The following is a 121440-nucleotide window of genomic DNA, read 5'->3' as shown; positions in this document are numbered from 1 at the left end:
AGGTTAAGTTTTTTAAACCGCCACGTGTAAAAAAATACCAAAAGAAGTCAGAACCCCTAGTGTAAATTTCACTCGATAGCGTGACATGTCTCGTAAGTCTCATTTTGTATGGGATTTTGAACAGCGCGCCAAGCGGGCCGTTTTGGAAAATCAAAATCCCATACAAAATTATACTTAACGTAAACACGTCACGTCACGCTATCGAATGAAATTTACACTAGGGGTACAGTGCCTTTAAGTATTCTGTAAGTTTTCACGTGATATTTTTATAAGGTAAGGCAATGACAACTTTTGATATTTTTCAAATACTTATGATTATTAAACATATAAAATATTTTAAGATATAAAATACTTTCTTCAATTAATTAACAATATATAACGTTTGCGACAAAATAATATAAAAATGAGCTCTCACAGATGAAATAATGTACAATTAAAATATAAAACCTAACTTACTTTTATTTACATAACTAGTAATTAATAAATTAATATAATAATCTGTACAAAAGTTAAAAACTATTATAGTAAGATCTGCTTAAAATATAGGTAAGTATCGTTGTATTATTCTATCTACGGAGAAAAGATGAAAAATATAGTTTACAGTACATATGGTGCTACTTTCCCGCACTAGTGCGGAAGTTAGCACTTTCCGTAGCTATGTCATAAAACGTTGTACGATACACGTGCGAATAGGTTATTCACAACTCGTGTCGATTTAAAACAGTCTCTTCGGTCGTGTTTAAATTTATCACAACTCGTTGCGAATTTCCTACTTTCCGCACTTGTATCGTAAATAACTATTGTCCTTTAATAAGTATTCTAAATAAAATGCAAATACTTTGTATGTTGGACAAAATTTGCTTGAAACACTTTTTTATTGCATTGAAATATGTATTATTAGCGATAATTTTCTATTAATGTTTATAGGTCATTATTATTTAAAGTAGTAGATAGCTATTTAAAGAATTATAGAAAATATAATGCATTGTGCGTTGTGCGTTATTCATTTACAGACACCCTGCTTTACTTAATTCCAAAATATTACAATTTCACTTAGAAAAATGGAATCTGGTCATTTATTGCTACAATTAGCAAACCAAGTTACAATCACATGAATAATTGCAAACAACGTAAATTATAATGCAATATAGGATTTTTACACTAAGTATATTTCTCATTTTGCACAACCTATTTAAATAGAGATCATTAAAACGTTTGGCCGAAATTTATTAATGAGATATTTCTCTGGTATTTATAAATCTAATTGACTTCGCAAACCAAAATTTAAGCTCATCTGATAGCAATACAGCAAATTGAAACAAACGTTCGATAAATAAAATCATGTAGGTATACTTAGGACATCAATTTTAGGTTTGGCTTTCAGCATCTTATTACAATCCCGTTGGGCTTATCACAATTGGGATTTAAAAAAGTTAAAAACTGGGTAAAGTTTTTAAAAACCGTAAAAGTTGTTGTAGGTATTACAATCTCAGTGGGTTTAGAAATTATCAGAATTACACGATAGTAAATTGAACATAAAATAACACATGAGAGAACACCAGAGAATGGCTGATTTGCCTCTCATGAGCTATTTAATGCTATCAGATTAGCGATTGTACCAAACCCTCATAATATTTGATATACGTTGTATCAAGAGTTTCATTAATTTCTCACCATTACTGGTGTGAATTTATGTTAAGTTTTCCGAATCTTTTGATTTGGTATATATTATATATTGTATCATAGTTGGTGTTAGTTGTAGGGCGTACTTGCTAAATGAGCGAGTTAGGCCTAAAGCGCGAGGACCGGCGTCAGGGCTGCGCGGCAACTCGGTTGCGCCGTGCCGACTCCCGCGACGCGCTGTGAACCTCGGCGGTACGGAGCGTGATGCCGAAGATGTCTTCGTGGTAGCGGTTCTCCTCCTTAGAAAGTATAAGTTAGATTATATCGTTATAAATAAAAAAAACATGTCTCAAATCGTTAATGTATTGTCGTCACCAACGCGACGAATTTCACAGTTCTGGACTGTAGTCCAGTAGTAACCGCAAGTCCGGTTGTAACTCACTTGTAACCGCAAAATTCGAAGTTCGCAAATTGCGGGCATTTTTCTCTGTCACACTAATTACGCCTTTATTGGAGTAAAAGGGAAAGATCCCTGCAATTTGCGAATTTCGGTTTTCGCGGTAACCCCTCAGTATTATTTAAAACGATATTTCGACATCGAATCATTGTCTCCCTTATTGATATTAAATTAGTGTTTAAATATTATTTCAAATCAACTTAAGGAATGCCATAAATTTGAAGGATATTAAATGTTTGGTCACAGAAATGTACCAACCTTTAACTTAAACATGAAGCTTTGCACTTGATCTTTAGTCATGTTGCTGTACTTCATTATTATTCCTTTGAGCTTTTGATTGACGTCCTCGGCCATTTTGCAGTCGCCGCACACGTAAAAGTGCGCTCCCCGGTTTATTAGTAAATCGTGAATTTCCTGTCCTTCTTTTTCAGCTAGCTCTTGAACATACATCTACAATAAAAAAACACATTTAGTAATAAACTATTTTTTTACATTTTATTTAACGTTCAATAGTGTTTCGGGTATTGGAATACCTTTGGAATTTTCTTTTCCCTGGATAAAGCAAGGAACACTTTGGTTAGGACATTGTCTCTCAAAGCTTGTTCCTTTTCTTCTCGATACAGATCCATAGTCCTCGTTCTACATCCAAAGAAAAGCCAAACAGGGCCAATGTTACTGCGATTGCGAGAGTTAAGGAGTGCTCTTCGATGGTGCCAGAAACCTCGGAAAGGTGCAATGCCAGTGCCGGGCCCGATGAGGATTAATGGAACTGATAAGTCATCGGGAAGATGGAAGTTTGGCGCGCTGAAAAGAAATATTTGGTTAATATCTTTATTGAGCCTAGAGTTTAATGAAAATAACTGGGATTTAAGATAAATAATACCTTCTAATAAACAAGTATACTTCGTCACCGGGCTTCCGGTCCATAAGATAGTTGGAGCAAACGCCGTAGTGAATAGGGCCTTCTCCCTCTGTCAACAAATATAATTAATAAATGCTTTTGTAAAATATCAAAAGTCTAATTCTTATTCATCGGATTGATGGAATTTGTTACCTTGAGTTCTGTATGTAACGACAGCAACTGTAAGATGTAATCGTTTGGGATGCGCGATAGGTGAAGACGATATGGAATAAAATCTCGGTTGCAGAGGTGACAACAGGGCAGCCAATAATGATGCGCTTGGTCTAGCTGAAGGAAACTGTTCTAATACTTCAGCCAATGTAGGGAAGTGGAAGTGCCGCCAATCTTCATATGCTCCAGGATCCTAGACAAAATAAGCACAAAAAAATCAGTTAAAGATCAAGTGACATCGATCAAGCAAATAATCTCATATCATAAGATTAATACACTTACAGTGGCTAATAAATTGAGCTGTGTTCTCTCCTCCTCATTTTCACAGGTCGTCGCCAAATACTGCAAAAGTATCGTGGTTGGAGGAGTAGTGATGTCTAAAAAGCGTGTGAATAGCTCTCGCACACTCACTATTGGCAATCTTTCATGTGGCTCCCAAGATTTTACCGGTCCTAGAAATATACACACAATAATAGTACTTAGTTAAAATATACAGAATAATAGTTTAATTATTTGTTATTGTAAATTCTGTTAATTTGTGTGAGTTGTCTTACCAGCTGATGTATGCGTTTCCTTCATAAGCTGCAGCTGCAAAGCTTCGTCGTAGTCTTCAATGTCTTTTATACGAGCTAACAAACTATCCACCGGTTCTTTACGATTGCAAGCAATTATACCAACGTGATCTCCAGGGTCATACTTGATTTCATCCTGAAAGAAATAATTGATTGTTATAAAGCTAACAACTGACAAATTACACGTGACATTAACATCTGTAATAATGTTGTTAAATACGACCTCACTCACCTTTGGTTCCATGTCAATGAAGATAGTAGATCTTTCAGCCGATTCATCGCCCAAATCTTTATTCGCCCTAACAACGCACGTCACTAGTTGTCTATTGAGAGTCGATTGAAGCGCAACTGTCAAAGTTGGGGCTTTGTTTTCTGGATGTGTAAATCGAACAGTTTGTTCACTCAGTGCTACCGTTCCTAGTGCTCTCTTTGCTTCTTGTAGTGTTTCGTCATCGTCCAAGCAGAATGTTTCACAAGCAACCTACAAATGAGTAAAATGTAAATTAAGTTATCTGTTTAAATAATTACGGCTTTATTTATGGATACATTCTAGACAAAATTACTAACATTAAACACACTGGAAGCCCATTTCCTAAACGCCTGATCTTGTCCACACATCTCGTCACCAGTGGCCACGTCGTGGATTCTCTCGCCGCCGAGGTCACCCAGCAGTTTGTCCACATATTTTCCAAAATTGCAGAAATTGGGGTATGCGCTGGAACCCAGGGCGAACACAGCAAAACGAACATTGCTGAGTGGCCCAAAACTATCAATGGACACTGTGTCAGTGGCGCTTCCTAAAACAAGGGTGAAGTTTTTGTTTAAGGATATGTACGATGTTACTTAAAATTTGAATTTGTAATAGTAGTCATCTGTATCTTACCTTTAAGTGATTCCAATCGATTTAACTGTTTAGGATTCCCCACCGTAAATTTTTGCATTTCCATTTGGCTGTTAGCTTTAATAAAGGACTTAGGTGTCGGCATGTTTTGAGCCCTAAAATATGTCAAAATGATATTATTTTCTTCTACGACAATACTAATATTAGGTTTTTAATTTTTAATAAATTAAAACTTATGCTGTGTTGATTCTTACCCGGCTTCTTCAACTTGATCTGCATACAATATCTCGCAAAGATGTTCTCCGAAAGCCTAGAAGTAAAATATATGTACATATAATGTAAATCAAAACTCAAATGGAGACAACACGCTGCTTTGATGTTAAAAATGTTACTTACCACACCGTTTTCTGGGGGATCGCCATTTCCAAAAGTGGATGTAACAACCAACAAAAGCGCCTCGTGCTCTATTGAGGTTATATCATACTCTGCCATGCAATGGACCTAAAACAAAACAAGCCCTGAAGTTAGCTACTGCGATGTTTCACTATTACTCTATCTAGTTAGCAAACTAACAAAGTACCTGGGCGTTGAAGGCATGTCCAAATATGACTCCTAACTCCTTGGCGTATTGCTCAGATTTGCCAGTCTCAGTCGCATACAAAACCGTCGCCTTAATCCTCTTCGAAAGCGCCCGACCGAACAGTTTGGATGTAAATTTGACAGCTCGAGCTATCTGCTTAAAGTGGAACTTTCTGTTTATTGGCCTTTTACCGGTGATTGGCTTTGACTTCTGCCATTGATGGGTCTTCCACGCTGGTTCCTAATTTACGCAGACAGGGGTTAATAGGAGAAATATTGGCAAGCTTTTGTTTCTTAATCAAACAAGATAGTGGAGAGGTTGGCGTTTTCAACTAAAGTATGGTATGGTATAATGTTTGGAATTGATTAACGTTTATTGCTGATTGCAAAAGCTCATATATATATCGTTCGTATAAAGTAACTATATAGGGATAAAAGGTTAGTAAAATAACCAGAGACAGACCTGATATTCGTAGGAAGGCCTGAGATAATATAGCGCCATCTCCTGATGAAATACCGGTGTGATGGATGACGACATTGGCGGAACGATCCATATCCAATCCGCTGGACAGCCCGATCTGCAGCAAACATATTCATGATATACGGGGTGTCATTTTTTAGGTGCTACATGTTATATTTGTATGGAGATCTAAAAAATATCACTCAATAGATTAGAAAAGTACCTTTCAAAAAGCATTATTTTTTGTAATACCATAATTCATCATATTTACTATTGAAATTTTCGTATTCTTTGATCGGTTCCATTTTTTAAGTTGCACAATGATTTATAACTTTTAAAATTTGTTCACATTAATTAGCACATTTCACGGCCAGTAGGTAAAAAAACCGAATAAGGTGTGAATTATACCTATAAAACTATTAATTGTTTCATGGGAGCCGGATCCAAATATAATTCTCAATAGTTAACCAAAACGATCACACGACATTGTTTACATGGCAGTTCGTGAACATGTGCATAATGTTATTTTGTTTACAACAGGCTCTGCTCTCAAGACTGCAAGAACAACCGTAATGACAGGTTTATGGTTTTAAAACAGTGCGATGGCTGGAATTAAGTGAAACTGCGGATTCTTCTGTTTTTACTGGCGAGGCCATTTTGAGGCCTGCATAATAGACGGAAATACGGATAGTTAGATTCCGGATTGTGAAGAAAAAATTAAGTGGTGAATGTAACGTATTTCTCAAGCATTCTCGCGTCATCGTTATAATGTTGAACATAATTAACAATTGACTTTGCGTTAGTCAACAATTTGCCTTGAACTCTACGAAATTTTGCCAAATTACTTAGAGTTAGACCAAGAAAAGTCTGCAGCGATTTTGATAGCCCACGCAGTGCAAGTGTTAGGTATTTACACGTCATAAATTCATAGAAGTTTGACGTTTAAAATGACATTTGTATTGCGTGGGCAATCAAAATCGCTGCAGACTTTTCTCGGTCTGACTCTAATACCGTCAGTGTGCAGGAGGTAGCTCCTGACAGTTCCTTCGATCCTCTTTTAGTGGAGCTTAATTTAAAAAAATAGTTGATGTAATATGTCTTTACCGTGTTTTAAATACTTAAATGTTACATTTCTGAATAAATTATTGTGCCAAACGTCCAAAAAATGTCTACAAACATTTTACGTGACAGCTTCTTCATATAAAAATTAACTGTCATAGGGACCATCATTCGACGCGTTAGACCCGTATAACCTTGTAAGGAAGTACCTACTCATCATGCGAAGTTGTTACTAACGAAACGAATTCAAATACATACTATACTTAGATCCTAAATTTCTTACCGTAGCCGATTTTCATTGTCTAGATGCTTGATAAAGCTCTCGGAAGCGGTGTGGTGGTCGACGATGGTGGCATTCTGCTGCTGGAAGCTGTGTAACACGGCCACGTTCACTTCCACTAGAGCCTTGTCTTTCCACAAGGTCACTGGCGTTCTGGTGTCACAACCCATTTTATGGGCCACTATCTGATAGAAAAAAATACGTTTACGGTACATATGGGGCTACTTTTCCGCACTAGTGCGTAAAATAGCACTTTTCGTGCGTATGTCCAAACTTTAAAGTGCCATATGTAGTGTGAAACGTTGTTCGATACACGTGCGAATAGGTAATTCGCAACTCGTGTCGATTTAAAACACTCCCTTCGGTCGTGTTTTAATTTATCGCCACTCGTTTCGGATTTCCTCTTTTTCGCACTTGTATCGAAAATAACTATTATTACATTTTTATTGCGCTTTGGATTAATGCATATTAGCGAAATAATGGCTTAGGTTGTCCAAATTTTATAGCATTCCTCTAAAACTTTTTTTTTAATTTGAAATAATATCCAACATATAACAGTCCCACTCCCACTGCTACTCGAAACGCATATCTCTTACAATAACGGCTTTAATTTCAAGCCCCATGTTCAAAATATACACCCCAGTTCAAGAAATATACCTAGAGTCTGTGCGGAAAGAGAAGTGTCGTAAAATGTATTGGATTCCATTCATTTTAAGACTCTTTCCGCACAAATCTACAAAATGTTGAACTGGCAATTATCGTAACCAGAGTTTGAGTTGTTTACTTGAAAAATATTCAATTATCATTTTTGCCATTTTGTTTTCTAATTGTCAAAGAGTAGCTTAAAAATCCATAGCATTAAAATTACAGTTTTATTATTGTCATACATGTTTGCTTGTTTAAGCTTGTTTCTATACTTTTGGCCTGGAGTGTATGCAATTAAGTTTTCTCGAGATGTTTTCCTTTACCGAATGGAGATTGTTAAATATGAAATAATATTTTGAACATAAGTTCTGAGAAACTCATTAGAGTAGTAGGCGGGGCTCAAACTCAGGAGCTTTTGAAACCGCAAGATTAGTTGGGCTACCTGGCCCTGTTTCACCACACTGATCACATGAAATTAACAATTCATCTTAGGTATATTACTGGTCCCTTCGCTTAGCGACCCAGAAATTTTATCAGTGTCACAGGTAGCAATTGTCAAATTGGTGAAATAGGCACCCCCGTTTTCTAAATCTATTTATTAAATACTACAGGTAAAATAAAAACTTTACTTAACTTTGCTTTGTTTTAATTTTCCCTAAGTTTTCCAAGTTCGGAAAACGAGTATGCTATTAACAATATTCACTGCTGCTCCCTATTGTAAGTAAAGCAGGTGAAGGTGAAGTTTTGCGTGTAAAAAACTATTGTGCATGGGAATAAAAGGTATATAAAATTAACTTAAACTTTAGGTAAATAAACTTCAACAATGAGATCAAAGTTTCACGTATTTCAAAACGTGTTGGGAACGTAGTCACGGTTCCTTACAAGCTAAGAATCTCACGCCCGTTTATGTGATTTTATTACTGCAAGGGTCCGGTCACGTCTGTTGCTTATCCCAACGTGATTCCTGTTAACGATTATATCGTTTTCCGAATAATAGGAAAATAGATGGATATTTATTTACCTGTGACATAATATGAAGGTTCTATGATCGACAACATAGAAGATTCATTATTAAAAATGTCTCAAACATCCATAATCAAAGACACGGACGTAGAATAGACAGAGACTTAATCCCCAGTCTCATAATTCTATTTATATATTATCTCTTTTTATGTAGGCATTATAAGTTAACCTTTTGCTACGCCTACAAACTTCTTTTTACTTTTATTATTCCGTTACCTACCTAACTTAAAACGGTCTAAAGATATAATATAGACATCGTGTTTATATGTATATTTCTTTAGTGAAGAGTGACGACTATTTTACCTGTATTGTATGCGGATATGTGCGAAGTGACATGGAGCGGGATTTAAAAGCGGTTGCGCCCGATTTTGCAAAACGAGACCTTTCGGGTTACAAATCTTCATTTCTATCTGGCATCAAGCAACTGTCACATAACTAATGAGACCCATAGCTGGATGTTTTTCCGTACACAGCCAATACATAGTTAGTCTGAAAATTACCTCAAGCATATTAAGCCGGTTAACATCACAAAAGTTCCTGCAACCGATCTCCGTGCTCATGTACCAGCCGTTGAAAGCATTCGCGGTGAACTCGATGCCACCGCAGTCAAAACGCATGCCCGATACCGCGGGCAGCGCATACCAGCGCAGATTTAGCTCTTCGAACCATTCGTACCTGCGCCAATTACATTTCATTAGTGCATTTGGTGGTTAGATTGTTGCATTTTGACATTAGGACTTTTAGGATGTAGTTCCGCACAAACGGCCTAATCCACAAAAGTCTGTCACTCTGAATTATTGAAGTTAGTGTCAGAAGGGTGTAATTTGTTTGTATATCTACCTACTTAGCTATAATTTCCTACAAATATATAAAGGAAATACCTATTATGTACGAGTATGATTGTCTAGGAGAGATCGGTAATCAGCATCAGCAACACGACTGCTGTTGTTTACTTAGGTAAGATACCTTTCTCTATGTAGGTATACATATCATTTAGGTAAGCACTCGTACGTTATATTTTCTGTCCTTTAGTTCTAAAATGTGCAATAAGAGTATTTCTGCCGTATTGTAAAACGCGTTTATTAAGATTCTGAAGGGAAAATAAGGCATTTGGAACGATTTCCGTGTGAAAGGCGAGAAAACGGCTTAGAATATGCCTAAGGGAAATCGTATTAAATTTAATCGCTTAAAGCAGGTTACCTACGTAATAAGTAGATCGGGTGATAAATTCTCTTGAAACTCTTAATTAAAACCGAAGGCGATCAAAAAATCTATCGACATTTAATCACAAAGAGAAATTGAATTAATCACTACTCAGTTACTCACCACCGTCATGAAACTCAAATAACCATAACGGCTATGCCAAATGTTCAAGAAGATAACCTTGTTAACCTCGAAAATATGTGCCTCTTTTCACTTACAGCCTAGCACTCAATTATGAGATATCACGCAATTTATACTTGCATTAACACCCGATAACATTATTATCAAAGCAATAGATTATTGAATGAGCACAGATTTATAGGCCATAAACGTAGATTGGAGATCACTGGACCACAGTTTTACGATAAGCAATCTGCTCTGTATGGGCAAGCCGCTCTTTTCGCCTATTTGCAGGCCTTTACTCGTGAGGCACAATATGCATTCCCCGACTTTTTATGTTGGCATAAATCTGTGATGGAAGGCGATAGGGCGACGTGTTGCTCGTGAGTAGCCGTGTAATACATAGTTTGCTGTCGTAAATCGTACATCGTGTATGCAAATCCGGCATTTTATTTCCACGGAGGCATCGAAATAGACCTTATTGCGATTTAGAAGAAAATTTGTTTTCTATTTTGCCAATACGCACTTCATAGGTGTTCCCATAGAGTTTTCGAGTTTATCCTATCTTTTTTCACAGAGAGGGAATTATTGGCTTTCATAAATCTGAGGGTATCTACAGTAGTACTGAAATGTCTGCAATATAAGTACCTAGGTAATATTTCAGACAAGATATTTTCGTTTTAATATATTTATATTAAATAGGATAGGATTTTTAATATGTAGAGAACTGAGCAACAATCATGTTACTCCCATAGGTATTCCCATAGAGTTTTCGAGTTTATCCGATCTTTTTTCACAGAGAGGGAATTATTGGCTTTCATAAATCTGAGGGTACCTACAGTAGTACTGAAAACTACATGTCTGCAATATAAGTAGTATAGGTACCTAGGTAATATTTCAGACAAGATATTTTCGTTTTAATATATTTATATTAAATAGGATAGGATGTTTAATATGTAGAGAACTGAGCAACAATCATGTTACTCATATTTTCTGCACGTATTTGACCTTCAATGCGCCCACTTATTCATAACTAGAATACAAAATATACTTACGTCGGATGGGTCATGTGAATCTCCATGATGAGTTCTCTAGGGATTTCGAAATAGTCAGGGTCTTTCCCATTGGCGGACAGTACTAAGGGCAAAATATCCCAAGCGGTCCTAGGTGGCTTCCAGCCCAGTTTCAGGCAAAGCTGTAACAATTGTTTAAAGTTAATATTGCATATTATTCCTGGGAAATCCGGGTGGTTATAGTCTGCTAAAGGAGACCGGGAAGCGGTTAATGAAGCCCTAAGGGTTTAATTAGCAACTTTAAAATGAGATGGTATGCCAAAGCCCGGCCACGTTTTCTGGCCACTAATAGGTTGTTTAAGTTAGTCGTTTAACAAAGCTGACGTCTTTTGTCATTTTCGCTAAACATATTAACTTTTGCTTGAAGTTTGCTAGTGAAGTGCATTTTACTGACACAGTTAAAAAAAGCGGCCAAGTGCGAGTCGGACTCGCCCATGAAGGGTTCCGTATTTAGGCGATTTATGACGTATAAAAAAAAAACTACTTACTAGATCTCGTTCAAACCAATTTTCGGTGGAAGTTTACATGGTAATGTACATCATATATTTTTTTTAGTTTTATCATTCTCTTATTTTAGAAGTTACAGGGGGGGGGGGGGACACACATTTTACCACTTTGGAAGTGTCTCTCGCGCAAACTATTCAGTTTAGAAAAAAATGATATTAGAAACCTCAATATCATTTTTGAAGACCTATCCATAGATACCCCACACGTATGGGTTTGATGAAAAAAAAATTTTTGAGTTTCAGTTCGAAGTATGGGGAACCCCAAAAATTTATTGTTTTTTTTCTATTTTTGTGTGAAAATCTTAATGCGGTTCACAGAATACATCTACTTACCAAGTTTCAACAGTATAGTTCTTATAGTTTCGGAGAAAAGTGGCTGTGACATACGGACGGACAGACAGACGGACAGACGGACAGACGGACAGACAGACAGACAGACAGATATGACGAATCTATAAGGGTTCCGTTTTTTGCCATTTGGCTACGGAACCCTAAAAAGGAATACCTATACAGAATAGGTATTTTAAAATAGTTTTGCGGTTATTATTTTAGTGAGGGCGGATGATTGTAAAAGGAAAGCAGGTAAATTGGAATACGTCAAACATGGAGTGATTTATTTATACCGCAAATAATGGCTAGCCATTATCTAGATAGTGAGATTTCGATAGGACGTATCATGTTTGTGCACACACGGGGATACTAATATGAATATTTATCCACAAAATTTTGTAAACAAAGCTTGAAGATTTATTGAATCCTTTTCCTATAAAGTCTTCATGCGTCTAACAAATGCAGTGTGTATAAATCTATAATCAAATGTTATTATTTCCTTATAAATTGCGTGCAAAAAAATAATAACATACACAACTCGGCAAAAAAAAAAAATCTGAAAGGTCATAAATAATTATTATATATGTATTTACCTTATTTGTATATTATTTCAGTGCGGGAATTACTACAAGAAGCTTTAGGAAATATTATTTCCTTTATGCTGTGCTGTTCTTATGTACAGAGTTATCTACATATAGTCTTTATTTTTATGGGGTAGTTGTCATTTAATTAATTTTATTCAATAATCATATAAGTACCTGTGTAAAGTCATAATTATATTCATAAAATACTTTGAACTCATAAAGTAATGGAAATTAAAGCGAGAATTTTATTAGGTACATACTTATGATATGTGTACGTTAATCAAAAAATACTGTGTACGTGTACGTCACTTCACTTTATATGAATATGAATGTGGATGAAAAAAATAAATCAATTACATTGTTTAAATTATTAATTTTGAAATGTTTTACGGTACTCAGTATACGGTATATCGTAAACATACAAATATAATATTTACATTCATTTGGTTAAAACCTTATGATTCAATAGTTATACAATTTTCACTGGGTAAGAAAGCTGAGAGATATTTAGTACACTTTCGTCATTCATTATTCTCATTTCTTTTATTACTGTCCATGTTTTATGCCTTAATGCGAAAAAAATCAGCCAAAGCTTTATGGCTGATTATAAATGTATGCCTCTAGGCCCGAATCAGGATTATATGTTTTCTATTTGCTCTATAATAATGTTGACATAAATCGAGTAGCTATGTTTTCTTTGGAGATATTAACGTATCGGGAATATAAAACGTGGTTCGTATGATATGACATTCATGTTTAACGACTTGTTGAACTCGGTTAGGCGGCGTCTATGTTGACATTACTGGAATAAGAGGTTAAGAAAATAAGTATGTTAACGTCATGCATCACTATTACTACATAGTATAAAACAAAGTCGCTTCCCTGTCTGTCTGTCTGTATGTATGCTTAGATTTTAAAACTACGCAACGGATTTTGATGCGGTTTTGAATAGATAGAGTGATTCAAGAGGAAGGTTTATGTATAATTTGTTAACCCGTGCGAAGCCGGGGCGGGTCGCTAGTGTATTTATAAAGCTTTACAAATGAAACTTTTTTAAACCGGCGCTCGCCGTATATATAATAATATAATAATATATTATGTGGCATCCGCTAGTTGCCGCGGGTGCACGGAGCGGGCGCGCGCACGCGGGTGCTATTACCATATGGATGTAAATACTGTCTCATGTGACTAGCATAACTTTATAGTTAAGTAGGTACTCTATACTCGCCAAAGTAGCTGCTACATACTAGTACATGTAGTGGTATATGCCAATATTGTCCTTCGCCCTTTACAACTCCACTTGGGGATGTACAGAATAACTTCCTTTAAATTCGTCAGTCCTTCGTGCAATAACGCATTACGTCAATTCATTTAGGTAAGCCCCTTTAAATGATGAATGAATAGTTTTACGTCAATTAAAACACAACTTTTGCATGCAAAACTGACAGCATGCGGTTAACTCGTCATAATGTTGATGTTGCGTAGGGATTTTAGGCGTGTGACATATACTTATTTACACATTACCAACTTAGACATTACCTATTGAACGGTTGCTAAGTAGTTGGCGAAAGAACCTTTGCTGTATTATTTTGTAAGTTAGGTTATACCGAGATTACCTAATATTTTATGTGTCAATATTTACTTATGTATCGAGTATTAGTATCGATTCAGTAAGTACTGAATTAGGTGACTAAAAATAGTAACAGTTTTAGCGACTACCTGATCGAAATGCACAAGAACAATTTATAATTAATTCGCGTAAAAATACAATGCTAAAAATATTTCAATAAACGTTTACTAATTTAAATTGTAGTCTTAAAAATGTTTCAATTTTAAAATCGATATTTTTTGCCGAAGCAATTAAAGCGCTTGTCCCGATTAATTGCTTTTGGGTGTTAGAGGATGCGATGTATTATTGTGTCGACCTTTTTTGTTGCAGGCTTAACAATTGTTCCAGACTGGATATGCTACTATGGTTAGTTTTATGCATGGCATTAGAACTAATATGCATTTGTACTATTTTTATCATTTACTACAAGATTCAATAACTAATATAATATACTGTTTTTTTAAACATTCAGTGGACTTTGTATTGTTTTTATTAATGATTTGATTAAATCAATATTAATACTTAAACACCTATAGGTACTTAAGAGAATATTAGGTTTAACACATGAAAAAAAAAAACACATTCTCTTAAATATATGTTAACTTAATCCTACAAAAGTCAAATCGGAGACGAAAACTACCTCAGTGTCGAGAAAGACAGAGCCAATATACTTTTATAAGTGCTATAAACTCACCTCAGTGAATTCGCAGTGCATCGGGTCGCCCAGCACGGTGCCGTCTGGCTGCTTGTAGCCCGCGTAGCTGATCAGCTGGCTGTTCCATATTCTGTAGTCGTGTTGCCCGTCCGTGCGCTGAGGGAACACCGTAATGGCGGACCTGGGAATATATACGGGTATAGAATACTTCAACGGCAATTGACACATTATACAGGGTGCCATTTGAGTCGTGATCAGTAATATGTTTTTGTAACTCCATAAACAACGAGCAATTTAATGCCCCTACTCTTACTAAAATCAGACAAGATTTTTTTTTGTCATTTATTTACTTTAACAAGTGGCAATGTGGTATTTAAACAGCTTTGTAAGATATTTCAAATGAAAAATTAAGTAAATTTTATTTCTAACTGGGACAAATGACAAAATTGATGTCAATGACAGTTCCGATTCAAAGAGGCGATTCAATTTACTAATTTAAATATCTTAATAAGCCGTTGTAATATCCTAAATCCACTTACAAAAGTAAAATAAATGACAAATTTAAACAAAAAAAAAAAATGTTGTCTGATTTTAGTAAGAGTAGGGGCATTAAATTGCTCGTTGTTTATGGAGTTAGAAAAACATATTACTGATCACGACTCAAATGGCACCCTGTATTATAAATTTTAATTCCAAGCGATATGATTTTGTGAAATCAGTCGTAAAGTAACTCAAAAGAGCATATTTGTGGTAATATAAAATAAAGTACTTATACGTGAATCGAGATAAAGAAAAACTATAAAGCGAGCGTATTCAGTTGAATTTTAATCAAATCGACACGTAGGTACTGTAGTTTATACTTTTATTTTGCTCGAGCTGAAATTCTCTTTGCATTTATCTCATCGACATTTTCATGAAATACTGAACTGGGAATTGAGCAAATATACTATTCATAGTATACAATGTACCTATATACACTGCATATCTATGAAACCATTAATTTGAATATTAACAATGTAATTAGCATCTGCATATATTGTCATTTGTAATATGCCATTAGCTGTAATAGTGTGGCAGTATAGTAAAGGGAGATAATTCACATATACTGATCGTATTTTCTATGTAGATTTCCTGAGGCCCCTATTGACTGCATTAGTACAGAAATGACGCACAGGTGTAGCGAAACTTGGAAATCCCTTTTGTCATAACAAGTCTATTAAAGTGGTCTGGGGAAGCTAAACCATCGACAAAATAAAGCAAATATGTACCTAGTTTTTTCCTGGTGAGTAAACCTGGGAGCTTATTCAAGTCGCTAACGTAACAGGTGTGATGTGGTTTCCATATAATATGTTCACATTTTAGCTATGTGGTAGTTAATTCATACTAATTAGCACTTTGATGAGAATTCAGAAATACCAGAGCACAAAAATTAAGTTAAAATCAAAACAACCTAAACATTAGTCATGTCTAGAGACGTCTGGTGTTTAGAAGTGGAAAGGAAAAGTAATGTTGAGGTAATTTTCCTACTACTACCGAAATGCGGCTCGCTATCCGCATGTGTTGCTTTTAACACGTTCAATGCGAAGCTGCATTTTGTGAACTCGCTCTCAGTGCGTTACAACCCATTAGAGTCCTGTATTGAACATTCTCGCTGTGCGGTACAAGTCAATTACACCCTGTATGGAGGGGTTTATATTTTACCTAAAATATCTTTACTAAATATATATATATATATACATATATATATATATATATGTATATATATATATATATATATATATATATATATATTTAATTTAATTATGATAATGTTTAGTCTAATAACTAATCTACCTTATATTGCCTTCGCCGAAGTTGATGACTGTTGGTTGAGCTTTTATAGAAGAATTAATTAACAGGTCAAAATTGCCTTGTAACGCACAGCCAGGACGGGCTCAGGTAAAACTGTTGATGATTCAATAGTGATGGGAAAGATATGTAAGAGCAAATATATCGAATAATTTTTATTATTATTGTTTACTATATATTTTAAGGCAATTCTTACTAATTTTAATGTGTATCATTAAAACAGTCCAAACATATTTTTTTAAAATTCCAGAACGTAAAAACTTTCTTCACCTTTTTGTACACTTTACAGATAATCATTGTTTGCTGTGTACCTATTATACATTTCTGTATTTGATATATTTAATTCAAATATTTTGTCTAACATTCTTTCTGACCGCTTTCTTCTAGATGCATTCATTTTTATGCACAATAAGAAATAAACGCGTGTATTGACAGTAGGGTAACAACACTAATGCACACTGCCCTTACCTGCAGTGCTATACAAGGCCGTACACAATAGGTCATATAGGTCCTGTTCCGCACTGAATAGCAAAAGTTTTAATCTGGTGCGCACAGGTCATACGTGACCTGTTAATTAATTTATATTCTGTCAGATAGAATGTTAAATGACAAATATAGATGTATACTTGACTATATAAAACAATCAAAATATCACAACATTATCGCCTTCGCACCAAGGGGATGTTACGTATTTCGGACGCCGCACCAGGCGAAAGTCCAGTACAGGGTCAAAATGACCTGTTTCGCAGTGAACGTGTTAAAGTACGATTGCGACATTTTTAGTTATGCAAAACGAAATGATTTGATAGAACAAACCAATATAGAAAGTTCTTTCAAATATTGACGACGCGTATCTTATTATAAATTAACGGAATAAAAACGAACCTAATGTTGCCCTTGTTGGTGCTGTACTTGATGTGGTTGCACAGTGCTTCGAACATCCCACTTGTGGTTGTTACTTGTCGGCAGTCGAAAACCTGTTGAACAAAAATTGGGATACTATAGAAACTTTATTTATTAATACACGTTAAAAGTTAGCTTAATGCTTATTAAAGCTACATTGAATAGTGCTACCAAATTTCAAAATGTCAAATCTCTACGGCTGTTATTTTGCCTTGTTTGTTTGTTATAAACTAATTTCAAGTCTATAAAAATTTGACTAAGAATATAATTCGTGACTAAAAGTCTGAATGTCAAAATTTTACATTCATATATAACTTATGATATTTTATTCTACATTCATTATACGCAATTTTCTTAAGTTCCGTAGCTAATCTTAACTAGCACTTTGATCTCAACTCAACTTGCCAGTGGAAATGCAAAGAAATCGGCAAAGGATAATTTAACGTGCTCCCGTGAGCGGACTAACGTACGCTCTCCAATGAACTGTGCTTCTGTCAATATTTAACGTGAGAGGTTTACTTTTACTCCTTAACCCGTTAGCGAATTTACCTGAAATACATGTGGAAGTGTCGCCGGGATAGTTGTAAAGATAAAGATAGATAAAAGACAGTTTATTCAAGTAGTCATAATTACAATGCGCTTATGAACGTCAAATAAAGCTAGGTAGACCGTCTCCAACCCTACACCTCTGCCCCGAGAAGATTTAAATCCCCCCTCAATTGGAGGAGGGTATCCCAATATGGGACCGGCAACAAACTCGGCGGGACACATCTTTAAAAAAAAAACATCTACTTAATATCATCTACTTATCTGTACTTTTCAATAAGCTATATACCATTTTGTTGTGTAAGGAACAATTTAAAAGACAATAATTTTCTAGTGGGGCACTCGGAAAATCAGAAATAGTACAAAAAACTGATTTACAATCTATCCAAATAAAAGTACTTGATAGACAATTATGACAACATATTAAATTCTTTTTTTTATCAAATATTCGGTTTACTTGATAGATTTAGTGTTTTCTAATGGTAGCGATGTACTAAGAACGAGCTACATGAATAAAATTCATATCTAAAATGTATTAGTTTGTCATCCCTTTAACTTATCATTTAAGAAGCGGATTTACAAATAAGCTATATTATGTGATGTAATTAAAGCAGTGTCATCGTAAATAACCAACTTTGAAGGTTTCCGCGATTGATAGCGGGAGTTTCTAGCCCGAAATAGAAATGTTAATAGACGAAACATTTTCAGCAGGCGTTATGCACTTATTTTAGCTGCTACCAATTGTGCCCAATCTTTACAATTAGGTAACCGTAATCCTAATCGAAATGGACATCACCAGTCAAATAATTTGTACCAATTAAGGATTCCAATCAATTCAACCCTGAATAATAACATTAATAACACACCATTTCAAGTAACGAAATTGTTATTTTATTCTATATTTTGCCTAATGTCGCTTCTGAGCTTGAACTTCATGCTCACGGTGTAATGACGACTATTACGATTAATAAGATTAATGATTAAATATTTTTCTCATTTTTCAATAAACTGTGATCTTTGTGTCAATAATTACGTAAAATGGTCAGTGGTCTTGACCACTGATAGATACTTGTATCTAACTATCAAATACGCTTAAATCTTATCCTTGCTCAGAATAGTTGTTGTAGTTGTACTTATAAATGTCGGAGAAAAGTTTCTTGGAGTTAATTTTAGCTTCATATTTCAGTTGTAAACGACTTTTGATTGGTATTAGGTATTATAATGTTTGGGTTAACCTCTAAATCGTCTTTGTTAAATATACTTTTAAATTATCTCTCATGCTCATGACATATTAAATGTAAAAACCTTTAGTCTAATCGTTCGTCATGAATCTATTAAAATGATTGTCGTTTACGACTTAGTTAAATCGTTTTAGCTCAGTGAAGTGGCTAATAGTGAGTAAATATTTGTTCGCCACGGAGCTCATCACGTCAAGTGCGCGTCGGTTAAATTAACTACGATTTTATTACTTACAACGCGACGGTTTTGGAGGCCTATTCTGGTTTGAGTAACATATTAAAACTGCATTTTCAATGACGTCAATGACTTTTTTGAGAGCTGCCTAATTATAATACGTAAGCTTTATGTACTAATGATAAAACCAACATTTATTGCTAGGTTAATTTGTCCATTTGCTGGTCAAATTAGCATTTTAAATCAACATCATTCACCTAAAATGTACATAAGAAATATCTGCAATGATAAACAAAGTAAGGTTAGGTTAGGTTTTGTACCTATTTGTCATGTAAAAACTTCTTTAGCATATAAACAATAAAGTTATGATAAGAAGTTTATTTTACACATTTCTCCGTTTTCATTTAATTTAATCACTCTAATTCGCTCGCCGAAATAGGCCCTACAAAATCCATCAAATCGGTCCGATTAGCGGCAATCATGAGCGGTAATTACAAATCGCTCGCTATCATGTCGACGACTTAACACTAAGCCCTGGAATGCTCATTTAAGCTTTTAACCACAGACGATTGAGTGAATGGAAGTGAACGAATGAATTAATATTGTTGAAAGCCAATCGGGATGCTAACTTCGAAAATATAAAGTTTTAGTAGGTACTTTTAGATGAGATTTTACCAAAATTTAATTCATGAACATTCAATTCTCTGAAATACGAATAGCGATAAATATAAATAATTATCTTTATCAATTTATGCGCATATAGCATTGTATATCACGCTTATTTATTGACATGAATTATTTATGCAAAGCAGTATATGCTGTGGTCACATATAAATGTAAAAAAAGCGGCCAAGTGCGAGTCGGACTCGCCCATGAAGGGTTCCGTATTTAGGCGATTTATGACGTATAAAAAAAAACTACTTACTAGATCTCGTTCAAACCAATTTTCGGTCGAAGTTTACATTTCGGTAATGTACATCATATATTTTTTTTTAGTTTTATCATTCTCTTATTTTAGAAGTTACAGGGGGGGGGACACACATTTTACCACTTTGGAAGTGTCTCTCGTGCAAACTATTCAGTTTAGAAAAAAATGATATTAGAAACCTCAATATCATTTTTGAATACCTATCCATAGATACCCCACACGTATGGGTTTGATGAAAAAAAAAATTTTGAGTTTCAGTTCGAAGTATGGGGAACCCCAAAAATTTATTGTTTTTTTTCTATTTTTGTGTGAAAATCTTAATGCGGTTCACAGAATACATCTACTTACCAAGTTTCAACAGTATAGTTCTTATAGTTTCGGAGAAAAGTGGCTGTGACATACGGACGGACAGACAGACGGACAGACGGACAGACGGACAGACAGACAGACATGACGAATCTATAAGGGTTCCGTTTTTTGCCATTTGGCTACGGAACCCTAAAAAGGAGAGCCAAGTTCAATACAAAAATTATGCTTGGCTGTGGGCTTCGCCGCAAAAAGAATGGAGATCTAAATGAGTGCCAAGTTCGATGCAAAATCCAAATATGTATTTATAGGAAAAAAATAACATTATGAACAAGTATTAAATTCTATTTCTTTGCTTTATTGGATACCTATAACAATTGCTGTTATTTAAAAAAAATGTGAGATCTTAAAGTAGGTTAGATTTGACAAAGTGACATTTGTTGCCCGAATTGAGCTGCAAAAGAGAACTAGTTGAAATCTAAACAACGACGTATATAGTACATATCCTATCGTTCTCTAGTCTAGAACGGATTCTGTTTTCCGAATACCGCGGTTAGTTGCATGTTTACATTGGATTGAATTGCGCCTTTGAAATTATATAGATTGTTCTAAATACATGGTAATACCATGATGCTATCAGCCAAGTCCACTATCTTCGATATGGAAAAGTAATAAAACTAAGATAGCATCTAAACAGCTACTTGTAGTTGTGCTCGTATACTCGAACACAAAAAAAAACTTGTGTTAGATCCGGGTGGAAATTGCGGTAAGAACATAGTTTATTTTGTCACGAAATAATATTGTAACTCGCAGGCAAGCTGCAGATTACGCTATGTTTACAGGGTTCCGCTGAAAATACAACATGGGAAAAGGTTGTACTGATAAGTGAACACATGAACGCAGTAGTTTGATTGTGATTAAAATTTAAAAATATTTATAATATGAAATAATATTTTAGAAGATAAAAGCCAGTTACTTGCAATTTAAGCCAGTTAAAGTTAAAACATAAATTGTACCACTAAATATTGCTTCTTTTTAAGCCTCATGTTCGATTAATGTTTATGGATAATGTTTTAACCGTCAAAAAGTTTTCTTAATAATTTAGGTTAAATAATAATACATACTTATTCAGATTAAAATGAAGTTTAAAAAACGCATTAGATTTGTAAGACCGAAGTGATCTCATAAGAGCTCCATGAACAGTTTTGTGCGCAGCTCTAAAACGAAATACTTTTAGAAAAGACAATTTGGGTTCCGTTTTAGATTTGGCTATCGTAGCCCATTTAGATTTCCTATCCTTTATAATTGTTTTGTTATATACTGCCTAAATTGTTTCTTGTCGGTTTGAACTTGCTCAATTCATAAAGTAAATCATGTTTGATTGACAAGTAAAGTCGTTTAATCTCAATATTTGAAATGTTTTGTTATTACAACTATAGAGGGTTAATCTTCTTAGACAAATATATACTCTGCTCGATTAGACAAACAGAGATAACAAACAGCCTTGATTTAATTACATTTCTAAGTAATACTACTCGAAAGTCATTCATTTTATTGAATTAATCTACCTCAAATGCTTTTTAAAATGCCATTACAGTTTACTCGTATATACGGATATGCTCTATTTAAAAAAATATACGAGTTTTTTTTACGTACCTATTCATTTCGTTACCTAGGTTGTTTATTGCCTGTAATTACAGGCCTGTAATTAGTAGAGAAAAAATTGCTTTATGGACCGTTTATGACAGGTACCAAATGAAATCTACGAAAGTAATGTTGGAAGTATGAATAGGTATTTAAGAGAGGGTACGAAAATTAAATAGTGTAGGTACGTACGAAAAAAAGATCCCATCGATACATTTTCCTGGAACATTTTCCTAGGGTCCTTTCCTAAACCAGCGGTACCCAAATACGAACTACTGGTTAATTGCTCATGTTTTTTTCCCCGTTGCAGTGCGAAATGGGAGTTTTCTCATTACAGTCGGCAAATTCATTTAGTTGCTTTACTCTCGCCACTTAGGAGCCAACCAAGAACAAGGTAAATTGATTTGAGTGTTCTACTTAGCATGGCTGCCTTTTTTTTCCCTCAAAGCTGAAATTAGTTTTTAAATTGCTGGTTTTTATGCAACGTGCGACTTTGAAGCAAATACCTACCTACTTAAGGTGACGGTAGAGGTGGGTAAATTTTCAGATTCTGTCAATTTACCCCATTTCACACACAAGCGCACTTCACGCACACTACCTCACTTTACTGGGACAGGTCATTGACCCATCAAGTTTTTTTAAGATTGCGTTTTGAGTTTAGTGTTAACCACTGACCTCTTTTGAGGAACAGAAACTGTAAAAACGTTCCATTGAAAGAAGAAAGAGAAACAATACATTAAATCTTGCTCTCCTTGTCTGTTCATGTCACACGTGACGTATTTAAATTCTAATTTATACTGGGTCAACCAAATCTTGTCAGTAAATAGGGACAAAAAAAACTATACTCATCCTTTTCTTTTCGGTGCTAGTACTAGTGTAAGACAAAGATAGTATGATTCTCTCTGTCTATGTTTGAAATCAAACAGACCTTTGACACACTATAATTCATTTGATTGTTAACTATTTTCTGCATATTATGGCTTTGTCGAGATACGCGTTTTGTAAAGTTAAACCGAATAAACCCAGATGTCATTAAGTCAGATGTAAAATGTTATTTACTACTCTATACGGTTATTCATAAGGCGAAAAATCAATTCAATTAAAAATTTAAATAAATAAAGTTTCGGCAGGGTGGAAATTTAATTAAGGCCGACAAAATAAAATTTAATAATATATGTCGGCTGATGTACCCCTAAGATCTTTACAGATTTACTTGTACGAGTATCCTATATTCGCTATTTATTTTGCTATTAAATTTATAAAATTAAAATAAATAATTAAATATTATACTGGCATTCCACCGCTATTATTTCAGTGCTGAACTGATTATCTTCGATCGTAGCCTTGATGATGTAGTTGTACTTACACTTACGGCGGTAGGAGCGGCAATGAACCCCGCGCAGCGTAGAACGAGAGGTGCGTTGGGATAAGTGCATATACATATAATTCTTCGTGCGTCTGTCTGTCTGTCCGTCCGTCTGTCACAGTCTATTTTCTCCGAAACTACTGGACCAATTCAGTTGAAATTTGGCACACATATGTAAATTTGGCACACAAATGTAAATTTGTGACCCAAAGATGGACGTGTAACGTAAATAAAATGTATTTTAGAGAATTTGAAATACGGTAGCCATTTTTGGGGGGGGGGGGGTAAATGAAAAAATTAAAAAATATGTTTTTTAAACTATATAGTGTTACATATCAAATAAAAGAGCTCATTGTAAGAATCTCAAAGATATATTTTTTTTATAATTTTAGGATGAATAGTTCAGCAGTTATTCATGAAAATAGGCAAAAAATGATCATTCTCCGCCCACTTTCTCCGAAACAACTGGATCTAAAATTTTGAAAAAAATACACAAAGTAGTTCTTTACCTATATATGTCAGGAAAATCTATAAGAAATGTGCAGTCAAGCGTGAGACGGACTTAATATACGGAACCCTTAGAATGCGAGTCCGACTCGCACTTGTTTTTGTTTAGCTCTTATTAGGTTTAAGGAGTTTTATGAGTGAAAAAAGAAGTTTTTTGTTTTATGTGCCCGCGTTATTGCCGATCGATTGTGTTTTAAACGATAATTAGACAAAAAAACTTGTTTTTCACCCAACGAATATAGATCCCCATGACACATCTTCCAAGTCGCCTTTGGATAGGCTTAATTTTAAAAATAATTGAAATAATGTTCTATATCATTCATACTTGCAAAAAAAGACTAAAAATAATTTACGTGACCAATGCTTATTATTAGTAAATATCTTACAATTTAATATCTGATATATCACACGATACAAAAAAATGGCCGCAAAGTTAAAAGTTTATTTATTTACGTTACTAGTCCATCTTTGGATCACCGACTCTTTGTCATATGTGAAAAATGTGTACCAAATTTCAATTGAATTAGTCTATTAGGGGCAGACACACGAGTGATCTTAAAAGGGATTTTTTTCTTGAATGATTTGTATGTACTTACCCCAACGCACCTCACGTTCCACGCGGCGCAGCGTAATCAGTAAGTACCTAATAATTAGTGCCCGACCGAAACACAAATTTCTGTATATATAAATATTGTTGTCCTACTTGCTCGCCAACTTTTGGTCTTTGTCACATAGTTTAGTTTCATAATACGAAGTACTATTTCGTATGTTTCGGCCAGGCCGAAAGATTCGGCCGTTTTTTGGCCGAAACCGAAACTACGGCCGAAACATGATTTTATGGCCGAAACCGAAACCGAATCTTCGGTCGGACACTACGAATAATCACAATGGTCTTAAGTACCACAGACCCTACTGTCGCTTAAGTCCTTTATGCCAATCTCTGCCTATTAGAACTTATAAAAAAAAAAGAAACCGAGTAATTATATCCAACTACCGAACCTGCTTACAAATTTTCTCGAGATATTTGAGAAATGTGATATGCAAAGGAGAACATTCGAACAAACGAAAGTATTTTTGCCCAAGCTGAAACGGAGACCTTCGCCTACGCTCGGTCAGTGATGGTTTAGGTACAGTCAGCTGCAGGTCACCCCTGCATAGAAGATTGTATGCAGGGGTGGTACCTTTTCTCTGCAGCTGACTGTACACCTATAAAAAATTGTTGTACTTGCTGCAATTTTATACCGGTACCGTACTTTATATTTCAACAGGTATAGTACCTTCAAAACGAAGCGGTATTGATAAATAATAACGGTACCGTACCGCCTATAAATAATAATAATAATTCAGCCTATATACAGGGTGGTCCAAACCTTGACGTCCAAAAATTTTTTTTTAGATTCCTCACGTCGTGGGCTATCAGAATATACCCCATGTATGTTAGCCGATTTTTCGTAGTTATCGAGTTATGATTTTTTTTTACTTTTAACTTTTCATATGAAATTCCGGGGTTCCCATACAGAGTGGCTAAAAAATAACTGCATTTCCGTTGCCAGGGAGGTTTTGGGATTATACTGAGCAACTTTTACAATGGGGCCAACCCCGAAACCGCGAAAAAAAATTACCCTTCCATAGAAAATGGACTAGCCAAAATGTATAAAAAGCCAATTTTTTTTTCGCGGTTTCGGGGTTGGTCCCATAATAAAAGTTGCTCAGTATAATCCCAACACCTCCCTGGCAACGGAATGCAGTTATTTTTCAGCCACTCTGTATGGGAACCCCGGAATTTCATAGGAATAAGAATAAGAATAGAATAAGAATAAGAATTGTTTATTGCCACATACATGAACATAAAATAGAGTTAGAATTACTTACATAATAAAATAAAACAGTTGTTATCATATACAAAACAAAAGTGAGAAGATCTTTGTATTAGGCACAGGGTTCCAGTCTCAGCGTGTGCCGGGCCTAGGTGCCCGGCGCTGGTTTTCAGACCGGTCCCAGACTAAGGACGGTCGGAGAATATTAAAAAGCTTAAAGCTAAAAATCATAAGGAAAAGTTAAAAGCTTAAAAAATCATAACTTGAAAACTACGAAAAATCGGCTAACATACATATGGGGTACATTATGATAGCCCACGATTTTTGGACGTCACGGTTTGGACCACCCTGTATAGACAATAATCTCAACGCTAGCCCAATGCGGATTGGGGACTTCACACACAGCTTTGAATTTCTTCGCAAATGTATGCACTACGAGTATGCAGGTTTCCTCACGATGTTTCCTCCTTCACCGAAAAGCTAGTGGTAAATGGGGCATTTCATATGAAGCGGACAGGAAAAAAAAAGTGAGGTTCCCGAATTTGTTTATATTTGGTTTAGTTCTTCTTCTAGTAGGTATAAAACCGGACGCCAAATATTTTTTATATATGACGTTTATTTTAAAAATTATGAGCTTTTCAAAAATTACCGTAATTGAAATTCCGATTTTTTTAAACTCGAATATCGAATAATTTAAATATATAACTTATTATTAAACCAAGCGTTTTGTATAGAATTATTAATGATCTTTTCAGCGAAGAAATCAATTTTGAAAAATAAATAAAAAATAATGGTTAAAACCGGAAGTAAACTTTTCGAAACTATTTTTCGAAAACTTTGACCAGTTTTTTTTAATTTATTTTTATCTCAAAATATAGCTCTAAGTATGTACAAAATACACTAGAAGTTGCAGAATGGGATCTCCATTGGTTAAGACAATAGGTCAATAAATGTACATACATGTCGCCCTGAGTGCGACGTACCGTACTGGTATACATGTCGCAGGGAAATGATCAAAACAGAGATTTGAACAAATCTCTAAGGAATATGATCAAATCACGCAGGATGTTAAAATGGCGAATCCATATCATCGTTTCCCTAGAAAAATTCAGTCATTTGACCAAATAACTGACTCTGTTTAGTGAAAAGACAAAATCGGCCAATAAACGCGAAACGCTTTTTCATTTCACTAGATTTGTTTAGGAATTTGACAAAATCCCTAACCACGACAGTAAGTTGACGAAACGAACTTAAAAAGTCAACTGGTTTTATCATTTCGCTAAACAAGTTTAGTGAAATGAGAAAGTCTCAACTGGAAGATGGTATATGGTGATTTGATTAAATCTCTGAACGGCGGTTTAGTGAAATGACGAAAGCAAGTACAGAATACAACAGTTTACTCTACAGTTAAGCGATTTGATCAAAGCTCTGACTAGATTAAGTGAAAATTTTTGAAAATATCGGCTGAAAAAATGAAAGAGACTTCTCTGCACAAATTTAAAGAGTTGCTAATCAAATCAAGCGTGTTGATGGACGTCCCTAAGGTAGACAGAGGTTCATTAGATGGAAGTAATGTACCGGGGATTGTTTTAAATAGGTATTTAAAATTATCCGTACCAAATCGGTACATCTGTCGGCATCATAATTTCAAACATTTTCACTTAATCTAGTCAGAGATTTGATCAAATCGCTTAACTGTAAAGTAAACTGTTGTATTCTGTACTTGCTTTCGTTATTTCACTAAACCGTTCAGAGATTTAATCAAATCACCATATACCATCTTCCAGTTGAGACTTTATCATTTCACTAAACCTGTTTAGCGAAATGATAAAACTAGTTGACTTTTTAAGTTCGTTTCGTCAACTTACTGTCGTGGTTAGGGATTTTGTCAAATTCCTAAACAAATCTAGTGAAATGAAAAAGCGTTTCGCGTTTATTGGCCGATTTTGTCTTTTCACTAAACAGAGTCAGTGATTTGGTCAAATGACTGAATTTTTCTAGGGAAATGATGATATGGATTCGCCATTTTAACATCCTGCGTGATTTGATCAAATCTCTGTTTTGATAATTTCCCTGCGACATACAGACATATAGCAGCTGTTTTACTTATAAGAACATGTATTCAGTAAGACTGCTGGTAAATTCTAATCATAACATAATGAAATAAGAAAGTCAACAATTCTAACCAGTTTATTTCATAATTTTTATTATTTTACAATAAGAATTATAAGCTAAACAGCTGCTATATGTATGTATACCAGTACGGTACGTCGCACTCAGGGCGACATGTATGTACATTTATTGACCTATTGTCTTAACTAATAGAGATCCCATTCTGCAACTTCTAGTGTATTTTGTACATACTTAGGGCTATATTTTGAGATAAAAATAAATAAAAAAAAACTGGTCAAAGTTTTCGAAAAATGGTTTCGAAAAGTTTACTTCCGGTTTTAACCATTATTTTTTATTTATTTTTCAAAATTGATTTCTTCGCTGAAAAGATCATTAAAAATTCTATACAAAACGCTTGGTTTAATATTAAGTTATATATTTAAATTATTCGATATTCGAGTTTAAAAAAATCGGAATTTCAATTACGGTAATTTTTGAAAAGCTCATAATTTTTAAAATAAACGTCATATATAAAAAATATTTGGCGTCCGGTTTTATACCTACTAGAAGAAGAACTAAACCAAATATAAACAAATTCGGGAACCTCACTTTTTTTTTCCTGTCCGCTTCATATGAAATGCCCCAAATATCAAATGATATTTCGTACATAAGTTCCGAAAAACTCATTGGTACGAGCCAGGATACCAATGAGTTTTTCCTTACCGCTTATACCGTAAAGAAATAATGCAGTCTCTGCTTTGCACGATTATTGTGTGGACATAATTCTTATAATCACCGAAACATACATACCTCTACGCACAGAATGTCATTGAAATAAAACATTGTTTTTTATAGTAAATTAATATAACATTCGATTTATACACATAACAATAAGCAGGCCAGGCCGCAGCGATATTGGCCTGTAAGCTTCATCTCGGTCTCCAAATCCGCAAAACTCGCTGGTACTAAATGCTGGTCTTGCCGTTATTAATTATCTTGATTCTTGAAGATTATCAGAACAGCACGTTACGTAATCGCATACATAGACGGAACGAACGTCAACAAAGTAGGTGTAGACACTGCAAGTCTTTAGGTATTAAACGAATTACGCTTCGTATTAATAGATGAGTAATATTTAAATGAACATATAATATTCTCTAACATAAATACAAGATTACAATTAATTGACATCCAAAGTCATTGACGTACAGAAGTCATATACATTTTTATAATGACGCAAAATTGATACCAGCATAATGAAAATCAATCCCAATCAGTAAAACGAGTCTTTAAACTTTTTTCATTTTAAGCGGGTTTTGAAGGAACAAGTTACTTAAATTCGATTGTAATCGTATTGTTTTAGGATAATTTACTGCTGTTTTCGACCGTTACGACCCGTAAATAACAACAACTCACATTTAAAATTTGACTGGAGCTCGACGTGATTATATTTATTTACCCTATTTTATGAAATACAATTTATCTACTGGTATACATTTTCGTATGCGTATATGATGAAATGTCTTTATTAATGTCAAAAACGAGCTATGACGATGTACACGTCTGCTTCGATGCAAGGCCAACGGCCATCTGACTCGAAGAAGAGTTTTGAGTGATGTCGTCAATGTATGGAAATTATACGAAAGTTTACATTTGGGATTGAATTTCTGTGTTGTATTTGTGAGTAAAAATATAAGTAGATAACAATCTGGTAGTTTAGTTATCTAGCCTTCAAAATCCCACAACAACTCAATTACTGTCAAAGACAAAACTGTAATGCGTCTTGCTCAAACGGAACTCCATATTTTGATTTTTGGACACTTTTAGTGTCGATTTGTAGAGAATTACAGGAAATAAAAAAAAATATGGCGTGAAGAGCCGGTACACGGCTTCTTCGTGAACAGATTGGCGTATAATTTAATGCAGTTATTAATCATTCATTGAACAAATTGATTGCACAAAGTGAGGTCTAAATCGAAAACGTCATATACCGTCCCCTTAAGGAAATTATAATTTACCATTTAGTGAAATTTCCATAAATATTTTAAAAGTTTAATAAAAAAAATTGAAATTTAATTGGTTACCGATTAAGATACTTCAACTTCAACATTTATTTAGCAAATAGGCCACAAGGGCACTTTTACACGTCTGCAACATGTAATTTACATTCAAACAAAAAAAAAAAATACACCAACAATTATCAAATACAACTAACCGCAACTACCAAATCAATCTAACGTATTACAATTACTTAGAGATGTATAAGGTCTCTTAATGTCGAATTACATAAATACAACTATAATAATATTATTTAAAAAAAAAACAGATACATAGAAAAAGATAAAATCTAAACGTATTTAGAGGTTCGGTAGGAGGCATTCGGTTTTAAATCCATTGTTCTGCTAGTTTTTTTTCTTTTTCATCAAATAGGTACACTCCGGTACAGTGCAATACTTAAACTCATTGTCTCTTGCTCAGGCTACAGGTATCCACTCAGTGTACCGCTTAATTTTCATAAAAAAAATGTCATAAGAGCTCTACGTGTCGGTTTCGGCTCCGCTTACTCCTCCTAAATATCCCGGATACTATTAGTATCTCATTTATTTACGGAAAGGATATAAAATAACATTAAAATTAATATTAGTAAGTAATCAATTATTACTTATTTATTACAATTATTACTAATAATTGTTATTTAGTCCTTATTATTTTGCAATAACAAGGATAATAGGAGGATGCAATTAACTAATTACACTAAGGATATTCTTTCAGATGCCTGCATCTTGACATTGGACTAAATGAATCGTTCAAATGTTTTGCGTGCATTTTCCTCCATTTGCATTTATGAACAATACAATTTAATTAAGTACTAATTGCTTGCAAATATTTTTTAAAAGAGACAAGTATTTATATTTTGTTATGAAAGTATGAAAAATTTATTGAAACTGGCATTAGATACTAGTTTTTTTCACGAGTTATCAAATGTATGGGAGCAGTAAGCGGTTGTATAAATTAAACAAATAAGTAGGTAATTAAAATTACCATTCGTGCATTGAAAACCACTTCATGTTTTTAAAAGTGTGTGGTTTCGAAACATTTCCACACAGATAAACGTATTTAGCCACTGCATCTGCTTACTTTCTTTCAGACGACTTTCCAAGTAAAAGTACATGCTTGTAGGCTGGGAATACTTACAAAGATAGTCAATATAACATACCTGTAGTTTAGCTCACTGTATAGTCTTTGCACTGGCTGGCATTCCTTCAGGCCAGGTTGCAACCAAACACCATCAGCATCACCAACTAGTTGGTGGTCAGCTGGTGGTTCCGGTCTTGACTACCTCCTGCTGTACCACAATCCAATGCTCTTAGCAGATTGCCTTAGTTAAAAACAGTTAATATACATACCTGTAGTTTAGACCACTGTATCCTGCCTATGCACCGACTAGCGTTCCTCCAGGCGAGCTTGCAGCCGAACACCAACTCGGTGGTGGTCAACTGGTAGGTGCCGGTCTTCGCTACCTCCTCCTGGACTGCGTTCCAGCGCGCTTCGTGGGCTGCGGTGTTTGCCCTGTATGAAACAAATACATGAGTGTATCGCACATAAAAATATAAAGTAGGAAAGAACTGATCAATACCTATGGTTTGAATCGGGACTGAATCGCTCAGTTTCAGTTTTTAAAATTATGAGGGAAAATTGTGTTCGTTTAAATCAACTTATGGTATGGAAGCTTAAGTATAATTATTTATTTCCTTTTAAAGTAACATTTATAACTTAGCAACAGCAGATAAAAAAACTATGACACTAATACATCTCAAATGTATGGTGAGCAGTATGGTGAGAACTTTAAATATCAATGTGTAATAAAAGTCAAATAAATAAATAGGTACAGTCAGCAGCAGAAGTTGCTAAGCGGTCGAGATGTTCAAAATTACCTTGACGCGCTCTTATTCTCTTAAAAATAAAGTTGCGTCAAGATCATTTTGAACACCTAGCAACTATTGCTGCTGACTGTATCTACAGTTAACCATCCCTAATTCTATACCTATATTCTATGAGAAACCATCTGTTTATATTCTTTTACCAGGCTAATATATGGAAAACGAGTTCAAATTGTTAAATACAAATACAAGCACTGGTGTCTAAGCGATAAAGGCATGCGGCTTCAAAATAGGAGGTCTTGGGTTCAAAGTTCGAATATTATGAATGAGTTTCTTTTCTTATTATTTTCTCTTCATCAAAAGAAAACACTGGGAGAAAGTAAACACCGTTCTGATCCCAATAAAGCTTTGTTTCCTTTCTGATTAAGTGACATTTTCTTTCGAAGTAACCAGTGCTTGCGCTTTTTAGGGTGCTAAAAGCGGCCCCGGTCTCTTATAATTCAACCGGGAAAGCACTATAATAAAGGGGAGGATAAATTGTAAATTGTGTGCAGGTAATATAAATAGCAAGTCGTTGAAAATTACCTTCTGATGGAAGCAAAGTATTGGCCAAAGAAGTCCTTGGCGTCGTTGAGCACTTCCTCCGGTACTCTTGGCACATCCCCGCGGCCAGGGATGGCCATAACGCTGCCCAGACATGACTTCTCGTTACATAGCGTTGTCTGTAACAACGTATATTATATTATATTGAATTGTACTCAATATATTCAGGTTTAAATTGTATTCAATAAATATTTCAAAACTGCCTGCACGCAATTCAAGAACAAAGTTTTACAGTAAAGGAAAAATGCAGTAGGTAAATTGCTAACTTATTAAGATGACTGGGTGCTGGGTCAGCGGATATGAAAGCCTTCATGGGGGCTCTGTCAATACCACTGGCGAAACTTCTGGACGAGGTATAATTTTTATAACTTAGATAGTGATCATTTTAAGTAAGTATATCCATAGGTTATTCTATTTTAGTGTTTTTTAGACTGTTCGCTTTAATTTTATTTACATGTATTAAAGTACCTAGTATTAAATGTTTAAACAAAACATTTTTTTAAGTAGTCGTATTTAATGTTTATTTCATTTTGACTTAATTATTCCTTTATTTTAATTATTTAGTTGTATTGTGTTCAATAAAAGCACTTTTACCACTTATTAAGATGGATACGTATGGATTTAATATGCAATATCGCCGCTATTTTCTTTCGTTCGTTCTTTAAATGCATTATTTTCATACCGATATTTTAACCAATATTTGCCGTAGCATGTTAGCATTACGGAAACGAATGTTAAAGACTCACAGAAATATTTCACTAATATTCCGGCTCTCGTCTGTCGTTTTCACAGAAGTTCACTTATCAAAGCTTTGACTTTGAGCAAGCGGATAGGTATCTATTCAAATATATTTTACCTAGAGCAAGATTGAGCTTGCAGCGATTGAGCATATAAATATCAGGTAGGCATGTAAGCTAAACCATAGTAAGGCAAATACAGAAACCCTGCGAGTGATTGAAATCTATTCAAAATTTAATCAATAAACATAACAAACGTCGATTACGTTCCGGTTCTTAATTCAATTTCATGGATGATATTGTTGGAATAGTTCACCTGTTACTAATATTGTTATATTATAATATAAATTTTCATGTTTGTTGCTTGCCTGTTTGAAGTCTGACAATAAAGCGCTGTTTGGTAAAAACTTTTTGAATTGTTTGTGTCGTATTGTTTTCAAAAATTAAAATAGTAACAACTCTGACAAAAACACCTAAAAAATATGTATCCAGTATCCAGTAATGCATATAATATAAATATTTAGTTTTCTTACTCATACATTCATAGTTTTATAAACGTATTCGAAGCAAATTTCTGAGAACAATTTATACAAAAATTGACTATGCGTTCAGCGTTTGTGGTAGAGTTTTATTCAGAATCCATTTTGAATGTTAAATGCAATTCCATTTATATGGTAAAATAATGTAGTACATGAATACTATTACTTCATACAGTTATTATAGTTGAGAGACGTAAACCAATAACGCTGGTAACCTATACTATATTTTACTTGAAAGAAAATATGTAGAGAAGAGGTCTAAAACTGGACGCACTTCCATAGTTATTTTGCAAGTACCTACAAGAATACTAAAGAGATGTTGTGTTTTACAAATACGATACATATCAAAGAGACTACGACTACGCCAAGTTTTGTATATTAGTATGTATCATATTTAGTAAATTATCATATTTAGTAAATGTAAATACGCCTCCTGCGAATCTTGCACAACTAAAACGGCCTACCAATATTATCAGAATAAAAACAATTACTGTAATTTTCGTTAATTATCTCTTATTCTGTCCAGTAAATTATGGTAAAAGGAATTAATTACATATGCTAACTATCAATAAATAATTAAATTAAATATATGTTTTCGTGAGCCAAATGTAAAACATCGTAACTTCGCAAAGACGGATGGTTAAAATGTAGGTATCTAATACCTAATGGATATTTAGGATATTTGAAACACGTTTGGGAAAGATATATAGAAAATATACAACCGGTGAGCCAGTTGACTTCGGATATAAAATCAGAGAGATTTATGAATTATGGTCTACAATTAAACTAAGTAATAAAAATAAAGTTAATACGTATAAAAGGAAAAAGTAAACGAGGCGAATCCAACATCCACCCCGTTAACTTATAGCATGTGACATTTTCAGAGTATTGAAATCTATCGCAAATGGGCGTTTTCTAAAATAAATATTGAAAACCCGATTCTCCCAGATCCTGGTGTTTTTGGGTTCTTTCAACTCAGAATCACTAGCATATTCAATCCTGATGATAAAAAAAATTGTCCCAAAATTTTGTATGAAAATTGTACATTCCACTACGTCACGTTACATACAAATGAAAAAATTTCTCATAAAAACGTGACGTAATGGAATAGACATTTTGGGACATCTTTTTTTAATGGTAGGATGGAGAGTGCTGTCGATTCTGAGTAGAATGAGCCCAAGAATGTGCAGATTTGAAAGAATCGGGTTTTCGATATTTATTTTAGAAAAAGCCCAAATAGCAAAAAAAAATTCAACCATTAAATCATGCGGCGACATTCGATTTCCTATATTGTGTTATCGCCTACGCCTACCCAACAAACTTGGTTCGAGATTCATTCCCGCTCAGTTCGAAACCGCCTTAGGCTTCGCAATGTATCTTTCCAAATGCAATAGTTAGGAGTTGTGCCGCATCTATTGGCGTGAAATGCTGTCGGTTTTATTAGAGCAATACGAAATATTTTAAGTTTCTGAATATTAAGTACGAGATAAATTATATTTTCAGAATATTTAATGAAAATTATTCATCGTGAGGTCAGGCTTCATTTATAAAATAAAATAAAATTTAACATTAGTGAGACTTTGTTTTGTAGGTACCAAAACGTGTAATTTTTTTCCTATACTTATTTCTAAATGATTAAGTACAAAAACCATCATAGTTGTAGCTCTTGTAATCTTGTGTTTGTATAGACAATAGGTTCCTGCGTTGCTTGGTTGTGGGAGTAAATATTGACGTTTGGAACACACAGATCGGTGGGGTAATAAAATCAGAGACACCGTCATGCTTGTTGAATATAATCAGTGTAACGTACGTTCCTCACATAAACATAATATATACAATAATAGGGACTGGAAACGCTAATAAAATAATGTATTATCTTCGGCCATAACGGTAGGTATGAGTACCTATAAGGTACTTAAACATGTAGAAATTCAGGTATAGGTAGAATTTTCTCAAAATTGCTCTACGCAACGATTATGGACAAATCATCCTACAAAGTTCGGTGTTCATAATTACCAGTTTACCCTTTCATCGAAAGTAACCGTATGTCTACAATTTCGTAGGACACAGTAAATGAGCAATATTTAAGATAACATGAATATTTAGCTTAAAACGCTTTAATTGGCAAAGTTGAAATGAGTTCCATAATGTCGGTGGTTATGTTATCTCAGACCGAACGCTGCTCATGCTGTCGTATCTAGAAATCTAAGCTCTCGTATGTTTAAATATTTGTTTTACTTAGTAAGTAGTGTTATTGCTTTTGTTAGGTAAATATTATAGTCAATTTAACAAAACTTATGTTAATACGGATTTTAATGTTTAAGTGACGTACTTGTGGTAGTGTTATATTTCTTGTAATAATTTTATCATACGACCGAATGACATTTGAAGGAATAAGTGAATCTTAGAAATAATGAAATGCATGTTTCAAATCGCATTCAAGACATTAAAGAATAAGTTTTTCAATTGAAACATTTTTGGCAGCCGAAAAAAAACAGTGGAATAAGATACTAGTAAAAGACAATTGCAAAAATGCAGAAGCTCAGAGTAAGTTAATATATTTTAGACTAGAATACCAAAGAATAATAACAATAACTGTTATTACTATGTTTCGTACCAATAAGAATAATATTCTACCTTCTGATGAAATCTACTAAGTGAACTGATATTGAAGTAATGTATGGATTTTTTTTAAATAATCTGATGTTTACTAACTTAATGCGGATACATTGTTTTTTTTCTAATCCAGATTTTTACTTACCGCCATAGGGCAACCACTGTCATACAGGCGGTCGTAAAGATAGTCGTGAGTTTCCAAATTCTTTAGCACTTTCGGTTTTACAACTTTACGAGGCGTCATCTTAGTTGCCTGTTTAGTCACTACTGTTCCATTTAGATCATCCTTCACGCCGTTTTGTTCTTTCAAAACTACATCGCCATCCGTGTGGTCAATGGGACAGGTTTTCTCAACGCTAATATGAACAATCCCATCCATTTCACCGTCATTTGCGTCTCCATTAACCTTAACACCATTTTCAACTTTAGCGCCATTAAACACTTCATTAATAATTAGCTTGGTATGATCTACGGGACATTTTTCAAGGGAAAGCTCTTTTTGAGCAATCAGAGCACTGATTAGAGTCTCGCCGTGGACGGAAGAAATTTCGTCCAAAGGGTTGTTAATGATGGCATCAGCATTGGAAATGACACCGGGCGCCATTTTCAGCTAGGAAAGTATTAGTAGGAAAGTTAGTAGAATAGTTAGTAATAATAAACGGTTGGACAGTACGCAAGGTGCATAGACGCGGGTACACTGTGCTCGGATAGGTGATATTCGACGTATTTATAAGAGTGTTCAGTTATCTTGCGGACTTCCAGGTCTGTTTGCATACTGTGGTGTGACAGTGACAAAGATCTTCTGAGTTAGCGGTGCGTGCTCAGGGTGATTCACATTTTGGCGATTGCAGCGATTGTACGTATTGATTGCTTAGAATTCGTAAATGAGTGAGTTACGTCATAAACATAAATGTCAAATCATACGTTAAATATCTACATAAAGCAACGATAAAATATGTAGGTAAGGACCTACTTGACATCATGTAAAATTGAAAAATTAAAAAAAATACTAAATGTAAATATTTTCTAGATTGCTTTATTAGGATTAGCTATGAGGATATTAGGTATAATTTGAGGTATATTTTCCAAAAAATATTAAACGGTATTGTATCTGGAGAAGCCCAAACTTGTTATAATTAATTATAATAAAAATAAAAAAACTAAAATGTAGTGATGTGATATATTTTTGGAATCGGCTCAGAAAGCCCTTTCGTTTAATACTACACACGATAGGTTTCTAAACATATTTTTTTAATTCCAGACAAAGAAAAAGATGATGTCATAACTCCTCTTGTTTGTTTTTATTTGTTGGTGCATCGGGTCAAATTGTTTCAAATGTCCTAATGATCAATCGTACCGATTTTTAGACCTTTAACATCGTTTGCAGCGTTTTTTGGCGAACCACTATGGCTACTAGTTAAAGCTTGTGCTATATGTCACGTCTAAAATATGTATAAGTTTTCAGAAAAAAAGTACAACTTTATTTTTATTATTTAAGTAGCAAATTTTGGGTTATTTCTGCTTAGAATGATGAGGACTATTAATTTAAAAATCAAAAATTGAACAAGAGCATGTCGAGCCATGCTCAGTGTAGGGTTCCGTAGTTACCATTCTGTCAGAATAGGCTAAACAGGGGCTATTAGTAAGTTAGTAAGTATCATGTACATATTACAAGAAAAAGGCATTACTTTCGCAGCGCGTTTTACTAAGAAGAGAAGACTTTTTGTAATTACTCAAAAACGGGTAAAGTGATCAAGTTCACTATAGTTTTCGTTTCTTAAGCTCTACGATTTTTTTCATATTTTTTGGACCCATGGTTTAAAAGTTAGTGGGGGGTGACACGTTTATTTTTCTTTCGGAGCGATTATTTAATTTCCAAAAATATTCGCTTTATCAAAAAAAATTGTTGAAGACCCCTATTAGTTTTGAAAGACCTATCCAACGATATCCCATACTGTAGGGTTAAAGCGGAAAAAAAATTACACCCCCACTTTACGCGTAGGCGAGATACTCTAAAAACAACAACGGGTTGCACTCAGGGAGTGCCGGCTGAAGTGAAAACTCAATGACTATTGCAAAATGCACTATGTATAATTGAGGTTAACGCCATCTAGCGTTAGCGTTAATTACTTGAAACCCCTAAGCACATCACTGTTAGTACCCTACTTATATTAATACCAGTTAGAGCGAAACTCACTAGATGGCATTTAAATCAATAAAAAAACTCATTGACATTACATGTAACAGTTTTTTGATCAGCTCACGTGTCTGTCTTACGGTCACGTGACCGTAAGACGGTCACGTGATCGTCTTACGCTGTCTCGAGTTTAGCATTTTTTCCCCACCTGAAAAAGTGCACAGCGCCGCGCGCTAAAGAAGTTTTCACTTCAAAAATATTTTCTAGATTTTATTGTACGACTTTGTCGAAGGTTATTAATTTACATATGTATGCATGCCGCTTACAGCTTTCTAGCACTAACGATCACGTAGCAAAGCCTCGGACAGACGGACAGACAGACAGACGGACATGGCGAAACTATAAGGGCTCCTAGTGTTGACTACGGAACCCTAAAAAGTGTCCCTATCAGTTTTCCATACAAATAAGTCAGTACCTATTATAATTGTGACTGTCCATACAAAATATATCATGTATGTGGAAATGCGTAAAAATTCTTATAAAGACTATGGTATACCTTAGTAAAATCAACGTAGTACAGTCAGCAGCAATAGTTAATAAGCGGGCGAGGTGTTCAAAATGATCTTGGCGCGACTTTATTGTTAAGAGAATCGCGCGTCAAGGTAATTTTGAACAGCTCGCCCGCTCAGCAACTTCTGCTGCTGACTGTACCTAGGATAAAGTACACATTTTTATTTATAAGTATTATATGTATCTTTGACGGTAATTTTAAAAGACAACATTGTATCTTTGTAAGCCCCTCTTTTTAGTGAAATCTAATGTCAATCTGTTAATTAATACATTTCATATATTTCAGATCCAGGTAGGTATTTTATTGAAATAATGCTTGTATTGTGTGTGTGTGTGTGTGTGTTATTTTCTCAAAATGAAATAACGCTACGGTTCATTGCACTTCGATCGACCCGTTCAGTTATCAACATGATTAAATATAGATTTGTTCATACTCCGCGCAAACAAAACCCCTCGTGGTTTCTTATCACGTGCCTTAAACAATATTTGTACTAAGTCATGCATTTCGACTTCGCTCATTATGTTGACTAGTGATCTCTGGTCATATGATTCTCTTGTATAAATATTATTTTTACATTGTTATAGAAAATCTAGAACATCATTGTGGTTGGTCTAATTTTTTGGAATTGTGCATCAGATATTTTTTTAGTTTTTAATTATTTTTGCCGGAAGTTACCTTCATTTATTATCTATACTTACCATATCGTAATATGCAAATAAACATGCGCTTAGGTACACAAAATAAAAATAGGTCACATTTGCCCTATTTCATGTTTTAAAAGTTATCAGTATAATAATAAAAGCGCATAATTTAGCTTTAAGCTCTACGCATTTTTTTTAGATTTTCTCTTCCTTTGTGTTTTAATACGAAAATTTCCAAATAGCTTTCTCATTTTGCCTAAAATTTAGAGTCCCCTATTTTGCTTTGTACGGTTTGTTCGAACTAGCTGTGTAGGAGTAAAAAATGGACTGAGGCAAACAATGAACTCATTTGCCACCCGCCGCTCGTGGAATAGGGTCAGGAAGAAAAGCGGAATAAATACAGACGTTTTCCGAACGTTTCCTCTCCATGTGGAGTAAATATGTGACATTCATCGATATCTGCCTGTTGCATGTAGACGAGTATACGTCACAACAATACTGGCAGGTTTGACATAATATTATTTTAAACTAAATGGTGGACACAATATATTCTTTTTCAAATTCGTATGTTTAGGTACGGTAAAGAAACTAAACAGATTTCCATATGTTTATTTATGTTAATTGTCTTTGATCACTCTTATGTCAGATTTTTAACTATCACGGAATGATGTTGTTCCGAAGATTTGAGAGGCGTGCGCGGAGCCAAAATCAACATGTAAAGGCTCTTTTGACACTTTTAATGAGATGTAAGAACCAATCAGATACTGCCCTTGTCGTGTCATGGGACGCACACAGAGGCAGCACCCGCCAGGGTGTAAGGACTATTGACAGTTGATGGAATCTAAAATAATCTAGAATATTGGGTGAATGCGATGGATTATATTCTTGGCCAAGGGTTAAAAACTGGAAACCTGTCTTACAAAACGGTATACTATTTTATTTCTGGCAAACGATGACTCGTCTCCACAAGACGGGCCTCCACAAAAAGCGATGCAGGATCCAATATTATTACAGTGCTTTTATTAATTTAGACTTCGATCAACACGGAAGGGATGCGGCATTCGCACAATTTCCCCTCTGCCAAGGTACAAGATCAACTGATCTAGCGCGGGTAATAAAATTAGTTGCGCTCGGATTTTTAACTAGACCGAGTCCAGACGCGCGAGTGAACACAGCAGCAGAAAAAATGCCTAATTGCTCGGTTTTTTGTTGTAAAAAAGAGGTCGGGGACATCAAATTTACAAAAAGAAGGTGTTACATTTCAAATGTAATATTTTTTTACATGTCATACATTTAATTACATTTAAACACAATTATTATATTTTAGTCTCATGTAATTGCTGGATTTATCGATTTTGCTCACCCAGTACAAATTGCGGATCGGTCGAGCGACAAATCCGACTTCTCATCTCTTAGAAAACAATAAAATTCTTTGACGAAAATGTGTTAGTGTGCGTGTTGTGACACTTGTGATTCGTCCGTACACAAAAACAGATCGAGGTGTGCAAGATTTCTCTGTGTAGGGTGTCTTTTTCTATGTATTTGTGTCGTCATTGCATTTTGTATGTAAGTGTGTGAGAAGTGCGACTGTGTGCACGTTCCCCCCCGCGAAAAATGGCAGAATGATTTGAATGTCAAGGTATCGCTTGGGCCTATCCCTTCCAACGTGTCGAAAGCCTGTGTTGATCGAAGAATTTAGATGATTTTATCAAATTACGATTACGCATGTTACTATTGTAAGACTGGCACAAGAAAGAAATATTGGCGATTACTCCACCGACAAGAGCAAAGATCTTAGTTACGATGATGATGATGACGATTATGCAAGTACGATTCGTTATTTTTCCGGGAATAATAATATCCCTCTGTTTTGCCTAACCGTACCCGCGGAGATCCCAACCTAAGTGGTCATAAATTTTATCAAAGCTATAAACAACAAATAAAAGTATTTTCCTAAACGATAATTTGTCATAAAACCCTATTTGGGCTTTATTCGCTGTGTACCGAAGTTGTAATGAAATAAAGGTCCATCTTCCTTTTTGTGATTACGACTATGTAAATTGTTTCGCTGTGCCTATGTAAATGGTTTGTGGTGTTTAACGACTGAATCAGAGTTAAATTAGCTGTTACCGTTATACTACCCAATTATGGTCTAGTAATAATAATAACTCCACGGCCAATTCGGCCACGGCGACTGCTATCAACTCCGTTGCTGTCTCTGGCGGTCTACAATGAGTTATGTTCTCATGGAGTCGCGCAAGATGTATGGAGTCGCGCGCGAGAACGCAACTCATGTTAGACCGCCTGGTGTCTGTAGGTACTGCAACTATGACCCGCAGGAAAATTAGTATCAATACCAACTTTCTTGTTGGTGTTGCCTGAAATTTTTCTTTTCTTTATAAAAATAATTTGCCTCAGAAATGTGACAATCAAACAGTACGAGTATACACAACTGAACAAAGAAATTCTAGTTATATTTGGACCATAGTCGCCGCTTTTGGACTATAATATAAGAATATAATCATAATTTTGACGTTGATGCAAATTTATAGTGTAGGTACATAATTGTTATCGTGAAATAAAGAAATCTAAATGTAATCTAATCTGATATTGGTATTTATTTTTCGCAGTTTTAATGCCCTAGTACCTACTTCATTATTATTTTTAATGTCACTAAAATCAATTGTACCTAATCATAAAACTTTTAGGTATACTTCCGGAATCACGAATTATCGACTGTAAATATCTATCAAACGTAGGCTGAGGCGTTATCAGAAGCGTCTAATAATCCCGAGCTCAAAGTTTTTCTATAACTACTTCCTATAAATAGCCACTTAAGGGGAAAGTTCCAACATCCCGTCTGATAATATTACTCTTTCGTAACTGCTTACATACAAAGTTACACCGAGTTTTAATAAAAAATCGGCGAAGAGCATATCGGTGTAGCGTTCCCTAGTTACCATTCTGCCAGAATAGGCTAAACGGGGCCTATTAGTACTTAAGTCATGTACATTACAAGCATAAGGGAGTACCTTCGCAGCGCTTAGTACGTCTTTTTACTAAGAAGTGAACACTTTTTGCAATAACTCAAAAATGGCTAGACCGATCATGGTCGCTATAGTTTTCTTTGAAAGTTTTTATTAATCCTTAGTTTTACGATTTTTTTCATATTGGGGGGCACATGGTGAAACTATAAGGATTCCTAGTTGACTATTAGGAAACCCAAAAAAGTATCGTTAGTCACACTCTAAACTATCCCAATAAACCTCTAAACAGGATTATAAGTATTGTGTAGGTAATGTTGCCAAGGACGCGTCATTCTGAATAACGCTTTGAATGCGATTGAACTTTGCAAATGCTCGGATTCAAGCTACCCGATCCTTTTACGATTGTACCTGTACATAACAATAGGCGCCTATTTCTTAGAACCTTCAGAATTATACGTATACTTATGTGTCGTGATATACGATCTGATAGACAATCTTCTTCATTATAAACAATAACAATATCGATATAATATCATCATTAACAATTGTTAATTTATGCCATGATAGACAAAACATTGCCGAATAAAGTCTAATAGCAGACTAGTCATAAAAACAGCACAAAAACAGCTAAACTGTGGAATAAACTGTCGCCTGCGGTATTTCCGGACGGCTATAACCTTCAAAACTTTAAGAAGAGCTTATTCCCATCTTAAAGACTGGCAACGCATTTGTAGTCCGATTGATGTTGCAGGTGTCCATGGGAGATGGTAATTGCTTACCATCAGACGATTCGTCTGTTCGTTTGCCTCATATATCAAACTTGCATTTCAAAAACTACACTCAATAAAATAAATATTACCTACATAATTTATCGTTCTGAACTTTCATCTCCTGCGATAAACGAGCTTCACTAGCATCACTTTAAGTGTCAAGATAGTTTTTCAAGCTCCAGTGCTCTGTGAGATCCAATTAATATCCGGCAGATATCCCGAAGGTTAGTTACATAAATATTCATCGGAAAAGATTACCATCGATCTTTCTAAGTGTCGCGATTAATGGTGTGCCTAATATTTTCACGGTCTTGTTAAAATGCTTGAGGGAAATGAGATTTTTTACCAAAAGTTTTTAATAAACTGATTGACAAGTAAGTAAGATTTCCAATGACTGGCTACGTGGCAAAATAAAATGGTTAAAATTAATAACTAGTTTTTTTAATCAGTTGGTAGACAACGGAGTCTAAGCAATGTTGAAGTCGAATTGTATATTAGGTAGCAATGAAAAATATATGTACACCTATTGTCTTAAGATTACGTTTGTCTAGGGTTTGCAACCGGATCCGAAATGTTTGAAATTATCCGGATTTGGATTCGGATCCGCGGATATTCCCATACATTTCGGATCCGTCGTGCAAACCCTACGTTTGTCCGATAAGTGTAGAGAGTTTACTTTTTTTTTTATAAGAAATGTAATTTATGTATTAAAATGGTTTAAGAATATTATCACTGTTGGTGTTTTGTTATTGCTCCTTTTATTGAATAACACATTATGAAAATGTGTTCTTTGTTTTTGAGGTCGTGAATGTATTTCTATTTTGTCGCTTATTTCAACCAAATGCGTACGTAAACCACATTTTCCTCATTCATAAACGCTTACCAAAACTAGCAATAATCGCAGGACTTTTCTTTGTAAGCAAGTTTACTGGTTGCTCAAACACTTTTTTCGTGTGCAAGTTCTTCCACGTATTTACCGTATAGGTTTTCGACGCTTAGAATGAGGTCAGAAGCTTGTCCCAGCCGTGACCAGGCCGCGGGTACTAAATGTAGCGTCTTTAGCAAGTAACTAATATATGAAGTTGCTATGTAAAAAAAAAATCTAAGTTTATATTATTCAATCGTAAATTTTACTAATTAAATATTATTCGATCTAACCTTTTAAACTATAGCTATGAGTCCAATTCGAAGTTACCTACATTTGGATGTCTAAATTATGCTATTTCGTTATCATTTGCGTGTGTATGTCTCGTACTTGTTCGTACATGTATTGGTGCGAGTGCGACGCACGGACGAATGGTAACAAAATGAGTGGCTAGCTGGCTAGTATATCTTCTCCCCTTCAAAAAATCGTTAGTCTTCATTGTTTCACGGTTATGAAAATGTTCACTATTTTTCTGCTGACTCCTATTATGCCACTCTTACACTTGATTACTAAACGATAACTCTGGTAATATGCCAATCAAACTTATGGATATTGATAATATTTAGATTTTACCGCCTTATTTTCATAATAAGTATATCATGTTTTTTCCAAGCGCTGAATTTACATTAGGTATATTGCACGGACTGAATTGTGAGTGTTGTCTACTTTCTTAATACTTATTGAGATTTGATATTACTCGTCAAATGATGGTAACATTTTTTATTTAGTACAATTGATAAAATAATGGATCTACCCGATTAATAAAAATTGGGCATCTCTCAGTCCATTAGCATAGATTTAAAAGAGGCAGCACATTGTTGAATTAAATTTGCCACGGCTCACGTATTCCACTTTGTTGGTCAACAGCATTTTATCTACACTCACCATACTATGCAGACGAATTTAATTCATCCAGATTATTCGCACATTGGCAGTCAGGGTATTAATAAGCAATTTCGGGTGCCAAGAGGTGAGATTTGAGATAAGGCACGTATCGCCCTTTCAAGAGCTTGTTCGATGAAAAAATCTTCGCATTACATTGTCTCAAGAAGATAACATCAAGATTGGACCTTTTGTTAAGCGTTAATGTCGCCTAACTATCGGAAAAACTATAAGAAACGACTTGTGTCAATTGAGTGGAAAATGTGTTTGCGTTGTTGCATACAAAATGGCGTCACATTGTTAACGAAGCAAGGTTGTCGACCTTAAGGTGCAGTTCTTTTGAAAATGATTATGAATGTTAATTATCTCTTCTGTTTATCTAATACCTTTAAACGAGCAATTCTTGTTTATTTATTTATTTATTTATATATATATATATATTTCGGGGATCTCGGAAACGGCTCTAACGATTTCGATGAAATTTGGTATATAGGGGTTTTCGGGGGCGAAAAATCGATCTAGCTAGGTCTTATCTGTGGGAAAACGCGCATTTCCGAGTTATTATGTGTTTTCCGAGCGAAGCTCGGTCACCCAGATATTTTATATTTATATTACTAAGTTCAAATTGTTTGATTTATAATAATTGTTGCTAAATGTAATAGGCTTGTGTTTGTACTCGTACTACTTCCAACTGTGTACAAAAGATTAATCTAAATGAATATTTGTATAAAACGAAAAAGCAAACAATGCATTTTATCTCTGCAGCGACTAGTTGAAGCGGGCGTTTTATTTATAAAATATTTAACACAAACATTTATTTAACCTAATATGGTGCGAAGTTAATTCCTTTTTTCACTATGTGTATAAAGTGTTCAATGGTTTTACTATCTATGTTTATTTACAGTTCATTTAACGTGTAACGTTGCACAATGTAACAAAATAATAATAGTTTTATGCCGCCCGTACTGGAAGCGAGGTGGTCCTCGCGATATGGTTAACTATATTAATAGAAGAAAAAATAAACAAGTTCATTTATCGGTCATAATAATACTAACGGTATGAAATGCCCAATGTGAAGTGAACCCTAAATGGCTCAACATTTAAAGGCCGTGACTGTATGACTAAAAAGTATTTAAATAATTCGTGCCACAGGTAGTAGCCATAATTATTGCGCATATTATCTTGGATATTATGGAAGTTCACACCTTGTTTGAAGATAATTGTTGGCAAGTTTGTGTATCTATCTCAAGCCGCTGTGAGCACAAGCTGCTGTTGGTCGTCAGAGCTGAGCTGCTAATCCCATCGCTTACTAAGAGCATATTTATACTCGTATACTCGTTTTATTTTAATCGTATATTTAGGTCAAGTTGCAAGTCTTACGACCTAACATCTCTTGTCTCTTTCGCTTTTCATTTTTTTATTTTATACCACATCAGTGGCAAACAAAACAAGCATACAGCCCGCCTGATGGTAAGCGTTTACCGAACTATGACGCTTGCAAATCCAGGAAAGTCTCATGCGGGTTACAGGGTCGCCACAATTAAAAAAAACCGTCCAAGTGCGAGTCGGACTCGCGCACGGAGGGTTCCGCACCATCAACAAAAAATAGAGCAAAACAAGCAAAAAAACGGTCACCCATCCAAGTACTGACCCCGCCCGACGTTGCTTAACTTCGGTCAAAAATCACGTTTGTTGTATGGGAGGCTCACTCAAATCTTTATTTTATTCTGTTTTTAGTATTTGTTGTTATAGGGGCAACAGAAATACATCATCTGTGAAAATTTCAACTGTCTAGCTATCACGGTTCGTGAGATACAGCCTGGTGACAGACGGACGGACGGACGGACAGCGGAGTCTTAGTAATAGGGTCCCGTTTTTACCCTTTAGGTACGGAACCCTAAAAACATTTCTTTTTTAAAACTCAATATTGTAGTCGCTCGGGAAAATTTCGGCTAGGGAGAAAATATTTATTTGTTACCGTTAATTAGTTTATAATTCATAAAACTGGGCCTCAAACCTCTTAAATTTTATCTTTCTAACAAATATAATGTCAAAATGAGTGATAGGTTTTTGGACTTGACAAACATTTATAAATAATGTCATACATATCCCCGTTTATACATTGTTGCTGTCAATATTTTGATAATACTTACTCTGCTAAATAGTAACATAGTTTTCCCAGGTGTATTGCGGAATAGTTTGTAGCTTTAAATCCAACGTTTCAAATGTTTTGACAAGTTCTAAATTCGTGATGAATTGATCGAGACAGATGCCATTTTTTAACCAGAAATGTCACCGTTGGCAGCTAACAGATCATGTCAAAAACAAATGCAAATCAAATTCATAAGGAGGTATAAGCCTCCAAAAGTATTTGGCACCATGTGTTAAAAACGCGTTGATTTTAAAGTCACACATGTTATACTTATTTTCCCATACAACTGACACGCCAATGATCGGGTAGCAAAGGAAATAATATGTATCGTACACGGCCAGCCCCGAACTGAACCGAAAGCACAATTTGCGTGCCATTGCGGAGCCACAGCAGTGCAGTGCAGCTGTGCACCGCAAGTAGATTGACTGCGGTCAGAGCGTAGCTTTGCACACAAATTCTTTAAAACTAAACAATGTTGTAAGCGGGCTTTTAGCATAAATCTTTCTGAACTTTTGGATTTGTTCTTTTATTTGTCTTAAAAAATACGTAACACTGACTGGCTGAAACCAATTAGTTTTATCTGGATGTTGTAGTTACTAGTTATTTAATGATGTAATTTTCATTACAACAAATGCAAAAGGGATTAATGCCTTAAAGATTATTGCAATTTGTTTATTAATAAATGATAAGAAATGTTTTAGCTATCGCCAAATTGTGAGCGTGAAATCAATTTCGGAACCAAGCAATGTTTCGTGGTATTATCATGCCGCGATCAAAAAGGGATTAGAAATAACAGATTTCCATACACTTACGTCAAAATCAATATGGATTGACAGCTATCTCAATCCCTTTCTAATCGCGATTCAGTAATAATACAGTCTGTGGTCAATAGAACTAGAGTGTTCGTTTTTGAGTTATACAGCATTTTAGTATGGAACACTAGATACCCCAGTGGCCTGAGCAGTGCGATATAACCAGAACTTACGTGGGCTTGAGTTCAACAAAACATAAGTAAACAAATGTTATTAAACCTCATAACGGCGCTATCGGTGCATCCGTTTATAGCCTGAAATTATACAACGGGTGTTTGACTAAGATAGGCGTATTGACAGTGTTCAGGCATTGGCATTAGAAACAAATAAGTAGGTATTGTTTGTTGTGAGATTTGACCGTGTTGTAATATAACCCATTTATCCACGGAAATATTTTTTTTTTTTAATTAAGAGTAACCATTTTTAATAATTAGCTACGGACTATAATAATTAGCTACGTATAATACTTTTTACTTTATGGTACTGTGAAAAGGCTGTTTTATAGAATTGATGTCAATGATTTCTGAGTATCAAGGGATCGTTGTGACAGGATTTACCTCGTGAAATTGGGCCCGACATTAAACAAACGCCAATACTCAGTTTATTCGTAGTACCTACATGCAATCTTCAACATCATTTTTACACACGTCACAATAATTACTTAGCCCAGAAAAAAAGGCTAAATAAATATTTATTTGGTGCATACTGTATACTGTATAAGTGTGTAAATATGATAGCCGCAAAATTCTGAATGGTAAATACATATTTTACGTAATCGGACATCATGTGAGTTAGTACCTAACGTCTCATTTTGACCTGAGAATGGTGTTGACAAAATATATGTTTTGTTTTTAATTTTTACCTACTTTACTACTATGTGATTATTACATTACTTATATACTTTATGATTATAATTATTAAAAGCTTTCAAATTATACTCAATAAGGGGAGGCTCGTGCATAAGGCACTTACCTCTTTTCGTCACCCTATTCTAATCGTAATTACGCCGACTGACTCTCTTGAGCCGTCAGCAGTAGCCATTAATGAACGAGAAATAATTACACACGCCACCCATTAGTCAGCATTACGCGCGATACGCCTCCGAATGTGCCGGCACGTCTAATGTATTTCATCACTGCAGCGGGGGCGTATTATGTGTCGCGATCGGTGACAGTTGAAGATGAGTTTCAACGTTGAATGCTGGAGCGGCATTGAAACTTTGCAAGTTCAGCTTAATTTGGTTGCGTTTTGACATGTCTTGCAGTATAATAATATATCTAGCTTGAAAGCTATGAGCGTTTAAACAAGACGTACCTAATTTAAACTTTTGAAATGTTTGGATGACCATTCTCTTTAAATCTGAAATCAGAAATTATTTGCATTGATATAGTATAGGGAAGTTACCTACATAAAAACATAATTATGTATTATGCATTTCACTTATAAGTGCTTATACAGTTGCAAGGTCAGATGGGAAGACGATACATTAAAATTTTAATTTAGTTTAAGATTTTTGCTTTTCGTCAAGGAAAATATGGTTTTAAGGCGATTGCAAAGCCTGGAAATCATCACAGAGTAAGCCTTTAAACTGATTGTTTTTTACTGACGAAAACGCTAGTCTTGTTATCTTGTGAGAAAAATAAAATCCCGTTTTAGTAAAACCAGGTAAACTTACATTCCATAGCGTAATTATGGAACAACCAATTTAGCTAGGACCCTATATGGCGTAACAATCCTGTTTGGTGACTATACCAGTATTAACACATTCAATGCCGAAAACCCGACTATCGGGTATTTTATGATTTCGTTTCCAGGCCGAACGACCCGATAGTCGGGATCGTGGTACTACAGCTTTATATGAAAAAAAAAAATTGTGGCATGGCGCGAATGTCTTGTTTGGCTGGGTGGCAATTTTCAGTCCATAGCATTTACCGATACGTAATGCGGCAGGTCCTTGTTACGCAAACATGTGAAGTGATAATGTAAGGCCCCGCGTACGGTAAGTGCCGTTTAAAGTTACACCGTTTTGTAATTAAGTCGCGAAGTGTCGGGGGCTGGGCGGTGAAATGACATGATTGCTAAAATTAGATAAGTGATTTAGGGGACCTTTTTCTTGGGAGCGTTGAACTTTTAAATTTGTAGGTACAATTTCAATTAAGTAACTAAATATTGCATACTTTTTGTATTAGTTGTAAGAAGTAACAAAATGATCTGCACACTTATCGGTTTTGAGTAACGTTCTTGCTGGCAATTTTTGCTGATGACTGTACCCAATAAATTTCAAATTTCAGAAGTTTGATATAGATAAAAGTTTTATCGGACAAACGAGTACTTTCACCGTTTGATGATTCGTTTTATCTTACCGCCAGAACAGGAACGGATTTGGTGGTTTTGGAATGATTATTTTTAATGAGGAAATCCAAAAACAGCACAGATGTTGAGTTATGTTAATTATAGTCAATAATTGAACTTCAACAATATTGTTTTTGCTTGCTTTCTGCCGCACAATATTATGTACTTGTTGTTGCTCAATATAGTGACCCTGAAGTCCAACGTAGTATTTTATGCAACCGTTGTTTAAGAGAGGTCAAAAAAGGTGAGTGGCGTGAGTAACAATTTGAGGCGAAGCCGAAAATTGTTAATAAAGACGCTACGAGTATTTTTTGACTCAGTTAAACAACGTTGCATACAATGCTTTTTCTACGACCAAGCACTTACTTTGAAATAAAATTGTAAATTTAACAAATATTTTTAATTCAAGAAGTAGCAAAAATGGAGGGTACTGGCGGGAAAAGAATGAATGAATGAATGAAATTTAAAAAAAAAACATGTCTATGGTCCACTTATTTGTCAGAGATGAGATTTAAAATAAAGTTGGCAACACTGTATTTCATTCAATATTTTTTAAGTGGACATTACACGAAGTATCGTAAAATCGCCAAAAAGATACTGCGTGTATGCACAAATTCTTTTTTGAGGAATAGACTAAAGACTTGTCGTGACAACTATAAGGTAGGGTTTTAAAGGTGTGTGCACGACCCTTTAAATGACAAATAAAAGTACGGGAGTAGAAAATAAGACATTTCAATATTGCCAATGCATGCCAACTTCGTGTTTGTGTGTGGGGGCGTATTGGCGAAATGACTGGCGGGGGAACTACAAGCGAAAATCATGGTCGACGTAGCAAATTAATATATGATTAATAATTATGAACTTTCGATAGTGAGGCTTCTACTAATCTTACTTGTTTTCTTACACCCACGTCCCATTTTTCTTAACTTTTTTATGTTATAGAAGGCAAACGAGAATATAGAACGAATCGCCAGATGGTAAGCAAATACCGTCACTTATGGACTGAATGGGTGTACGCTCTTTTCTTATACAGGTTTGAAAGTCGTGCGGAAATCATTGAGGTATATAACAAGAGACGACATCTCGAACAATGTTAATAAAGACGCCACGAGTATTTTTTGACTCAGTTAAACAACGTTGCATACAATACTTTTTCTACGACCAAACATTTACTTTTAAAACTAAATAATAGTAAATCAACAGTTATTCCATTGCTTACCGGTGAAATGTTATTCCATCCCTTTTATTATATTTTCTTGTGCTATTGTTGCAACTTTTTAACACGCACGAAGGCATTTTTTAATTTTCTGTACATGTGTGGCATCTCGTCAGTGGTCGGTGACGTACTAAAAGCAAAGAAGTGCATGCTCTTCTCTGAGGTGCGGAAACATTTTGTTCGAGATGCCGTCTCTTGTTATATACCTCAATGGCGGAAATACGGAAAATATTATGAGGAAACAAGTGCTCTTCTCCTCTGTGGCAGTTTTATAAAAAAATATGATAGAAACGCTCTATCGAACCTAAAGAAAATTATATTGTTACCTCATTCCAATAAGAATCCATTATTTCAATTTCATTATTTTTATTTTCCTTCAGATTTGCAATTTTTAAGCGCCGCCAACAGAGTTATTCCAGTATTCAATTCGTAGGAAATTACTGTTCCATTTGTGAACCATTAGCGCAAGTTTGCGGACCACAATCAAATATACCTGCAGCTTTGTAGACAAATGGACTGAGGCTTAGGGTTACTGCATCTAGAATATTAGTGCTTACTGCAGTTTGCTAAGTATGGTTTTGGTACTTCTTTTGAAATGTTAGTTAAAGAGATACCAAAATATGACGGTCTTAAAGACATACCTAAGTATACACTGAAATTTAAACAACTGTGCTCGAAACTAGCAACAATACCGTGGTCTGTGATTGAAAATATGCAGAGATCTTCTGTTAATTTATTTATAACATTTGTTTCTTATAAATTATATATCACTACATAGTATAAAACAAAGTCGCTTCCCGCTGTCTGTCTGTCTGTATGTATGCTTAGATCTTTAAAACTACGCAACGGATTGTGATGCGGTTTTTAATAGATAGAGTGATTCAAGAGGAAGTTTAATGTATAATTTGTTAACCCGTGCGAAGCCGGGGCGGGTCGCTAGTATACTTATAAATGTTTCTTATTGTAACTGACAGTGAACAAAATTGCGTTAATTGTTAACCCTTTCAAGTTGAAACGAGGGCATTTGCTCGTTTCCACCTCACGCTCACACTTTCTGAATAAGATGTTACATGTGCTACGTCGTAGCCTGTAGCAATGTTTTAGCCATACGGCTCGATTCGAACAATGCTGATAAGACGTAATATATCATAATAAAACCTACAAAGTGCAACACAAAGTACAAAGTACATTTGTCAAAAAGTACAATTTTGGGAGCAAGTCAATTTCTTTAACATTTTACCTTAATTTGTACCTATAAAATCACAGAACGGATACGGAAGGGAACATAATAAATTATTTATTCATAACATTATACCAAAATTTAAGAAAAATGTCGAGTTTTTTACGACAGAGAAGACAAAACACAGCAAACAGTGTATAATTAAACTCCCATTTTGTGTAGGCAGCTAAAAGCGCAGTTCCTTTTTCGTCTTGGTACAAAATGGTATTGACATTAAACCTAACAAGATTACGATTTAAGCGGAATAAAATGAAGCTAATTTTCTTTATTATTAAAAGAGAACGGAGGATTAAAAGGATTGACATCTGTTTCGGGATTCGGGCGTCTGTTTGTATTTCGTTAGCGGCATTTACAAGTCGTGGGTCAGTCACAGACTAAATCAAATAAGACTTAAGAACCTCCGTTTTGTGTTACAGAGATTTTTGTAAAGCACAATCATTATGTAAGGCAAGCGCTGAAGATGATACTAGCTTCCTAATTTATAAGACAGGTGGTTTTCTAGACTAGGAAAGAAAGTGCTTTAGTGAAGACTGAGCATTATTCAAAATAGCCTAAGATTATGTTGTCAAAGTGTGATAGAAAATCTATTGCTGACTTGTTATCGGATGATATGGCAAGCAAGCCAATAGTTGGATAATATGTCAAAGATTAAACAAATCGCAGTTTGAGCAGGGCTTTGGTCTTTTAAACACTGGATAAATATTTTTTCCATTAGACTGTTCTATCAGTAATATGTTATGCAGAAACCGTCAGTAAAATAATAATTAACGTATTTAAATCAAGTTGACGGTTCAAATAATACATAAAATTACGTAATCGTTACAGCTTATATTTTAGTTCTACATACCTACATAATAATTTCGCGTAGAGATTATTCATTTATTTAGTATAAATTTATTCCGCAATTAATTCAATCGCAATGAATGTATTTATACCACCTTTGCTCTGTGAGCGGAAAGATCTGACCGTATGTTTCCATTGCGCCAGGGCCACAGAATAAATAATAGTACTAGGTACAGAAGACTCACTCTCTAACAAAACGCGTCTGTTACGATCAGCACAGATATGGCCGCTAGGTGGCGACAGCGCCACGCGCGGCTTATGGCTTTCCCCAAAATTGGGGCGGAACGGATGTACTTTTAGCTACCTGTAGCAAAGCGAGGAAATCGCAGAGTGAGCCACGCCTGCCAGGGCTACTCAGTCGAACCGTCGGAAGAACCTATGTAACTATAACCTCAAGATCCATTACATTTTATATCACCTACCTAGGCTACCTAGGTAACAACTCTTTCTCGTAGGTACGCAATTCTTTACACTACTCCGGTAACAAGCATACCTATAGTCCACCCGATTGTGAGCTGTGTTACTCTAGCTATATATATCTAGGCTAGAGTCTAGTCTAGCCTATGAACGCTTGCTTCTTCAGGTGTTACGTTTCCTCCTACATGCATATACACTGAATATTTGAGTTATATCATCCTACAATCTTGTAAGAAAAGAAAAGTTCTGCAGGGAGTTCATTACTTGGAAAACCGACCTAAACTGGTATCACTTGACAGTACGTCTCGCGTCCGCTCGTGAAGCCATTGGAAAAACAGTCCTGAAATGTACACTTGTGATGCGAATCGGCAGGGTGTAAAAGTGTAATGTTAATGTAATTACGACCCCTGACTGGCAGAATTTACGTCTCCTATAATGCTGCGTATTTCTTTGATCTTCTGTCATGTGCCTGACCAATCACCCTGACCTATTAAAACACAACTATTTCATTTGCAATAAGAGATTAAAGTGTTCGAAACACAATCCCCAAGGGTCCAGATGAATTGGCTGCTTAACCAGCTGGAACAAATTAATGAGAATTTCGGCGGCAACATGTGCCGAACATTTTCGGTTTGGTAATCGCGTACAATAAGTGTTTCCACGGCAAGCAGTTTGTTTACAGCGGGCAGGTTTCCATTGATTATTGGTTCTGTTTTACGTAAAATTAGGAAATCGAACTTTTTGTTTTAATTAACATTCCTAGGCAAAAATTGAAATAATAAATAACAGAGAACAAAAATACTACCTGCTTAGATTGCGTGCAAAACGCTGGGTGCTTAATTTTGTTTTGGGTGATTGTTTTCCCCGTTATAGTAGAACCTTTTTGGATAAATCTAATTAACAAAACTGGGCAGACAACACGTTTTTCATTTAATTTCCTTTGTTACAGGTGTCTCAATAATTGTGTGGGTTACTAATTTAGCGGAACAAAATTACGGATCCGGTTCGACGTTTGATGGGTCTCGTCTCGTTTCTAATTACACTTGATCTCGCGATTAGCCTGATTTTACAAGGGTTATTGTTTCAAAAAGGGAAATGTTGAATGAATAACAACGTGTTATTGTTATTAATATTTAGAATCAGCATTTTAAATCTTAATAAACTACCACTACTTACCTACTATATTTAAAAAATAAGACAAGCATTAAATTAAGCTGTGTGTGTGTACCTACGTTGTGTTGTTAAAAAAATCTTATGCTCCCGTTCAAACATTTTATGAAGAATACTCTCCCGTCTTTACTTAGCAGTTTGAATTTTGCTTAATATTGTAAGAGACCTTGAAGAAAACTAGGAATTATAGTAAAATATCACTAAAGTTTAAAATTCAGACAGACCAGCTAGTTATTTATAGTCAGAAACTGAAATCTGCCGTGAATCATCACCTCCAAATTAATCTACTCCAGTATTAAAATTAATACCGGAATTTGTTCGTCTAATTTTAATAACTTTTGGAATTTGTGTGAACTCGGTAAAAAGGCGCGTTTAAGAGACTTGGAGTCTTTGCCATACTTACCCATGAATAATGAAGAGAGCTTAGGATCCCAAGCTTGGATTTTTATTTTCTTTGTTTTAAGTTTTGGGTAGGTAATAATTTTACTGAAACAAAATTATTATACGGATACCTTATCTTTACCTATTAAACTATATACGGTGCGTAAGGATATGAAGGATAAGTTTGTTTGTATAATGGCGATACAATTGAATTTAGAATTAGAACATTATAATTATATAAATTAATTAGTGTACCTACTCTACATATTAAGTAGGTACATACTAACAATGTAGCGTTATATAAATAAATCACATTGTTAATATATTAATATATTTCTTGCATTAGGCACCATGATTACAATGATAAGAGAATAATATTTATTTATTAACAGAGTAGGAAAGTAGTGTATTTTCATCTTTTCAAATATCAATTCTAATAGAGTGTCAAAAAGCACCCTTGACTTTGCAGAAGTAGGTAGGTAGGTACTTAATTGTTACTTTTGAAGGATGTTTCTTAAAGACTATCAAAGGGATAAGTTCGCCTTTGTACTTCTTACTAATTGTATGTTATTTTTAATATGTCTTTTTGTACAATAAAGAGTTTACTACTACTACTACTATCAGCTGAAATCGGTTAAGTGACCCGGTTAATGGTAAACGGATCGACCGCAAGGCACTGAGCCAGGAAAACTGCCTCAGGTCGGTAATTGAAACTAGACAGGTTGTAAACAACCTAATGTCGTGAGCTATTAGGCTCAATTTGGCTTGGCTTCAAGCAGATATGAGTAATGTGACCATGATTATTGGGGATGAATTAAGTGATCCATAATTTTACTGGCAGCTTGAAATATGTTTGTAATTATAGTGCGCGGAATCAATATTATTATAGTTAGGATGCCAAAGGTTCGTAACTTCTCTAGATATTAATTCCTTATTCAATGGATTGCATGAAAAATGTATACACAGGAAAATGGGAATACTACATAGTTTAAGGGGCCCCCACGCCAATGACCTTCGAGCTGTATCCCTTAGTTTTCTTATGTTTTTGTAGCTTATCATATTACCAGCAACGGCTTTAATCAATTTCTTTTCTTTCAAAATCCGGTCGACAAAAATGGAGATAAAAGATTGAAGAACTGATAGCCGTTTGTCTTATAATTCTATCTGTAGTGCAAAAGTAGGAGATACGATTCAAAAACTTTTCAAAAATCGATGAAAACCGCAGGTAGCCCCTTAACTTCCTTTCATAATAATAAAAATAAATAAATAATAAATAAATATTATAGGACATTCTTACATAGATTGACTAAGTCCCACATCCCACAGTAAGCTGAAGAAGGCTTGTGTTGTGGGTACTCAGACAACGATATATATAATATACAAATAGATAAATACATAGAAAACAACCAAGACTCAGGAACAAATATCTGTGCTCATCACACAAATAAATGCCCTTACTGGGATTCGAACCCAGGACCGCGGCTTCACAGGCAGGGTCACTACCCACTCATAAGATGTATTGCGTCCTTCAGTAGATTGATTCGATTGAGTACCAGAGGAATATCTATTAGGTTTTAAATAATATATTATTTCCCCAACAATTGGGTAGAAAATTTGTATTCTCCCCACCAACCCCCATTTATTGATACCCATATCACTGGACTCTGAACAAAGATCCGACTGGACTGCATTGGGCGCACGATTGATTGCAGGGCCAGGGAATGCTAAATCAAGTACGTAGCTTAAATTGTTTTATATTGAAAAGGAAGTAACAACAATAATATATCAATATATGTGTAAAATAATGGTAAGCAAGTGATTGCCTTTTCTCTCGCCTCGACAGTAACGTACTATATATTTAACCTTTTGGACGCCAATGACCGATATATCCGCACCGTAGGTTCAACGCCAAAGACCGATAAATCGGTCACAGACCACAGAGCAACATCGACCTACGTGCATATACATAAAGTTCAACTTCAGTTTTGACACTTCAATTATGTGGCGTCTGAGTGACAGCTTTTCTGTTTGACACGGCGTGGAAAAGGTTAAGGAAAGTATTTAATTAGAATGTGCCAGAAAGATAATAAATATAAGGGATTCTGATTAAGTAAGAAAGATTATTTTTGGGTTAAATATTAGCCAACAAATACCGACTTCCTAGCCTCAGAATAATGTTACCCGAAATAATACAAAATACCGATAAAGAGCTAAGTGGGCACTTCAATAGGGGTAGAAAAATTGCTGAGAAATCTTTAAGCTTACGTCAGTAATCCGACGCCATTTACCGAGATATAGTGTTCATTTTGTTTTCATTTGGGGTTACGTTGGTTCATAATACGAGTATCGGTAATAATGAACCCTTACAATACAGGGTGAAATGTTAACCACCAGCCATACTCTGCGTAGTAACTTTATAGGACATACTGAACAAATTTAAGAGCCAACAGGAGTGGTCATTTCTCCATACAAACGTACTCGACTGTTTCCTCCGTGGGTTTTGAAGCTAGAGCAATGATTTTTTCAACAGAGATTAATATTGTCAATATCTGTGTCGGACCGTTTTGCTTTTTTTGATATTTTTGTTTTTTAAGGCGCTAGAGCCCTTCAAAAATGGCCAAAATGGCCTAATTGACTATGCCGCAATGAGAGGCGTGCTATTCAAAATTGACATCAATTAGTCAAAAAATCAAAACGGTCCGACACAGATAATGTCATAATCATTTAGATTTCCAAATTCGGTTACGATTGGTTAAGTTTTGGAGGAGGAAACAGTCGAGTACGAAACCTCGATTTTTGATATTTTTACGCAGGATTTTTCGCCTTGTCCTTATCGCACTAGTTTTAGGAGCCGCTTCCGTTAGCGAGACGGGTATATTTACCTAAAATATTTAAATCTTAGCTCCTGTTGGCTCTTAAGTATAAGACCAATGCCGATATAGCGAAAAAAATTGTCTGGTTTATATATTCCGGCTGATGTAATGCCGCTGATTTTTATGGGGTCCACATTTTTTTCGCGAATTCGTCAAACCTTTAAAAATGCATATACACGAGAAAATTCAACTCATGTCGTCCTGAGTCGGGTCACTTAGTGGTTAAGGCGTCTGTGGCGAATGCTGAAGACGCTGGTTCGAATTCCAGATAGGTACTATGTATAACTAAATAAAAGGTAAGAGATAGGTAAGTGAAAATGTCACTTCAATTAATTTACAAAGGTAATCATATATTTACCTGTAATTCTAATGCCACCATTAATTATACAACCTCAATGTAGAGTAAATTAATCTCCGGAGGTAAATGATAAATAGGTATTTCATTCGGGAGATGTTTTAAATTTATTCCCCAAGTGTTTTCTTATCCTCGGATTACCTTTCCACGTTAAGTTGTCGTATCTCATAAAAATTCAGTGCCGCGAATAATAAAAATTAGCCTGGAAAGAATATACATTACAAAGACCCTTAAGGTAAGAGAGATCCTCTTAAGGACAGATTAAGATTTAATAAAGTTTTCGAACATTTATTTGTATATTTAACCGACTTCAAAAAAGGAGGAGGTTCTCAATTCGACCGAATGTTTTTTTTGTATGTATCCTCTGAACTCCTTCATTTTTGAACCGATTTGTTTGAATGTATATAGTCCCAATTTTTGTCAAAACCCAGTTTTGATGATGGGATCCGTGAGGAATCTAAGGAACTCCTCAATTCTTATAGGAAAATATATAGCTATTTTAGTACTTCCTGCAACAAACCAAGCTTTTTTCTCCAAAAGAGTGCCATTTGATGAAGTAGAACTCCTGATGATGACCATCAGAACGGGACTCTTTAATAACGCAGATTTCAGTTTTGGCGATTTGTCCTCTTCGTTATGTTTGTTAAGCAAGTAAGTTCTGAAGGAACATTTTTGCATTAAGTTCTAGTTCTGATAATGGCTTCCATGAGGTCCAACTCCTCAAATCTTCATAGCTTTAAATCAAGACCCGAAGCGCAAACATTTTTAGTGACGTGACAGTTTGGCCAGACAGAAACGAGTCTTACAGAATGATTCATCACTCATAAGAAAAACATATTACCTAAAAATTGAAAACAAACTTAATCTTTAAATAAAAAGTAAAACCGACTTCAAAAATGATAAATAAAATTATATCCCGTTTTATATGCGCTTGCAACTGAAACGTTTGAAGTCGGTGCCAAGCCAGTAGGTATTTAACATATTCAATAATTCAATCATAGGAAATATTTCAGTTATCCCATAATTTACTGTCATTACGGGTACACCTAACGTTGTGTCACGTCGTGATATGACAGAGACAACATTACACCCTACATTCAACATGATAGATGACGCAAGTACTAAATTGTGTCTATGAATATCTGGGTAAATAAACGCGAGAGAGTTAGCTTCGGACAAACCAGGATAGCTTGAACTCTTGACTATTAGTAATATAGTCATTATAGTCAATATTCATATTCATATTAATTGTATTGGTGGTATTCAATTACATGTCAAATTTAAGATAAGATATATTAGATATATTATTGTTATTGTTATAGCGTCTTACTTACTGATTTTTTTGTTTCACCCGAGGGATATATGTTGTGTGGCCGAAGCGTCCACGGCATGACCGACACTGAGGGTGTCCCGGGGAAAGGTACAAGGTCACAGACGCTTGAGAATGGACAACTTTAAATAATCAGTGGTCTAAGAGACCGCACGTGGGTGGTTAAGGGTAATAATAGTCTAGTATTCTTATGGTAGATGTAACTAGGCTATATGATGAGGTAGATAGATATGATAGAAGTATTTGCCACAAACGAATAACTGACCGTAGTTCTGTAGAAAGCGACCATCTTTTTATTTTTGTCAAAGTGACATACACCCTAACTCAGTGGCTTTGGTCGCTTTCTGCGTTGATAAAAAAATGGAGTTGGTCGTTTTCTGCGTTTACAGTGGCTTAGTATAGCGTTAGCGGTAATTTATTGTCACACCTTTGTCGAGACGATAAGTTTTCTATTTTTAGTTTTAGTTTAGTTAAAAAAACACTGTTCATTATCCCCGAGTAAAACGTCGAATAAACCAAAAGGTAAAAGTTATCTCTCGGAAAACACAAAGTTCAGGCGAGGTCTCAGTTACATGGTTTTACCTTAGCGATCTAGCGTCCCTTGCTACGACTAATATTTCTACCTTTGATATCCCTACGAAACTCATAGTCACATCAAACCTTATTCTGCTAACCTGCAAATTTTAAATAAACATGAGCATGCCGGTTACTATTCCTTAAAAGGCATTATTACGTCATACGATTAATCATGAAACATACTACATAGTTTTATTACTTGCGGCTTATAGTCAACAGAATCGTAATATATTTGTCGTAGCCTGAAAATTATGATTATATTTACCCGGCTTATGTACCTAGGGGAAGTAATGAAAGCTGAGTATATAATTCATACAATATGCTCGCGACTAATCGCTTAGTGAAATTATTTTAATGGTGCGCTTGAATTTGCGATTCCTAGGCAATAAATTATAGTCAAGAAAGGAGAAAGTAGGTACTCGTAAACTTAATTATAGGTATTATATTCAGGGATCGGATACCGGTATTTTATTTATGGGAACGGAAACGGTATTTTTTCGTTCTTTGCTAATTACTTCATTTCTAATTGGGCAATCTAATAATACGAAGTCGTAACCTAAAAACACAACTGAGTCCATTTCGAGTATAAAATAATTCGAAAAATATGGTTATTTCTAAGTTTTTGCAAAAAACCGGTTCCGATCCCTGATTATATTAATCATCTTAATTTTTATGCATTAGTCATTTCCGTAAATAACAATGAAAATAATTCTCAAAAAATAAAACACTTTTGAGAAAAAAACAATAAGAAAATGGATTTTATTACATACTGACTGTAATCCTCGACAGCGCTTACGCGCTTGTGTATACTGCATTCACATCATCCAATACAAAGGATACATTGGGATGTCGACTTCAGCAGCGTTATTTTTGCAACATTAACTACTACAGCATGCGGGCAATATTACTGTACATTTTCTTCATATATTGCGCAGATGTCGTCACTCATTCATTATATCAAAGAGCTTGACAGTGACATCGCCTTGTTTTCTGAAATCAGGGGTTTCTATGATCGTCATTATAAAGCGAAGTATTAAAGTTTACGTATTTAGACATGTAACCCCTTTATGCGAATTGCTGAACTTTCGCAGTAATTTTAATATTACAAGGAACAATAAAATAGTTGTTGGACTCCTAAGTTCATATTATGCCGCAGGCTGGCTTTATGGTATCGAACACTCGCCTGACCCATTGTTAGCGTGATCTCGAGTTTCATAACAATTTTGTGTGATGTAAGATCATACTTATACTGGTATTTTTAAGGTGGAAGGAATAGCAGCTTAGAGCTAAGTTTAGGGCTAAGACGAAGGTAGTAAATCCAACGTGCGCGGTATTATTGCGGAACGAGATATTATAGTTCCGTTTATTTTAGGCAGAACTGAGTTATACGAAAATATCCATTGTATCATTCATGATATCAGCCTGAAGAGGTTTACTGCGGAAAATAATACCCTCAAGGATCCTCTAGAAACAGCAACATGCTGAGATGAGGCAATTTCGTGGCACGCTTGACAAACACTAAGACTTTTGCTTTACGTATTTTTTAGGTTTATTATTTATTGACGTGATAACGTCTTATAAATCGATGAACACCGGTAGCATGCACGAAAAAGTGTCACGTTGTGGACAGATCTCCATGTTAACGTTGTGGATGGATTTCCATGGTAACGTATAAAAGTATGTAATTTTTCATCAATGTTTTCTTATGACGTTATCATGCAAAATTATCGTCCGTAAACCGACTTTACAGACAACCATTTTTTTAAATAATTAAGTATTTGGATTGTTTTGTTCCTTTGTTTGACCCAGAATGTTGATTGCACAGTAAAATTTAACATTGAACAAGTGTTAATATAACTCAACTTCACATAAACTAACACCGGCAATTCAAATAAACAAACCTTGCATATTTATTTTACGGACGCGGACTGGGTGAAATAGCAATGTTGTTTGAGCTAAACAATTTGCTATGCAGTCGTTGGCACAAGTTGTTACCGCAATTTTACATTTAGTTATAACAAGACGGCAAAATAAAGGTATCGCTATAAGCTATCTGATAACTGAAATCATGAAATGTAATAAAAACAAGCAACACGTTCTATTTATAGTGTTCACTTATGTTTTAATTTTTTTTTTCAAAACATTAAAAAAAGTTGTATTTTTATAATTCCACCTCATTACTATTAAAACTATGTTTACAAAATTTGAATAGTGTTTTTTTTAAATTGCATTCTTCTGGACATAATGTATCGAAAAACAAACATGCTGTACCTTATTTAAACTTTCACGATTTTTACACATTATTAAATTGTACAACGGGACTTAATCGCGTATATAAATTTTAAGATTTACCTCCGACGTTTCGAGGACGGCGTTATCCCCGTGGTCTCGGAGAAGTCCCGTTGTACAATTTAATAATGGTGTACCTTGTTTGGACTGTTTGTTTTATCATAATAACACGAATCAAACAATTTTCGAAGGACCACAATATTCTAGTATGTACAGTCAGCTGCAGTGATAACTGACCCCCCACAACTCCTCTCAACTACCTCTGCAGCTGACTGAACAATCGTGATGCACTAATATTAACTGACATTTAATTGGTATTATTTTTTGCTTTTTCGAATCCCATCTATAAACTATGAGATGAAATGAAACTATAGTTCTCAAACTTCGCTTCAAAACGCTGCTGAAATAACTCCAAAACATTTCCTCAACAAAATCTACTATTTAATTTGCAACACATTCACGGTGGGAATATTATTTTATATTTGAATCTGAATACATTGTCTTGTGAAACTTAGAGCGACGAAACTTCCGCAGAACAAAACTGTTGGAGGAAATTTAGCTAGCACTGTTTACACAATAGAGACACATTGTATTGAGATTAGAGGTTATGACTAGATACTGCCCGCGACTCCGTTTGCGCGTAATTATGATGATGATTTATAAAAACTACCCTATCATCATCCCCGGGCCTCAAAATACTTATCAAATTTTATCTTTGTTCACTCACTATACTGCACTGCACTTCCTACCTTTTGTAATGAAACACTTTACTTGACAACTTAATATTCATTTATTCCGAAACCAAATTTACTATATATGGGGCTGTGGGAAAATCTTAACAGCGCGAAGTAGCCGACAGAACAGCGACATCTACTGTGATATTATATCATTACATTATTGTGAGTAACTATAAAAACTAAACATACTACATTTAACAATCTTAATGGGTTTAGCGGTTTAGTGAAGAGGTAACAGCCAGACAGAGACAGGCTACCTGTTGGTATAACTTTTCCTGTTGCGATAAGGAGATGAAGGTGGTAATAATGCGGTGTTTTACTTCTTCTACAAGACTGTACAATTATTTTGATTAGAAACTAGCATGTTTTGTAGCAGAGAGTTGTTTTTTTATCTTCATGTTATCTTGCTCAAACTTATGTACCTATGTAGGTACTTACAACTTACTATGTATTGAGTAAAGAAAATACGGGGCATTTTTTCAACCTTTAGCCAAATTATGCTAGGTGAAAATATAGATGCATACTGAGATTACTGAGCAACTTTTATTTTGGAAGCAGCCCCGAAATCGCGGCAAAAGTATTGGCTTATCCCATAGAAAACATCGGAATCTGATCAGCCAAACTTTACATATTAATATTAACAGTGAATTGTTTTTTACATTGTGCATGACAAAACTTGAAAGGCTGTATCACTTCTGATATGCCAACATTTCATAAACATTTCGGAAGAGCCTTTTGACTTAAAGCGGTTGTATGTAGCTGAAACCGCCAGGAAACGGTCACGGTTCTAGGTTTTGTCGGGAAGAATGGGTCAGATCTGTTTCCGTCGGACATTTCCCACTTATTTAACTCGTGCCGCATTTCAAAGGCTAAACCGTCCAACTTGCAAATAATACTAGTGTAACTAGGAAACAAATCAAGTAATTTTATGAAATATTTTTTGATTTTTGTTTTATAAGTAGTCACAGTATCTATTTACTTACTCCGCTACTTTTGATGCTGACTGTACTAGTAGAAACTTACTACCGTATTTACGTAATAATAATATATTGAATGCGCAATCTTAGTAGCTACCCATATTTCCTATAAGTATAAGCAAACGTGTGAAAATCATATCCCCAACTACAAATCTGATTAACAATTAAGGATGTTTGTAATCTAAGATAATCAAATCCGGAGCGGCAGCTATCATGTCGGTTTACCATTTTAATCGTATTTCGTGCCTCGATAATGTAGAGAGCCATCCAAGTTGTAATTATATTGTGTCAAAGCCGGGTCATTCTCTCATTTCGTGCAAATCGGTGAGATTCTCTCGATTTGTAATTTTTGTTTTAAATGGTAAACTTTTGAGTTTCGTCAATTTGTGGATTCATTTATTAACATTTTTCTGCTAAAGGCACCTTTGTAACGTTATTACTTTTCATTTAATAAGGCTACTGGTAATGAACTACGCGCTGGTAATGAATTCGGCCGAGATGGTAATTTTATCAGTGGACGGTAATGAAACAAACTTATGAAATCGAACATATTCTATGTATATAAATATGTATTTATCTATATACGTATGTATATCGTCGCCTAGCACCCATAGTACAAGCTTTGCTTAGTTTGGGGCTAGGTTGATCTGTGTAAGATGTCCCCCAATATTTATTTATTTATTTATTTATTATTTATATAAAAAACTGTATTTCAAGAAAATTAACACCAATTAAAATCAACAATATTAAAAACATGTGTCTTAAGCACTGCGGAGATGATTAAACCGACTTGACATACACTTGGAGTTGACAATCTCAACTTATAATGTTCAAGCTAGATGGTACATTCACCATTTACTTATCATCATTATAAGTCGAGATTGTTAACCCCAAGTGTTTGTTAAGTCGGTTTGATCATCTGCGCACCATATCACATAAAACATAGTTTTCAAATTTTCAAAAATTAGCATAGACAAAATATATTTAAATCATTCGCGTTTTGTACCTATGTAATTTTTTTTTATCGTTTTAACCCTATAGTGTGGGGTGTCGTCGGATAGGTCTTTAAAAATAAATATTTTTTGATAAAGTCAATCAATTCGGAAATAATAATTTAGAAAGAATAAAAAATGGTTATTCCTTCTAACTTTTGAAAAATCGATCCAAAAAATATGGAAAAAAATCATAAAAATAGTGCTTAATAAACTCATTCAAACAAAATTAAAGCGAACTTGATAAGTTAAGCCGTTTATGAGTTATCGCTAAAAGTCTTCCCTTCTTATTTTATTTAAAAGCCTGGCAAACCTTATTTATGACCGGATTTTCGCAAGCAACCCTATAACCACATAATAGTGACCGGAAAAAGATAGGCAACCTAGTTGATTTATATTGTACAAGTTGTATACTTTCCATTGGAACTTATTTCGTTTGTCAGACAGATCGGTGAAATTTGAAGAAAAAAAATTTTTTTTTTCAAAAAATAATTAAACATAGTTTTGACCATATTTCTTTAAGCAACCCTATTTATTTATGTTCAGGAATATATTTTCTTTCATAATATGTAAGTTTCATCCGTCAGACATATCGGTGAAGGTCGACCATCTTAGACTACAAAGGCTCCCCGGTTGGGCTCCCCTATTATCATATACAGTTTTAAATGTTTATAACAACGTAATATTTATAATAACTAAGCCTCTTTCCATTAAATGCACTGACTCGAATATATTATCATTACCTTCTTAAGTCATTCATTACCTTTCCCAGTAAAATTAGAAGGAAAAGAAGTGAATGAAACCGATATGAATGAAGTTTTGGAAGTTTTTGTCGCCTACATCAGTTGGCATCAGACCTTAATTTTGCAGAATAAACCATCTGAAAGGGGACACTAAAACACTTCATTACGTATAATTATAATAATGTACACTTGCTACTTACTGTATAAATCACGCGATGGCGATGAAGACTAACGAGAACCACACTCCTTCCCGACCCGAGAGATCGTATATATTTTCGCTAACAGCGGCACACGGGCGTCCGCTACGAGATCACGCGGCCAACTGACTGACGAACAATGTGTTGCATCGGCGGTAGGCGCTATATACCCTCGCTATATAGCAAAATATAGCTAATCTATTTCTCGCGTCGGTAATGAAGAAATTACTTGAACCATACACTTATAAGGCTGTATAGTTTTTATTATTTATTTCTAGCTTCTAATATTATACGATTTAAAACATAACTAAATAAGTCATTTATTGAACAAACAACGAATTTTCTATTTGTAGTATCTTAAGGTTAAAATGTAGGTCAAAGTTATATCTTCACGCGTTACATGTAGAGATGAATGAAAAAATTGGGTGTTAATTGTACATATAAAGAAAATACATATCTTTTTAGAATTGTTCATTGGAGAGACATATACTTTAGGCCCTATGTTACAACCTTGCATTAACAGATATTTGAAAACGCGACCACATTTTTGGTAAATTTCCGAAAACACCGATTTGCACGAAATGCGAGAACGACCCAGCCGTCTGATATGAATGATCACGCGTGCCAAGTTACTTAATTATGGGGGATTATTTCGCGATAACTTGCTTAGTAAACAGTAACCTTAAGTGTGCGCGAAATACCAGGAATACTGATATGTATATATTCCGTTCCCCAGATGGTACCATATATACAACCGCGCGCGACGCCCTCAAGTGGAACATACAATATGTATACTCAATTAAGATACAAATATTTTATATTTTATATACAATGCAGCTCACCAATTTTTTTGGTCTTGCTTTCTTCTGGTAATAATGACTATGGTAACTTATCATAATTCCTAACTATTCTACCTAATACCATAGAGAAAAAAATACATAGAGTGCTCACTCCATACATCAGTTCAGACTATTAATTTCAGTGTCTACATCTAGCATCGAGTAGCGGAACTATCAGTACTGCTACTTGACAATAGATGTAGCACCGACCGGAAAGTCTTATCTCAACAGCATAAGACTTTCCGGTCAGTGGCTACATCTATTGTCAAGTAGCAGTACTGATAGTTCCGCTACTCGATGTTAGATGCTAATCGTCTTTTTGGTACTAAAACTGATGTATGGAGTGAGCACTCTATGTATTTTTTTCTCTATGCTAATACTGTTTATTTACAAAAGAGTATTAACATTTACAAACAAGAAAAAGTGCAAAATAATGCTGTTATTAAAAGGACACGATGAAAATACCTACTTTATCATGAACAAACAATACCCAGGTTTTCTTAAATCGTTCAATCATACCTTGTAGCTAAAATAAAGCTTTGTTTTAATTTTAAAACACTGGTTTTATTAGGAGCTCAAAAAATAATTTACAAAAGTTGCACGGATACAAAAGAATCGCACGGGCTTTAGTATAACAGCAGGAGAGAAGTTGAGATTTATTCATCTAAATTCGACCAGTCCAAAATTTAAATAGGAAATGTGTTCAGAAGGAAATACAATGGCGGTTGCTTAAATATGCATAGGGAAAATGTTTCGTGAGCTGAGGTGTATTTTGATCTTGCCTTTGGTTTGGTCAAACAATTAGTATTGAGATTGATGTGCGAAATATACTTTTCACACCACCTATTCGGAAAAGAGCTTTTTCTTCTCTGCTAGGAGGGATCAAAGTGGCACTTTTCCTCCCTGCTAGGAGGGATCAAAGTACTGTTCTAGCACACTATTTTTAAATTTTTGCACATTATTTTTTTTAACTTAAATAATCTGTTTAAGCATCAGATTGTGTCAACACTAAGATATTTTTATTTTCCTCTTAGTTGATGTAAAAAACAGTATGTGTGACACGGCATCAAAATTATTTCGTCTTGGGCGTTAACACTTGAATCCCTCATTACGCTCAGGATTCAATGTACGCCCTTGACGGAAATATATCATTTTGATCCCATGTAACACAAACTACTATTTTAAGAGGACTAAAGACGCTACAGAAACGGCTTTATACTTATCAGAAATACCTCGTGTTAAAATGTGAAAATCCACACTGCCAGAAGACCGCTAACATTATAGTACCGTTCCCTTGGATCGGTTTATTTACCTTAAAATTAAATTACCTTGACGCGCTCTTATTCTCTTAATAATAAAGTCGCGTCAAGGTCATTTTGAAAACCTCGCCCGCTTAGCAACTATTGATGCTGACTGTATTTGACGCTGTTTGTTAATTGTCGTTTGTACATAATCATCATCTTCCTCGCGTTGTCCCGGCATTTTGCCACGGCTCATGGAAGCCTCGGGTCCGCTTGGCAACTAATCCCAGGATTTGGCGTGGGTACTAGTTTTTACAAATGCAGCAAAAAATAGAGACAAATGGAATTTTATGGAGGAGGCTTTTACCCGAAGGGGATCCATATAATATAAGTTACCTAGCAATTTTTTGTAATTAATATTAGTTATCTAATTCAATTATGGCATTAAAATATGTTAAAATTCAACTTCTGCACGACATTCTAAATTTACTAATATTAAAATTGTGTCTTATGTTAATGATTTTTTTTAATTGTCTTAATTTGTAACTTATTATTTTTTATGGAATAAATAAAGCTTTTTATTATTATTCACTTTATTTATTTTTGATCTCAGGTTAGGTGATTTTATAATATGGATATAAAAATAAAATACAAAAACACTTACAAAAACAATACAAAATACATATAAACACATTATAAAAAACCTAACCTAGGGTGCCGCCAGCAGCGGGGCAAGGCCCAACCGGTGGTCAGGGCTGCAGAGACAGGAACCGGTGGACTATCCGCGCCGTGTCCAAGATCACCGCCTTCTGCATCTGGCCCTTGATCCAACCACCTAGCGAGAGTCTCTCAAGATGTTGGTCGAGACTCTTCGCTATTAGACCGTTCGCTGAAACAACAATCGGGACAATGATCGTCGAATCAACATCCCACATGGCGGTTATCTCGTGAGCCAAGTCTAGGTACTTACTGGACTTGTCCTTCTCGGCTTTCACGAGATTCTCATCATAGGGGATGGTGATGTCAACGAGCACGGCCCGGCGTTGCGCTCGATCTATTATCACAATGTCAGGCTTATTGGCTACAATAGTCCTGTCAGTGATGATAGATCGATCCCAATAGAGCGTGGCACGACTATTCTCAAGAACTGGCGCAGGTGAATACTTGTAGTACGGTACTTCGCGGTCCACAAGACCGTATAGAAGAGCAAGCTGCTGGTGAATAATCCTGGCTACGAGATTATGTCTGTGCAAGTACTCGCCGTTAGCAAGATGAGAACAACCGGAAATGATATGCCTGAGTGATTCTCCGGGACGGCGGCATGCCCGACAAATGTCGACCGTACCGTCCTTACCGTCCTTCAGGATATATTTCTGATAGTTGTTCGTCATCATTACTTCGTCCGCAATTGCACAGGCAAAACCCTCGGTTTCTCCGAAGAGGTCCCCGAATCGTAACCAGTTCACCGACGCGAGCAGGTCCACATCGGGTCCCGTGAGGGCCTTGTAGAACCGCCCGTGTAGCACCTTACTCTCCCATGCCGCCTTGCGATCCGCAGTACTTAGTACCACAGGTTTGCGCCAGTTCTCGTTTGCCAAGGAGAGCGGCGTGAGGTTCCTGTCTACTGCCACATCACGATGCATCCCACACTCGTTGTTAAGGAAATAATTCCTGAGATTGTACACTTCGCGGTTGTGGAGATCCTTGGCGTTTAGGAAGCCTCGGCCTCCACACTTCCGTGGGATGTACAATCTCATAACTGACGAGCGAGGGTGTAGCATGCGATGTGCGGTGAGCAGTGATCGGACCCTCCGATCCAGGGCGTTCAGCTCGGTCTGAGTCCACCTTAGTATGCCAAAGGAGTATGTGAGTAGGGGCATTACCCAGGCGTTGAAGGCGCGCACTTTGTTGCCTCCTGACAAAAGACTGTTAAGGACTTTTGTGAGCCGACTGAAAAAGCGCTCCTTCACCGACCGTCTAATACCCTCGTCCTCAATACCCAACGAGAGATAGATCTGAAATACATTGTCTCGGAAAGTTGTAAATTTGTTGAATTTACAACCCTCCCCCGCTGTACATGCATAACCGCGCATTTATCGACACCAAACTCCATGTTGATGGCACTACTGAAGATGTCGGTGGTTTTCAGTAGCTCCAACAAGTCTATTTGGTGCAAATAATTTGAGGTCATCCATGTACAGAAGGTGAGAAATGACTTCACCCTCTCTCCGAAGCCGACAACCTAGTCCCAAATCCTTTAGCAGGGTACTGAGGGGATTCAAAGCTAGACAGAACCACAGGGGACTCAGACTGTCGCCCTGAAAGATTCCTCGCTCAATCCTTATAAAATCCTGCGGGCCAGGGCGGTCATCCCCGCCTCCTGGTTGACGAAGGACTGGAAGTTATTATTATTATTATTTATTATACTAGTTTTTACGAAAGCGACTGCCAACTGACCTTCCAACCTAGAGGGTAAACTAGGCCCTTATTGGGATTTGTCCAGTTTCCTTACGATGTTTACCGTTCAACGAAAAGCAACTGGTGGTCGTTTGTTACTTATATTATGTTAATTCTAATTAAACGGTTTCAAGTATAGCTTTTTAACATCAAGGAGCGCTAGAATTTCAAAATCAAGTTATCATATTTCATAATCAAGTGTGTAATTTTATTTAATTGAAGTTTGTAAAATTGGAGAAAATAATAAGAAAAACTACATGAATAAAACAAAGCAGCTATTCATGACATGTCGGACAACAATTTGTCTGCATATTTTAAGCAAAGTGCATCTAGGACGCCTCTTCGTTGCGACAAAATAACTTTACATGACAACCACTCCAGAAACTTTTTGGTCATTCCACTCATTTGTAATGCCAGACAAGCGTTTTTTGTTTCCGTTTTAACTTGAAATTGACATTCTGAAATAACATTAAAATTGACATGAACATTCCAAGTTATTATTCTTATTAATTATTATAAATATTAATCTACTCTAAAAAAATGTCGACAATTTCAGATCCCAATAACATTAAATATTTTTGACGAGTAAGTAAGTAATCTATGTTTGGTACTAGTTTTCGTTGCTAAAAATTGTTATAAGTACAAGAAAAATAGACCGCGTAGAACATTTGTATGTAAAACTACTGCTCGCTCTAATTCATTTTTGTATTATTTCAGAATATCGTTTTGAAATGAGAGCTTAAGTGTAAGGCCTGAGTGGACGCTCGAAGCGGAGCGTTCGGCGGGGCGTGCAGCGTGGCGTCGGGCTCACACGTGATTTGAGCAGCGTGTACTAAGGCCGCTCCTATACGCTTGCATTTGTTTAACATACACGCCGCTAGGGCTTCCAAATACCGGACTTCTCACAATACCGGTATTAATACCGAAACTGTCTTCGTCAATATCGGGATCCCGGGATCCCGGTATTAGATATGAATCGCTTAAAAATATATAGTTTTATTAAAAAGGGGAATTAGAAAGGCTCACTGGAATACCAGATATGTTCTAAAAGCTATTACAACAATAAACAATCAATGCCGCCATCTGCAATAATTTTATTCCGCACTCCAGGTTGGCAATAATTTTATGCAATTTGTTGACTTCACCTCACCAGTCACATTTGTAGTCCAACTTAACCAACCAGACAACACTTTTTTCAAATTTCCGTCATAATTGGTTTGCCATTATTACAGTTATCCTTGCTCTTTAGTTTTATTTTTTGATAAAATTATAAGAACTAATTCTGTTAATGTTAATGTCACTATCATCATATTCATCACTCACATAACTTCAGGATTCATCCACCACCAACCACCAAATATTTATCTGACGCATAGGCAACGATCTTGTTTCAATAATAAAATGAGGGTTTCTAACCCAGTTAGAGTTAGACCAGTTAGACCAAGTCTGCAACGATTTTGATAGCATACGCAGTACGCAGTGCAAGTGTTATTTGTACGTCATAATTTCATAGAATTTTGACGTTTTAAATAACACTTGCACTGCGCGTGCTATCAAAATCGTTGCAGACTTTTCTTGGTCTAACTTTGGAATTTTTTGATACAGCTGAATATATTGGATTTAAAGGGTTTATACTGCGCATTTCCCTCATTTTTAAAAATACCGGGATCCCGGTATTGCCTTTAAAAATACCGGTATTGAAAAATGCGTCTAAAAAGACGGGATCCCGGGATCCCGAAATACCGGGATCCCGGTATTGGAAGCCCTACACGCCGCACGCCCCGCCCCGCTGCACGCCCAACATGAACGTCCACTCAGGCCTTACACTGTCTCTTCGATTGTAGGTACCTACCTACAGGAGCGGCTTTTTGGCGGCAACTTCGTATGATCATAATAAGAGCTCCATAAATTAAACTGATATTTCCAATAATACAATAGATTTTATGAGTAAATATTTAGGGATTTTGAATGTTTGCGCAAAAATTTAATGTCGCTCCATCATATTTATCTTGTGTATTTGTTTTGATGTTATAGTAAGCAGACACGTACCGAAGTCTAGCTGTTGTTTACGTGTCTGAATTTTTGTTTACAGTAATAAATGATTTGAGGGTATTATTAAATTATATCTTTGCATGCACAAGCAGCAAAACTATTAGCTTATAACACTCCTGCATACAAATATGTACATATGCAGAGATGCTTTCTAATAGCAAAAGGTGACCTATTTCAAAATGATATAGAAATTACGTAGCAAGAATTATGCTCACTTCAAAGCATACGACTGTAGTTTTAAACAGCAAAAAAAACACTGTCGTATTGACCTTAGAATAAATTTAAAAGTGGAAAATTACTGTCTTGGGTGAGACTTGAACTCACGGCCTCTGGATCGATACTCTAGCGCTCTGCCATCTGAGCCACCAAGACCTCATCCATAACCAGCAAGTCTTTCCACCATATGGGTCAAGGGGACCCAAGCGACATCTACCGTAAGAGCGTTACACTTCTTCCAGAGGCCGTGAGTTCAAGTCTCACCCAAGATAGTAATTTTTCCACTTTTAAATTTATTCTAAGGTTAATACCATCGATCGCAGACGTTCTGCTTGCTAAAAAATAAAAACTGTCGTATTGTTTTCGAAAACTATGTACGAGTATAATAATTATTTGCCCTATTGCAATTGCTCTCAGAGTCAGTACGTATTAAAGGTTGAACACGCCAAAACTGGGGCATGTACAATCGACTATTGCTATGCAAATAATAGAGATATACAAACTTTTATGGCACCTACTTGGTCACAAGACACTGGCCTATAATGTTATCAAGTTTTTTTAAATTATGTTTATTCGTTGTCAAAATGTCGAGCAAACAACATCAACAACGCGAGCGAATTTTGCACGAATACGTAGAAAATTCATTACTGAGCTACAGAGATATCGCGAAACGACTGAAATGTCCTCAATCTACGGTTTGTCGCGTATTAAAAAAGTTCCGTGCGCACCTAACAATAGATCGGAAGCCAGGAAGTGGAGGCGTGCAGGGTGTCAAGAATAAAAAAAAGGACGAGAAGGTGGTGAACATGTTTGCCTCAAATCCTAAGATTTCGTCTCGCGATGTTGCTAAAAAAGTTAAAATGTCTCAGTCCTATGTTCAAAAAGTGAAACGTAGGGCTGGCCTAAGGAGTTATAAGGCCCAGGCAGCACCAGATCGAGACTCGAAACAGAACTCATCCGCGAAGAAACGGTCTCGAAAACTTTATGAGAATTTCATAACCAAATTTGCATGCGTCGTCATGGACGACGAAACATACATAAAAGGTGACTTTAAACAAATTCCTGGGCAAGAGTTCTATACCAGCCTAAGTAGAGTAGACGCCCCTGAAGAGTGTAAATTAAAAAAAACGTTCGAAATTTCCAAAAAAGTACCTGCTTTGGCAAGCAATATGTAGCTGTGGGAAAAGAAGTCGGCCGTTTATTACTACCGGGACAATAAACGGCGATATTTATAGAAAAGAGTGTTTGCAGAAACGTTTGCTACCTTTCATAAGAAAGCATGACTCACCACCTTTGTTTTGGCCAGATTTAGCCAGTTGCCACTACTCAAAACCAGTGATGGAATGGTATGCTGCAAATGGGATCGTGGTGGTACCAAAAGTGTGCAACCCCCCAAATAGTCCGGAACTGCGGCCCGTTGAAGAGTACTGGAGTATTATGAAGGGAATTTTAAAAAAGAAAGGCGGCGGAGTAAAATCGGTCCCTGAACTACAAAAGATGTGGACATGGGCGTCAAGACAGTGTTCTATTAACATGGTGCAAAGTCTTATGAGCCGTGTACGTAGGAAAGTTAGAAAAATGGCTTACTGTGTAGACCAAATCTAAAATATGGAATGTTATTTTAAACAGCGTTAAATATGCTATTAAATGTGTAAAACATAATATACTTTTTCACTTTTATTATAATTTTGTACTACATTTTGTGTGCCCCAGTTTTGGCGTGTTCAACCTTTAGGTACAAAACTCCTAAATCTTGATTTATCGCTTAATAATTGCACTTAAGTGCTTCATTTGGCCTTTCATTGTTATTTATGTGTGCAGTCTGTGCACTAACAGTAGTCGTACACTACAGGTGCGGATCTGTGGGAACGAAACCGTATACAGGGTGGCTTACAAAGTACCTGAATGAAGTGTTTAAGGTACTTAACGTGTTACCTTGTTGGATTTTTACTTTCAGTAATGTACTTGCACTTACTAGCGACCTGCCCCGGCTTCGCACGGGTTAACAAATTATACATAAACCTTCCTCTTGAATCACTGTATCTATTTAAAAATAACGCATTAAAATCCGTTGCGTAGTTTTAAAGATCTAAGCGTACAGACAGACAGACAGCGGGAAGCGCCTTTGTTTTATACTATGTAGTGATTAGTATGTATAATGAAATTTACGTGGAATTATTTCAGGACACAATTAAATAATGATACTTACTAAATTGATGATTGAATTATGCATGTATGCATGCATGTGTCATTCTAAAAACTTATTCTTATTCATGGAATGCATGTATAAACCGTAGTTTTATGACGGAGAACGTAATATTTTCGAGGCGGCAAGTCTTGTCTCAAGCTGCCATTATAGTATGAAATTTTCGTTCGATGTAGGTAAGAAGGTAAGAAACGATTTTTGCGAGTTAAAGTCGCTCGAAAAAAATCATAATTAAATCATTAGTCCAAATCCCTTCAAGGAATCCGAAACGCCTTTAAGCAAATACCTCCGTCTGGAGCCAGGTCTTATCTATATACATAATTAATCGGGCTTACCTTTCCTCCGTTTTTTTAAGAGCATGCAAATTAAGCGAATTTTCTTGGAGCATCCGGTGTAACAGATGACGACTCTCCCAGGATGTGACAACGGGACGGCCGCCATTTGTAACAATTTCAGTGGAACTGTTGTACAAGGCATACAGGTGAAATAATTGGACAACATTTAGGGAAAAGGTCCGATCCACAAAAATCTGTCAATAGTATTTGAACTTTCTGTCTAAAAGAAAAGTCATTAAATTTAAATGACAAATTTTAGAGGATGGATCCTTTTCGTTAACTTGTGTCCAATAAAATTGAAGGGATGTTTACAATAAAAAAAAACCGGCCAAGTGCGTGTCGGACTCGCGCACGGAGGGTTCCGCACCATCAACAAAAAACAAGCAAAAAAACGGTCACCCATCCAAGTACTGACCCCGCCCGACGTTGCTTAACTTCGGTCAAAAATCACGTTTGTTGTATGGGAGCCCCACTTAAATCTTTATTTTATTCTGTTTTTATTAGTATTTGTTGTTATAGCGGCAACAGAAATACATCATCTGTGAAAATTTCAACTGTCTAGCTATCACGGTTCGTGAGATACAGCCTGGTGACCGACGGACGGACGGACGGACGGACGGACGGACAGCGGAGTCTTAGTAATAGGGTCCCGTTTTTACCCTTTGGGTACGGAACCCTAAAAACAACATAACTGCTTAGAGCGGTTGACACTTTTTTAAGAACATTGTTAATCGTTTCAGGTGTCAACCAGTGTATTCAGTTATGTTGTTTTTGTAAACATCCCTTCAATTATGGTACGGTTAACTCATGTTATTTTAGTCCACAATTTACAACTATGGTTCAAATTCAAAATGTAATACATACCTATGTAGATACATATTTTGTAGCCGACGTCGAACTGTAGTATATGATATTCAGAGAAAAATTATCTTACTTTTGTTTACAACGTAAAGTAGGTACTTAAAATTAACATGCTTTGTGTCGACCCAACAAAATATTCATGTAATTTAAGTTTATGAAACTTTTATTACGTCTGCTGTTTACTTTCTCTCTAACATTTGAGTCGTCTGCTCTTCTGATTAGATTTATTAAAAGCCGAGTCATTATAGCCCATGAATATAAATTGGACTAAATTGGCATTAGCTTCACCCAAATCTCTGTCAAACTGCAAAGACAAGGCTTAGAAACGGACACGGCACCAGTGCAATGTTCTACCTTTGGGAAATAATTCTCTAAGACAAATTGAGATTTGACAGATGAAAGTAAAGACTGGTATAACAAAGTTTGAGTTACAAAGCAGTGCTTAAATTAATGTGTAATTGAAGGGAATCGTTAGATTAACTATAAGGGGCCCACTGATTACCAGTCCGCCGGACTATATCGGCCTGTCAGTTAGAACAAAAAGTTGACAGTTCATAACAACTGACAGGCTGATACCGTCCGGCGGACTGGTAATCAGTGGGCCCCTACGTAACTTCTGATCTTAAAACTTTGAGACACACCATAGTATATTAAAAACGGTACATACAAATGCTATAATTGTGTATCATCAATACAACACATCCTCATCATGTTCATTGATCATGTGTGGACCAACTGTTAATACTTTGCATGTTCGTGTTTAGAGCACCTCGTAAAATATACGAATTTTGTACCATAACCATGCGGACAAAAAAAATACCAAAAAAAAACAGAAAAATTCTAGTATACTTATTTTGTTAACAACTTTCATACAATGTAACTCATTTTCATTTCTCAGTTAATTTAGTCAATTCATTTAGCTATAACATATGATGATATCTTATCTCGATCCCTTGATCTGCATCAGAAATGATCCACTTGCTAATGGCAGTACCTCGTTACGTCACAACCTTAATTAATGCTTCGTACGGAATTGACGACGCCATCAATGACTGTCGCTAATGTACAATGTAGATCTGAGATATGGCAAACTAAATGGTATGAAGTAGTATTGCATATCTACACGATCGTGTTTTGCTACTTTTATTTTATGAGAATAGCAAGGTTATACCACAAGCTGTTGCCCGCGACTTTGTACGTCATATCCATTCTTAAATGTGCTACCTTTTAGTGGTTAGATAGTGCAGCGTTTTCATCTACTTGTAGATATACATATTACATATTAATATCAGAGATCGGCATAATTACTAATAATGATCTTAAAATATCTTTACAAAACAAATTTAATCATGAATATTGTACCAAAGAATAATATTATAATAACGAGTATGAATAAAATTAAATGTATACAGATGCAATGTGTATTAGTTAAATCTGCTATCACTCAATTTGGTCTTTATTAATACCTAACTAGTTAATATGTTACCTGGATCCACAAAGATTCTCTCGCCGAAAGTCTCAGTAATCATATTATTTTGAGCGTCCAAGCTTCGTTAATCTCGCACTGCATACCTTATGAATTATGTATGTGCAAATAGTTAGCCTCTTAAGTTGACACTTTAGCACTTTGCCGTATACTGAATTATTTTATGAAACTCTGTATTAACTAATTATTATATTAAGCAGAAGTTACTACGCGGGTGAGACGTGTGTGCGGATAAGTATGGAAACAATTAATTAATTACTTCATAGACAATTTTTTTGGCACCTACATTTTTTCATCATTTCTATAAATATAATTATGTAACTGCACGAACCTTATTTAGATTCAAACTAACTATTTCAATTAAAATTCATTTGCTAATTAACAGTTTTTACACTTTGAAACTTTCAGTTACTTTTTCAGCTGATTGCAATGAATGAAATCTCTTGAGACTTATGACTTGCGCAAACTTTGTTTTTATAAATTATAAATTTAATGAAGGTGACCGTTTACGAAACTTGAAGATGGTGAAAGAGCGGGAATGAACATTATCTCACCTGTAGTGTGGAAATAGTTCGTGCAGTTTCATCTCTTTGATAAATTGTTGCGCTGACGTGTCTTTCTCAACACGGTTGCAATTCATCTCGGTACCGTACTGCACTGTACTTAGAGACAGAAATACCAACTCAATATAAATGTCAGTTCTTCGATCTATGTGTTGGTGACCGGTTTAGGTGTCTGTCTTGTCTATTGGATAAATCGATTCCGAAATGTGATTATATACGTAAATTACGGGGTTACTTTGAATAGCGGCGAAACTGTTCACCGAGTTTTTAGAAATAGAGACTTATTTTTGAACGCAAGCTTAAGAATTTTTGATGTGGTGGTGTTTTTGGTGTGTTTTGTGTGATCGATGAAAAGTAAATGTTTCCCAGTGATTCAAAGTAGTTACCGGTAGTTAAAATCCTTTATAATGTCGGTATTTCTTGGCGTTTATTCCGAACGCAAGGAAGTGAACCATCTGTAAGTAAATAACTTTATCTACTCTGTTCCTTGCCTTAAGCCTCAACTAGGTATTTCCCGGATTGAATTAAGCTTCTGTTTGTATTAATAAACTTTGTAAATCTACTTGTCAAACAGTCGACGTGGCCGATTGACACTTTAACCTCAAAATTCTCTGTTGCTGTTGTGAACCGCTTGCGGGCTGAGGTACTCATAATAATGATTTAAGTCTCTTTAGGTTCAATATATGGAGTGTTTATCAAAAATTTCGAAATATAAAGCATGTAAGTATAATGTCGTATGCTCTCCTCACACAGTGGCAGTGTGCGTATAAAAAGTTACAAGTAATATGTAAGTATTGAGTTGGAGCAATAATCTTGGGTTGTTGGACATAGTATAAAATGGTAAGGGATGCTATATTAAATGATGCGATTCATGGCATGCAAGGGTTGACAGCGGTCACGCTCGCTCTCGTACTAGTAAGGCTACCATCAGTTTGGCACTGACATAAACGCCGTCGAGAACGTAATTTACTTTCTATACATCTCGCTCGTACTCGCATATTAGTGCAAACGAGATGTATAGAAAGTAAATTACGTTCTCGATAGCGTAAATGTCAGTTTTGACACTGTCAGTGACTCATGGTACGGGCTTAGATGAGTTGTCACGCGTCGTCGTTTATGCTCCTTCTATATAGTGAGTAAGCGATCTTTGGTTAAATCTTGAGAGTTTCTTAAGGGTTAGGGTTAGCAACCGGACACGACTTGATCATTAATGTTTGAAACTGGGATGGGCTTTTAGTGGTTTAACGCTAGTATCCATAAAATTAAGTACGATTAATTGAAGAGAAAGGCCACTTTAGGGGAACTTACGGTTCAGACCAGTGCGTCTACGGAGCTTAAGAAGTGAAGTGCAATAAGTAGTTATAACTGCATGAGCTGCATAATATTATTACAACCCAGTTACTACAGTTGAAATTTTACCTTTATTTTAAATTTATTGTCGAAACTTAAATATATAAAAACTGAATATGTAAAAAGTAACTAACTACTGAAACCCGTCCCGGGTTGTCCTCGACACAAAGGTGCCCATCACGATTTTTAATTGGATTGCTAATGGCATAAATTAGAAGCTTTAAGTATTAAGTAAATGAAGACTTCCGCAGTTAGTTTCGGAATAGAAACTTCTTAATCAAAATATTAAGTACATTTACCAAAATTCAGAGTGATAATATGATTAAGTGATTATACCACCTACTTTATATAATAATTATTACCTATACTAAAGGGTAAAAACATAAAAATCAAATGCGCATTTTCCCAGAGATAAAAACCTAACTAGATCGATTTTTCGCCCCCGAAAACCCCCAGATAGCAAATTTCATCGAAATCGTTAGAGTCGTTTCCGAGATATAAGTATATAAGTATAAGATTAATAATAACATAGATACCTGGAACCTGGATACTTTATGGAAATTTTATCGTGTTTAAAATAATTGCGTTTCTATTAAATTTCAATTTCTCTTTCTATTATCACCTTATTTAATATAAAAATTTAATTTCGATTGTAGGTACTGCAAAATTCTTTTTTGTTGCTTTGACGAATAAATATTGCAATATAAAAACCGGTCATAGTAGTACAAGCCGCTAAAAAGTTTAATTAGACACAAACTCTCTCTCGTTATTAAAAGTTTGCAGATATTTTGTTTTCTGCAAGAGTTGAGATTAAAAACAAATTCATAATCTGAATGTGGTTGTATGATAAAAGTCGTGAGAGTACCTAAAACAAACGAGACGTACGCACGATAAATAAATAACATAATTCAAATATCATTTTGATATCAGTGTACGTTCAAATTAGCCTGTAAATCGATTAAGCGGTTTTCGAACGAAATTAACAACGGCAATCGTTTCAGAGCCCGTAGACAACATGCCAATCGCTAACGCTCCGTAGCGAATGAAACGCAACTGTCTTTGTCACACTAATATGGAAGAGTGATACAGAGACACGAAGCGATTCGATGGCGAAGCGATAGCGATCGTCAACTTGGCTAGGCCGCCAGTACGTACACACACGTAGCGTCGCTTGCAGCGTCTTGGCCCGTAGCGCGCTTATGCTACAACCGTGTAGCGGTAAAGGTCTTGACACACTGTCGAGGCTACACGCTGAATAGGGTTGCTACAACCATACATTACAGTATAAATACAGTCTAAAATGTATACACTAAAGAAATAGTGACCAAGTCACCCGTCAAAAATATTTCATAAAATAATTTGAATTGTTCTCTAGCTGGACATTTTAAAATGTTTGCTATTAAGTTTTTTTCTAAGCTTTGCCTTAGTAAGCCACAGGACCGTAAATAACGGACAACCTTCGAACCACCGACAGGTCACCTAAGGTCCAGAAAATGGACTAAACTGTTTAGTAAAAGTTATGATGACTTATAATTTTAGCAACCTGTTTGTGTATCTAGAAGCTAATTTTGGTAAATGAGATGTCAATCAATTAGTTTTAATTTTTTGAATCATTTTCTTGTAGTAAACGTTAAGCCATATTTCGTTGTCACCGAAGACATAGAATTTCATCACGTGGCAGGTTCATTTCGATTGTTTGGCGCTGACAGTCGAATTACATCTCAGGTCCGTTTGCTTGTCTCAGTACTCGTTCCGCAGAACTCACTCACTTCACTCACTCATATCACTCACCCACTCACTCACTTGACTTGTGTTCACTTAATTCTTGATTGTGGTTGTAACGAATATGGTGAATACTGAAGGGGCTAAAAGGAGGGTTAGGAACTTAGTAGTATGTATAAGGACCACTTGCACCATTCACTAACCCGGGGTTAACCGGTTAAACCTGAAGTTACCATGGTTACCAGTAAAATTTGACACTGGGTTAATGGTTTAACCACTTAACCTCGGGTTAGTGGGATTGTGCAAGCGGGCCTAAGTGTGTCGGTTTTAAATACAGGTACAGTAGCCGGCGATAAATATATTGTACATGAATCTTTAGAATGAGATAATTGGCCGTAAGTTTACGACGATTTGCGATTACTGGCGAGTGTCCATGAATCATCGTATATATTCAGTGTAGTTTCTTATCAAAAATTGATAAAATTGAACTTTATGGACTTAATTACTTAACGTCTAATTGATTATGATGACATGTAAATTGTAAACTTTAAATAGGTATGAAATATTATTATGACAAACGTCACAACGATCTTGTTCACGAAGTATTTTTGTCAAGTATGGAAGTAAATGCCCGTAATTAAATAAATTTAAGGTCTTCACGTGTGCAGGCAGGTACTACAATTATTTTCATTGAAAAAATCGACATGCTACCAATATTTTCCTGAGCTCGGTTTTTTTCATAAGCAGCATGTTTTGTTACGAATCTCATGATATATGGCCGCGACGTGCTACTTGAAGGATTCCTTTATTGCTTCATATCATTGATCACTTTCCCAATAGATGGAACATAATTATATGAATGAGCGCTTAGTCACATAATTATGCACAGATAGGAGTTCTCACAAAAAGTACAAGAGCGCTACCTTTTTCAGAAATGTCCATATGTTTGTAACGATTATTACATATGTGTGCGCGCAAAATATAAACGAATAATAAGTTTTGAAAACGATTCGCATGATGGTATAAGCAGGTACCATATATTATAATTTATTTATTTATTTTTTGAAGTGAACACTTCTTTAGCGGCGCTAGGCACTTTTTGAGGTGGGGAAAAAATGATAAACTCGAGACAGCGTAAGGCGATCACGTGACCGTAAGGGGCGTAAGGCGATCACGTGACCGTAAGCCCCGTAAGTTGGCCACTCATAATTTAAATGACATTTAAATCAATAAAGAAAAACTTAATGTTATTTGACATTTATGTTGCGGACTGGACTTTTCAAGACTCTTTACCTATGTTCAAATAATTTGACGTTGACATGGCAGTATGTAAATAAACATGTCAATGAAAAAGTGTGATCTTATTTGAGAATGATAATAATATATAATAAATAAATAGAATACCTCCGCCAAATGTATGTATCGTGTTACCGCGGGCGTCGGTAACATAGTGAGGTGAGTTTTCACTTTTATCGGCACTCCCGGAGTGCAACCATTGTTGCTTGTTTATTTATAAATTTAATTCAGGCAACAAGGCCCATATTACAAATACCTTAGAGACTAACATATATATGTATTTTATAAACTTAAAACTAAAAACTAGTTATTTAGTCGACAAAACGGCGTGGCTCCGTTGCATCGGCTGCTCCTGTACAATAAAATTCCGATATAAACGTTAGCATCACCGGAGGTGTATACAAGTTTTCGTCCCTTTATGATCCTGTACAACCTGTTTCAAAAAAGTTAAGAGAGCGGGGTAGGTATTATTGGACGGGGTATATTTTTGTCATGAGGTTTTTGTAGCTAGACAGAATCTATAGGAAATGATCTATGCCTCATGCCGAATGCACGAATCTCCGCAACCACTCGTAATGGCAACCTTTTTGTTTTATTGGCGCGCTTCAATATTACTGACGTAATTCAAGGTGAGGTGTTGAAATATAAGTGCCTTAGTTTTATATATCAAGGTTCAGGTGTAACAGTTTCAGTAACCCGTACCATGAGTCACTGACAGCGTCAAAACTGACATATACCCTTAACGTCTACATAACTCACTTTCTATACATTACACTAGCACTAATATGCGAGTACGAGCGAGATGAATTTGAAGTAAGTTACGTTCTCGTTAGCGTTTATGTCAGTGCCAAACTGGTGGTAGTAGGTGAAATAAATATTTTGATTTTGACAGTTTTTGATAAAATGGTTCATGTCTTCAGGAGTCTTTCCAAAATATATTAAATATTGAATGCTATGTACGGATAAGTTTTTATTTCAGATATATGTGTTACTGGAGAAAGACAATTATTAATGAAATACCAGTAAATAAAATATTACTAATTGTTGTCATTAACGTTTTTTACATACTTACAATGAAATTGGAATGTAATTCATCATTCAGCGAGTCTGTGACATAATTTTAACCTTTTACTTGTTGACAGTTAATTAATTTTAAATAAAATATACCTAGTTGCTCGCGTAAATGCCGAAAACTGTGATACATTGGTAATTAAAATTAAAAAAAAGTTACAAAAAACCTGTCGGACTACTCACATTGGTTCCCGTCAGATGTAACCATAGACTAGGAATCCTCTAGACGGAGTTTAGAGCAATTATTTCATGAAACCGATGCTGCCAAAAATACGGGTGTGCGGGGGGACGAGGTGAGCGAATCCCGTGCCGTGATTGGTCCGTTCAAAGACAGGGACCAATCACGGCACGGGATTGACTCGAAGATGGAGTAAAACTACCGTATATGTGGCAGAGGGGGTAGCGTTACTATGCATTTTGATTCCTATTTTTGGATATGCTCAATATCCAAAAATAGGAATCAAAATGCAGTCATAAAAAAGACAAGTAAAATAACGTTTCTGTGTTTTTCCGGACATAAATACCCTACTTAAATTATAATCATTTTGTCTTTATTAGCGGTTAGGTTTGGTTTCTAATTCAATTTCCCCTGGCTCCAGCACTAGGTTCACTTCAAACTAGTAGTTACCTATGCAATCATGAATGAAAAGTGTACTCCAAGGAACGGTGAGTTAATTGAAAAGTGCAGCTTCTCTCAAACACGAGCTCCATACGTAACTTCGCGAACTTCCGCACATTAAAGTTGCAACCGCGTAAGATACTGTTAGCAAGCTCGGCCAAATTTCACCTTCCCATACAAACGGAGTTTCATTTAAAACTACGTGTTGGATTGTAATGAAACTTTGCACATACAATAACATGAGGTATATCTAATCCTGTAATTAGTTCATAACTCCAGTTTATAAGACAAACGAAATAGAGCAAAAAATATGTTTTGTATGTAAAATTTAAATTCGCTGTATTTTTTCAACTATAGTCGCTGAAGCTACATATACTAATCACAGAACTATATTAAATATCTTATCCTATTGCAAGTACAAAGTTTCAGAGCAATCTAGCTGGTCATTTTAAAATGAGAGCGTAACAAAGTTTGTATGGAGAACCGAGCTTGCTGGGGACTCTTAACAATAGGCTACATGACTAATTTTTTTTTGTTGTATCAATCGATCGGGTTTGTTTTTAGGATCAAATGTCTATATGGGACCCATTGCATTAAAGTAACACAAAAGTCAGAAATTGTAGTCAAAGTCCGACAGTCGCAATTCACTCGCGAAACGCCCTATACAAAACGGCCAGAGGCCGTGACGTCATCGCCCATCTTGTAGTATGGACAAAACAAGAAAATTGCGTTTTTGTCGGTGAAATATTGCGTTTATGTATATAGTTGCTATACAATATTTTTTTGGATGAAATGTAAGGAATCGAATGGTACCCTTACTTTTATCGTTTTTGGAAGTAAAAAGAAACTTAAATTTTGAAACTTTCAGGTCCTGTAATTTTGTAATTTTTCAATATTTTATTTTAATATCCACATTATTGTATTAAATTGCTCGTTTGCTATAGATTTTGTTATAAAATTCAACATGTGTCATCATCCCTATTAGCTTTAAGTTGAGGGCAAAGTTGATGATGAGAAAATTACATAATGCTGACGTACCTTTGAAATCTATCGTACCAAGTAGAATAACTTAATTATTAAGGTGTTTTTAGGGTTCCGTACCTCAAAAGGAAAAAACGGAACCCTAATAGGATCACTCGTGCGTCTGTCTGTCTGTCTGTACGTACGTTGAACCCTTGAAACGCGAGTCCGACTCGCACTTGGCCGGTTTTTTTCGGCTACAACGAACCCTAAGTTTACATATGCCAGATGAGGCCTGAAAAAGAAGCATAGAGTTATTTGAACAAGATCGCAACAAATAAGGTTTGAACGCAACAAATGTCATAATATTGCCTACTTTACTTGTAGATATTAGCATAAGCATAAGTGACAATTTACATTGTCACTTAAACTAATAGCAACTAATTGCATTTGGTACAATACCCGTATTTTAATCTAAATTACTACCTACTGATAGGTGTAATTTTATTTGCTCGTTATATAAATTTAAGGTTGGATGATAGGTTACTAAATTTTATGAATAATCTTTAATTAAAAAGCTAAACGGAGGCGCAGTAATATGCACACGTGTTTCGGGTGTAGGATAATATTGACAAGTACCTACTCACATCACAGACATACACGGACACTTTTAAGTACGAGTATATATTCATTCATACAGGTGGCTACTCGTATTAACACAACGACTAATGAAAGTTATTTATAAAACGAGCTTGCTTTAGAAAAACTATTTGATTGGTATGACAAAAGAAATATTCAACCAAAATTTAATCATTTGAATCAATTAGGGCTCGCTGTAGATTTAGGAGTGTTGGTTACTTTGTTACTAAAACAATGAGTGTTTTAATTCAAAGTTTGTAGACCTATTCATTATAAACAGACTTTTTGAGTAGGTATTTTGACAATATAAATGTATTGTCGAAATTGTTTCGAAAACCAATCTTCTTATTTAAAACTGACGATAATTAACTGATATACATACTTAATTATCTATTCTAAAAATATATTACGGACTATATAATAAGGCTCCATATTAAAGGCCTCTGAATGTGGCAACAAGTAAAAATATAAACATACTTATACATGCCAAGATTACGGTACTTTCTTTAAGATATTTTGACAGGAAATTCCAAATTTGGATCTGGTAACCCTATTCGCGAGTGACCGGTTTGAATTGGGGTATCAGATCAAACGCGATAAGGTACTTTTATTTAAAGGTACCGTTTGGACGTAAGCTTTTATTTAACGGTACCGTTTGAACTAAAGCTTGTTTGGATACCTAAAGTATTGATACCGTTACCAGAATGCTACTTTAACGGTCGGATACCTATAAAAAAACCCGTAAAGATACTTTTATATAAAGGTACCGTTTGGACGGGAGCTTGTTTGGATATCGGTGCCGTATATTAACGGTCGGGTACCTTTAAAAAGACCGATCAAAATCGTTTTTAAAGGTACCTTTTCAGTCCCTGCTTTCTTATACATCAGTCGGTCAAAAGAGCTCAATACTGCAGCAGTCAGAATAAATCAGTAGGTAATTTACTTCAAGTTACGTCCTCAGTCATAGAGTGCATTCAATTCTCTAGCACATCCAATTGACCCGACGTCGTTCAATCTCCTACAAAATGCAAATCGTATTTTCTCTCACACTGACGCTATCTTCAAATTGGTAAAACTCTCTTTGCTATAAGCCACTAAAATATGGATATTTTTAGCTGTGACAAGAAATGAGCAACCTTCAAACGTTAGAACGTCGGAAGCAAAAGGAATGCGCCGGCTGTTCAATACTTACTATCTTTATTGTTAGCATAATTTTCCTGCTTCCCTGTCTTCAGAATGCGGTTTTATTCGCAAAGATAATGTTAGAATTTAAAGAAGTGGAAAGAGTACGCGTTCGCTGCTTCCGCCACTGATAGGAATTTTGTTTTCAAATGAATGGTTTTACTTAACCTAACTTAGGGGATATAGGATATTGAAGGGTTTTTAAATTATGGATGTATTTATTTATTTTAAATAAAATTTTCTACATAGGCGTTTATAATATCAACTAGAGGTTTTTTAAACTAATCATTAATCAACTTAATCAAATTATGCTTTATCTCATGACCGTAGTCCATTGTTTCCAGCCTAGATAATTCATTCACTGTGTTTTTGTTTACCTAAAGTATATGGTCTTTGATATTATGGATAGAGAGCGGATTTGAAGTAGCGATCTCAATATTAATATGGATATGACTGGTATATATTTTTTTTCTACACACATTTATTTATTATCATCATAATTTTTGCCCAATATTTACAAAAGCTTTCAAAAGGTTTTTACTTTTTTGTTCCGATAAGTTACATTATTTTTGTGTGTAGAAAAAATAATAAATTATACCAGTCATATCCATATTAATATTGAGATCGCTACTTCAAATCCGCTCTCTAATTTTGGATACATTTTTTTATTATTATTTATTGTATATGGATATTTTTCTACTTGCCACGAATTTATACTTCTTACTTTGTACAATATTTCTTATCTAAACAAACAAATGGACAAAAGATGTCACAGAATGGTACCCAAGAGGAAAGAAAAGACCAAAATGCAAACCGTACAAAAGATGGGAAGATGAATTTCCTGAAGACTGGAGAAGACTCTCAAAAAACCGCGAGGAGTGCGTCACCTGGAGGAGACATATGTCAAAGACAGCATGACAAAGAAAAAAAGAAAAAAAAAGGAAAAGAGTAGAAATATAAATAATAAAAAAAAAATAATAATAAAAAAAACATAGATAAATATTTGTATAGTGTAAAAGAAAATGTAAAAATGTATACGTCAGGAATAAAGGCTATTTCAATTCAATTCAATTCAAACAAACCGATGTTCCAATCAGTGTCTCAACAAAACCCTAATCTATTTTACAAGAAATGAAATTGCCTTTCAGTGCGCTCACTAACAATTCATAGGGCAACCCCGACAGGCTCTCAGCGTTGACAAATAGACTGTGATTCCCGCTGAGGTCGCATAAAAGTACATTAGGATGTACTTTTAGAAACAAAGTACGTAATCAAATGCTTGGTCTGAGGCTTTCTCATGATTCCTAGTTAACTTTATGTACGGTGATATGTTTCACATTGTGTCCATCTAATATACATATTTGTTGGTTTGGTGATGCACGCTGGATGAAACCCTTTAAGTGTGACACAGGATAGAACGGTCCAGGTCCAGGTCGAGGGGTCCGACATTTTGTTTTATATGACGGGGTGATCACTGACACTTCCTATAGAAAACGAAGTGTCTCGGTCCGGTTCCAGACCATTCTATCGTGAGTCAACATTTAAGCAACTGTGGTATTTTAGACGAGTAAATCTCATGTAGGTAAATCAGGTTTCCTAAAACTTAAACACGAAACAACAAAGGAACAAATTCGAACAATCTTTCACTGTAACATTTAACCAAAGGAACTTCCGCCTGCTCGTGGCTTAAAACTATTACCCGGTTGCTAAAAGCTGTAGTACCTAGGTGAAGAGATGTGTTTTTAATCCTTGTTATCCGAAACACGGCTAAGTTGAAAAGCCCGTAAGCCCATCAGTGGAACATCAGCAAGTTTGTTCGGAACGCGGTCCGTGCGCTGCACTCAAACAACGTTCCGTACGATTATGAACGATCGATGGCTTAAAAATGCGTGCCACTCGATTATCTGAAGGCTCTTATAAAAAACGCTTTGGTTATAAGTAGAATCGCTACTGCCAAAGAAGGGAAGGGCGGTGATTTTAAAGTGCCTATTCGTTTCAGTGTATTTTCTAAAATATTTTCTGTTGCAGCTGTTTGAATAACAAAACAGAATGGGTAGGTACTTAGGTAGGTACCATTTATAATTACCTACCTATTAAATTCGGAAGCCGTTCTAATATGAAACGAAAAGTCTTTCACAATTAAATAAAACATACAATCGAATTGAGAACCTCCTCCTTTTGCAATCTTGAAGTCGGTTATAAAGACAGAAACAGGAATAGAGATGTGATGAGAACTACAATGTATAATGTATTTTTTGGCCTAAAATATGTCCATCATTACTTGTTTAGATTTTACTAACAAAATTCTACCATATTTAATATTTGTTAATATTTCAACTGTTTATCGTCTATATCTTAATTTTCTCTAATTTTTATGAAATAAAATGTAACTCTGAAAAAGAAAAATAGCTGTCTCTTATGTTGGAGGCGAAATCCTCTTTAGGTTGCTTAGTGAGCGCAGTTAGTCAGGACCGAGAGAACAAGATGTCCTTTGGCGGTAATAACTTCAAGCGATCTCATATATGTAGCACATAAAAAAACACTTTTTCGTTTAGAACAAGCTTTTTAGTTATACAAGAAATATATATTTCAATTTTATTAGTAGGCCTAATTTATTCACTGCGTAGCTACGCTCGTAGCTCTACTTCGAAGCATATAGCATCATTTTCCCAACAGGTAATTATCCAATTTTTTAGAGGTGTAACCAATATGCGTTGTGATTAGCACTGAATGGGTTAATAACAGTTACTGTCAGATAAGCAGAGATGTGACTTATTTGAAATACTTGTATTTAAAATGCAAATACAAAATGCAAAATACCTATTTTGTATTTTGTATTTAAATACCTTTTGAAGAAAACTATTTTGTATTTTATTTGAAATAGTTTTTGTGACCTATTTTCTATTTTCAAAATACAAAATACTTTATAGTAGGTAATGTAGGTAGGAGTTACAACCTCTTCTGATCTTACAATCCTGGCCACTCTCTCATTCTTTTAACATGGAACTGTTGAATCTGTTTAGTAACGTCGCACATGATCACAAGTGTAGGGAGTGGTTAAAAAAGGGGAATCTTGAGTGTTACGAGGGTTTCAAGGTACGAGAGGAGAACAAACTTTTTTGCCCTGATGAAACACAAACGAGACGTTTTTATCACACTAACGAGAGGCATTATACTAGCTGTAAAACATAACAAATCTAAATTAATGCTTTTAAAAATTGTCCGTTATAAACCATCATCCATCGGATCCATCCTTCCGGTTAATATGAGCAAACAACTAGAAATTTGCACTTTAGATAGAGGACTGATTGACACACTGTTTTCAAAGAATAAAGAGAGTCTTTTCAATTCGGATATTCTGAGTAATACTTTTTAATTCAGACTAGGTATTCACTATTCAGAGTACCTTTTATCGCAAAGTATTTGTATTTTTAAAAAGTATTTTGAAAATACCTATTTCGTATTTTGTATTTTAAATACAAATTCAAAAACTATTTTGTATTTTGTATTTGAAATAGTATATCAAGGAAGTATTTGTATTTTGTATTTAAATACTTTTTATAAAGTATTTTTCACATCTCTGCAGATAAGTACCTGAAATATCTATTACAGTGCCACTACTCACATCATAGGTTTTTACTGCATATTTCAACGAAATATCGTGTACGAGTACATTAAAATATTCCCATGACATTGCTGTTTTTACGACGCAACGGAATACCCCACGTGATGTTACATTTTTATAGAACATCGCTGTATTCATTGATATCTACATACAGTTTATTTTTTAAAGTGCCAATTGACATAAGCGTAACGATGATCTTGTCACAAATGACGGACAGATAATACTAAACCTTTGTATAGATTTTGAGGAGAAGCGTATCGTTGATACTTGTTTTAATCTTGTTTAATGGAGGTACAGTGAATGAAGATAGGATCTTTCAGTTGTGCCTGACAGGTAAAATGTTATGTAGGTATATTACGTCACTTAGGTATTAAAAATGATAAAAACACTCGAAAATGGTTACTTATATATTATATATCTTAAAATTCGTAATGTTTTAATAGTTTATTAGTATTACCTTTACACAGCAGTGGCAATGCCATAAGAAGGATATACAGTGAAACCTGGTTAAGTGGGACCTGGATAAGAGAGAAACCTCTATAGCTGGGACTCATGGTGCGGTCCCGACACTTTAGCACTGAATTACCTCTGTTAGTGAGATAAAACGAACCTCTATAACTGGGATTAGTTGTTGTGATTTTATAGTCGCATTTACCTCTATAATTGAGACAGAGAGTGCATTTTACCTCTTTTACTGAGACTATATTTATAAGATTACATTTTTCTAATTGTTTTTTTAGTATTTTATATAGGAATGACCTCTGTATCTGAGATAACGTCAATCCATGACCTCTCTAACTTGGATTTTATTGATCAGTTTCCGTATTGTTACTAACTCTTAGTCTATCCAGAAATTCCGCATTTGCTTCATTGTGTCTAAACGACTTCAAGTTTCATTTAGTTACTTAATGTAGTTAAAACTATCGAAACGAAAGCCGAAATCTTATAAAGTAACACGAATAAACAAATTTTTGTTTAATAAATTTCTAAGACGCAATCAAGTCCGTATCAAATTTAATTGAAAGAATCTATCCTTTGGAGAATCATTCAAAATAAATTCAAAGAAATATTTAAACAGACTTATTAAATATTTAGGGACAAGGATTATTACAAAATACCTTATTAACTACCTCTATAACTGAAATATCCTCTATTCTCACCTCTATTAATGGGACCCTCTGTAAATGAGACAGAAATTTATTTGTACCTGGCTAACTGAGAGCCTGGGTAAGTGGAATACCTCTTTAAGTGAGACAAATCTGCTCGTCCCTTGAAATCTCACTTATCCAGGTTTCACTGTATTATACATTTGGCTTTCCCATCTCATTAAACTGTTATTTTAGTGGTAAAAAATGAACTTTAACTATGCAAAATGTTAATTAAATTTGATGCCATACCTGTACTGAGTGATATGCTCTTTATTGCACCGTTCGTAATTAGATCCCATGAATGCTTCGATATTGAACGTTATTACGAAGTTTGAATGGAGAAATGATAATTTTGCATTCGTGTGGATTGGATAGTCGATCGAATTTTGTGTTTAAACACACTAAAGTAGTTTTGTAAATGAGTTAATCTACTTTTTTATGTGACACGTTGCTATGGTTACGGTCTCCTGAGTCACTCTTAAAATTCTAGGTTTTTCGTATTTAAATGAACCAAACTTGCATTTTATGGTAGTTATAAGACCTTTCCATAATGGGACATCTACTGAGCATGTTAGTAGAACTTGGTACAGCAATTCTTCTAACAATCTATGCTACTATTGTCTCCTCGCTAATGGGACAGAATAACAACAAGAAATAGTTGATTGACCCAAATGATTAGGTATTTAATCAACAGAAAAACATTATTACAACAGCAGCACATTTGATGCAAGTAAATAGAACTAAAAAACAAAGTATACAAAGATAATGTTCATCCTAAGTTCGGGAGTGTGCACTATAACTTGTGTATCTAGTCTGGGAGCAAGACAAAGTTTAAGCAAGCATCCTTGCTCTAATTCACACAAAACCCGCAATTAGGTTTTGCAATCATGCTGCGACAGATGTACTGCGGCATGCATACATAGTTTAATGTCTAAAGTATTACCATAATCACTGTCTCTAGCGGTAAATTGTAATTAAATGTGCTTATCCTTCTGTGCACACATGTTTAGAGTTATACGGCCCGATTCGAACAATGCTTATAAGATCACAGCGATACGATTCGATTCGACCTCCGTTTCTATAGTTCGTTTTTTTAGCATTAGAAAGAAGGTAACCGATCTTGACATGTCTTTTGAAAAACGCTTTTTATAAATCAGTAACTATTACTTATGAAAGCAGAAGAATATAAATGATCGTATTAGATTCATAATTGTTACATATTTGCCATTATTTGTTTTTAAAACGGATTTTTCAATAAAAAGACACGTCAAGATTGTTTACCTTATTTCTAATGCAAAAAAAAGAACTATAAGAAAAAACCGGCCAAGTGCGAGTCGGACTCGCGCACGGAGGGTTCCGCACCATCAACAAAAAATAGAGCAAAACAAGCTAAAAAACAAGCAAAAAAACGGTCACCCATCCAAAATTGCTTAACGTAAAACGTTTGCTTAACTTCGGCCAAAAATCACGTTTGTTGTATGGGAGCCCCACTTAAATCTTTATTTTATTCTGTTTTTAGTATTTGTTGTTATAGCGGCAACAGAAATACATCATCTGTGAAAATTTCAACTGTCTACCTATCACGGTTCGTGAGATACAGCCTGGTGACAGACGGACGGACGGACGGACGGACGGACGGACGGACGGACGGACGGACAGCGGAGTCTTAGTAATAGGGTCCCGTTTTTACCCTTTGGGTACGGAACCCTAAAAACTGTATTAAAAGAACCTAATAAGGAGCCCGGAAATAGTTTTCTCTCAGAAATTGACAGTGTCGAATGTAAAGAAAATACGAGTCTATGGAATATTGTAGCTTCATCAAAAGAAAACGCCATACTTCGTCACGCCATTCCTAAATCCTATTTAGACACTGTATGACGGTAGCCGGAAAAAAATGTTAGGGTTCCATGAAATATTTTTATTTACTTATTATTTTTGGTTGAGAACTTTCTATTATATTTAGTGTATTCAATAATAATTCACCCAACTAACACAATGAACACATTTCGTCATTAGGTATTAAAATGGAGTCTTTTGCGTCATAATACAATAGGTGTAGCACAGATAGGTATTTAAAGCGATTTTATTGCCGGTATTAGCTTTGTTTAGTATATTATGCACTTGCGGGCTTACGAGTGTATAATATCAACTCCCGTATGCGGTGCGTACGAGTCACGATTCCCATCTGCTATCGCTAACAAACACCACTTTATTATGCGCAGATAAAACGCGCGTCTGAAACAGCTCTTTACAAAGTTGAAGCGCAAGTTTTTATAAATTCTTAGCCGCATTTCAAACGAAACAAATCCTATTTTCGTCTTATCTCAGGCTTGAAGTAAAGCCTTCATTCTTGAACTCCAACAATAGTTGTTTCCGGCTTATTGTGTTAACTGCAGCTCTATTATCGCCACAAACGAGTAATCTTGTCTAAAGACAACTGAATGGAGGAAAAACGATAACGTCCATTGCAATGGTAGCTGTTCGGGAGCATCGAGGATTTAATGGGATTAATTTTATTGATTTAGATCCATAGACTAGGAATCCTCTAGACTGAGCATCGTAACGCTACCCCCTCTGCCACTTATACGATAGTTTTACTCGATCTTCGAGTCAATCCCGTGCCGTGATTGGTCCGTGTCTTTGAACGGACCAATCACGGCACGGGATTCGCTTACCTCGTCCCTCTGCACCCCCGTATTTTTGGCAGCATCGGTTTCATGAAATAATTGCTCTAAACTCAGTCTAGAGGATTCCTAGTCTATGTTTAGATCTAAGAAGTACGGCAGTCATTAAGAGCTTATTATAAACTAGCGACCCGCCCCGGCTTCGCACGGGTTAACAAATTATACATAAACCTTCCTCTTGAATCACTCTATCTATTAAAAAAACCGCACCAAAATCCGTTGCGTAGTTTTAAAGATCTAAGCATATAGACAGATAGACAGTGGGAAGCGACTTTGTTTTATACTATGTAGTGATAAAATAAAAATAAATAAATAAATAAATATTATAGGAAATTGACTAAGCCCCACAGTAAGCTCAAGAAAGCTTGTGATGTGGGTACTCAGACAAGTATATAATATACAAATACTTAAATACATGGAAAACAACCGTGACTCAGGAACAAATATCTGTGCTCATCACACAAATAAATGCCTTACACAGGCAGGGTCACTACCTACTAGGCCAGACCGGTCGTCAAACTATATTGTTAAACTAATTATAAACTCAACGGGCAATTGTAAAGTTAAGCCCACGTTAAGCCCGTCCACGCCAAAGAAGAATGTATGCACGGTTACGTTACGTAGGTTGCTGCCGTCTCAGTGTAAAAAGTCACTTGCATACAACAAATAGGTAAATTCATAAAAAATCCAAATGAACCACCTAATTAACCAACAAGCCAATTTAAACGTACACTGTTATCAGAATGACATCTAACTGATATTATTTATTGAATTAAATATCATACACTAAAGTAAAAGTGACCAAGTCCACTGGTTCCAAGTCCAAGTTTGATCTCATTCCGGTAACGTGCATTTCGCTCGTACGTGTCCGTACATGTATTGGCGCGGGCAAGAGGCCCGTTAAGTAAATAACACGACTTAAATATCAATCTGCTGTCAGTCTACGTTCGAATGGGCCTGCTATTTAAATATAAATAATTTGAATCTTGTCACTTTCACTAATTTTCTAACTATAATTGTAATACCATACGATTCAAATTCAATAAATATACCTATAGGTAGACATACTAATAAGTATTTCATAATTTGTATACCCTGTCAGTCATTTTGTCTTTTATGATTGTGCCGTATTGTCGCAACATTGTCTGTATTGAGTTTTCAAGTCGGTCACGAGTCAAAATCCACGGCGAGTAATGAAGCCCTGCCTCGCAAATGACTCTGGGCCCGATTCGGATTTTGTAATAGACATCTATTAGATATCTTTTAGACATCGCCAAGATACGATAACGATATGTTTAAGATCTAACCTGTCACATTTGACATTTCCGCGATTCTGGAGATACTCTTGAACGATTTCCACAAGATATTACTTAGAGATCTAATTCACATCTAATAGATATCTAACACGATCTATCGTAAAAGTGACATTGGTTCCCCGAATTGAGCTGCAAAAGAGAACTAGTTGAAATCTAAACTATAACGTATCTAGTACGTGTCGTCTCTTGTGAATATCTTGAAGTTCGAATACGGCAGTTTGTCTGTATTGAGTTTTCAAGTCGGTCACGAGTCAAAATCCACGGCGAGTAATAAAGCCCTGCCTCGCAAATGACTCTATTTTGTGCGCCGTCACGTGACTCCGCGCTACGTGCGAAAGCATGCCCCTGTCCAAGTGTCCATGCTCAAAACCAAGCATGTAACATTAACTAGTTATTACAGAGTGGCTCAAAAAATATGTCGTTTTTTTTACTGCGGTATATTGATAATGATTTTAGCAAACGTTAGCGTTTGTGTATAATAATTTATTATTTCAGAATAGGTACTTTCTTACACTTACACTGATAATAATAAGTGGACAGTAGAGGCACGTGCGTGAATTTGAAGCCAGGCGACGCTCAGAACTCGACACTAAGCGTGACGAGCTAAAGGCCAGGCCACCTGTGGCCATCACGTATAATTGTGTCGGAGGGGTGCTGACCTGCAGCGAATGTGGCCGTACATTTGCTGCAAAGATTGGTTATGTCAGTCACCTGAGAGCGTACCAGCGACGCTCTCAGCGGTAGATAGCAGTCGCTGTGGCCGAAAACGGCTAGGAGAAAAAGATAATGATGATGATGAATAAATAAGCCAAAAAAACTTTTTCATTGATATCACCTATTCCTCTCTCTGAATAAAATAGAATGCTATAACTTTTTCTTATTTTGTAAGTTATATAAGTAAAACTTGTGTTTTAATAAAAATATAAGTTGAAAAAAGTTACGTGCAAAGTTCTTGGCATTATAACTGACACAGTTCTTTATATGAGTACCTAGGTAGCTCACCATCGCCCTGGGATGTGTAAAGTCTCCCTTTAGAAGATATATTGACTGCCCAGTCAATATTTACGGATTCAATGCATCTTTTAGTAAAAAGTATTGCTATTTATGGAGCAACTGAAGGAATTTTATTCCACTGGATGGGGCATTTCAGATTTTGGTTTAGTTTCGTAACAGAGTATATATAGGGTACAGGGTCAAACACATTTTAGAAAAAGGTTACTGTTGTGGACAATACAATAAAAGTTTATGACTCTGGTACATACACACATTTTTCTTATTTGGGTCTCAAGTATTGAAAAAGTGTGTCGCACATTAGTAAATACATATTAACTTTAGATAGCCTTAAGTTTTCGATATCTACAGCAAAAACGCGTGTAAGTTAAGCAACTACAAATATGTTTCCTACAATTATTTATGTTTAGATTGTGTGCGATGCGTATGAAACAAACACGTTCTTTCACTTGCCGTTCGGCTACGTACACATCCATGTTAATATTATACCGGTGGAGTCTGTGCGGAAAGAGAAGATTCGTGGAATGTATATGGGGCCCAATACATTCCATGACTCTTCTCTTTCCGAACAGACTATATACGCGTCTCATTCATATTTCCGAGCTTTTTGTCAAATTGATATATACAAACAGAATAATGTTGTATCGACACAAAACGTCGTCAAATCTCTTTTATATTCATTATTGCGAAGCTATAAATAAAACATACAACAATGGGCGAGTCGATATCGCGGTATCTTCAGCGGTGTGAGCATTATTATGAGAAAGGTTCTCTCACCGAACGTACATGGATGTAAATTACCATCAAGTGGAACAAATAATGGAACGCCGAGAAAGCCATTATCATAAAACCTAGCCTTTGCAGCGTGACTCCGCCTTTCTTAGTCACACATAACTTTTTTGTAGGCTTTACTTTCGATAGATTAGATTTCGGTACATGTCAGAGCACTTTACGATGTTAACAAATTCATTTTGTAAATGTCAGTACTATAAAACTACCAATTTCGACATAGTTAACTAAAAGTTTATTACAACGTCATAATAACTTTGTAGGCTATCTACCTGTATTCGTTTGTTTGATCAAAATAATTAAATAATTGATTACCTACACTTGACACAATAATTATAAATGAAAGCCCGGAGGAATTTATCGTACTATGGTTAGAATAGACTCATAAAAAAGTCTCTTACTAAGTCTGTACTAAAATTTGAGTCAGAGGATTGAAAATATTAAAATGGAATCGAAAGCGTTACATTGCTAAATTATTAATTACGACACAGCCACCGCAAAAAACTTAAATCTGAATATTTGAATGGAATGTATTAATAAGTATGCACGACCTAGATCAACAATATTTCTGAATCACTTTGTGTTTTCCCAAAAGTGATAAAAGGCGACTCATCATCGGTGTAGCGTCAAAGGAGGCTAAATCAGAAATGTTGTTTTGTTATCGACGCGATAACGACGCGAAATATGTTGATGACGTAATAATTTCGTGTTTTAGAGGTGTCGGGAAATACCGGAATCGTCACCGTCAATTACGATTTCATGAAAGGATGCTATTTTTACTAGGTACAGGTTAAATATGAGGTTAATAGCTCAGGGAACCAGATAGGCTTGCCACAGTGACAGATTGTAAACCTCTACAGATGTACTTAGAGTTGTTAAAAGACTAGTCTTGAAGACTTTTAAACCTTAAAGACTTGCAAACCTTGAAGGTTCAAGCTTTGAAGACTCAAGCGTTAAAGGTTTGAGCTCAGAAACGGTTCAGAACCTTAACGACTCAAGCTTTTTATGAGCTCTTAAGAGTAAGTCTTTAAGACTCGGGCTTCATAGAGAGCTCAAGCTTTAAAAACTCGGGCCTATTGAAAGCTCAAGCCCCCGAACCTCGAAGGCCTGAGTCAAGCGTTAAGAGCTCAAACAACGAGCGTTATAGGCAGAAAGTAATATTGTGTATTTATTTTACCCTTAATTTGACGGTGTCCGGTGTGGCGGTCTACCTAGTTTTTAGGGCTCCGTACCCTAAGGGTAAAAACGGGACTCTATTACTAAGACTCCGCTGTCCGTCCGTCCGTCCGTCACGTCACCATGATGTATCTCATGAACCGAAATAAATTTAAATTTAATATTTTAATAGCTGAAATTTTCACAGATGATGTATTTCTGTTGCCGCTATAACAACAAACACTAAAAACAAACAAAAAAACAAATCAATCTAATCTCTCGGGTTCCTCACGGGCACCCTGTATAACTATCAAATATGGCATAGATTAATCTAATTTGTTAAAAGCTTTTAAGACTTAAATGCTACAAACCTTATAGACTTAAACCTTCAAAGCTTAGGAGGCTTTAAAGCTTGAGGCCTAAAGACTTCTTCGAGGCTCGTAAGCAGCAACGCGAACTTATTAAGTTGAGGCTTATATGGTCGAGACTTTAAGGTTCGAGGCTTCTAGACTCAGAAGTCGCGACTCGAGTCTTGTAGTTTACGCCTCGAAGCTTAAATTCACAACACTAGATGTAGGTACCTACTGCATTTCGTCACTTTTGCTAGCGTATACAATTTTGATAGAGCAATTTATCGATTTAAACTTTCGTGAGACATATTTTAAACTGTTTAGACGTCAACGAAAATTTTAGTGAGTGAAACCGTTGTCGTATAAACAGTGCAATTTTATGTCTTCACAATTAAACGAAATTAAACATTGTATTAAATAAAGGATAAGGGTACATACCTATAACTTTGAGCTTTATAGTTCGTTGACGAGTAAGAATCTGCACGAGGTTAAAATTGTAGTAGGTACTCGTGGGACTAATAGCGAAAAGGATCCACAATAACAGTGTGGCGACGTCAGTGCTAGACAGGAGACAGGTTTACCGTTAAAGCTAAACAATAAAATGTACAAGGGTCAGTTCAGTAAAAGAAAAGTACGCATCTATTCTCTAAGGTAGATGTCCGAGTGTCCCAGGCCAATTCTAACGTACTGACATTAGAATGTCATCTAAATAATGTCATTCAAATATCGTGCATTTCGCTCATACTTGTCCATACATGTATTGGCGCAGCCGAGACACACAATAACTAAATAATATCATTATCATGTCAGTGTACGTTCAAATTTGTCCGTCACTTTCCCGGTAGATGTCATCTTTAAGAGCCCATCAACGTGCACACTAGCGCCACTGCTAAATAATCGTGATTATATCAATTTAAAGAAAGATATTTTAAAAAAGGGGGCCGCTACGTACTGTATCTTGTATTAAAGTACCTTTTGAATACATCAAACTAGTTTCTATGTTGCTGGATTCGTCAATCTATAACCTCGAAAAAAAAACGGCCGTTTTATCTTTGGACGCATCGATTGACGAATCCAGCAACATAGAAACTAGTTTGATGTGTTCAAAAGGTACATTAATACAAGATACAGTACGTAGCGGCCCCCTTTTTGAAATATATTTCGTTAAATTTAAATAATCACGATTATTTAGCAGTGGCGCTAGTGTGCACGTAGATGGGCTCTTAAAGTTACCTAGTAATATAGGTAACAACAGGGTGTCTTCTATTGGGCGGTGTGTGTACTGATCAGTAGTAGTTAGTATTTTTTGGGGTTCCGTACCCAAAGGGTAAAAACGGGACCCTATTACTAAGACTCCGCTGTCCGTCCGTCCGTCTGTCACCAGGTTGTATCTCACGAACCGTGATAGCTAGACAGTTAAAAATTTTCACAGATTATGTATTTCTGTTGCCGCTATAACAACAAATACTAAAAACAGAATAAAATAAAGATTTAAATCCCATACAAGAAACGTGATTTTTGACCGAAGTTAAGCAACGTCGGGCGGGGTCAGTACTTGGATGGGTGACCGTTTTTTTGCTTGTTTTGCTCTATTTTTTGTTGATGGTGCGGAACACTCCGTGCGCGAATCCGACTCGCACTTGGCCGGTTTTTTTTACCTGTAAAGGTGACCATTTGGTGTCCATTTCCAACCGCAGCTGCACTACTGTTCATTTTACTATGGAAATTGACAGTAACAGCGACGCGTTCAGTACCAGTAGTGCAGCTGCGGTCAGAAATGGAATGTTACCCTAAGTGTAAATGATGTTGCTGGTTATTTGTTTTTACTTTGATAATAATTTGGGGCATTATGTATGTAGGCATTATTGTCGATGGCGCTTACGCCGCTTAGCGTCGCGCGGCATTGTATTTATATCGGAGCATAGTTAACAAAGGCGTAAGCGCCATCGACAATAAGGTCCCTTTTCATAGATAACGTCACATTTAGAGTTAATCTAAAGTAACATCGCGTACTTATACCCCACGGGTAAATAGTATCGCTTTGATGTAAGTTGCTTGTGTAATTAATTAATTATCTAGGTATATTGTAGTCTTTGTCGTTGCCATACTAAGACCTATCAAAAGATTGGCTTACGAGCGCACAATGACATTATCGTCAAAAGCTGGGAATATTTAAAGTGGAATATCTCTTGAAAAAGTTTTTAGCGTATTTTCTGGCTTATAGTAAAACTAGAAATTTATTTTCTTCGTTGAAACTGTAAATTCGCGTTTTAATGGGAGTTTAAAAAAAAGTGCACCCAATTAGCGACGCAGTTGTTAAGAAAAGTTAATCATTGTCAGTTTTGTGACGATAATTAAGCATTTTTTAATAAAACTTGGTTTTGGTGTTAATTTCATAATAAGCGATATTACAGTGTAAAAAAGGCAAAAAGTTGATTTCCATAAAGATTTCATTCTTAATTGTCGTCACATCGATTAACTTTTCCTAACTACTCACGCTAATTAAGTACCTACCTATATTATTTTCTGAAAACTCCCATATAACAAAAGAATTGTGTACAGAAATCTTGACTTATTTTGTAATTACATTATTTTGTGATATTTCGTATAAAATAGTGTACCTATGTACGCGCCGCTCTCCCGAGAGATAAAGGATCTACTATAGGACTATGCGTCAAAATGGTTCCAAAACCAACAGAGTTGAGAGTTAGGTCATTAGATAGGTATTTCTATCTACTTAATTTTGTTCTATGGGCACCAATCTATTAACTTATTACCTAGGCAATAGAGTCCACCGCCGGGCGAGCTCGGCAAATCATTCGGTGTGCTCGCCCAGCGGTGCGCGAACCCTGCAGCAATTAATTTACTTACTTGGACTCTATTGCCTATTAGGTAATAAGGGTGACGACATTTTGGCTAAAATATCAATATCTCAGTTCTGCAATGGAATTCCGCTTGGTGCCCATAGAACACAATGAAGTACATAGAAATACCTATCTAATGACCTTACTCTCATTTCTGTTGGAATTGGGTCCAGGCTCCATAAAAAGTTGCCCATGGTCCTTTTTGTATTGAACTAACGTATGTACATTCATTTTCATGTAATTATAAGAAATCTGCAGCCACTTACCATAATACTGTTGGAATAGAGCGTGTCATAAGACTCTGCCTTGGAGCACACATTCCTCAGCTTGTAAGGTTTCTTGAGCGGCGGTGGCAGCGCATGCCCCTGCTTGTGCGAGGGAGACGCCTGCTGCTTCTCCCCTACATGATTCGCGTTCGACTTGTTCTCCTTCTCTTTCATCAGCTTGCTATTGTGGGTCAGGTTGTTCTTCGTGAAGTTGCCGATATGCTCGAACATACTCGTCAGGTGTTGGGACATCATTTTGATAGGTTACTTGCACTTTTATCTACTTAACCGAATTCGAATTTTCGCATGTTCCTTTTATGCTACTTTGCATTTAAATTTTAGTGAACCATTTGTGTAAATTGTAACTTTGTCACTTAATTCTACTGGTAATATTAGGACAAGTCTACGTCACATGTCACAGAATCTTAGAATGATACACTTCTAAAGTCAAAGTTTAAAATTTATAATTAGTGATTTTAACAATTTTGTAACGGGTGCTGTTTCAAACATAATGAAACCCAAATTGTTCCCCTAGAAAACCTAATTAACAAATTTAGCACAATGACGAAATTTATTTTGTATTTCAGTAGACTACACAAGCGAATTAATAAAACTTTACTCACAAACAGAACAGAAGAACAGCTATTTATCCATTAAGTCAGGAGTTTACCTATTATGAATATTCAGGACTTCTTTGAGTTGGTAATAAAGCTGTGTTGAAAGTTTCTATATAATGCCTTATGAGACATATTAGGTTGTTACACTGTCTTTGTGGGTATTATCTATATCTATATCTGTCTATCTTTGTTTGCATTAGATGTATTTATTTATGTTTACAAGTAGCTTATTTTGTGTTTCCATTTCTAATTTCACAGGCTATTCACGTGATGTTTTATATAACTTATCGGGACATTTTTGAAAAAAAAAAAACACTGTACGCCCGATTTTGATTTAAGAAATTGTTAACGCGTTCGTCTCCTTTTGATACTGCCTTGACGATTGCTTTTGAAATGCAGTCAGGGTCATGTTATTAGGCATCTTGCTCTCACTTATTGGTACGCGTGAGATGCCTAATAATGGTCCAATGACACGTTATCATCCCCTAGTTGTTTTTAGTTATTTCATGTCTTTTTCTGGCAAAGCTTATTAAGTGAATGCTAATTAAACTGATGCTCTTACTGACTTACTGACATTATTTGAGTGAATTCGTGATGTCTGTGGGCCCGATTCGGATTTTGTAATAGATATCTTTTAGACATCGCCAAGATACGATAACGATATTTTTAAGATCTAACCTGTCAAATTTGACATTTCCGCGATTCTGGAGATACTCTTGAACGATTTCCACAAGATATTACTTAGAGATCTAATTCACATCTAATAGATATCTAACACGATCTATCGTAAAAGTGACATTGGTTGCCCGAATTGCGCTGCAAAAGAGAACAAGTTGAAATCTAAACTATAACGTATCTAGAATGGATCTAGTACGTGTCGTCTCTTGTGAATATCTTGAAGTTCGAATTCGGCAGTGTGTCTTTGTGTTCAACTAGGAATTTAAATAAATGTATACTTCGCCTTTCTCCTTACTATTCTATCCCCTAAATACAATCTAAATACAGCGTCAAACATGTTAGAGCGGGCCGACGTGTAAAACAATGTCGCGACATCGATACCGTCACTTGTTTCCGCCGGAGTTTGCCCGCGGGACTTACCCGGTCTATTTACACAATGTTAACGACTTGCAGATGAACCACTAGGAGCGCTTAGACGAGCGTTTTATCTGTGTTCACGTTATTTTTACTCGAACACAACAAATTCAAAATAATAATCGATACTTATGAGCCGATTTCGACAAATGTCTATTTGTCTATGTGTATTAAGCGACTGTCAAAAAATAAATTTTCAAGCCGATAGAATTCGTTACCGAGTCGTACAACCTATTTTTTTTAAAGATGTGTGAAATGTGTTAACTATAATATTTATAATAGACGTTGCATTGTATAAAGGTGTAAGCGTGACGATACATAATTAATTTACAACTTTTAACTATTAGGTATGCGTTAGTATTTTTTATTTACCTGTATCGTATTGGTTCCATTAATTTGAAATAAAATAATTTATGTATATACACAATACCCTTGTAGGGAAGAAAATGACTCTGAAAACGATGAATACATACGCATACTTTTGTTTGGAAGTCAAAAATTTTATAGTGACTGCAGTAGTTGTGAAAGTGCTATAATGGCTCTAAATCTCTATGTTTAATGTAGTATGTATAAGTAGGTATGGAAAACCACTAGAATGCCTTAAAACTGCTTGACTGTTATTGCTGCCAAGTTTGTAACAATTTGTTACGTTGACATAATTTTTTAAAGAAATAATGAACTCTTCAATTTTCTTCTGCAGCCATCAAAAAAAGTGTCGCTAATAAATCACGGCGGTAATTTTGGTACAATATTGTTTCCAAAAAGTTTAAAAATATTAAAGCAATATTTTGGGAGAATGTTTTTTTTTTTAAACAAAAGCTCGGCAATAATGGCCCATCAAGAACTTGCCACAAAGAGAACAGATCGCGGGCAAGCCCGGCGTCTTATCGCGACCAAGTTTCCTGAATTACTTTTATCGACTTTTACTCCTTGGTTTGATTGAAATCTAAACAATCACATTGTTCGAGCGGCACTTATGTTTCTTGAAGAGTATTTAAGTATATTTTCGGGTTAATTACCTTTCATTATTTTATTCAGGTATTAAAATTAGCTTTTCTGTGCGTGACGCGTTTACTAATTGAGTCATAATCGAGCCGAAACAAGTTTCGGAGCGTTCAAAGTTAACTTACACTTCTGTTTTAATTTGAAATGTCTACAGTTTGGATTGCTTTGTTTGTGCCTGATTGCAAATAAATACAAATTATGGATTTTAATTAAATCGTCCGTTCAAAGAATAATAATAATGCCGTCACAGATAAGCGGGACTGGCGTTGTTTAAAAGTATTTTACAATTCATTATCAATTCAAGAAAATGAAAATAATCATTTTATTAATTATTTTTTGACTTTATTAGTTAAAGTTTTATTAAATTTTTGATCTTACACACAACACAAATCACAAAAGATACGTTTCTTACGAAGACAATCTTTCGGTAGTCCGACAAATTTTCTTTATGCAATATTTATGATTGCCTCGGATTTTTTCTTTGCTCGTTTCAAAAGTCTAGTTTTATGCTCAAAGAAATACAAAATACCCTCATGAATACATTGTGATGGTACAAAGACAGCATAAATGTATGCTAAGGGATTTTATAGAATCTTTAGAGGTTACATTTTGAATTAGACTTTTTTCCAAGTTAAATCTTTAACTTAAATCGCGTGTATAGGAGGCGCGTTTGTCGCTCGTAAAATATGTAGGTAGGAACATTATACATGTTTAATGTTCGCTAAAAAGATACTTTCAGTTAAAACGAAAACAAAAAATACATTTCAGAAACTATGCGGCAGCAACAAACAAAAAAACAAACACTGTGCACACAGTTTCCATAAAACTATTAGCTACTTAACATAATAGCATGTCTTTTTTATGGTAATCACATTGAAGAATATTACATATTGTAATGTAAAATGCATGAGAATGCTAACATTTCTTCTAGTTTTAGTTTCGCTATAAAAACTGGGAAAGGAACTGCTCTGAACAGTGTTGACAAAATTCAAACTTTAGTGTGCGAAGTAGGCCATACTGGCACTTACACATCCGATTGTGCTGGAACTTGCAAATGTATGATATTTGACGGGAATAGTGGGAAATATTCTGTTTTGCTGGAAAAAATCAAAAATCAATAATACCTCTGGAGCGAGTTTAACTTGTAAACAAAAACTTGGGATTTGTGTATATTTTATTCCTTCCGCTACTTAAGTAATAATTACCCACATAATACTGTGACGACAGGACACCCATTGTAGGTACCTATATCGAAACCACTTAAAATGTATTGGTTATACTTATTCCGTTTAATAATCTGTTATCATGCGTGAATTAGGAAACTTAAAGAAATCAACTGCCTTATTATAGAAAAATATATGATAAAAAAACAAAATCTCATTCTTGTCCCTGAGCAAAGTATCATACCTACTTTTAAGCACTACGTGTGTTTGACCTGTTAATTAAAACTGTAATAACAATGTCTATTGTTAGATATTAATATTACACTTTAAATATTACTAAGCTATAAGTCATGCGTAGCCTGTGCTCTGTTTAAAATAAAAGGGGCAGTCACGTGGGCGAGTGAAGCTCATCCTCACGTGAAATGTCGAACGAGCATCGTTGTTGGTAATAACGGAGGATATTTTCACCTAGTCTCTTGATGGCCGAGTTGGTGACGCTAATATTATGTGCGGATTTGAATACCTTCTTGTCTATTTGAAAATCGTGTAGGCTATTTGGGACTAAGAGAATAATATGATTCATTACATTTGCTATTGTCTATCGGCGCGATTCGGGAAATGATTTAGAGATTCACTAGATATGAAATAGTAAAGATATGTGACGTTCCACGGAAAAGGTACCTTTGCCCCCGGCTGAATATTGGAGCGGCGTTGCGGCGGCGGCGGAATAGCGTAAGCGCCAGCCGCCATAAGGTACCTTTTGCCGTGCTGCTAGCACTGATCAGTCCGCACTAATTTAAAACCATTGTTTAATACAATAGGTTTAAATTCGTTCAAACTGATCAGTGCTTATACATACGAAGGGTTAATAACTCGCTATAGAAATAAACAGCTACAACGTAGCCAAAAATAATTTAACTATATTATTTTTATCCTTTTGCAAATCACCATCCTTTTCAAAACCCTTTTGTCATTATGGTCATTACTTGACATCATTAGGGTTTTCGTTGACGTCATCGAAATAATATCGGTAATTTTCTCATGAGACCGCGTCGATGGGATATTAAGTCAGCGCCTAGTGTGTTACAAAGCTGTTTTAGGGTGTTAATGAGTTATTGAACCGCTCTGGCTTTTATGCTAGATTTGAATAAGAATAATTTATTATAGCTGACGTAATAAATATGTGTTCTACAAGTTTTTGCTAGCTCAAATTTTATTTGTATGCTGTGCAAAGTTCACTCTACGTTCAGGATACAAATTTTAGCGAACTTACAATAAGTCTAGTTTTATAAGTTTTCAAGTATTTCTGTGTCGTCAAACACTTCTACACAATTTAGATGGCATTGGCAGCCTTTTATTTAGCATGAACTTTTAAATAAGACCTTGTAGATTATGTTTCAGTTGTACTTTGTGAACACGTCTATGGATTTTTATTTGTGTGTTTACCTGTTTCTTAATTAAGGATTTTATTAACTATATATACTGTTCATATTTAAGCTGTTTAATTTGGGTAGTGAAAAACTTTTATAAATGAATTAATAATACAAACTTTTTAGTTGTTATAGAAACTATGTTGTTAAGTTCCCTCTTTTAGATTTTTCTGTGGTTTTTGAAAGCTTTGGTTTCCTGACTAAAAAAAATGCTTTTGGAACACTTCAAAACTATTGATACTTATCCCCTTGAGGCATTTTGTTTATTTTTTAATTAGCAAAATATTTTTTTATTAATATTCTCCGAAATATGTTTAGATATTTATACTTAGTCCTCAATAATTTGTCTGAATAATATAATAACTATATTTTTAGGTTATTAACATGAAAATTGTACAATATTTAATCTTGTATTTCTGTTTGATATATTTTCATTGAGGATCTTTAGCCATGCATTACTGACTGCAATAAAACATTTTTAAACTTAATCAAGTACGACCAAAAAGTGACAAAGTTACAAGACATACGTTTGCCAAACTTTCCAGAACTTACTCTAACTTTTGATATTGGAATGACTAAATGAGTGTGTGCCAGGGTGCATGGCGGGGTGTCCGGCTGCCGCCGTGGGCTCGCGTGTACTGCCGTGGTTTGCTTCGAGAGGCCATCAGCAGTCGACGGCGACGAACCACTCTTCGGCGCGTGAAATACGCATGCGCGAACAAACTCCGCCCAGCAAAAGTTTTGGATATCTGAATGGAACTTTTACGGATAGTTGGCTTGATTGAGATGTTTGCCGATCGTTTACTGTTTTTAGTCATTCCTTCTTTTTGCCTTTTCAAATAGAAACGTTAAGTATCCCATATCCCATTAAATGTTGTTATTGTGCAAAAAAATCAGCTCATAAATAAAGAGCGCCTTACTCACTTTCTTAAATTATTGTTTTTGCTCATTATTTATTAAACGAAGATAGTTTGAACCCGTGACCTCCAACTTTGTAAACCACTAGTAATATCAACTACGAGTAATATCCTTTAAAATATAAGGTCGCTAATTTCATTCCACTTTAATTATTTATTTTTAGGTTTCTTTGCCTCAAAAGGAAAAAAACGGAACCACAAATGTGCAGTCAAGCGTGAGTCGGACTTAATTACTTAGTTCTGATCCGATCCCTATGGGTTTTTTACAGACATTTAATTCACGTTCCACATAAAAAATACATTTTTAAAAATTGGGTAATGTGCGGAACCCTTGGAACGCGATTCCGACTCGCACATGACCGGTTTTTTCTTAAAAAATGTATAGATCAAGTGAATAACACCCAGAATAAATCACAAGTAAAACACACACCCTTAAATCTTTATTTATTTCATCTTAATTTGATCGTTTATTCTGACAGTAACGTTATTCGCAGATGACGTGCTACATAAAAAGTCGAGCTTAGGTAGGTAACTATACCTAATATTTTATTGTAGTTACGAAGACAACAGTTCTCCACGAAGCTGAGATAACAGATGTAGTAATATTGAATCTATTGTTGCGATTTGCCCTGTTATTTACGCTCTCAATCAATGAAAAAAAAAACCAGATTTGTTCTCTAAAAATCAAAGACCAAACATGAAAAATATGCCAATTATTTTAGACAAAAAATAGTAGATATTTTAGTAGATGGTTTAAAAATAAAACCTAACATTGAAGTCATTTTTGTGTGGAGCGTGGAGCCTCATCGATTTCAACGCAAATACCTTTTCGCCAATTAAAATACCCAAGCGTGCATTTGACCCCTTGTTCTAGCAGAAAAAACTCAACGTTTTACCGAAAAATACGAATTCGTTAAAAAGTTTTTGTGTAATTTGCTTATCGAATCTACCGGTTGAAAAGGGGCATTGTTTCATTCATTAACAGGAAACAGGAAAAGCCTATCATCCAAATTGGGTATATAACTATCTCTTTTGAAGTATTGGCAATTTACAAATCCGCCATTCATGGATACTCTGCAGAAGCTTCTTATTTTGCTTTTTGATGGTGCGATGCGAAGGTTAACGGTGTCGGTACAAACAGTAACACACCTAACTAACCATCTGTGGACCTTATTACAAAAGGCATAAGGTCGACCGACGTACTGTTAATAGTGTGGGCGATGGTATGTGTAGAAAATAAAAGTCGCATACATATATCAAACCAATTAATATATTGGGAAATAGGAAACATAATACATTCGAAAAAACCGCAAGGGAAAAGACTGATGGCAACGACATGACATGTAACACATAAGTCACTTTAGCCGGCCAGATAAATGTACAGTCGAACTACAAATCTGCAAGCGCTCTAGATATTCCATCCGCGCGTTATCCGACTACGGCGATACAAGAAGGTTTTTGCAAAAATTTGTCAGGCCGCTATACAAGGCTGGTTTTTTATGACCTGCAATATTTTACAACGTGAATATGTATATAGGTCATACTGAGCAACTCTTACTATGGGACCAACCCCGAAATCGCGAAAAAAAGGTTTACCCTCCCATAGAAAATGTCAACCTCAGACCACCCAAAGTGTATGAAACGGGCAATTTTTTTAATGAGATCGGGTTTGGTCCCATAGGTAGTTAAATTTGGTTAGTATAACTTATATATAACCTATATAAGCGAGGATAATGTTTACACGCTTCCAAAAGTGTAACTCCAGCAGCTGGTGTGCCTAACTCAGCAAGTTCTTGCTTATGGACAGGGTTTTGTCATTCCAAACGGTGCCGAGTAGGTACAGATGAGAGTAAAACTCAGGGTAACCAGTTACTGTGGAACGACCTGGATAATCCCGTCAGGAATAAATTTTGCTTTTTATTACGTAATAGAATGTTGCTGGTAAAATTAAACATAACGTAAAATTCTACCATTTTCTAACAGCAGTACAAATATATCTATTTGGAAATGATTAACAGGTGCAGATCCGGATTAAGTATGAATCCTTATGTAGTTCTGGAGAAAATACAAGATTTTCTATGTAAGTCAACCATATTTATTTAGTTGCAATGTATGTTGAAGTCATGTAGGCATTTTGCCAACGTTTGCACATCAATAAGTTTCACATAGGTATTAGGTATTTAGGTAGAAAAATATAGTGTACCACAGATCGTGGTCGTACACAACCATATTACAGCCGCGCCCTGTACTCGTATGCAGCCTATTGTTTTACGTCGCGTAGTACCTGTGCAAAGTTTTCAGTGTTAGATCCATCAGATGCATGTAAACACTTCAACTAGTACTCATTAAACTTCGGTCTCTAATCAGGCCGTGTAGCCAACGTGCCAATCGCTAACGCTCCGTAGCGATCGAAACGCAACTGTCACTGTCGCACTAATATGGAAGAGTGATAGAGAGACACAAAGCGATTCGATGGCGAAGCGATAGCGATTGTCACCTTGGCTAGGCCGGCTGAGCACCTGCCCACAACTCTATTATACTTGTACTTTTGTATGCAGATTCATATTTAAAAAGAAAAACCAAATAAGCGCGATTAACACAATGAAACGCATTACAAATGATTTAATTTTACCTAAGAAAAACATTAATTAGATATGACACTAATCAAAATATATAATAAAATAATTTGATTCGTTTCCAAAGTTGTGTATGATATTTTGTTTATCAAAAAATAAAAAATGTAAATATTTCATGTAACCGTAAACTAACAGAAGAGCCTCCTATGGTAATATTTTGCTTACCAAGCGGCTCCATCCGTTGAATCATAAACTATCTTAACCTGTCTGATGAACTAAAGAATTTTGAATTTCAATTTTTGAACGTTGTATACGTTTATATTTTAATGTTATTTACGTTTGTTTCCTCGATTTTATTTTTATTAATTTATTGGTCAATAAATAAACTCGAATCACTTAATTTATATTAAGTAATTGACTTGCTATAACTTTACTCTCGCTAATTCTGAATACAATAGCAATGCGGAAGAAAACTGCCACGAAATAGTTACACATATGTGTACGTGTATCCAACCTGTGGATCCAACAACCATATTTCCAAAAATAAAACCTCTATAGTCGTAAGATTGTAACGGATGATAGATAAGCTGAAACAGGCGTAATGTCAGCTGTAAACAGTTTACACTTGGACGTAAAGCGCCGACCTCCGAGTTTAGCTGTCAAATGAAAATGTTCGCGATTTTATCTCTTATCGTAAATGTGGGCTACAAGCTACAAGTAGGAGCGGGATTTCCAGTTGAACTTCAAAATCATGAAGTTGTCGTTTTGCTCATTAATGTCTTTGAAAGCGTAATATAATCCAGTGAAATTGTAGAATTATGTAACTTGGCTCTTCTGCGTCAAATCCGGGAGTTCTTATTTTTTTGCAGACTTATTTATGATGTTGGCCCAATTAATAATCGTTGGACCTGGGGATCCGACCTTTCCCCTCCCTTTTTGGGGGGTAGGCACGGTACGGTCTCGTAGCTACTATGCCAAATCTGGTTTGTTTGACCTTAGGAACAATCGTTCCAAGCGGCATCGCCTGAGTCAAAAATGCATACTCACTGCACTCACTTAGCTTACGAGCTCAATTTCAAAAGAATCTAAATTTTGAAATCCTTTAAGTATCTCGGAAACTGTTCAATCTACAGAGACAGTTCTAATCTCGTATTGTAGCAAATTAAATCTTCTTTAAAAACGTCTAAGGAAGGTACTATTAAAAAAAAAAGCGGCCAAGTGCGAGTCGGACTCGCCCATGAAGGGTTCCGTATTTAGGCGATTTATGACGTATAAAAAAAAAACTACTTACTAGATCTCGTTCAAACCAATTTTCGGTGGAAGTTTACATGGCAATGTACATCATATATTTTTTTTAGTTTTATCATTCTCTTATTTTAGAAGTTACAGGGGGGGGGGGGGACACATTTTACCACTTTGGACGTGTCTCTCGCGCAAACTATTCAGTTTAGAAAAAAATGATATTAGAAACCTCAATATCATTTTTGAAGACCTATCCATAGATACCCCACACGTATGGGTTTGATGAAAAAAAAATTTTTTGAGTTTCAGTTCGAAGTATGGGGAACCCCAAAAATTTATTGCTTTTTTTCTATTTTTGTGTGAAAATCTTAATGCGGTTCACAGAATACATCTACTTACCAAGTTTCAACAGTATAGTTCTTATAGTTTCGGAGAAAAGTGACGTCCAGAGGGCATTTGTGATCCAGAAATATTGTATTGTACAGACAGAATATTGTACAGACGGACAGACGGACAGACAGACAGACAGACAGACATGACGAATCTATAAGGATTCCGTTTTTTGCCATTTGGCTACGGAATCCTAAAAACTAGTCCTTTAGGGTTAGAATCGCCCAAATCTAAAATAAAACCGAAATTTTCGCGGTTTTTTCGATTTTTGACAAAGTTGCGTTCGGCGCTCGAGGTCACAAACTTGGATTATTCACTGGGCCAACATCATAAATAAGTCTGCAAAAAATCAGAACTAACGGATTGGACGCAAACGCTAAATGTATAAATTTACTGTATTAATATTGATAAGTATTTTATTATGCAGTGAACTAACGTGGAAGTCTGCAGCTGATGAAGAATTAATCATGAAACGAGTTTAACCATTCTTTAGTCAACACCTAAAGTTCAACTACTTATCACTTGTATACGGAGCTTCCGGAGCTTTGTTTTCAATGGAAAACATCACGTGATCACCTGTCATCTGTCATACAAAAGTAAGCGCCGGAAGCTCCGGCCCGGACACGGCCCGGTCTAACGTGAGTAATCCTTAAAGGCCTTTACCAGCCGAGGGGTCCACACCTAAATAATGTGTTCAAATTTAAATTTAAAATCAATATTTTCTCAATTGAATGGACAATTTCTAAACAATGGAATAATAATATAACTACACGAATGTAAATAAAAATAATAGATAATTTATTAAAAAAAAATAGAACATTATAAACTTAAAACTATTCTTAAATGCATGTTAGTTTGAAAGAAATATTATAATGTAATGCAAGTAAAATAACTACAACTAACAACTGCATGGTATGTAAGATTTTTGAATAATAAGTCTTTTTTTTATTATTGGACAACGCCATGCTCGACGAGCACACTTTTGACATTTACAAAATCATCAAAAATGAGATGGAAGCATTTTTTTATAAGAAATTTATTTGCATAATGTGGGTTTCGTGATATTTTTGTTTTTCATTTAATTTTCGTACTGGAGTAAGTAAACCGCTTTCCTCCTCTAACTTTCCCTAGATATGGGCGGTGGATAAGGTGACAAACATTTCCGTTGTTAGCAGCATTATACTACCCCACCACGCATAACTGCCGTAACAGCCGTCAGAAAAACTCATTCAATTGTTTACCGTATTCTCGAGCAACTACTTCCATATTTAAACTGGTATTTAAATGGTTGTTAGGTCGTTGTGGACAATAGTCGCTATCAAAGTAAACTGATAGTATAGGTGTTATATATCATAACATACAGAAATAACGTCAAGATTAAAAAAATATTATTTAAATGCTTTCTTCCACTTTCTCCCAATAAAGTAAAATAAATAGGTATATTATATCATAACATACAGAAATATCATTAACATAAGAAAATGCTTTTTTTTCTAATTTGTCTCAATAAGGTAAGCATCTGAAGTTTGGTTACCGTGAGTTTAGTATGCTTTAAACGTTTTATGATCATGAAACATTAAAAACATGAAAGCGTAATTGCTGAGATTACAGATAACGGTGTTGCATTAAAATGTAGCAAAAACAGAGTACATAGTTGGTGAAAAATAAGCTGGGTTTCCAATATCTTGTATATAATAGCCGTATACCTACACATTTTATATGCTATGCAGAGTCTAGAATGTTATATTTTAGATACAATAGTATTAAAACCTTCATGCTTTGGAAAACGTAGCGTTAAAAAACTCAATACAGATGACTAGAGATTTAACTGAGATCAGAGAATACTGAAATGAAGGATTCGCACAACCGGTTGGTAATGTAATGGTTAGCAGGGGACGTCATTTCGCTGATATTATAAAATTCAGTCAATTCATAGTGCAATATAAGCATTAAATATTATTCTATATTTTTCAACCACAAAAAACAATACAAAGTCTATGAAAAAATTACATTTATTTCCATTTTTTTTTTCGAATGTCAAAGGTTAATAGTTCCTCTTAAATACTATGTAGGTGATAAAAGTTATTGTGGACCGAAAATAGATGTTTCTACGACGTAATAAAACAGTAGTTAACTAGTTTAAAAAGGTTATAGTATTTTCAGGAGTTCATTCAACAAGTAGTTGTTATGGAGTATGCCATTGACGTAAAGCATTTTAGTACAAACAAATGACTCGTATCTGGACTGTGCTCGCGGAACACTAAAAGTATGTTTATATTGTTTACTGAATACTAATTTCTTGGATAACTCAATCAAATGAAGATTTCCACACTTACACTATGCTTCTGAAGAATTTTGTCTTAATGGTCCTCCTATACTATTAGCAGTTATAAATATAACATTTTGTGACAGGGACAACATAATATAATGCTATTAAGTCACACGTTGCTATATAACGGCCTGTGTGGTGTTACTTTAGTTTTATAGGGCATACGTATACAACGTGTCCCAAAATTCAACGATAAGCTGGCACCAGAAGCTGGACCTGCTCATGATTACACGAGGAAAAAAAAATTGAAAAATTGTAGACATGGTCGTTAAAAATACCACTAGGGGTGTAGATTTTCATTTTTTTTTGTAATTCCATAATAAATTGAGATATTTTTTTTATTTTTTTTCCTCGAGTACCTAGTCATAAGCAGGTCCATCTTCTGGTGCCAGCTTATCGTTGAATTTTGGGACACGTGGTAGATCCTGGTAACCTTGATAAGATAGTTTGAGCAAAGTCGAAGGAGATCGTCGTGGCAGATCGTCCGTCTGTCACTATTGCTATTCGACTAGTTGAAGACAGAACCGAATGGAAACATGATAGTTTTGTGAAAAGGAGATCGAACCATCTTGTTGCATAAAAGTTCACTGCAGCACACACTTTAACTCCGCAGAATACACAACCAGCTCGCTATAACTCCCAGTTATGTCCAACTCTCATAGGTATAATGTTTTTTTATAACACAGCAAATAGCTCTCATAATGCGCCGTGGTCAGACCTTTGAGGCCATCATATAAATGTTGGCTACATTTATACGGGATTTTACATTTTTAGCGACAAAACGAGTCCTTACAATGTTTGAATTGGTAGCAAACTGCATGTATAAACGATACAATGTTATGATAATAGCGTTTGTTAAATTTTAAACTCTCTCTTGTTTACATAATTACTGTCTTGTTGTGTGGTTGTACTTCGTTTTTATCGCGTTTATAGTGAAAAAAGAAAACTTTTCGAGACACCTCGATTTTATTGAGTAAGTAACTGGATATTGATAATGATAATGATTTAATAAGAATAATAAGATTAAGATAATTTTTAACAGCAATTAAGGATTTTGTTATTTTTTTATATATTTTGATTGTGCACTCACACTAAAACGGCCCGGGTCCGGGCCGAGGCAGCCGACACTTCATTTTCTATGACAGGTGACCAGTGAAGTGAACACATGATGATTTCTATAGAAAGCTAAGTGTCGGATGCCCCGGCCCGGACCCGGGCCGTTCTAACGTGAGTCATCCTTTAATCATAAATGACTACTGAGAACATAATAATATAATAACTATGTAAAAGACCGAAATTAACTGCTTAAAAATAACACTGAGCTCGTGTCTCATAACACTTACATGTAGTTTAACTGATTAACTTAACTGTATATACTCGTATTTAGAGAAACTAGTGATACAATTTCTAGAACCGTTTCCGCTTCTTTAAAAAAATAATTAATATTTACTATTTATTTATTTGTTTAGCTGAAACGTCGGAATTAAAGGTAAAAACTATAAAATTATATCGCGGTAGACCCGTTTGTGTAATTAAATATGTGTACAAAACGCGAGAGTTTAAAGTGTAATAATTAATATCTTATGAATGTCAAACATCACGGTTGATTTATCTCAAGAGCTCGAGACTCGTTTTTTTTATTCATTTGTATGCTTGTATAAACCTTTGTAAGTATTAATATTTTATCAGGCACGATCTTTATTTTGATTATAAAAGTAACATTTTCTACGTTGCTTCAGAGTCTTCAGACGCTCATCGTGTTTCAAAATCCCTCAAACGCTTACTTTATGTCTAAGGATTGACGGCGGTGTCAAATAAAACGAGAAATTTTCGCGAAGAATCTGAGCGCTGCGGTACAGTATATAAACGATCAGTAGGGAAACCGATTAGGATTAGGTTCAGAGAGCGGAGTTTTTGGAAACTCGTACAGCTTTTTTAGATCACAATACGGTCGACAAAAAGCTGAGGCAATCCTGAGGATTTTATTTAGTTACTTCATCGATTCGAATCCTGATTTTGACTTTCGCTCGATAGAAAAATGAATCACGAACATAGGTCTAAAACGCACTTTAAAAATTTGTCACAATTAATTTATGCAAAAAAGTTAAAGTATGAAATTTGCTGTTAAAAATGCGCAATTTTATTTTTTAAGGGAATTCATCGATTACTTTTTATTGTTAAAAACTTACAACCAATTAAAATTCAAATACATGATATCCGCACATCCATCTCGCTCACGCTTACGCTCAGTGATAATGAGAGAAGAATACGAACATACGGGGCCTTAAACAAAAATAATTATTTCTCTTCTGCAGCATAAAATAAACCATGGTTATGTACAACGAGATTCCTAATTTAATATTTTATTTTAGACCTAAAAAAGGGATGGTGTACATATATGTTTTTTAACTGACAATTTCGCGCAATCCACCTTTTAACCTTAAGTGATTAATGTAGAACCCTCGGAATAACGACATTATGTTTTGAACCGAAGACGTTGATTATTGTGTCGTTATAAACTGTAATAGATGTCACATATTAAGGAAAAAGTGACGAAGCCCTCCAGTGGTGGATTGCTAAAGACGCCGGTTCGAATCCGGCCTTCACCACTGGAGGCCTTGGTCACTTTTTCTTTAATATATGACATCTATTTCAGGTTATAATTTATATATAGTAGTGTGATTACTTAAAAGCACAAATCAAAGTATTTAATAAAATAATTTGATTTTCACACCACCTATTCGGAAAAGAGCTTTTTCTTCTCTGCTAGGAGGGATCAAAGTGGCACTTTTCCTCCCTGCTAGGAGGGATCAAAGTGGCACTTTTCCTCCCTGCTAGGAGGGATCTAAGTAACACTTTTCTGTTCTAGCACACTATTTTTACATTTTTTTGCACATTATTATTTTTTGCTTAAATAATCTGTTTAAGCATCAGATTGTGTCAACACTAAGATTTTTTTATTTTCCTCATAAGTAGTTAATGTGACAAGCAGTATGTGTCACACGGTATCAAAATTCTTTCGTCTTGGGCGTTAACACTTGAATCCATCATTACGCTCAGGATTCAATGTACGCCCTTGACGGAAATATATCATTTTGATCCCTTGTAACACAAACTACTATTGTTCCCAAGGTTGTGTATTGTGTCGTTGTTTTGTGATTGCACAGATTCTTATTTGAATTAAGACTTGTATTCATACAAGATACTGAAATAGGAGATACCGGAGATACCGCAGTGAAAAATGTTCCCATACTGTACCTATTGATGTTCTATTGTGGCAATGTCAAGCACAAAATCCGCAACAGATACCTACAAGTTAAGACAATATTGGTTCTACCACCGACATGCTCAGCGGGAAAATATCAGATGTTTGTCGCAACGAGGTTCCATTAAACTCGTATCGACCTGTCTACGAAAACTGCAGGTGAGTTGCAATATTATACGAATTCTTTAGTAAGATCCATATACTGTTATTTCAAAGTTACAGATAACTATTGAAAAGATAATCATGTGAGTTAGAAATGTATGCGTGCGTGCAAAATATAGTGGATGACATTATTACGGAGAAACCTTTGTACCTATATGAATAAATACCCAACCAATACAATGTACCTACGCTACCCTTTTGAACACTTCTAAAACTCACATATGGGTAGGGTTGCCATAATTAGTCGGAACTGATAAGGGACAGTGGTATTCTAGGGCCATATTGCGCCTCAGAAACTTTCGCGCGGGCCACCGAGGGGGGGGGGTGTATCTGGTTTCTGCTGTTTGGAGCTGGGGTTTGGAGAGGCCTGTTCTAGAGCGCTATTAATAAATAAATAAATATTTATAATATAGGACGTTTTTACACAAATTGCCTTAGCCCCACGGTAAGCTCAAGAAGGCTTGTGTTATGGGTACTCGGACAACGATATATATAATATATAAATAAATACTTAAATAAGTACATAGAAAACAACCATGACACAGGAACAAATATCTGTATCACCATACAAATAAATGCCCTTACCAGGATTCGAACCCGAGACCATCGGTTTCATACTCTTCATAGGCAGGGTCACTACCCACTAGGCCAGACCGGTCGACAAAATACGGGACAAAAACGGGACCAGTAAAAATACGGGACGTGATACTTAAATACGGTGACAGTCCCGTATATACGGGACGTATGGCAACCCTACATATGGGTCTCTATTGTTTCCCATAAAGTTTTAAGTCATAATGTATTGTTTGTACGCATTTTCGCTAGACATAATTTGGTTTTTCTCAGAAACGCGTAAATTTCAGGGTTGCCATAAAACAAACCTAACCTATCTATAGGATAAGCTTACGACAACCCTGAAAAGTTAACGGTTTCAGAATTATAGTGCGTCAAGGAAATCTTGTCAGTAGCAATGTACTGCAAATTAAAGTAGGGTAACACCATGTAACACTCAAAGAGCAGAATTGCGCTAAGAAAAGCAGCAATGTACATTTATTTTTCCAAAACGTTTATTTTTCCGCCCTTCATACGTCAGTTCGAGTGAATTATCATAACCTCAAATTTTAGTAATGTTTACCGTCAACGAGCATGATTGTACATTGTAGGCACCTGAGCTTTGCTTGAGGTCATGCATAATCTTGGTATTTAATGGTGACAGCAGAAATTTCTCTTGAAATAGAAACGATTCAGAATGTAAACAATAAGATGATGGCTGTCATTCACGATCCACATTCCACAGATAACACACAGATGACACGCGATTTTGGAATTATTCGAACACAGTGTTGCTAACCCGCGATTTTTCAAATTTGCCGCCTTTTACTACTGACAAGATTTGGTTGATCCAGTATATGACTAATGATAATCTGACAATCATTACATTATGCCTTTCAATAATCAATCAATCAATAGTCAAAAGGCGTGAAGGGGTGAATATGTAGGTCATACTAAATAACTTTTACTATGGGGCTGACTTCGAAATCGCAAAAAAAATCTGCTGTTCCATAGAAAACATTGACATATTATTTTTCACCGAAATGTCAATAGACTTTATTTCGTGATTCCGGGGTTGGCCTCATAACTATTAAAAGTGTTTGAGTGTGACCATTACATACCTATTCACCCCTCAAAGTATGGCCAGACATAACAAAAACACTCTGTATACCTACGTACCTACTTAGTCGGACAATTTTCGGTTTAAAGAAATTTTATTGTGCAGTAAATTACAGAAATTTCACTTATAAGACAACTTATAAATAGATAACTTACAGTATTTACAAGTTACGCAATAAGCAAGCACTTAGTGTTTAACAATAAACAGTTGCATTTAGATTTAAACTAATAATTAAAACACAAGAATAAGACTAAG

The 121440-nt window shown here is 35.4% G+C and overlaps 1 protein-coding gene across 2 annotated transcripts; it reads right to left on the bottom strand.

Annotated features, from left to right (window-relative positions):
• Positions 1-1744: 1744 nt before the first annotated feature.
• LOC134648923 (nitric oxide synthase-like protein) lies at positions 1745-109478 on the bottom strand. 2 transcript variants are annotated; one of them, XM_063503545.1, is made up of 23 exons: positions 109185-109478; positions 103326-103645; positions 32548-32684; positions 31489-31651; positions 17425-17516; positions 14731-14872; positions 10990-11129; positions 9112-9286; positions 6947-7128; positions 5608-5722; positions 5146-5385; positions 4962-5066; positions 4820-4875; positions 4608-4720; positions 4292-4521; positions 3957-4205; positions 3707-3860; positions 3435-3604; positions 3135-3345; positions 2964-3051; positions 2614-2884; positions 2339-2530; positions 1745-1922 (listed from the first exon to the last, which is right to left on the bottom strand). In XM_063503545.1, the coding sequence occupies exons 2-23, from the start codon at positions 103578-103580 to the stop codon at positions 1812-1814; spliced, it is 3591 nt and encodes a 1196-aa protein (XP_063359615.1). In that variant the 5' UTR covers positions 103581-103645; positions 109185-109478; the 3' UTR covers positions 1745-1811. The 2 variants fall into 2 exon arrangements, with proteins under 2 accessions (XP_063359615.1, XP_063359614.1); XM_063503544.1 differs by lacking the exons at positions 103326-103645; positions 109185-109478 and adding an exon at positions 36603-37223.
• Between the last annotated feature and the right edge of the window lie 11962 nt (positions 109479-121440).

Source organism: Cydia amplana, chromosome 6 (assembly GCF_948474715.1).
Source record: "Cydia amplana chromosome 6, ilCydAmpl1.1, whole genome shotgun sequence".
Lineage (NCBI taxonomy): Eukaryota > Metazoa > Arthropoda > Insecta > Lepidoptera > Tortricidae > Cydia > Cydia amplana.
This window is presented reverse-complemented; position numbering and strand designations above follow the sequence as displayed.

Excerpts from the sequence above, each read along its gene's own strand:
- LOC134648923 (XM_063503544.1), bottom strand. The coding sequence starts at position 37,061 with ATGGCGCCCGGTGTCATTTCCAATGCTGATGCCATCATTAACAACCCT. Across the intron at positions 14,873-17,424 it reads ACCAACAAGGGCAACATTAG|GTCCGCCATTACGGTGTTCC; the intron begins GTTCGTTTTTAT and ends ATATATTCCCAG. Across the intron at positions 3,052-3,134 it reads CGTTACATACAGAACTCAAG|AGGGAGAAGGCCCTATTCAC; the intron begins GTAACAAATTCC and ends ATTTGTTGACAG.